General features: G+C 51.2%; 3 protein-coding genes across 5 annotated transcripts; 1 reads left to right on the top strand and 2 right to left on the bottom strand.

The window, feature by feature from the left end:
• Positions 1-79,740: 79,740 nt before the first annotated feature.
• DNAJA2 (DnaJ heat shock protein family (Hsp40) member A2) lies at positions 79,741-97,623 on the bottom strand. The gene is made up of 9 exons (XM_032957749.2): positions 97,476-97,623; positions 92,493-92,552; positions 90,455-90,693; positions 89,543-89,623; positions 86,344-86,477; positions 85,553-85,749; positions 83,540-83,684; positions 82,767-82,894; positions 79,741-82,457 (listed from the first exon to the last, which is right to left on the bottom strand). Exons 1-9 carry the CDS (start codon positions 97,551-97,553, stop codon positions 82,245-82,247), a joined length of 1,275 nt encoding a protein of 424 aa, XP_032813640.1. The 5' UTR covers positions 97,554-97,623; the 3' UTR covers positions 79,741-82,244.
• A 1,776-nt stretch (positions 97,624-99,399) lies between these two features.
• WRNIP1 (WRN helicase interacting protein 1) lies at positions 99,400-111,827 on the bottom strand. 2 transcript variants are annotated; one of them, XM_032957750.2, is made up of 7 exons: positions 109,899-111,827; positions 108,684-108,878; positions 107,896-108,155; positions 107,110-107,342; positions 106,612-106,767; positions 106,147-106,226; positions 99,400-102,509 (listed from the first exon to the last, which is right to left on the bottom strand). In XM_032957750.2, exons 1-7 carry the CDS (start codon positions 110,904-110,906, stop codon positions 102,240-102,242), a joined length of 2,202 nt encoding a protein of 733 aa, XP_032813641.2. In that variant the 5' UTR covers positions 110,907-111,827; the 3' UTR covers positions 99,400-102,239. The 2 variants fall into 2 exon arrangements, with proteins under 2 accessions (XP_032813641.2, XP_075924356.1); XM_076068241.1 differs by having other exon boundaries at positions 102,381-102,509; positions 106,656-106,767.
• A 75-nt stretch (positions 111,828-111,902) lies between these two features.
• On the top strand, positions 111,903-127,783 carry LOC116944237 (p53 and DNA damage-regulated protein 1). 2 transcript variants are annotated; one of them, XM_032957751.2, is made up of 5 exons: positions 111,903-112,259; positions 118,156-118,228; positions 119,096-119,170; positions 120,074-120,154; positions 122,473-123,561. In XM_032957751.2, the coding sequence occupies exons 1-5, from the start codon at positions 112,176-112,178 to the stop codon at positions 122,553-122,555; spliced, it is 396 nt and encodes a 131-aa protein (XP_032813642.2). In that variant the 5' UTR covers positions 111,903-112,175; the 3' UTR covers positions 122,556-123,561. The 2 variants fall into 2 exon arrangements, with proteins under 2 accessions (XP_032813642.2, XP_075924357.1); XM_076068242.1 differs by having other exon boundaries at positions 112,118-112,259; positions 122,473-127,783.
• Positions 127,784-144,179: the final 16,396 nt, after the last annotated feature.

Raw genomic sequence — 144,179 nt, 5'->3', positions numbered from 1 at the left:
CATCCACTCACTCACTCAACCACCAACCCAACCATCCACTCACCCATCCACCCACAAACCCCTCCATTCACTCATCCAGCACATCACTTTCTTATCCGCGAAACCCATCCCACTCGCTCAAACTCACTAACCGACACACTCCTCCACTTGCATACCCACTCCAACGACAAAGACCCCCCGTATATCATTAACAGACTGTTGAGGCAAGTGCTATTAGCGAGAACCCACCTATGAAGGCCGATATGGCACAAGATGAGGTTGGTGGCCAACAGCATGCCCGGCCGCCTTCGTATTCCGAGTTTGCGATATTTACACACTGCACAAGATGCTCATTTACGGCCGAATCGGTCCAGGGCTGGTTCGGATAATCGTCAATGGTGTTGGTGTTGGTGGCCGTGAGCGGGAAATCGAACTCGGGCCACCGGGTTCGTAACCTGTGCGTCACCTCTCACCCACTCGCCCACTACCCCCCCCCCCCCCGCGCTCCCCTTGCCCTGGACGATGAGTGAAAATGAACCGCAGTGTATCGTTTCTGAAGGCAGACGCACACACACACACCTCTAGAATCCGGCCGAGCGCGAGCCAGTAAAACGTGGCGGCAGATGGCAGACATTCCGTCGATCAGATTTAGCGTGCACACGGGGACGGCACGCTGAGTTCTTGTTTTCACGTCGTTCGCCCAAGTAAGCTGGTCCGGGCGTTGGGAAAGTGTGCCAGGGTGTGCCCATGGACATGCAATACGGGAGGTGGATTGTTTTTTTTGTGATATGGATGTGGGGAGCGGTAGTGGAGTGGTCTGTATGTATCTTGAACTTCTTTCGCACCGTACGTAACCAACCGTGCTAATCGTAGGTCAACGATAAATGCTACACTACCGCTCTACACACACACGCCCAGCTACACGGACGCACACATACCCATCTACACAGATGCACGCACACACACACTCAGCCACGCACACAGCCACGCACACAGCCACGCACACAGCCACGCACACAGCCACGCACACAGCCACGCACACAGCCACGCACACAGCCACGCACACAGCCACGCACACAGCCACGCACACAGCCACGCACACAGCCACGCACACAGCCACGCACACAGCCACGCACACAGCCACGCACACAGCCACGCACACAGCCACGCACACAGCCACGCACACAGCCACGCACACAGCCACGCACACAGCCACGCACACAGCCACGCACACAGCCACGCACACAGCCACGCACACAGCCACGCACACAGCCACGCACACAGCCACGCACACAGCCACGCACACAGCCACGCACACAGCCACGCACACAGCCACGCACACAGCCACGCACACAGCCACGCACACAGCCACGCACACAGCCACGCACACAGCCACGCACACAGCCACGCACACAGCCACGCACACAGCCACGCACACAGCCACGCACACAGCCACGCACACAGCCACGCACACAGCCACGCACACAGCCACGCACACAGCCACGCACACAGCCACGCACACAGCCACGCACACAGCCACGCACACAGCCACGCACACAGCCACGCACACAGCCACGCACACAGCCACGCACACAGCCACGCACACAGCCACGCACACAGCCACGCACACAGCCACGCACACAGCCACGCACACAGCCACGCACACAGCCACGCACACAGCCACGCACACAGCCACGCACACAGCCACGCACACAGCCACGCACACAGCCACGCACACAGCCACGCACACAGCCACGCACACAGCCACGCACACAGCCACGCACACAGCCACGCACACAGCCACGCACACAGCCACGCACACAGCCACGCACACAGCCACGCACACAGCCACGCACACAGCCACGCACACAGCCACGCACACAGCCACGCACACAGCCACGCACACAGCCACGCACACAGCCACGCACACAGCCACGCACACAGCCACGCACACAGCCACGCACACAGCCACGCACACAGCCACGCACACAGCCACGCACACAGCCACGCACACAGCCACGCACACAGCCACGCACACAGCCACGCACACAGCCACGCACACAGCCACGCACACAGCCACGCACACAGCCACGCACACAGCCACGCACACAGCCACGCACACAGCCACGCACACAGCCACGCACACAGCCACGCACACAGCCACGCACACAGCCACGCACACAGCCACGCACACAGCCACGCACACAGCCACGCACACAGCCACGCACACAGCCACGCACACAGCCACGCACACAGCCACGCACACAGCCACGCACACAGCCACGCACACAGCCACGCACACAGCCACGCACACAGCCACGCACACAGCCACGCACACAGCCACGCACACAGCCACGCACACAGCCACGCACACAGCCACGCACACAGCCACGCACACAGCCACGCACACAGCCACGCACACAGCCACGCACACAGCCACGCACACAGCCACGCACACAGCCACGCACACAGCCACGCACACAGCCACGCACACAGCCACGCACACAGCCACGCACACAGCCACGCACACAGCCACGCACACAGCCACGCACACAGCCACGCACACAGCCACGCACACAGCCACGCACACAGCCACGCACACAGCCACGCACACAGCCACGCACACAGCCACGCACACAGCCACGCACACAGCCACGCACACAGCCACGCACACAGCCACGCACACAGCCACGCACACAGCCACGCACACAGCCACGCACACAGCCACGCACACAGCCACGCACACAGCCACGCACACAGCCACGCACACAGCCACGCACACAGCCACGCACACAGCCACGCACACAGCCACGCACACAGCCACGCACACAGCCACGCACACAGCCACGCACACAGCCACGCACACAGCCACGCACACAGCCACGCACACAGCCACGCACACAGCCACGCACACAGCCACGCACACAGCCACGCACACAGCCACGCACACAGCCACGCACACAGCCACGCACACAGCCACGCACACAGCCACGCACACAGCCACGCACACAGCCACGCACACAGCCACGCACACAGCCACGCACACAGCCACGCACACAGCCACGCACACAGCCACGCACACAGCCACGCACACAGCCACGCACACAGCCACGCACACAGCCACGCACACAGCCACGCACACAGCCACGCACACAGCCACGCACACAGCCACGCACACAGCCACGCACACAGCCACGCACACAGCCACGCACACAGCCACGCACACAGCCACGCACACAGCCACGCACACAGCCACGCACACAGCCACGCACACAGCCACGCACACAGCCACGCACACAGCCACGCACACAGCCACGCACACAGCCACGCACACAGCCACGCACACAGCCACGCACACAGCCACGCACACAGCCACGCACACAGCCACGCACACAGCCACGCACACAGCCACGCACACAGCCACGCACACAGCCACGCACACAGCCACGCACACAGCCACGCACACAGCCACGCACACAGCCACGCACACAGCCACGCACACAGCCACGCACACAGCCACGCACACAGCCACGCACACAGCCACGCACACAGCCACGCACACAGCCACGCACACAGCCACGCACACAGCCACGCACACAGCCACGCACACAGCCACGCACACAGCCACGCACACAGCCACGCACACAGCCACGCACACAGCCACGCACACAGCCACGCACACAGCCACGCACACAGCCACGCACACAGCCACGCACACAGCCACGCACACAGCCACGCACACAGCCACGCACACAGCCACGCACACAGCCACGCACACAGCCACGCACACAGCCACGCACACAGCCACGCACACAGCCACGCACACAGCCACGCACACAGCCACGCACACAGCCACGCACACAGCCACGCACACAGCCACGCACACAGCCACGCACACAGCCACGCACACAGCCACGCACACAGCCACGCACACAGCCACGCACACAGCCACGCACACAGCCACGCACACAGCCACGCACACAGCCACGCACACAGCCACGCACACAGCCACGCACACAGCCACGCACACAGCCACGCACACAGCCACGCACACAGCCACGCACACAGCCACGCACACAGCCACGCACACAGCCACGCACACAGCCACGCACACAGCCACGCACACAGCCACGCACACAGCCACGCACACAGCCACGCACACAGCCACGCACACAGCCACGCACACAGCCACGCACACAGCCACGCACACAGCCACGCACACAGCCACGCACACAGCCACGCACACAGCCACGCACACAGCCACGCACACAGCCACGCACACAGCCACGCACACAGCCACGCACACAGCCACGCACACAGCCACGCACACAGCCACGCACACAGCCACGCACACAGCCACGCACACAGCCACGCACACAGCCACGCACACAGCCACGCACACAGCCACGCACACAGCCACGCACACAGCCACGCACACAGCCACGCACACAGCCACGCACACAGCCACGCACACAGCCACGCACACAGCCACGCACACAGCCACGCACACAGCCACGCACACAGCCACGCACACAGCCACGCACACAGCCACGCACACAGCCACGCACACAGCCACGCACACAGCCACGCACACAGCCACGCACACAGCCACGCACACAGCCACGCACACAGCCACGCACACAGCCACGCACACAGCCACGCACACAGCCACGCACACAGCCACGCACACAGCCACGCACACAGCCACGCACACAGCCACGCACACAGCCACGCACACAGCCACGCACACAGCCACGCACACAGCCACGCACACAGCCACGCACACAGCCACGCACACAGCCACGCACACAGCCACGCACACAGCCACGCACACAGCCACGCACACAGCCACGCACACAGCCACGCACACAGCCACGCACACAGCCACGCACACAGCCACGCACACAGCCACGCACACAGCCACGCACACAGCCACGCACACAGCCACGCACACAGCCACGCACACAGCCACGCACACAGCCACGCACACAGCCACGCACACAGCCACGCACACAGCCACGCACACAGCCACGCACACAGCCACGCACACAGCCACGCACACAGCCACGCACACAGCCACGCACACAGCCACGCACACAGCCACGCACACAGCCACGCACACAGCCACGCACACAGCCACGCACACAGCCACGCACACAGCCACGCACACAGCCACGCACACAGCCACGCACACAGCCACGCACACAGCCACGCACACAGCCACGCACACAGCCACGCACACAGCCACGCACACAGCCACGCACACAGCCACGCACACAGCCACGCACACAGCCACGCACACAGCCACGCACACAGCCACGCACACAGCCACGCACACAGCCACGCACACAGCCACGCACACAGCCACGCACACAGCCACGCACACAGCCACGCACACAGCCACGCACACAGCCACGCACACAGCCACGCACACAGCCACGCACACAGCCACGCACACAGCCACGCACACAGCCACGCACACAGCCACGCACACAGCCACGCACACAGCCACGCACACAGCCACGCACACAGCCACGCACACAGCCACGCACACAGCCACGCACACAGCCACGCACACAGCCACGCACACAGCCACGCACACAGCCACGCACACAGCCACGCACACAGCCACGCACACAGCCACGCACACAGCCACGCACACAGCCACGCACACAGCCACGCACACAGCCACGCACACAGCCACGCACACAGCCACGCACACAGCCACGCACACAGCCACGCACACAGCCACGCACACAGCCACGCACACAGCCACGCACACAGCCACGCACACAGCCACGCACACAGCCACGCACACAGCCACGCACACAGCCACGCACACAGCCACGCACACAGCCACGCACACAGCCACGCACACAGCCACGCACACAGCCACGCACACAGCCACGCACACAGCCACGCACACAGCCACGCACACAGCCACGCACACAGCCACGCACACAGCCACGCACACAGCCACGCACACAGCCACGCACACAGCCACGCACACAGCCACGCACACAGCCACGCACACAGCCACGCACACAGCCACGCACACAGCCACGCACACAGCCACGCACACAGCCACGCACACAGCCACGCACACAGCCACGCACACAGCCACGCACACAGCCACGCACACAGCCACGCACACAGCCACGCACACAGCCACGCACACAGCCACGCACACAGCCACGCACACAGCCACGCACACAGCCACGCACACAGCCACGCACACAGCCACGCACACAGCCACGCACACAGCCACGCACACAGCCACGCACACAGCCACGCACACAGCCACGCACACAGCCACGCACACAGCCACGCACACAGCCACGCACACAGCCACGCACACAGCCACGCACACAGCCACGCACACAGCCACGCACACAGCCACGCACACAGCCACGCACACAGCCACGCACACAGCCACGCACACAGCCACGCACACAGCCACGCACACAGCCACGCACACAGCCACGCACACAGCCACGCACACAGCCACGCACACAGCCACGCACACAGCCACGCACACAGCCACGCACACAGCCACGCACACAGCCACGCACACAGCCACGCACACAGCCACGCACACAGCCACGCACACAGCCACGCACACAGCCACGCACACAGCCACGCACACAGCCACGCACACAGCCACGCACACAGCCACGCACACAGCCATACAAAGATAAAGATCCATATAGCCTTAACAGACTGTAGGGGCAAGTGCTGTTAGCGAGCACCTATGAAGGCCGGAACGGTACACGAGGGGTGGGTAGCGCCACGCCCGACCGCCTTTGTCTCCCTAGTTGGAGGCTGAGTCGACCTAGGGGAGGCCCAGGACCGGTTCAGATAATCGTTACCGGTGCGGGAATCGAACCCGTGTCGCCAGGTTCATAGCGCAGCGCGCTAACCGCTACACCACACACAGCCACACACGCACGCAGCCACACACGCACACACGCACATATAAAGAATAACTTGAACAGATGTTCCGAGCTGTCGCTTCCCCGGAAACTCCTGTTCACGTCCAAAACTCCAGCAAGGGAGTCCAAGCAAAATACAGGGGAGGAATTATGTTCGTTGTTAACACTGCAATACATTTTTTAATGGCCATAATCTGTGTTTACATTTGCAAGGGCAGGAATGTGTGCCTTTCTTAAGGGCAGTGAGTCTGTCTCTTTCGCTTCGTGCAGACATTCAGCGCTGTTGCATATCCAGGAAATGAATGAAGCAGAAATGTATTATAAGTGGAAGGGAGTTGCAGGGTAGGGTTGGTTGTTGAGGGTGGTGGTGGTGGTTTGCTTTGGTTATGCTAATAGTGTTGATAGACATAGTGGTGGCGTTGTTTATAGTTGTGTTGGAGGTGGTTATGATCACGATGATAGTGGTAGTGGTTTTGGCAGTGGTGTTTGTAGGTGGTTATGATTATGATTAAAAGGTGGGTGGTTATTGTTTCATGCTGTGGTTGTCCCACCTGATGACGGACGCTTGTGTTGCGCCCGAAACGTCGTGATTTAATTTATTTCATTTTATACCTACGTGACTTTACCAAAAGAACCAAAGAGTATGGATCTCTGCAGTCACGAAAACTTCAAATCTAGATTGATGTTTACGGTGTTTATAGTGGTGGTTGTGGTGTAAATAGTAATGATAGTGGTGGTGTTGGTGGCGAAGGTTATAGCAGTGGTCATTAATATTATGATCGTGGTCACGATAATGGTGGTAGTGGAGGTCGCTTATAGTGGTGGCATTTATCGTCGTGGTTATGATTATGGCGGTGATGCATCTGCCAGTCATCTCAACCAGTCAACCCATGCCACCTGGGTCTGTTCTGTGACCTCCTGCCAGCAGGGGGGGGGGGGGGGTCTTCGATACTTCACGTGTCCTGAAGGTGCACCTAGCATGGCACAAGAGCTGTGGTGACGTCACAACTACTTCGTGATGAACGCCGATTGTTGTTGTTGATTCGCAAATGTCAACAATTAGCGGGGTTTTTGGCTCAAGGGTTAAGTGGCTGCAGCTTGGCTCGACACAGAGTTTTGTGTGTTGTTCCATTGGCTGGACTAACTCTCTGTCTTGTTGCTATGATCGGTTCCCCTCCATATGCAGGCAGCCAAAGTGGCTTAGTGATCAGAGAGAGAATTCACAACGCAATGCCATGGTCCTGCAGCCGTGTCAACCAGGGGCTTAATAACCCACCCACTCACTTCACAAACTAACTCACCCACTCACTCACCCACTGACTCATTCACTCACTCCCCCACCCACCACCTGCTCACCCGCCCACGACCTAGGCCGGTGGGGGGGGGGGAGAGAGATCGACCCAGCGACCGGTTTCAAATATTTGCCGCTGTTAATCGGTCGCGGTGTCGAGAATCCAACACGGGATCGCCTGCTTCGCCAATCGGCCGCGCCACCGCTCCACCACGAACACGACACAAACAGGACACGAACACGACACTAACACGACACGAACACGACACGAACACGACACAAATACGACACTAACACGACACAAACAGGACACGAACACGACACTAACACGACACTAACACGACACGAACACGACACGAACACGACACAAACAGGACACGAACACGACACAAACACGACACGAACACGACACAAACAGGACACGAACACGACACAAACACGACACAAACACGACACAAACACGACACTAACACGACACGAACACGACATTAACACGACACGAACACGACACAAACACGACACGAACACGACACGAACACGACACGAACACGACACTAACACGACACAAACACGACACGAACACGACACGAACACGACACAAACACGACACAAACACGACACGAACACGACACAAACACGACACAAACACGACACGAACACGACACAAACACGACACAAACACGAAACGAACACGACACTAACACGACACAAACACGACACGAACACGACACAAACACGACACTAACACGACACTAACACGACACAAACACGACACAAACACGACACAAACACGACACGAACACGACACGAACACGACACAAACACGACACAAACACGACACGAACACGACACTAACACGACACAAACACGACACGAACACGACACAAACACGACACTAACACGACACAAACACGACACAAACACGACACAAACACGACACAAACACGACACTAACACGACACTAACACGACACAAACTCGCACGCACACAGAGGCCGGACAAAGCTGAGGAGGCTAAAGGGCCACAGAGCGGAGAGACGTTGTGAGCCACGGCGCCGCGCGACCCCCCCATGTCCCCGAACTTGAGCGAGGAGTCGGGGAAAGGTTCCTCCGAGATTTGTAATGCGAGCGCGCGTAGCAACGTCGTCGTCGGCCATAAACCTTATTGCTGTTTTGTAATAACATCCCGCAATTGCTCCCAGCGTAGCTCTCACTCGCCCCCCCCCTAGCCCCCCGGTCCCCCCTACCCACCCACCCCCCCACCCCGCCTAGCGCCCCCCTCCCTTTCCCCACTGAAATTAAATACCTTCTCATCTCACCACCCGCTCTCTCAAACGCCACATCCACGACAGTCCGGCCACCCGCCACCTCCTCGCCCATCATCAGCCGATCATCCCTCCTGGGGTCGATAAAATGAGCACCACTTTGTAGGGAAATCAACAGTCGTGCGATCTTCAGCAAATGCAAGTGCGTTCGGAACACACTTTGGGAATTGCGTTGCGTGTCAATGATTTGTGCGAGTCTTTTTTTGACGCGACGAACCCAGCGAGCCGAGATCGATTCCTCGTCACCCAACATCGCTGGCGATTATCCGCACCGATCCTGGGCCTCTCCCTAGGGCGGACTCAGCCTTAAATGAGTGCCCGGTGCGATTAGACTGGGCGTGGTGCTTGCAACCACACCAGCCCCTCCTGTGCCGCGCCGACCTTTGTTAATCGATACTACTCGCTAAGAACACTTACCCCAAGAGTCTGTATGGCTATACGGGTGATCTTTGTATTTTTTGTTTGTTTTGATGAGCGGTCTACAAAGCAATGCTGTTGTTGTTGGTGTTGGTGGTGCTGCGGCTGATGATGTTGTTGTTGTTGTAGCGTGCAATGAATGCATCAACTGTGTACGCTTGTCCCGAGGCTCGAGGAGCAGGCTTTCCTCCAGTCTCCTTCCCCTTCTCATCGCCAGTCTCCATTCTTCCGTACTCGCGTTGCCCCCCCCGCCCCCCTCCATCCTGCCTTGCCAGCGAAACAGTGATTGTTCATGGGCGCTTATTTAGGTGGCACTATCTTCTACGATTGATGTAGATGTAAATGTTTGGCTCGCCATCCAACAAAGACGGTGGTCACTGCACCGCGCGCTTTCAGATGCGCTTCTGCGGCCGTCTGGAACTCTCTTGGTTCCGATATTCGGAAGCCACTGAAGCTGTGCACTTCCGTTCATTCGAACGGCTTTTTGGCGATTTGGTTCGTCATCCTTCCTCCGCACCTCAAATTCGCACGGTTGGCTACGCGGTAGGGTGCAAAAGAAGGTCAACGTACGACTACAATTTCACATTCAGGTGGTCAAGCCAGAATGACCGAATCAGGACCAGTGGAGTTGATATCATTGCTATGAAGTCTCCTTCGTATTTGGGGATCGGGGCGTTGCGTCGTGATACGTTGGATGACCACAGTGGCACACTGCTACTGGAGAATGTTTATTGTTCCAGTTGTGCATCAGGGTGTCCGCATCTACTGTCGTGGGTTTTGCAGTGGATGCGCTTCAGGGTGGACGATGAGCTTCGTGGAAGATCAAACCCCCGGGGATCTTCTGCGTTAGCGGTATCATCAAAAACTCCGAAACACAATCAAGGGTTATCAAATAGCAATGGAATAATAATAACAATCATGCGGAGTTGGGCACGGCGGTTGAAACGCATGGTGTGAAAGTTATGCAAAAAATCCACCCGCCTCTGTCCACCCAGCAGGCTACACACCATGGGTTCACCACAGTTAGCCAGCCGATAGGCAAAAGTCGCGTGGGATGTGATAACGTGGGTGGGGGGGGGGGGTCACTCGTACGTCTCCGTATTGATTTGCATCGAGCATGGAAGAGGCGGCCACGGAACTATCTTCTGGGCGTTCTCTTTCTCTCTGAAGCTACCCAGTCGTCGAGGGCACTGCCAACAGCAACGCCTTAAGCAGCAACGAATTGCAGGGCTGCCCCTTTATCCCTTTACCGAGTCAGCTGTGCACCCTCCAATTAGACTGACAAGCGGAGTAAATACATAAGGCCCACTGAGCCATGTAGCTGTTTTTCAGAAGCGACCTGGCCACAAATGATAGCTCAACGAAGTGGCTTATCATCATGTGGAAATGTATAGTAGCCGAAGACTCTAAACGCACCTTTATTCTAAATGTGGAGGTAAAAACCGGACGACCCCGGAGAAAAACCCACGCGACCACGGGGAGCGAGACATGCAAACTCCAAATATCCAGGCGTCAAGGTCAGGATCGAACCCACGACCTCCTGTATACCAGGCGAAGGAGTTAACATCTCGCCACCGTGACGACTATATCTGGTGGGCGAGAGCCCGTGGACTATCGCTGATCCCCAGGAGGAGGAGAGAAAGAATGGAGAGAGAAAAAACGCAAAAAAAACCGTGTCGTGTTCTTGGCTGCTGAGGACATGAAAGCAACAGCAGCCTGAATAGATGCGGGCCGCATGGCGCTATAAGCGGTTATGATGTATAGGGCTATCACTTTTCAGAGCGTGTATATTTACAGGCCCTAGTTAAATATATCACGGCGCAGGCACGCATCTCCTGGCACAAGGCATTCGCTGTGTGACGTGCGGTTGACCCGCGTAACAAAAACAGAAACAAGCTGGCGGGAAAGCGACAGTGGTGGTGATGGTGGTAGCGGCGCGTGCCTATGTGTGTGTGTGCACGTGTGTGTGCACGTGTGTGTGTGTGTGCACGTGTGTGTGTGCACGTTTGTGCACGTGTGTGTGTGTGCACGTGTGTGTGCACGTGTGTGTGTGTGTGTGCACGTGTGTGTGTGAGCGGTAGGGTAACGGTTAGCGCACTGCGCTACGAACCTGGCGAACCGAGTTCGATGCCCGCTCACGCCCAACGCCAGTGACGATTATCTGGATCGGTAATAGGACTCCCCTAGGTCGACTCAACCTAAAATGAGTACCTGGTGCGGTGTGTAGACATCGGCACTCGGGAGACAAAGGAGGCTGGTCGTGGTGCTGGCCACCCACTCACTAGTGTGCCGTGTCGGCCTTCATAGGTGCTCGCAAACAGCACTTGCCCCTACAGTCTGTTAAGGCTATACAGGGGATCTTGTTTTTGCGTGTGCTAACACTTGCTCCTACAGGACGTGAAGGCTGCACAGGAGATCCGTATCTTTGCCATTGTGTGTGCTGTGCAAACTTCATCACCTTGCACCATTCCCGCGCCGTGTACACAGACACACGTGTACACACGTATATACACACACACAGACATGTGTACCCAGACACATACGTGTACACACGGCCGTGGGCCGTGGGCCAGGGGGGGGGGGCGGGGGCATGGGCGGGGGGGGAGGCCGGAGGTCGGATGTCGGCTCAGCCGTCGAGGGCGCGCGGCATCAGCGATGTGAGCTACGCGGCTCGGAGAACCCGACCCCTCGGCGCGCAATCCTCACAATCAGGGACGCGTCCCCGAGTCTCTCGTCGCATTAGCACTTGGGGCCGGCGGCCCGGACGCCGGGTCACGTGCTGCTGTGTAGCCCAAGCATTTGCACTCGATAGATCAGCGTCGTCGTCGTCTTTGACATCAGCAGCAGCCATGGTCCGTCAATCAACCGGTCAAAGTCAAAGAGTTGGTGGCTAGATGTTAACTACCTCGCGTGGTATGCAGGAGGTTATGGGTTCGATCCTGACCCTGACGCTTGCTGTTAATTTGGAGTTTGCATGTCTCGCTCCCCGTAGTCGCGTGGACTTTTCTCCGGGGTCCTCCGGTTTTCCCCTCCAAATTTAGAATCAACAATCGGTTTAGAGTATTTGGCTGCTATACATTTCCACGTGATAAGCCATTTCGTTGAGCTATCATTCGTGATAGCCAGGTCGCTTCTGAAAAAGTGGGTCTCACCTGGTAAAATGTTTCGTTTCCAAGTGACTCGCTGCTCAAATGAACATTGAGGTACTGGTGCTTATCTTTTGATTATACAGCCCTGAGCCAGTGGTGGAAACTCCACATTTATATGACAGGGGTGAGTCTTTCCATAGGACGACTGTTGGTTTCCCTTCAAAGTGGTGCTAATTTTATCGACCCCCCCTCCACAGGAATGATGGGCTAGGTCAACCGCCGCCCCCCCCCCCCCCCCCCGTGTCACCCCAACCAGGATTCGAATTTGCGAGCTGCTCGCTCAGCTGCTGAGCCACGTGGCCGCATAATCCACTGCTGCATGATAATATTATATTTGGAACCAGACGATTGCACGTGCTGCTGCTGCTTCATTGAAGGGTGTCCAGTATTTAGATCACCATCAGCCAGGGTCAATCCACTGCTGGAAGAATGCCGTCACCCCCACGCTTTGTCGGTGGTGATGGTGGGAGGGGGGGGTTAACCATACTTCACCTCGCTGGTCAGTGTGGGCTGTGAAGTAGTGGGTTCTGAGGGAGTTGTGGCGACGGCGTGTGGGCAGGACCGGTTCAGATATCACTCGCCACTGATGTTAGCCGTGGCCGGGAATCGAACTGGGGTGGCTGTAACCACTCCTCAAATAGATATTCAGACACGGCATCTATACTGGGTATGCGATGATAATGGTGACGATGATGATGATGGTGGTGATGCTGATCATGCTGCACGGCTTCAAATACATTGCCACGATCGCGATACCACACATCGCACGAATGACAGCATCATGCAACTCGCGCGTGTCATCGTTTGTAATTGGGCCCACGTACATCCCAGCGGCCACTAGCGGCTCCACAATCAACAAAAAATACTTCTGAGTAACCCTACAAGACTTCACCCCCCCCCCCCCCCAAATAAAAATATTTGCAGGGGTCAATAGGTCGAGACCAAGTTGCCGACAGAATTAAACCTTAAACGCTGAGAACACCGCCAAGCCTTAAAGTTAAATGTTGATGCCGCTTACAGCGATTCTGATTGACGGGGCCGGTGTTGTATTTCCGCCCGGACAGAAGTTTTCTCGACGGAGGCAATTCAGGAATTCACCCCAAGCCCGCTGCGCAGAATCGGTACCGAGAATACGGCCAGTCGGCCAGTACCGGCGGCGAAGTGGCGGTGACTAAAAACGTGGGGGGGGGGGGGGGGCAGGGGGGTGGGGGATGGGGTCAGCGAGGGGGAGAGGCACTTAAAATAACACCTATGGTACGTTAGAAATGTAATGTACTCGAGATGTAATTTTACGCGGAGAAAATGTTTCAGTTGTAATTAGCCGTGTAATCATTTGGCCGCAGCGGTAGAGCCAGCGGGCTCGGAACCGGAAGGTTGCTGGGGGTAGTGGGGGTTTTACTTCGCCCCATCATCGCTCCGGGGTCGATAAAGTTAGTACCACTTTGTGGGGAGGTCAACAGTCGTTGTCCTATGCAGACTCACAATCACCCACTCCCCCCCCCCCCCCACTCCCTGCCATAGAAATGTGGAATTACGGTACCACCACGGTCTCGCTTTCACACCCTTCACACCCTCGTTGGTATTGTTTCTTTGTTTTGTCTGTCTCATTTGGGCGGAGCGGGGGGCGTGGTAGAGTATTGTGGCTCGTGATATCAACGTCTCCTCCAAAAGAGACATCAGCTTACAGCGTATTCACATCATTTAAACTACCACCGAGTTCAGTTTTACGATGGCAAAAACAACTTCATAAATGCCTATCAAGACCAACGGTGAATTATCTAAAAACGGGCATTGTGTAGCAAAATGAATAAATCTTCAGAATCGTTTAGATTCACATTCTGTATGAGTGTGTGTCAGCAGCAGCAAGAGCAGCAGCTATGATCTATCTGCAGCTGGATGAAGGCCTTCCAAAGCCACCATCATCTCTCACAGCGGCGCGATGCCACCAAATCATCTCCGTGGTGGACTTCTTCCTGGGAGGTGACTCCTGCTAAACGGATTTCATACGTGAGTGGGGGATTGTTTTTTTTTGGGGGGGCGGGGTGGAACGGTGGCGCAGTGGTTAGCTCGCTGCGGGATGAACCTGGCGGACGCGAGTTCAATTCCTACCCAACGACGAACATCAGTGGCGGAGTGATATCTGAACCGGGCGTGGTACAGCCCCAAAACCAACCACCCCTCTTTGCGAACCCGCAAAGACAATTGCGGTGAAGTATGGTCAAAACACCCCCGCGTAAACTCTCACGTTATTTGGAGGCCTCCATCACAGCCGTGGACTGGTAGGTTAAGGGATTGCCAATGATTGAGGATTTGGAACAGAAGCGGTTGAAACAAAAATAAAATCGATACGACGCACAATGAAATAACATCACCTTCGTATTTTACTCAAGAGGCAGAGCGGTGTTAAACCACGGCAGCAGATCAGGATAAATACTTGTATTCCCTTATTCTTTATCGAACCGATTAATTTCGGGCGCAGCGAAAGAGAAAAAAACAGATAAACGTTTGCGCGCTCGCGTGCATGTACGTGTCTGTGCCTTCGTGTCTGTTTTTCTTTTTGTCGTCACAAGTGGACCGATTTGTCTCACTCAGTCGTTAAAACCCGGCGAACGAAAGACATCCGTTTTTTTTTTTGTGGGACAGGATACCCACGCACGGTTCGTGGTACCCGGGCACTTATTTAAATCGCCGATATCTCTTTTTGCTCCGCGGCATCTTTTTTTAGACGCCTGCGCGAAGGAGCCGGTTTGCCGAGTTAAGGTCAGTGTTAGGGCGGAGAGCCTGAGGTCAAATACGCCAGACGGCGAGGATTGACTTTCAACTTTGACGCCAACCTAAATTTGCTCGCACCTAAAAGCGGGAGAGTTGCGCCGGTCCGGACGGTGGAGCGACCCACACAGACCGACACACAGAGGAATTATCCTTCTCCATGTTCACATATTAATGCTGCTACTCAAAGTCCTTCTCCTCAAAGTCCTCCTCCTCTTTCCCCCCCCCCCCCTCCTTCTCCAAGTCATCCTCCTTCTCAAAGTCATTCTCCTCCAAGTCCTCCTCCTCCAAGTCCTTCTACTCCTCCTCCTTCATTGCACTAGTGAGCCCCATTGTGTGCGTCTTATGACTTCCATCACTGCTGCTGCTGTCAGCCGGCCACGTTCACACTGTGCTAGCGATTCTAAGACAAGGGGACCGAGTCAAGTCAATTGGACGTCTGCTAATAAACACGCGGCGCCTCGCTGGCACGGACTTGCCAATCAATGCGACTGAATGGACCGCCGCGGGAAACGCTGAATGATCTTTGTTTCCCCATCTCATCTTCAAAATCATTCAACAGGGGCTGCATTTGTTTTGTACCCATGTTTTGTTCGTGAAGTTTTGAAACTGAGAGGATGCCCGGACTGTCTCACGCTACGCTTGCAGTGATGGATTTAGTAAAAATGCTTTATCATCATTTACAGATTTCATTAAAGTATTACCACATTTCGGCGGCTTACAAAACAAATGTGGAGGAAGAGGTGGGGTTGGTGGTTGCCAGTGACTCTGTCCGTCTATCTCCCTCTCAGTGCCTCTTGCAGGATGGAGGCTGGGGTGGGGTGTAGAGGAATGAAGCAGCATCTGTCCCTCCTTTACGGGTACTCAAGAGACAGCGACCCCTTCCCCGCCCCCGCCACACCTCATGCCAGAGTCGTCTTCGGTACGTGACACGCAGCAGCCCCCCTCCATCAACTCTCTCTCTCATTCTCTCTCTGTCCCTGCGACATTCACTCAATCACGCCGCGCGTCTCCTATCGCGTTGCACTGCTAATAGCCGCCTGCTCCGAGCATTTTTATCACGTTACAATTCGGCCCGCGCTATTAAATGTCGTGGCGAACATCAATTAATGCGGGCAGTGGGTGGCGGTGGGGGAGGGGGGGGGCAGTAGAGGGGGGGGGGGGGGTTGCCCTAATTAGCGAGTGTATCCCGTCGGTCATTACTGGGTAGATATGTCACAAGTTCGCTCCGCCGCTCCGTCGACAAAGTGTGACTTGTTTCATCAGCCCAGGTCGGGGGTTGAGGGAGGGAGGGGAGGGGAGGGAGGGGAGGGAGGGGAGGGATGATGGGCCCAGTGAATCCCCCGACCGCGATTTGAGCTTTGAACTTGATCCCCCGTCGAGCCACCCAGGTCACGACATCCACAGCGGCTGTGCGCATACGGAGGGTGCAGAGTGGGGTGAGGTGGGGGGGGGGGGTAGGTGCGATGGTGGCGGAGTGCACTGCCCATCCGAGGAAAGGGCATGTTATTGATTGGAGCCGAACGTGGTTTTCATGTGAGGCTGAGTCCACCTAGGGGAGGTCCAAGAAAGGTTCAGATATTTCATGGTCGACGTTGATCACGAGCTGGAGTCGAACGCGGTTCGCCCGGGGCTTGTATCGCAGTGCGCCGACCACGACACTTCCACAATGTTGTCGCACACGCAAAGGCAAACATCCCCCGTATAGCCTGAACAGACTGTTGGAGCAAGTGCTGTTGGCGAGCATCTATGAAGGCCGGCACGGCACACGAGGGGGTGTGGGTGGCCAGAACCACGGCCGGCCGCCTTTGTCTCGCCGGTGGCGATGTTTACACAGCGCACCAGCTTTTGAGGCTGAGTCGACCTAGTGGGGGCCCAGGACCGGTTCAGACATTCGTCACTTGTTTTGTTGGCCGCGAGCGGAAATCGAACTCCTGTCGCTGGGTTTGGCAGCGCAGGGCGCTAACCGCTACACTTCACGCACACGCACGAGCGCGCACGTGTGTGCACGCGCGTGTGTGTGCGGTGTGTGTGTGTGCGTGTGTGTGTGTGCACGCGTGTGTGTGTGTGTGCGTGTGTGTGTGTGTGCGGTGTGCGCGTGTGTGTGCGGTGTGTGTGTGTGCGTGTGTGTGTGCACGCGCGTGTGAATGTGTGTGTGCACGCGTGTGTGTGTGTGTGCGGTGTGTGTGTGTGCGTGTGTGCGTGTGTGTGTGTGCACGCGCGTGTGTGTGTGTGCGTGTGTGTGTGCACCTACAGCGCCCGCTCGACGCGCGATCTCTCCCGAATTATTTTAGTAACGAAGCTCGGCGCTGACCCTCGGCTCGCGGCCCCGCCGCTCCTTGTACTGCTCGCTATCGCGATATTTATTTATTTTTTTGATTTATTTTTCTTGCAGGCCGAGGAACCCGACACTGGCAGCCGGGAGGTGGGGGCTGCGGCGGTGGGGGGGGGGGGGCTAGCGAGGGGGCTCCCCCATTCCTGTCCGCTCGCACCTGTCCGCCGTGTAACGCACGCAACCCGGCTGGGTATCCTCACTTGGGTCTCTCTTCCTCTCCTCCTCCTCCACCTCCTCCTCCACCTTCCGATTCTACTTCCTCTGGTTCTCCATCTCAGTCTCCTCCTTCTCCAAGTTCACATATTCACGTTTCTACTCCGAGTCCTTCTCCTCTAAACACTCCCCCCACTCCTCGTCCTCCTCCTTCTCCTTCAAGTCCTCCTCCTTCTCCCCAAAATCCTCCTTCTAATCCTCCAAATCCTCCTTCTCACAGTCCTTCTCCTCCTGCTACTCCCGTATCACACAAATGCTCCCACTGGGTCTAGACAACGCGTACGAGATGCGCTCGCATTGAGACGCCCTATAAATCCCACGTCTCATGGCACTGCCTTGTGTACACCGCAGCGTAGCCGTGAGTACACGGGGTGCACAGAAGCTTACCCGAGCACGTAGCCCGCTCCCTTGTCCACCACGAGTGGTGGAGGAGTCTTTAACCCTGTCGCCAATTTTAATGTGCAATTATAATCCAAATTATTTTTCGTCACACATGTGAAAGAGGTCACTGATATCCGCAATACATCCTTAGCCCACCAATTCACGCATGCACGCCTCTAATTGCACTCTACCGGTGGGTGGAGTGGTGGCCCAGCCGCAATCGCGCTGCACTAATGAACCCGGCGGTCTTGGGTTCAAATCCCGGCCACGGCCACCATCGGCGCGCGAGTGGCACCTGAACCATGATACTGGCCGCACGTGAGCTCCCGCGTTGACCGGCGAGGTGAAGTATGGTCAAACAACCCCCGTGGCCGACAACGGCTTTGGTGAGGCATTCATCCAGCGGTGGATGAAGCGCTATTATATACACACACACACAAGCTGCTTAAAAAATGTATTACCACTTACATGGGACTATCATTTTTAAAGGAAAAAGAAAGAATAATACACTGTAAAATGATAACAAATGTATATGTTAATATCTTCAAAAAGTCAAAGAGTCTCCACTTGTTCGCCGCTACTGTCAACGGGTGCCTGGGATCTTCTCCAGGTGATCTCCTGAGCCCGGAGGCAGCACGTTTCTCGTGGTGCTGTTGCAATATTCTCCGAAGTGTTAACATTTTTCTGAAGCACCCTGTAAACACCGACTCCTTCTCGTCAATGAAGATCGACAACGGACCGAACCGGCGGCTGCGCCACTCGGCTGTTCGCTTGCCGGTGGTGCAGACTAAATGACGCGCCGGGAGCCAATGTAACCAGAGAGCCACGCGCAGGCCAGGAGACGTCGTGTAGACTGTGAAGCCAGGTAAGCGAGAGGGCCTAGGGGTCTAGGGGTCACCCGGAAGCAACGCGCCTCACCACGTGCTGGAGGACACTCGGGAGCCCCCCCACGTGAATAGTTCGTGGCCTGCGATGACGATCACCTCAGCAGTGAACAGACCGTGGTCTGGGATGACAATCACTCCAGCAGTGGATAGATCGTGGCCTGGGATGACAATCACTCCAGCAGTGGATAGATCGTGGCCTGGGATGACAATCACTCCAGCAGTGGACAGATCGTGGCCTGCGATGACAATCACTCCAGCAGTGGATAGATCGTGGCCTGGGATGACGATCACCGCAGCAGTGAACAGATCGTGGCCTCGGATGATGATCACTCCAACAGTGGACAGATCGTGACCTGCGATGACGATCATCTCAGCAGTGAACAGATCGTGGCCTGCGATGACAATCACTCCAGCAGTGGATAGATCGTGGCCTGCGATGACAATCACTCCAGCAGTGGACAGATCGTGGCCTGGGATGACAATCACTCCAGCAGTGGACAGATCGTGGCCTGCGATGACAATCACTCCAGCAGTGGACAGATCGTGGCCTGCGATGACAATCACTCCAGCAGTGGGTAGATCGTGGCCTGGGATGACAATCACTCCAGCAGTGGGTAGATCGTGGCCTGCGATGACGATCATCTCAGCAGTGAACAGATCGTGGCCTGGGATGACAATCACTCCAGCAGTGGACAGATCGTGGCCTGCGATGACGATCACCGCAGCAGTAAACAGATCGTGGCCTGGGATGACAATCACTTCAGCAGTGGATAGACCGTGGCCTGCGATGACAATCACTCCAGCAGTGGGTAGATCGTGGCCTGCGATGTCGATCACGATGAGCACGAGCAATGTGAATCCCACACGACAAAGGCAGTCAAACGCCAAAACGCCAGGACGGACACAATTCTCGACTAACTTGATTATGAACAGAAAAAAAATTCCATTCGTTTTTTTTTTTTGGGGGGGGGGTCGGTGTCAAGGCCCTGGCATCTGCAGTCGAGTCGCGCTGCTACGCGGCGTGCCGGGGTCTCGTTAGTGGGAGGGAGGCGGTGCGGGCGGGGTCGTTGAGCGTTGGGGGGGGCGGACACGGTGCAGCTCATTAACACTAATTATCATATGCTTGACAATCGTCGGATTTGTTGTGGAAACTTTCCGGCGAGATTATTGCTGTGGAGAGAAAGTGAATTGTTAAACTCCTGTCGGGGGTGGGGTGGGGGAGGGGTTGCCGTAATAGAGGGGGGAGGGAGTTTATCTTTCAATTGAGCCAGTAACACAATAATTTGATATTCCACATATGGTACGTGCATCATAGATACCACAACCTCGTACACAACAGCCCGTGTATCCACAGCTCGTGCACACTCTGCAAGCTAGCTCCAGGATAAGTCCAAGACTCCTTCAGATGTAATGAGTCTCACTCTTTCGAGTCCCTCTCCCGGCAATTTCAGTTGAAACAGTGGGGCGAGTTTCTCAAAATCTGCCCACCCACGCACTCACTTCCACCACGGGTGGTGACGACACGGGTGGTGACGACACGGGTGGTGACGACACGGGTGGTGACGACACGGGTGGTGACGACACGGGTGGTGACGACACGGGCAGCGGTGACACGGGTGGTGACGACACGGGTGGTGACGACACGGGTGGTGACGACACGGGTGGTGACGACACGGGTGGTGACGACACGGGCAGCGGTGACACGGGTGGTGACGACACGGGTGGTGACGCCACGGGTGGTAACGACACGGGTGGTGACGACACGGGTGGTGATGGCACGGGTGGTGACGACACGGGTGGTGACGACACGGGTGGTGACGACACGGGCAGCGGTGATACGGGTGGTGACGACACAGGTGGTGACGACACAGGTGGTGACGACACAGGTGGTGACGACACGGGTGGTGACGACACGGGCGGCAGTGGCACGTTCGCCGCTTGTGGCAGAGGTAGGCGGATAGCGGCTCGAACCCGGCAGGACGCCCCGGTCAACAATCTTCCGGGATACAAAACAAACGGGCAGCGAAATCAAGCTTCCATCGCATGCCACGCACACTCAGAGTAAACCCGAATGCGTTTAATGAATTATAATGCACAGCCCCGCTTCTATCCACTGCTGGATGAAGACGGCCAGGCCTACTCAAGCCATGTCAGTTTTGTGTCGCAAAATTGGTGGTTCACGCGCCGTGTTGCTAAACATCGGTGAGGAGTGACATCTGGGGTGGCCCTGGGTTCCTCCTTCCCACATCCCATTGGCCTGCGTGATAAAGCATGGGTAAAAAAAACACCCCACAAATACATACAGTACTCTACATAACTCTACATAGCAATTGAATCATCGTCGGCCAGTGTCTATTCACTGCTGGATCAAAGCCCCCACCTGATACCTTAATTCCCCAAATTCTTGCGATACCAAAATCCAACTCCCCTCCGTACGTGAACTTATCATCGCTCCAGTCATATATATATAAAGCCTACACCCATGCCAGCTAACCCCTGCCCATTGACCTTACCCTTGCCCCTGCCAATGCCCTTACTCGCACCTCCTCCTACCCCTGCTTCTACCCCCCCCCCCCCCAACACTACCCACTGCCTGTGGTTCATTCCCTACCCCTTACGCCAACTCCAACTCCCACCCCAACCCTTGCCCTCACCCGTACCTCCTCCTCCTACCCACTGCCTGTGGTTCATCCCCTACCCCTTACGCCAACTCCCACCCCTACCCTTGCCCCTACCCTCTCCCCACGATGCCCGCCGCCGGCTTCCATGCGGCGGTGGCGGCCTCCTCTCACACAAAGCCCCGGCTCAGTGGTTTCGCGCGACGCCGGGTCCCAAATGAAACGCAGGAGGAGGACAAAACGCCCCCAGCGAGACGGCCTTAATTGAATTTGTAAATCTGACCAGCCGAGGGGGGCTTATCCCCGACTTCTGACCGCTATATTATTACCACCACATTCGAGACGCGCGGAGCTTAATCACCCCCCATTTCCAGCGGCGACGTTCACGGCGGACTTGGCCCGGTCTGAAAAGGCATCTCCCCACCAGCCTCCCTTCTCCCCCTTCTCACTGTGTTGGTTATTTACCTCCCAGCTCCCATTGCAAAGCCAAGACAGCCCCCCCCCCCCGTCTCTTTAGCCCCCCCCTCCCCCCCCGAATTCTCGTGGCCTCCATCCATGCCAAGCCAAGCCAACTTCCCAGCCACAATCGCCTTCACGGTGGCACGACACAATTAACGATGACGGTCGTGAAGCACTTGCCCCGTTAAAAGAAGTCTGCTCAGGCAACACGGTGATCTTTGTCTTTTGCGTGCAGCGGGAGGAGCGGTGGCGCAGTGGTTAGCGCAACGCCCTACGGACGTTTTTTTTTTCTTCTTCTCCCAGAGTTCGATTCTCGGCTCTATGGCACGCATCAGTGGTGATCTGAACCGGTCCGGGGCCTCTCCCCCGCACCCCACCCCCTGCCTCCCCGATAGGGCCTCAGCATAAAGAGAGAGTTAGTATAATTGTACTCTTCATAACCTTCCGTTGAAGGAGCGCAGACCAAAGTGGGTTTACTTTGCAGTGTTCATAATGACGCTTTTGTTTTGGGTTAGATCACTTAAATGTGTCGTTAACCCGCCGCCACCAGACACGGTCAATCAGTAAGGTTTGTAACGTTAACGAAACCTGTCAATTAGTTACTAATTCAGCACCCCGGTATGTAGGAGAGTAAACCCGCATCGTTTAAAATTTGAGTTTGACGTGTCGCTGGTAAATTAACAACAACCAGCTTCATCAGGTGATTTTGCCGTGACTTTGTCCTTAATCCAAACCCCACGAGTCTCTATGTACGCGTCTATGCGTCTCTATACGTCGCTATGCATCTCGATCTTCCATTGTCTCGCGTCCGATGGCAACAACACGTTGCTCGGAAGCTCAGGGCCACTGTCGAGGGCCGCTCGCCACGACGAGACCACTTCAGCTGAGAGCGGGCGAGTTCCTGTCGCGTTACTAACCCACCCCCCCCTTAAGACGCGGGCAACGTACGGATTGCAACCACACTCCTCGTCTTGACCGAGACGAAGACGGAGGCCACGATCCGCTTGCTCCGACGGTTCAACAAGATGTGTGAGACGCTGCTGCTTCGTTTTTTTGTCTCACCCACCCCCCCCCCCCCCATTAATCGGGAGCAGCACCCCCCGGAAATCTTCTGTAAATAACCAAAACAACGTCCAGATCCTCTCTGCGAGAACGAGCGCGCCTCTATTTGTTGATGGAAAACAACGCAGAGCACAAAGAGCAGCCGCGACGGTCTCGGCTACAGCCAAAGATCGCCCGTATAGCCTCTAACAGGCTGTTGGGGCAAGTGCTGTTAGCAAGCACCGCCCCCCCCCCCGCCACACCTCCGATTGGCACGGTTCGCTACGTACGGTGCGAAAGAAGTTCAATATACATACAAGCACCTACCCAGGCCGGAACGGTGCACGAGGAGGATGAGTGTCAAGCATCACGCCCGGCCGCATTTATATCCCCAGTAGCAATGCTTACACACATCAACAGGTACTTATTTGAGGCCGAGTCGAGCTAGGGGAGGCGCAGGACAAGTTCAGATAATTGTCACCGGTGTTGGTGGCCGTGAGCGGGAATCAAACTCGTGGCGCGGTGTTGGTAGCGCAGCGCAGCGCTAACCACTGTGCCACCGCTCCCCACGCGGCTGCGGCCGGATACATCGCAACCAACACGGGCAGCATCGCGCGTTACCCGCCACAACTTAGCGACATTTTTGTTTCTTCTCAAAAAAACAATAGCTATCTGAATACACGTATGAACATGTACATGAACACGTGCATGAACACGTGACCTGGTGAAATTGCAACGTTGATAGTGCACTCGCGTGTAGCCCTGCAATGCCTGGCTCACGTCCGTGCTGGCGGACGGGGCCTCATCGGAGGAAGGTCGTGAGATCGGACTCCTCTTCCCCACTGACTGGACCGTCACGGAAGAAGATGTGAGAGTACCCACACTTTACCCCACCATACGTGACTTGCCGATCGCCTCACTGTGGTGTACACATTTAAACAGAGGGGTAGACTGGGTGGGTGGTGGGGGGAGGAGTAACGGGGGAGGGTCGCTATTAAATATGATCGCGTCTTATTTAACATTCTCACATCCAACTTTAATAACAAAAGCTAATTTATCTTAATTTAATTTTTCTTAATTTCCCCACAGAAAATCCCCGCGAATATAATTTATAGGGAGGGCCAATTCAAAATGCAGATATTAAAATTGAACTGGGGGAAGGAAAAAAATGTATATATCCACCCGGATTGAGTCATTATTTAAACATCAGTGTTATGACCGAGCGGAATAGCATTGCGTTTATTCGACGCAGGGCCATTGTGTCAAAGGCAAGGCATCCCGTGTTGATGGAGTGCAGTAATTATCCCTATTTTTGCCTGTCAATCAACGCAGCCCCCACCCCCCGCCCGCAACGCCCATTAAACCCGCACAAGCGCCAGTGTTTTGCATGTGTGTGCGCACGCGCGCGTGTGTATGTGTGTGCACGTGTGTGTGTGCACGTGTGTGTGTGTGTGCACGTGTGTGTGTGCACGTGTGTGTGTGTGTGTGTGCACGTGTGTGTGCACGTGTGTGTGTGCACGTGTGTGTGTGTGTGTGTGCACGTGTGTGTGTGTGTGTGCACGTGTCTATGTGTGTGCACGTGTGTGTGCACGTGTGTGTGCGCGCACGTGTGTGTGTGTGTGCACGTGTCTATGTGTGCACGTGTCTATGTGTGTGTGCGCACGTGTGTATGTGCGCACGTGTCTATGTGTGTGCGCACGTGTCTATGTGTGTGTGTGTGAACGTGTGTATGTGTGCACGTGTGTGTGTGCGTGCACGTGTCTGTGTGTGTGTGTGCACGTGTCTATGTGTGTGCGCACGCGCGTCTGTGTGTGTGTGAACGTGTGTATGTGTGCACGTGTCTGTGTGTGTGTGCACGTGTCTATGTGTGTGCGCACGCGCGTCTGTGTGGGTGTGCACGTGTGTGTGAGGAGCGGTAGTGTAGCGGTTAGCGCGCTGCGCTATGAACTCAGCGAACCGAGTTAGATTCTCGCTCACGGCCAACGCCGGTGACGATTATTTGAACCGGTCCTGGGCCTCCCCTGGGTCGACTCAGCCTCAAATGAGTGCCTGGTGCGGTGTCTAAACATCGCCACTGGGGAGACAAAGGCGGTCGGGCGTGGTGCTGGCCACCCACCCCCTCGTGTACCGTTCCGGCCTTCATAGGTGCTCGCTGACAGCACTTGTCCCAACAGTCTGTTCGAGGCGATACGGGGGATCTTTGTGTTTGCACGCGTGTGTGTGTACCTGCGTGTGCGTGTGCCTGAGTGTGCATGTGCCTGAGTGTGTGTGTCTGGGGAGCGGTAGTTCAGCGGTTAGCACGCTGCAATTTGAATCCGTGGCCCGTGTTCAATTCCCGCTCACGATCAACACCAGTGACGATTATTTGAACTGGTCCTATGGCTCCCCTAGGTTGACTCTGCGTCAAATGAGTACCTTGTGCGGTGTGTAAACATCGCCATTGGGGAGACAAAGGCGGCCGGGCCTAGGGCTGGCCACCCACCCCTTCCAGCGCCGTGCCGGCCTTCATGGGTGCTCGCTAACAGCACTTGCCTCAACAGTCGTTTAAGGCTATACGGGGGTAGCTTTATCTTTGTTGTGCAGGGGCGATAGTATCGTGGTTAGCGTCCCTGCGCTGCGAATCCAGCGATCCGAGTTCAATTCCCGTTCACGACCAAAAGCATTGGCGAATATTTAAACAGATTTACCGGACCTCCCCTAGATCGACCCAGCCTTAATTGAGTATCCGGCGCGGTGTGTAAGCATCAGCAGCACTGGTGTTGGCCACTCCCCCCCCCAACACAACCCCTACCACTTGTGTCTTCATTAGATGCTCGCTAACAGCACTTGCCCCAACAGTCGAGTATAGGCTATAAGCTATACCTTTGCCCCTGTACGCATGAACGCAGGCGTGCATGTCCGCTCGCGTGTCTGCATCTCTCCGCACGTGAACGCGCCCGCGCTGCTCACGATTTGCCAGCGGTCCTACCCCCGAATCTCCCTGTTCACTGCTCGCTGCATTCGCGGCTAACCTCCACGCCGACCTTCCCCCCCCTGCCCCCAAACACGAGCCGCGCCACGGCGCAGTCACACACGACGACAACGACGATGATGATGAGGATCTCTACCACTTCTCTGCAGCAACAGCAGCAGCAGGATGCGGTTCTTCCCTTCTCCCGTGTTATGCATTTTTCAAAGTGCTCAGCGCACCACTCATTTGCTCAGTTGTTTACCCCTCTCTCTCTCTCTGTTTCTTCTCTCTCATGCTCTTTCTCCTCTGTCTCTCTCAGCATCTCTCCGCGCCTCTATCCTCCTCCCCCTCCGCTGCCCTCCGCGAGGGTCTTTTTCTCAGTCGAAGGCCGCCCCCTGCCGAGCCCAGGGACGCTTCATTGCAGATGGAGCCAAATAATTGATGGCGGAGTCCACTTTAATTGTACGCACGTCACGTCATTGATTTTTTTTGTTTGTGTGTGTGACCGATGCTGCCACGGTGGTGTAATGGGTTCGTACACACTCGATTATCCAAATTTCAAGATTCCATCGCCAGGCGCGGCAGTTGGAATTGGTGAAAGTTCCAATGGGTTAATCCATGTCTGCTGTTGCTCATGATTATGATGATAGACGCTGATTGTGGGCTTCTACACAACACCGACCAATGTGCTTGTCAGGAGAAGCAATCCATGGGCCATCTTCTGAGATGCCCTGCAGCACCGCAAAGCCACTCCCCAAGATTTGGCAATGCCAACACCAGGAGCGGTGGCTCGTGCAGAATATTTATAAAAGACTACGACGTAGGGTGGACATGCGATATGGCGATGGGGAGTGTTGTCCCCCTCGAATGAGAGGTAGGCCTTTCTCCGGGCCTATCCGATTTCCAACTTTCCTCCCGCACGAACACAAATGTTACACAAACAAGTGTCAATTTTGGTTTGTTTGCCAAACATCTCAATACAAGACCCTCCCACCCCCAGCCTCCTCTCCCCCCCCCCCCCACCACCGCCACCACCACCCGCAGCCTTTAAAACCCAAAGTCTCGAGGCTCTGTGATGAATAAAATCACATTTCTGCACCACCGCATTTGAGTTCGAGATATGTGAGTGTTCAAATCAAATCAGAGGGCACCGCGCCGGTAGAAACGTGCGAATGCACAGCGAGGGGCATGCTTGGTTACAATTATGAAACGGCGGCGGGGAAAAATGATCACAAATGAGAACGGGGGGCGGGGGGGGGGGGGTGGGCTGTGGTTACAGATTGAGTAAGAACGAGCCGAGACGTCGCACAAGAACCCGAGTTATAAAAATACAATTAAAAATTTAAAAAAAAAACGCGTTGAGAGTTTATTCCGATGCGCAAAACAGGACATCGACACCGATTTTTCAAGAGCCCATTTACGTCCATCCTACGTCACGAGTTCAACCAACTCATCCACTTGCATTCGTCCCGGTTCAAAGTTTTATTCGGACGTCGAGTTCACGTCGTTACTCGTTCACGTTACATCGAATCGCGCTCAGCCGTCGTCATCATCAGCATCATCATCACGCGCCCTACCCCCCCACCCCAGAACCCCCTCTTTTTTTACAGCCAACACCAACCGCCAGCAGCCCCCTCCCCCCCCTCCCCTCTGCGCCGAAAAAAAAACTGGAATAAAAAATAATAACTTCAAAGTAATATATCATTCTGTCAAAACAAGCTCGCGCAAAGCGCTTAAGCCTCGAACCAACATGGGGCTAGCATAGAAGTGGTCGCCAGCAGGAACCCGCGCCTACCGCGAATTCGCATACCCCCCTCTCCCCCACCCACGCCCACCCATAACCCAACACCGCGTCCCACCACCACCACCACCACGACCATCGCCTCCTCCTCTTCGCCGGGTCCCACCTGCAGCTACTCGCGCCCACACATTCGCCCGGCAAGAACAACACGAGGTTGTTCATTAAACCGTGGCTGGGTCGCGTCGTCTAAAAACACCGCCGATGGGTGCCCGCCCGCCCGCCCGCCCGCCCACGCCACCTGGACGGCTGATGCGAGGTTTCGTTCGCGTAGGGGTCTTCTCGGTTGTGCCGCACGGTTAGAGAAGCCAGTTTTTTTTTCATATCACAGGTGGTTGTAACCCGGATTTGAACATAGATGGAAGCGATTCTGGCTGAGAGTTTAACCCACGAATCGGAGCCGCATGCGGCTCGTTAAGAACTACTTTGTGCTGTTCTTCACATTCATTGCGGCTCTTGATATATTGAGCTTTTTTTACCAAATTCGAAAAAAATATGGCCCTTCTTGTTGTTTTGCTTGGCGAGCCCCTTGGTGTAACCCTACCGAGGAGTCACGCAGCCAACCGCCCCCCCCCCCCCCCACCCCTGCAGTAACCGCTCACCGATGTTGGAAACGGAATTGTTCCTGCAAAAGCTCTCAGCACGCGGAGGAAAACGTCGAACGTCGTGGCCAGCAAACGCGTGGGACGACCGGAAAACACACGGAGAAAGAGAGAGAGAGAGATAGCCGTAACAGCACATTCACGAAAATCTACACGGTGACAATTCTACGCGAGCGGACGATGGCAATGTTTTGGAGGCGAATGCCAATTCCGCGGTATGCTAGCCGAGGGTGCTTCAGGAGAGAGGCCGTGTGTAGCAGCTTTTGCGATCATTCCACCTCCGCATCGGTTCATCTTAAATTCAACCTGTCGATGGTGCCGATGTTTGAAAACAGTGCCGATGGATGGGTGATTGCCAAAGTTTATAGCCGCCTTGTACTCCGAGCACAAGAGGAGACATCTGTGCCGTCTGTGATGTTAAAGCGTCGGTGGAAATCAGCCGTGGATTTTGCCCAGCAAACCTAAAGCATGTTTAACTGCAATCCAGCATTGCAGGCAGCGGTGTGCCAGCACAAATATTAAACATAACCTCAATACGTCCGCAAAGGACACTGCTGTGTATGGGCCCTAAAGAGGAGAACAATAATAATAAGTAACGTTTCAAGCAATGGTCTTTCTCCATGGCAGAGGGGGAGAGAGTCCCGAGTGATTGCATAAATTATAGAATGGCAAAACATATTCTGTAAACGTTTTGGATTTTAACATCAGATTTTTTAAGCACAATTTGTGGATTCGTTTATTGAATGTTCGGTCACTCACGTTTTATATAAACATTTTAATTCCTTTTGTGCTCACAAAAGTGACGTCAACTGATGCCACCTAATACCACTTTGGACGGGGGGGGGGGTATCATGGAAGTAAATTCACTCAACTTCACTTCCTGCAATGTAAATTTATCTATTTGGACCATCTGGATTCAGTTTAACACGAAGTAGGCTTTCGCGACCAATATCGTCCATAATACAGGTTTTTTGGGGGTTAGATCGCGTAAATATATAAATGTGTCGTTAAATCCGCCACCACCCGACACAGCCAATTAGTAAGGTTTGTCACGTAAACAGAACGTGCCAATTCGTCACTAGTACAGCACACCGGTGTGTTGGAGAGCAAACGCACAATATTTACAATCTGAGTACGACGTTTCACCAGGAATTGCAACTAGCATCATCAGCGGACAGCGGGACAGCCAACAGCCAAATGTTGTGGATTTGCTCTCCAACACACCGGTGTGCTGTACTAGTAACGAATTGGCTACGTTCTGTTTATGTGACAAACCTTACTAATTGGCTGTGTCGGGTGGTGGTGGGTTTATCAACACATTTATATATTTACTGGATCTAACAAAAAAACTATATTATGGACCATCCGAATTTTTTAATATTGGCCCAATATTAGAAATGTTTAAAGATTAATAAAAAAACGGAATGCATTCGTTATTCCACGACAGTCGTAACGCTGATGCTTACCGCCGGGAAATAAAATGTCCCACGTGTGTTTATATCGCTCACTCCACATTTATGCCTAATGGCAGATCCTCCCTCTCCTCCCTCCACTCACCTCAGAGACATCATTGATCATCATGAGGGTCATCGAGCTCACACGGGGGACAGGTGGGGTGGGGGGAGGGAGAATTGAAGATTACAGGTCGCCAATTAATCCGCTGCAGGTAATTCACGGGTTACATTCTCTCGTCGGCACATTTCAGAACCGACTTAGGCCGCAATTGTCCGAGGCCTATTACCGCGGACTGCCACTCTCAAAATGAATAAGCCAACGCAGCAGCGTCATCTACACCACCAGATCGTCCGCACGCGAGCCCCACGTAGTCGCGTCGGAGCAGCAGCTCCGACGCCACACTCGCAGCTGTCGTGGGCAGGGAAGGATTCACTCGCTTCCAGCGGGATTCGGTGAACTGGCACGATTCGGTGACGCAATTCAAATTCATTGGATTTATTTTTAGAGGTAAAGTTTGCGTCGCGACTTACGTAGTGCCAGTTAGGGGCGCTGCCGTGGTGTAATGTCTAGCACAGTGGACTTGCAATCCAGCGGACTTGCAGAATGTGTAGATGAGAGGGGAGGAATTCAGAGTGGGGATGGCTTCGCACAGATGCCACGTGATTAACGGGAGGATTGAGCCGATGTAGAAGCAAGTCAGTAGAGGTCTCATGATCCCTGCAGCCACGAGAGGCGCTACAATTGCCGGAAACCGCGAAAACAGCTCACCACCCAACCACCCAACCACCCAACCACCCCACCACCCAACCACCCAACCACCCAACCACCCCACCACCCAACCACCCAACCACCCAACCACCCAACCACCCAACCACCCCACCACCCAACCACCCCACCACCCAACCACCCAACCACCCAACCACCCAACCACCTCATCACCTCACCACCCAACCACAACCCCTGCCGTGGTCCATAGAGTAACGGCACACATTTAACGAAGTTACACTAACGTTGTTACTTAGGCACTGATCATCACATCACATTCAATAAGTGCAGCGTTAAATTACATCGCGCGGTTAAATTATGATAAAAGCAAAACAAAATGACAACACGATAACAATGCGGGTCTATTAGGGGCATTCATAATGCATGTCTGTGTCTGATTATGAATTCATGCGATATTGCGTTCGGCAGTTAGGAGTAAACGTATTTTAATTGCTCATTAAATAAAAATGCGTGATTGAAGCTGGGGGGGGGGGGGGACGGTGAGTGGGGAACGGTGGCGCAGTGGTTAGCGCACCGTACTGCAACCCCGACTACGAACCGACGGTTTGTTCTGGACCACGGCTCACATCGGTGGCGAGCGATACATCGGAACCGGTGCTGGGTCACTCAATGGTACTCACCAACCTGCATTCACTAGAATGGTGAAGTATGGACATACAACATCTGCGTCAGAGGTCATCAAAGACCAGAACATTGGCAAAGGGATTCACAAGAAAGGGCCTCCCCGAAGTCAGATCAGCCCTAAATGAGTTCCCGGCATGTGCAAGTGTTAAACAGTGGCACTGAAAAGACGGAAGTGGCCGGAAGTGGCGTTTGCCACACCGCCCGTTCGTGTGCTGTTCCAGCCTTAATAGGCGCTCCCTAACAATCACTTCACCTATGGTCTATACTGTTATTCTGGCGCCCTCGCTGCCTGGCTCCCTGGCTTCCTAGCTCACTGGCTCTCTACTGCCTGGCCGCCTTTCTCCCTGCCTCCCTGGCTCACTGGCTCCCTGGATGTCTACTGCCTGGCTCCTTCGCTTACTGGTTGCATGGCTGCCTAGCTGCCTGGCTCGCTGGCTGCCTGTGACATTGGGGGGGGGGCAAGGCGAGCCCTCTAAGAAGGGCATTCACAACTCTCACGAAAAGAAACACCAGCTGAAAACACGAGCTCCGTGCTCCCTTAACCCCATCGATGTCACAACAGCCTCATCGACCACAGCCACACGGATCTCGCAAACGGAATCACGAAACCCACCTCTCTCAGTTGAATTCAACTCTGGAACGTGTTCGACGTTACGACTTTTAACTCTTAGTTTAGAATGTCTATTGGCACTGGAACTCGTTTCGCTGTTATGACATTTGCAGTTTGTTATCAATTTTAATTTGTGCAACGTGAACCAGTGAGGTAGCATGTCCGACGTTTCGCTCCACGTGCTGGTATAGCCTTTTCAAGAACAACCCCCTTGTTCAGTCGCCTAAAATAATCTCCCGCATAGCGGAATGCAGAGATGCCGTACAGCTCGACCTTAAAAATAAAAAACCTAAAGCTTTATATTCTCACCGCCAATGGCCTCAAAGTCCGATTAATGATCGTGCTCGAGGAACTGTCAACGCGAGGGTTAACCCTAAGATGCATCTGTATCGCTTACAAGATGCACTCAGAGGCAAGCCATTCGCTGGCGAGATAACGCGAGATAGCGGAGCATTTATACCATTTGCAGAATTAAAGATTTAAAAACCGCCTTTCAGCAGGCAACAGAAATATCCCGGGTCCCATGTGGAAACGTATATTTTTGGCAATTTGAAATAATGTCAGCAATTTCTTTCTTTAGAACCGATTCAAAACGAAAGTTAGAATCCAATAGAGACTCACACACGGCGTGCGCGCCACTGCCTGTGTGTGCGCTCACGCTGCGTCTGTCCATTGGTGCCGGCACGTAGTGTGGGACATCAATGGGGAGCGGTGGCGCAGTGGAACCTGGCGACACGAATTCGATTTCCGCTCAAGGCCACCAACACAAGTGAGGATTATCTGAACCGGTCCTGAGCTTCCCCTTGGTCGACCACCTTGCCTCAAATGAGTACCTGTTGAGGTGTGTAAGCGTTTGCTCCTGCGGATATAAAATTATATTAAAAATATATATATTAAATGTGGCCGGCCTGGTGTGATGATGGCCACCCACCCCCTCGTGTGCCGGCTCGGTGGGAGAACGAGCGGCTCACAAAGCGGATGGTTCAGGATCAGAATCTTTCTTCAGACCGGAGGAATCTGATGAGCTGTGAAGCTCTTCTTTCACAGATGTCCAATACGGGTCGCTAGTTCACATCGTGCTTGGGTGGGTCGACTCGGCCCGTCACTCCTCTTGAGTCAATAAAACAAGCAACACAACACACCTTTCTCTTGGTTCTTTCGGTAAAGTCACGTAGATAACATTTTAAAATATATGTTTTATTAATTTGTGTTCCGATCGAAACGTCGTGGGTTTTTTGCTTTTATTTTTAATTTAATTTACTTTTAATTTTACAGTATTTTCTATCTACGTGACTTTACCGAAAGAACCAAGAATATTAATTCCTGCAGTCACGAAAGTTTCAAGTCAAAACACAGCACACCTTCTCGAGGGGTTCGAGAGTCGGTGTGCTATGATTATATCCCGCCCCCCCCTCCCCCTCCATAGGAATGTGGAATTTCCGCCAATGGCTCAGGAGATGGGCACCGTTGCAATGCTCATTTGGACAGCAAATCACTTTGACTCTTTTTAAGACCCCTCTCCCGCGAACGCAGAGCTCCGCCAACTCTTTCCCACGTCAGGTGGCGTTATCCGACGCTCCGCTTGCCCGAGGTTACTGCTTATAATGATACATCTTCGCTCCGGGCTTCATTTGCCTCCTTGGCCAGATAATCTCCTTTTCTCACAGCTCCTTTGAAATCTCAGCACCAGGGTGTTTTTTTTTTAAGTTTCAACCTTGCCAAAAGAGTAGATCGTTTTTTTTTCTCTCTCCAAGCCGTAGATTGACATAGAGCTGTAAATCACTATAGTATGAATATTATTGTTATATCATATTATAATAACTTCTCTATTCGCTGTACCACTCGGGAGGACGGCCTGCGTTCGAGATTAAAGTCTGCGGAGCGACAGCTGAAGGAGGGAACACCTCCATGACCACGTCACGCCACGGAGATGAAGCTATGGGAGTTGGAACAGTCGGAGATGGAGCGATGGGAAAGTAAGGATTGGAAATGGAGTGATTAGAGATGGAGTGATTAGAGATGGAGTGATGGGAGATGGAGTAATGGGAGATGGAGCGACCGTAAATAGAGCGAAAGGAGATTGAGCGATTGGAGATTGAGCGATGGGAGGTGGGGCGATGGGAGATGGAGCAATGGGAGATGGAGCGACCGGAAATGGAGCGAAGGGAGATGGAGCGATTGGAGATTGAGCGATGGGAGATGGAGCGATGGGAGATGGAGCGATGGGAGATGGAGCAATCGGAGATGTAGCGATGGGAGATGGAGCGATGGGAAAGTAAGGATTGGAAATGGAGCGATTAGAGATGGAGTGATTAGAGATGGAGTGATGGGAGATGAAGTAATGGGAGATGGAGCGACCGGAAATAGAGCGAAGGGAGATTGAGCGATTGGAGATTGAGCGATGGGAGGTGGGGCGATGGGAGATGGAGCGATGGGAGATGGAGCGAAGGGAGATGGAGCGAAGGGAGATGGAGCGATTAGAGGTGGAGCGATTAGAGATTGAGTGATGGGAGATGGAGCGATTAGAGATGGAGTGATGGGAGATGGAGCGATTAGAGATGGAGCGATTAGACATGGAGAGATGGGATACGTAGCGATCAGAGATGGAGAGATTAGAGATGGAGCGATGGGAGATGGAGCAATCGGAGATGGAGCGGTGGGAGATGGAGCGATGGCAGATGGAGCGATTAGAGATGGAGTGATAGGAGATGGAGCGATGGGAGATGGAGCGATGAGAGATGGAGCGATTAGAGATGGAGTGATAGGAGATGGAGCGATGGGAGATGGAGCGATTAGAGATGGAGTGATAGGAGATGGAGCGATGGGAGATGGAGCCGATGGACTGACTGTGGTGGATACCCACAGCCGACCCTAGGGTCCAGCGACATCGGAGGGGCCCGCGCTTTGGGGGGGGGGGGCGGGGTGATGGAGGGGGGTGACCACTTTATTTATTAAATCGGCGATGTTTTTTTCAAGTGTGGCCGTCCACGCAACTATTTTTAAATGCACACCCGCGTGAGCAACACCACGAGAAATTCTGGAAAAAATAATAACCCCCTCCTCGCCCCCCCCTCCCCCAGCCACCACAAAACCACCGTCTGAAACTTAAATACCCAACGCAGCCTGGATTAGCCGCTCTCTCTCGCCAGCCCTTCCCGCTCACTCTCCCTCCCTGTCATCCTCCTCCTTCAGCCCACCTGCACTGACCCCCCTCCCCACCTCCACCACCTCTATTGCCCCCCCCCCGTCCACCCCCACCGATGTTGAATGAATCAGGAATTCATGTTAGACGGGTCTGTCCGGTGTGTCGGCGAGATCGGTGTGGGAAAAAAATTACATCCGTGCCCGGCACACCACATCCTATGTATCGTCTCGCTCCGACCATGGCTACGACTTGCCACTTTTCACTACAGGCTTCAGTCTACCAGCGACCTACGGTGGCATTTCTGTAACCGGCACACAGCATCCGGTCCACCTCTCGCCACGTGGCTCTAATATTATAACCACGTGCTGCCGAATCCAGTGTCCCAGCGAAAGTGAAAAATGACACCCTGGGAAGTAAGTTGCTAAACACACACACAAACAAGAGGAATAACAATGCAATAACTGTAATGCGCTCACGCCAGAGCGAGCAATGTTAACCTTTAACCTGCATAAATTATGATTTCAGTTTCTTCACCGGCTCCAGTATCATTTATAATGCTTTCTTACAATGATTTATAAACATGTTCATTTCCATTGTTCGTAGGCCAGACATAAAATACGTTTTGTTGTTGTTGTTGTTGTAGTTTTGGCAATTGCAGAAAAGCCACTTGGCCAAATGTCACTCCTCTAGCTTTGCGTGCAATGCAGGCGGGCGTTCTGTCAGTTACCATCCAAACAGGTTGATATCGAATCATCATATTATTATTGTGTTATTTTATTTTATCAATTTATTATTTTATTATCATTCTACGTGACTTTACCGAAAGAACCAAAGAAGATGAATCATTGCAGTCACGAAAGCTTTAAATCGAAATTCATCTCGTGAGATTATAAAACAATATACATGCATACGTGAACATGTTAGGGCGGTTGCCCTCATGCGTAGCATTATGCACGATCAAGGAGGAGCAATTGTATAATAGGTGACGTTTCAGGCAATAACCCTTCCTCTAGCCTGTTTCTGAACTCAACATTTTCGCCGTTATATTTTCAACAGCTTTAATATTTTGTCTATTTTTGGCTTTTCTAATCCTCCCTTCATTTGTTCTTATTTTACTCCTCGTGTGTGTGTATGCAAACATGTGTGTGTGTATGTATGTATGTATACGTGTGTGTGGGCGCGCGCGTGTGTGTGTGGAGCGGTCGTGTAACGGTTAGCGCGCTGCGCTACGAACTCGGCGACCCCAGTTCGATTCCCGCTCAGGGCCACCAACACCAGTGACGATTATCTGAACGGGTCATGGGTCACCCCTAGTTCGACTTAGCCTCAAATGAGTACCTGGTGCGGTGTGTAAAAACATCGCCACTGGGGAGACGAAGGCGGCCGGGCGTGGATGCTGGCCACCTGCGGCCTTCATCGATGCTCACTAATACCACCTGCCCCAACCATCTGGTAAAGGCTATACGGGGGATATTTGTCTTTGTATGTACACGTGTGTGTGTGTCTTTGTACGTCTTTTCTTTTAATGCTTTTTTTCATTATACTTTTTTTTTGCGGGCAGAAAGAGCGGCCATGCAAACCACGGAGCGGCCGTGATGTACGGTCTGAGCACTCGGCAAGAAAACCACATCCCGGCGTGACAGGCACAGAGAGAGGAAGGGGGGAGGGAGCCTCTCGTCACTCAGAAGAGAGAGGGGGGGAGGGGGGGAGCAGAAAAATAGAGACATAAATCTTAAATATATAAATCTCAAACATTGTAATTATGAACAATAATAAATGTCTACGCGAATGACAACTGCATTGAAGTTTTACGGAATAAAAAAACCCCTCCACGTGTTTCATATAACACTGGCGCAGTAGTCCCGATTCATCATTACGCGCTGGGTTATAAGAGACGGCAGCAAGTGTACCGGTTGAACTGTTTATGCTGTTGATCAGTACTTTCAATTACAAACACTGACACACACGCGCGCAGACCTACCGACACAACAACAACCGTGGCCGTTCAGTGACGTCACGGCGGCGCTCGTGCCAGGCTAGGTGCACCTCGAGGTCACTTGAAGTGTCCAAGGTTTGGAAGGAGGTGAAGTCCCACGTCTTTGTTTTTTGTGCTGCACCACATTGCTCTCGTCGCCTCCTCTCCACCCATGACACGCGGTGGCGAGATTTGAACTGCCTCGCCTGGTATGGAGGGAGGCCGTGGGTTCGATCCCGGCTCGTGACGCCTGCTGTGTATTCGGAGTTTGCGTGTGAGTGGCCAAGTAATTTCTAAAAAAAGAGCGCTAAATAGCTCAGTGGGCCTTATCTGGTAAAAAAATAAACAATAGTTAGTTTCACACCATCTGTGTATGATCCACCAACCCACGTCTCCGTCAGTGCACGATTACGAGTCACGTGCGTAGCCACCACCCTGGATTATAAGCGGCGCCGTTTTTTGGCGAGAATTCGCGGCTGGATATGCTCGGGTTAGCGAGCCAGAAAAGACGTCCTCGCCCGGCACACTACATCGAGTTGACACATATCGCTATGGCCGTTGCTACTGCCAGTGGCGTGCCTACCAATTGCGGCCATGCAGCAACCCTCGCGAAACTATTCATTGAGCAATGTAAAGCCCCGGTCACAGGACGGCACATAGATGGCTCCAACCTCGCCCACATTCCAGTAGTGTCTCCCGCTCCTCTCCTCCCCTCTGCCCGCAGCCTCGGCCGCTCGTTTGTCACAACCGTCGGCCTCCCACACAGCGGCCACAGCGATGTCCCCTCCAGCCCATTACACTCCTCCCCCCTAACTCCCCCTTCTAACGAATCGGATCGCGTTCTGTGTAGAGTTGTGTATGCACCCCCCCCCCCCCCCCCCTGTTCAGCACGGGTTTCCTCCGAGTTCTGCGGTTCTCTCCCAGCGCAGGACAAATAAACCGTACAATGCGACTCTCATCGGCCGAAACATCCCCCGCAGTGCTGAAGATTTGGGTTTCAGAAACGTGCATCGTCTTTCCGACTGCCGCGCCTGGAGATCGAATCGAAGCGGAGACCCCTTTGCGTTGCCGATGGCCGACGCGACGGCAGTGTTATCCCTCGAGTAGCAACTCGGAAGAAGAAGAACATCACACGGCTAAAGACAATCGCTGCCCGAGTTGCAGCGAAGCAGAGACGAGGAGAGATCGTCGCTGTGGGTAATTAATTCGTGGTAGAACGCCGACTGTAACGAGCCCCGGTGAAGCAAAGCGCCAGGACGGCCGCTTTAACTCGCCACTTCTAAACTCGGCCGATTACGCAGCTCCTGATGGGGATGGGGGGGGGACATTGCCTGTGATAATTAAGCTGGGCCATGCGGTGGCCGGGTATGTAGGAAGGGTGGTGGTGGTGGTGGGGATGAAGGTGGGGGAGATGGGATATGGGGGAAGTGGGGGGGGGAAGTTGGGGTGGGGGGGAAGTTGGGGTGGGGGAAGTGGGGGGTGGGGGAGGTGGGGGGTATGGGGTAAGTGGGGGGTGGGGGAAGTGGGGGATGGGGAGGTGGGGGATGGGGAGGTGGGGGGTGGGGGAGGAGGAGGTGGGGGAGGGGAGGTGAGGGGTGGGCGAGGTGGGGGGTGGGCGAGGTGGGGGGTGGGCGAGGTGGGGGGTGGGGGAGATGGCCTCCAATGTCCGGAGATCAAGACAACAACAACAACAACCTCAAGACCACTACCACCAGCAAAAAAACAAAGACCTCCCCCCGTAACAGACTATTGGGACAAGTGCTGTTAGCGAGCACCTTTCAAAGCCGATACAGTACGCGAGGGTGTTGGTGACCAGCACCACGCCCGACCGACTTTTTCTCCCCCGGTGGCGATGTTTACACATCACACCAGGCACTCACGTGAGGCCGAGTCGACAATGGGAATGCCCACGACCGGTTCAGATCATCTCTATCGGTCTCGGTGGACGTGAGCGGGAAATGGAACTCGAGTCGCCGGGTTTGTAGCGGAGCGCGCTGACCGCTACACCACCACCACAAACAACAGCACAACAGCGAGACAAACAAACAAGAACACCACAGCTGAGGCCACCCGGCACACAGCATCCAGTATGCTTCTAACTTCTGGCTGTGGCTACTCGTCACGTTATCAGCAAGTCATACCAGCAACTTAGACAATTTTCAGTGAGACGTCAAGCCGTGGGCAGACGGAGTTTCATATCCCATTCCCCTATCCAAGTGTGCCGCTTGTCGAATAAAAAAAAATCACGGTCTTGAATCTTCTCGGTTGAGACTGCTAGCCTGGGTGATCTGCAGATCTGAAGAAGAAGAAGAAGTGTAACAACAAGACAAAATATCATACATATTTCAAGGGTTTTGTGTACGCTAAGCGGTGGGTATGATGATGATGATGATACCAACGAGGACACTGATGAACCCTGACAAGACAGGTGGCTCAAGGATGTGGTCTTGTACCAACACGGCCAACTTTCCAATACTTACGTTATTATTAAATGCAGATATGTTTATTCAAAAACTGTGATCAACCGCCACACGTGCTGGTCACAACCGCACACTCACCGATTAATCCACTGACCAACTCACCCACCCACACCACCAATTCAGCCACTCATCAACTCACCCACCCACCAATTCATTCACTGACCAACTCACCAGCCCGTCGCACGAATTCACTCACCGATCAACTCACCCACCCACCAATGCATCAATTCAGTCACTCATCAACTCACCCACCCACCAATTCAGCCACTGACCAACTCAACCACCCACCCACCCACTAATCAAGTCACTCACGCACCCAACCCACCAATTCACTTGCTCAGGGGAAGAGAGATGGGGGAGGCCATCACACGACAGCTTCGAAACAAATGTCGAACGCCAAGGAGAATGAGTCAACGAAGCGACCTGGGAGTGCCTGGCTCTCACCCCCCTCCCCCCACTCCCCCGTGTGTGCGAGGAACGGCTACGACGTCCATTAGCCCATTGGGCCAGATCAGAAATCGGTACCACCTAAGGTAGAGCAAGAAAAAAATGCGTTATTAATAGCGATGTTTTTACATGGCTAATGAAGTCCATGGGACCCCTTTTTTTACAAGTGCCAAGATGGTATAAAGGTGTCCCGTATAGATCGCACCGCTTTACGCGTGCTATTGATGCTCTGGCGTTTGCAATGTCCTTTTAGTGTCCACCTCTTTGGCGGCTCTGTCGGTCTCTCGCGCCGGCAAGATGAGACAAAGCCATAACAGAGGCACTCATTGGCACATGTCAATCAGTTTCAAGGACAACGCTTATCATTATCGAAGCGCATTTAGTCGCATTCATATGTGGTATGTCTGCGTGGTTAACACAGACTTTGATGCCTTGTAAATCGGTGTCTATTTGGTGGTGTTTAAACATCTTAACGCCTCCTGTATGTTATGCCATGAAATGTATTTTGTTGTTGTTATCATTCAATGCGAACCCTGTACCCATGCCAAACTACCGCACTGCCTCCATCACATACAACATTATCAGCCCCCTCCACACACACACACGCGCGCATAACGCATTCTGTATGAGGTCCTTTAAGATTCTTTCATTTCCCAGAATTCTTGACCATAGCCCTGACGGACTAGCTCTAAAGCGGGCGCCGTTAATGAGTGTGACATCCTCCTCTTCCAAGGACACGATTTTCAGCTGTTTAATCACTTTTCATAACCTACATATGTTTGAAGCACGATACGCTTCATTAATTACTAAATATGATCGTGCGCCTCTCTGTTTTTTTGTGCGTACAAAGTCCCTTGGAAAAAATAACACTGCCGCCCCTCCCCCCCCACTCCACTCCCCCAACACTTTCAACCTCTCATGCGCCATCAAAGGCAGAGTGAAAATGGCTTTGCTAGGGGGCTCGGTCCTGACGGATTTTCGTATAATTACTATTGTAGCCACCCCCTGCCACAGCCCAATCCACAAAGAGTGATAATTGCATTACAAAAATATATATGATATCATGATCATGATGATGAATAAATGGATAATGTTACGATGTCCGATGCCGCCACCGGTAGCGGGTTGAAACGGTCTGCGGCACAACATTGACTATTTGAGTAGTACGACGTTTCGCTGGTAATTACATCCAGCATCATCGGGCCATGTGCCAGACTATTCTGGCAAATTGACCGATGATTCTGTTGTGGATTTACTCTCCAACTCACGGGGTGGGCTGAAGTAGTCACTAACTTGCGTTTGTTTAAGTGGCAAATCCCTAACCAATTGTCTGCGTCGGGTGGTGGAGGGTAACGACACATTTCTACTCACGCTATCTAACCCAAAAACCTTTACGATATGAATAATATTGGTCGCGAAAGCCTGCTAAGTGTTCAACTCACCCACGGAGTTGACCCAAATAAAACAAAATATAGGTTCACAGAGCTCGGGCAATTGTCAGCACGCCGGTTTCACGCCGAGCTTCCCGCTTGATTGCCGTTCCCCGCGCCCCTTATTAATTATCTCCGAATCATTCCCTCTCTCGTGCAGAGCGCGACAACTGCCCGCGTTACAAATTCCGAAATTCATTCTCATTTAAGATCGGTACCAACGTCAGCCCGTTTCGGGAGTAGTTGGGCGCAATGTTGGCGGTGGGTCTTGGTAAACGAGGCATTACGGCGGTGCCATCGACTCTCGCTCTTTGCGCGGTGAGACCGGGCAGGGAGAGGGTTAATGAAATAGGTAACAATCTTCTCAAAGCCTCGAGACGTCCCGCCGAGCTCACCATTATTTATTTCACGCAGGTTTAATCATCGCGAGCTCCGTGGCGATATCCCTCGTGGGACGGCCGCTCAGAAATTAACCAATTAACCCCGGCATGTACCCGGCACACACACGCACGCGTAGAGACGCACGCACATACACACACGCACGCGTGGAGACACACACATGCACGCGTGGAGACACACACACACGCGTGGAGATACACGCACACACACGCGTGGAGACACACGCACACACACGCACGTATGGACACCCACACACGCACGCGCCCACGTGCATAGCTGAGACGCACAAAGACAAAGATCCCCCGGCGTCGTCTTGAACACAGTTGGGGGCAAGTTCTGTTCACGAGCAGCACCTAACAGTATAGCTACGAAGACCGAAAACGCCACACCTGGGTGGCGGGTGGCCAGTACCACGCACGGCCGTCTTTGTCTCTCCAGTGGCGACGTTTACACACACCGCACCAGTTACTCATTTGAGGTCGAGTCGACCATGGAGAGGGCCCGGGACCCGTGCTCGTGTCGCCCGGTTTCGTAGCGCTGCACCGCCGCTCCACCGTCACGCGCCCAAGTGCACGGCAGCGCGCGCGCGCGTTGATGGAATCGCAGCGAGACGCGCCACGTCGACCGCGTGAAGTGCCGGGCTCGGGGGGACTTGGCCACGGTGGGCAGGAGGAGGGACGCCGGCAGGTGGTCGAGACCAACGATGGAGCGGCAGCCAAAAGGTGGGAAACGCAGCACAGGAGGCGTTCCGTCGATCCTGCAAGATGGAGCGATGCAATAATCTCGTGTCGCAGGCGCTGGATCTGTCGATTCGGGGTACTGTGCAATAACAACAACAACAACTACAACAACAAAAAGAGCCGTTAAGCTCCGACGGGCCTCACCGGCTGGAATCAATTCGGAGTCTGAGATGGATCGACTGCTGCGTCGCGTGACCGCGTGAGATGGCATCGGCTCGCGAAGGCCTTCATCCAGCAGTGGTCAGATCACGTTTGCTGCTGATGCTGCTGCTGATATTAATGCTCGGTTGAGAGTGTTGAAAATAGATAAGGAGACAATACACCTCCCTCTGCATGTCCGGATCGCCACGAACAATAAACAAAGTCTTTCTCGCACAATCACGTCGGCCGCACGTCCCCTCTCTGCCGGGAGTAAAATAGCATCAGCAGCATCGATTAAATACCGGCGAAACTCAACATGGACCAGTTTCGACATTGCAGCGTCTCATCGGCAGAGTCGAGCTCTGCGTGAATCAATCGCTTGCATCTGCTGGTCGCGTCCCCCCCCCGCCACCCTCCAGAAGAAACCGCAGGCTCACTCTGGACGAGAGAAGGGACGATTCGGATGGGCGAGAAGAAATCGCAAGCCAAGTGGGGAATGCAACAACAACAACACAAAGGCTCTGAGTCGGCGATAGCAACAATTTCCCAAGCTCTGCGATCCAAGCGTAAACCACCACGCGAATTCCTCGCAGCAGCAGCGGCTTCTGGCTGGCAGTCGAACACAGACGGAGGTCACCGCATCGCACGGCGCTTTCAGATGCGCGTCTGCGGCCGTCTGGAACGCTCCTCCTTGCGATATGAAGAACACCCTGGAGCTGTGCTCATTTAAGTCATTGAGATGGACAAACTCATTTCTTTGAGAACTGCTTTTCGTGCTTAGTTTGATCTCCTTCCGCCGCACCTCCGATTAGCAGCGGTTGGCTACGTACGGTGTGGAAGAAGTTCAACGTACGTACAATCTCAGCGGTCCAACAGCCCCCCCCCCCACACACACACTGCCCCCCCTTCCCCCACCTCGTCTCGCGGCTCAAACTCAGACAGACGTCAGACAGCGCAGATGAAACGTTGACGAAGGCAGCGCGCGCAGCCGGCGAACGGTGATGTCATCGGCCCTGGCTAATTGTGGTCATCTCCGCTCTCTCCAACCCCGAGTTTCCACCCAGCGATGGGAAACGGTTGTGGTGGTGGGGGGGTATTGTGAAAATATAGCCCACACTTGTCATCGTTTTCGCCTGCGATTAACTCGCGTGAAACTACTACCACTACTAAGAATATCACGATTGTATTTACCATGCAGGGACAGCTCACTGAGCTTTGGAGATGTGTGTTTTTGTTGTTCAGAGGCGACCTGGCCACGCGTGACGATAGCTCGCTCGTAATAAACGGAGTGGCTTGTATCAATCACGACACGTGGGGACTTATATTAGCAGCACATTTTGTGCTTTTTGAAAAAAAATGCAGGGGAGGTAAAACGGGAGGAAGAGGTAGGTATGTTGTCATTTTATTTACAAACGACACCGACGATTATTTTAACAGGTAAGATTTGAAAGTTTTGGATTGATGCCACGATCACCCTAGGTGTGTAGCTACTAGAAACTGAGCTGTTCACTCCAGGGTTTGGTGGCTCACATGCAGATGTTGTGAAACTCCCCGTGGGATAGTCGCCGTGCTATGCCCGGGCTCGACAGGAGACGGCGGTACAGCGAACGTGGACGTCAGCCCGTGCCACCAGCGTGGGGGTTGCCACGAGGCCTCGGCAAGGTAAGGTAATTTACCCTTTTTACCGGGTAAAAGGGTAAAGGTAAAGGGGTCGACATGCAAAGGGGTAAGGTAAAGGGTAGGGTAAAGGTAGCTCGGAAGAATTACCCGGTAGGGTAAAGGTAGCGTGAAGTATTACCCGGTAAATTCGGTACACCTTGTTTACCGCTAAAAGCTCCGTGGCGCAGTCCGTGGCCTCCATTTAATAAGTAATTTTTTTTTTACTTTTTTAAAAACACGCTGTTATGAAATCTACGAGTAATGTCAGAACTCCACGACTCCAGGAAGTGGCCCCGAAGCTCGCCACAACGTAAGGGGCCGTGGGCAATTACAGCCAACGTCAGTTGACAGTGGACAATTAGACCCAAGCCGAAACATAACATATACAAAATAATGTTTAAAACTATTTTTATTTTATTTTTAATGATAGAATATAGTATTGTCATCAGTTTGACATAAGTATACCAAGTTTGCAGTCGAAACCACATTGGGAAGTGGGTTAAAGTTGAGTTACAAGATTTGAGGATACAACCACAACAGAGTGAGTTTAAAGAAAGCGTGTAAACTTGGAATAATCTAGAGTATTCTATATGAATAAAGCACTCTACCTAGCATTTACCTGTTATAAACCTTTTTCATGTGTAATACCCCAGTAATTACCCTGTAATCGGGTAATTTGTATGGGGTAAGGGTAAAAGGTAGGGTAAAGATAGGCTCGTTGCTTTTAACCTTTTACCTTACCTGCTGAAGGGTAAAAGGTAGGGTAGAGTGGTTGTAGTGTGATAAGGTAAAAGGTAAGGTAAAGGTAGCCTCGTTGTTTTTACCTTTCACCTTACCTTGCCGAGGCCTAGTTGCCACTGTCGCACACGCGTGCGTTTTCTCCGGCTTCACGTCCCCACGAGCGGTTGTCAACGCTCCTTCGCTGTCTGAAAACATCTTAATATATAGAGGACCGCAGAGCTTGGGCAATTGTTTGGTAGCGCCGGCTCTGCTGCCTTCCCCCGCTGGTCCCGTGGTTCCTCCTCGCTCCTCCGAGTCGTCCCACGTCTCGTCTCGCGTTAGCGTTACAAGTAGAATCTCTCATCATTAACGTGGTTGGGGAATGAGCCCTGGTACAATTAATAAACTGCACACCCCCCCCCCCCCCCCACCTCTTCCCCACCATCCCCTCTGTCCGATTCCCTTTCCCCCTCACAGTAGCCCGGCGCCTGCGCCCCTCCCGGGTCTCCGCTAGCCCTGCTGGTGCAGTTGCACCGCCTGCACACTCGGTGGCAGTGCTCCTTGCGATGTGCAGCTCTCCCACCGCTCGCATCTCTCGCTTCCGCACACGACCCTACACGCCCGGGCGATGATTGGCAAGCGAGGAAACTCGCGCGGCTTCCATTTGATTTCATTTGTAGCAATGGACAGCGCACCCCCCTCCCCGGCAGCAATGGCATCACGAGGACGTCTTCGTTCACTTCCTCTGCGCGTGTGAACGCGTGGGTCGATTTCGGGAAGCGGAACGTCCTTCTCGAGACTCGACACGAATCCGCAAATGCCCCATCGCATGGGAGTCAAGAGCCGAGTTCCTTCACCCGCTATACAACTGAACTATTAAACGGAGCTATTTTCTGATTTAAAGCTTTCGTGACTGCAGGGATACATATTCTTGGTTCTTTCGGTAAAGTCACGTAGAAGGGAAACAATAAACTAATAAAAATATGAAACAATATTTTATTGTTTCCCTTCTACGTGACTTTACCGAAAGAACCAAGAATATGAAGCTAAATTTTGATTTAAAGCTTTCGTGACTGCAGTGATTCATATTCTTGGTTCTTTCGGTAAAGTCACGTTGAAGGGAAACAATAAAATAATAAAAATATATAAAACAATAAAATTCCCACGACATTTCGACTGCAACACAAGCAGTCATGACTGCAGTTTTACCTGGTAGGGCCCGCTGAACTGGATAGCAATTTCTTATTTTTTTCATAAGAGACCTGGCTATAACAAATGATAGGCTCAGCGAAGTAGCTTATCGCGTGGAAATTGATAGAAGCAGAATATTCTCAAGGCATTGTTCTAAATTCGGAGGGTAAACCGAAAGACCCGGTGAAAATTCCACGCGGCTACGCAGGGAGAGAGAGAGAAACTCAAACTCCAAATATACAGCAGCAGGCGTCAGGGTCGGATCGAACCCTCGACCTCTTGTATAGCAGGCATGGTCGTTAACATCTCGCCACCGTGGTAGGGGTGCTATGTTCATGAATGGTTCCCCACCACAAGCGGCGTTCCGCGAGGCGCCCAGGCACCTGGCAAGACTCGTCGACTCGGGCGGGTACCTGGCATGGCCGGATCATGGCTCGCCACCGAAAGCCGTGATTATCTACCCACCTCGTGCGGACTTCCCCAGCACCATGCCCCCCCCCCCTTCCCCTGCCCCCTCCTCCCCTCCCCTGCCCCCCCCCCCCCCCCACCCTCACCTAGCGCCGTGATGAAATTACAGTCAAGGACAATTTCTTTCTAATCGCATTTGGCTCTGAAGAAAATGATGTTGACCTGTACCGCCACCACCCGACCCCCCCCCCCCCCCCAAGCAATGGGGGACGGGGGGAGGGCGTTTGGGGATGAAGTGGGGTCTAGGGGGGAGAGCTGGGTTTGGGGGGAAGGAAAGTTTGAAGAGGGGGGTGGATGGGGTGGGCATGGGATGGGTGGTGCCGTAGTAATATTTGAATGGGGGAGCGCGTTTCGGAGGGAGGGTTGGAGAGGAGGGAATGGAAGGAGGGAGCTGGTGAGGTGTGGGTGCATGTGGAAGAGGTTAAGGGCTCAGGATGTGCAGGATGATGGCTGCTCGGAGGTGAGCCACACGGTTGCAAAGTCCATCAGAATGGACTCGCGAGGTGTAGTACGGCTGGCTCTCTGTTGCGCACTCGGCTCGCTTTTCCACTTTGGAGCCTCTTCCCGGAAAAAAAAAGGAGCACGAGGCTATACACCCCGCCCCCACCACCCACCCAACCGACCCCCCCCCCTCCCTCCTTCTGCCATGGCCCATCAAAATCCATCACACAGTATTGTCACTAAAACTATTACGATCTCTTATTTTGCCTCTTCAACCTCTCCTCCACTCCCCCGGTGTTTTTCTCTCTCTCTCCACTCCTCCATATAATCTGACCCCTTTCCCTTATCCAATCATGGAGTACACCCCCAGTGGGTCTGCTATGAATAGGCTGGATCCTGCCATAAGGATGTGGAATAACTTTTTATCGATTTGTTGGTTGCATCGTGGATGGCGATGGATCAAGAAGGTCTTCAACCAGCAGCGGAGAGATCACGCCTCGCCACACAGCTCACCCGTACGATGGCTGCAGTTTTCGGCCAAGATAGAAAAATACCCAAACACTTTAAGCCTGAAATCTTAAATGCATTCGCTCCATCATCTGCCCGTCCGAGCCCATGCATAGGCATGCTTTTTCTTCCCTTCTCTTGAACGTAAATCAAAACCCCAGGGCGGCCGCAGCTCACGCTTCAAATGCGTGCACCCGCAGCTTTGCAATCCTCTTACCGAACACAGAGAGGGCTCACACCTTAACAGACTGGCCTGCGAGCTTCTATTGACTCCGCCACAACGAACTGAACTCCGTCGCGAGGTCTCCAGTCGTCCCCCTCCACCTCCCCCCGCCCCTTGCCCCCCTCCCCCCCCACTTCCCTTGCCCCCGCCCACACCTCCCTCCCCGGATGAATACCTTCAATCATCTCCCGCTGTGGACGTGGTAATTAACGTTCGGACCTCGCGCGTGTTAGCAGCGTGGTTACAATAACGGCTCCTCGAGGTGGCTGCCACGCCAGTGCAATGGTGGAGCCTCGCTGCAGCTTGCAATCAGGAGCTGGCCGCCGTTCCGATTCCAAGTGGCGCGACGCGACCATTTAACACTTTGAGAAAGCTTCCCGGTGCTCGCGTTGGCTTCCGAAAAAACATTCGTAAGGTCGCGCTCATTACGCACGAAGTGTGCTTTGCCACGAATGAACCACAACACCTTGCCGATGTCGTCAAGGAACATAACCACAACCGCGCGATCTCCGGTCCATGCACGCAGCGGCTTTTGGATGGACCATCGAACAAAGCCGGCGGTCACCGCATCGCGTGCGTTCGGATAAGCATCTGCGGCCGTCTGGAACGTTCTTCCTTACGATATTGGGAAGCCGCTGGAGCTATGCACTTTTACATCTATATTGAAAAGCTAATTTGTTTAGAACTACTTGTTGTGTTTCGTTTGTTGTCCTTCCCCAGCACCTCCGATTAGCACGGTTGGCTACATACGGTGCGCGAAAGAAGTTGAACATACACACGTACAAATTTCACAAACCCTCTACGTTTCCAAAGTTCCGGATCGCCGTACGCAGAAAGGAAAAGAAACGCGTTGTTTATTTACCCCGTAAAATATCCCGGACTATTTATTTTTTTCAGTTGGATGCCGGCATCGGGAGCCTTGGTAAATGTATTTTTTCAGCCTTGCTAATCGGAGGTGCGGGATAGCCGTCTGATTAAGCCCGGTTCTCAAGTTCGCAAGAGTTGATGGTCCTAACCCGGACTGACCTCACGACAGACAATCCACATACAATTTGGTTACTCGCTTAATGTGACAAAATCCCAGCTCTGAGAATACAACAACAACAACAACAAAAGTTCTATCGGTTTGAGTCCCACCGCCACGATCATTGCTCTCCAAGTGATTTGGATACCTATGTGAAAGCCACTTCCACGGGGCCGTTTTCCAACGCGCTTCTCGGCGAGAGTTCCCGACGGAGGCTTCACCACGCGACCACGTGACGCACACGGCACGGTCAGCGTAACGCCACGGATACAGACGCTTAACAAAACATGAAGGAGATGCGTTCTCGTTTATTGGAAGAGACCGTCAACTAAACTGTTTTACGTCACCAGGTAAAGACGACGGAGCTGTACAGCTATTTTTTAGTTTTTTTTTCAGAAGCGACGTGGCTATCACAAATCAAAGCTCAACGAAGTGGCTTGTCGTCCTGTGGAAATGTATAGCAGCCAAACACTCAAACACGCGTGTTTCTAAATGTGGAGGGGGAAAACCCGGAGGACCTGGAGAGAAATCCACGCGAGCACGGAGAGAGACACGAAAACTCCAAGCTACAAATAGATGGCAGGCTTCAGAGTCGGGATCGAACTCACGACCTCCTTCATAGTCGGTCTGATTGTTGACATTTCGAATTCAGAACAGAAAGCCAAGCAGAAACTACATTTGGAACATTTATTCTTTGATTTATATTGAGTAGCTAGCTTTCCTCTCTCTCTCCCTCCCTCCCTCTCTTATTAACTTACAAATGCACGGGAATTTAAATCACGCCTATATATTTTTTTCTCATATATATTTACGTAATAATAATAGTAGTAATTCCGTACCGCCGTTTCCGAGAACAGGTCTTCATCAGCCCTCTGATGAAGGAATATCAGCCCAAATGTCAAAGAGACAAATATAAATCACGCACACACCTACTCCGGGCATCAGGAAAATGCTTACTTTGGACGATTCCCTGTGGTTCTTGGCTCTAAAATTCTACTTATTTTCTTACCCCCCCCCATCCCTCCCACCCCTCCTTGCCTCCTTTGTAGCCGTAGCCGACACATGCCCAATCCTGCCTCCTTGCACCCCCCCCCCCCCACACACAAAAACAAAGCTCCACTTTTTCAGCCTTAACAGACCGTTGGGGCAAGTGCTCTGAGCACGCCACATGAGGGAGGGGTGGGGGAGGGCGGTGTTGGATTGTCAGCACCACAGCCAGCGGGCTTTGCCCTCCCTCGTGGCGATATTTACTGCACGCCGCACGACGTTACTCATTTCAGGCCGAGTCGACCTAGGGGAGAACCCCAGGACCGGTTCAGATAATCGTCACTGGTGTTGGCCGTGACCGGGAATCGAACTCGGGTGGCGCAGGTTCGTGGCCCGGGTTCGTGGCGTGGCATGCTAACCCCAACACTACACAAAACAAAGGTCCCCCGTGTATCCTGTAGCAGACTGTTGGGGCAAGTGCAACACCACGCCCGACCGTCTTCGTCTCCCTAGTGGCGATGTTTTAAAGTACCTCACCAGGTACTCATTTGAGGCTTAGTAGACCTAGGGGAGGCCCAGAACCGGTTCAAATATTCGTCACTGGTTTCGGCTGTGAGCGGAAATCGAACCCGGGTGGCCAGGTTGGTAGCGCAGCGCGCTAACCACTACACTACTCACACATGCACCCACTTATCCACCTATCCCAATATACACCCATTTAGTCACCCAGCCGCCCACTTAAGGAACCAGTCACTCGCCTATCCACTTTTCAATCCACGCAACTGATTCAACCAACCATTCACCCACCCACCGATTCACTCAGTCACTTCCTCAATGCAGGCCCTCACCCGGCCACTCAGCCAGCCAACCAGCCACTCGCCCACTCGCCCACCCAATAACTCACTCACCTAGCCATCAAACCATCGACTAACCCTAGCCAGCCAGCCAGCCGGTGACAGCTCCTACACCTTGCTCCACGCATTGTCTCTCTGTCGGCAGCCGCACACCCTCCCAACCCCACAACCCCCTCCCTCCGACATTAAACAAAACAAATTCCCCAACCCCCAAGTCCCCGACTCGCGCTGCCAGCCCCGGCCTCAACCGGCCCCATTGACAACATGTGGCTCGCAGCTGCCATCCAGAACGCACGGCACTAAAATTAAACCGAAATTAAAGCCAAAAACACAATCCGCGCGGTACCTGCAGCCAGCTCAATCCCCCCCCCCCCACCACGTCGCCCCTCCCCGCCCCCCTTCTAGCCAGTGGTGGTGCTGTAGGGTACAGGAGCGTGCAAGTGCGTGCGCGTTGTCTGTGTGTGCTTGTGTGTGTTGAGCTTGTGCCGTAGGCCCCGGGGGGACAGGCGTCTATGACATCTCCTGGCCAAATCCCATTTTTGGCAGAGCTAGGAGACTGAATCCTTCCCCTCGGGGCTCCTCCAGAAACAAGAAAAAACCACTGCGGGTGGCCACATGGAATGTTCGAAAGCTCACTGCGGAGGAAAGGCTGCAACTCCTCTGTCGGAAGCTGGACCAGTACTGCCAGGATCTCTGTGGTATTCAGGAGGTCCGGTGGACCGGCTATGGCTCCTGCCACAATGAGGGGTGGACAGTCCTCTACTCGGGGCAGGAGACTGCCAAACAACAGGGAGTGGCTCTTTTTCTGAACAAAAGAATGAAGGGGACGTGGGAGCGTGGCGAAGAGGTGTGGGAAGCTGAGCACCAGGTTACTTACCATCAACCAGAGGCCAGGAGTGGTGGTCGTGGTTACTTATGCCCGTACCGAAGACGAACATCCGTTGAGGGATGCAGGCAAGGCCGATGAGTCAGATGCCTTCTATGACCTCCTGTCACAGGTACTAGCTAAAGTGGCCCCTCGGAATGGAGTCATCTTGTTAGGCGACTTCAATGCCCGAGTTGGTCATGATGCTGGCACCTGGTCTGGATTGATTGGAAGGCATGGGTCAGATCAGCTCAATAACGGTAGGCGGCCGCTAGATTGTTGTGCAGCCCATGGGCTTGTAATTACCAACACGTTGTTCCGGCATCGGCACATCCACAAAACATCATGGATGCATGCCGCGTCCAAGCAAGAATATCAGCTGTACTACATAGTGACGGAACAGTGGATGCGGGCCCATGTCGTTGACACCAAGACCTACCGTGGAGCTGATCTGCCCACTGACCATCGACTTGTCATCTGTAAGATGCGCCTGCCATTCTTCCACTCCGGTGGTAGGTGTACACCCAGGACCCCATTCAAACCCATAGTGGCATGGTCTGAGCTAGCTGATAAAAGTTGCAAGCGAAAATTTCATCATCGCTTGCGGCTGGGGTTGACATTGTCCCCCACTTCTCCAGATATTGAGGAGAAATGGGGGAGGTTTAGGACTGTGACTCATGCAGCTGCAATGACTGCTTTGGTTACACGGTCCAGACCTCCCCAGAGACCTTGGCTGACAAAGGAGGTGTTAAGGCTGGCTGAGAAAAAACGACAGGCCCACTCATCGTCTACAGCATCCCACGTCAGAGAATGAGGAGGCTTACCGCAGCCTTCGCTCGGAGGTTCGGAGAACCGTGAGGCGCTGCAAGGATGGGTGGTGGTCGCAGGTTGCTGAGGAGATGGAGTCTGCCTCAATGGCCCGCGATAGCAAATCGCTATGTAACTCCATCAATAAGAGTAACCTGCAGCGCCACACCTATTACCATCATTCGGGGAAAGAACGGTGAAACAATCTCCGACCCCCAGGAACAGGTTTGCAGATTTGCTGAGCATTTCGGACACTCCACCCCCACAACTCCCAATTGGTGATAGGGCAGTTGTGGAGAGAGTAGAGAGTTTCCCCTACCTGGGCAGTGTGCTCATGACCGGCTCCGGTTTGGCAGCAGAAGTCTCACTCCAAATCAGTCGAGCGGCATTATATTTTCATCGGTTGCATAATGCTGTGTGGAATCTACCTCGTCTGTCTCTCCACATGAAGCTTCAGTTCTTCTCGGCCACAGTCATTCCATCCTTTCTCTACGCTTGCCAAACCTGGATTGCCATAATGAAACATCTTCGCCGGTTAGAAACATTTAGGCTGGCCTGCCTACGATCCTTCCTGGGTTTAACCAGGCTGGATTGTGTGAGGAGCTCACAAATACGTGAAAGATCTGGACAAAGTCCCATCGGTGAGCTCCTCCAGCAGGTAAAGCAGCGATGGCTGGGTCATGTAGCCCGCATGCCCAGCCACCGCATGCCTAAACAGCTTTTGCTCGGCCGGATAGAGGGAGTTATACGGGCGCGGCACGGGCTAGAGAAGAGATGGAGTGATGTGGTACAGGAGGATGTGGAGCTGAGTGGGCTTGCCGATGACCGGCACCAGCGGTGTCAAGATCGGCCTCTGTGGAGGAGGCTCGTGAAGGATGCTACTGGGCAGTTGGAGGCAGTCGCCCTCCAACAACAACGGAGGGGGGAGGAGCGACGCTCACAACAACGATTGGAGCGCCAGGTCGCTAAAGCACAGCAGGTTGGCACAGTAGGGGGCACATGTGGTGCATCAGCCAGTCATCTCAGTCAGTCGACCCGTGGCACCTGCGTCTGCCCCGGACGTTCGACACTTCACGTGGCCTCAACGTACACATAGCTTGGCACAAGCGTCGTGGTGATGTCACCGCCACTTAGTGGCGAATGTCGGTTGTTTTTGTTGCGTGTTATGCGGCGATACAGGGGATATTTGTGTTAGTGGGCAGCAGTAGTTTAGCGGTTAGTGCGCTGCGTTACCAACCTGTCGACCCGGGTTCGATTATCTGAACTGGTCCTGGGCGTCCCCTAGGTCGACTCAGCCTCAACTTAGTACCTTGTGCGATGTGTAAACATCGCCACTCGGGATACAAAGGCGGTCGGGCGTGTGTTGGCCACCCCACCCCTCCATTTGCCGTTCGGGCCTTCATAGGTGCTACTTGCTAACAGCACTTTCACTGTGAATGCTATAAGGGGAGTCTTTGTATTTGTCTGTGTTAAACGGGCGCGTCATGGACTTGAGAAGTGATGGACTGATAGGGGTACAAGAGAGAGTGGAGCTGATTGGACTGTCCGATGACCGGTGCCAGCAGTGTTCGTGAAGGAGGCTGCTAGCAGAGTTTGAGTGAGTCGCTCTCGAGCCATTACGGAGGACAGAGGAGCGACGCTCACAACAACGAGCGCTGTGGCTAAAACGCAGAGAGTTGGCACAGAGGGGGGCAGAGCTGGTGCATCTGCCAGTCATCTCAGTGTCAGTCAACCCATGGCACCTGGGTCTGTTCCATGACTTCCTTCTACTTCATGGGAAACTCAGAGTGCACCTAGCCTGGCACGAGCGCCGTGGAAGTAGAGACGACGTTAAAACAGCGCAAATCTATTACAGACAGTGTGCATCTTCTTTGGTTCTTTCGGTAAAGTCACGTAGAATGAGAATAAAATAATAAATTGATAAAATAAAATAACACAATAATATTCTAGGACAGACAGTCTCGTCCCTTCACCTGATGAAGGCCGCTTGTGTTGTGGCCGAAACGTCGTGAGAATATTATTGTGTTATTTTATTTTATCAATTTATTATTTTATTCTCATTCTACGTGACTTTACCGAAAGAACCAAAGAAGATGAATCATTGCAGTCACGAAAGCTTTAAATCGAGACAGTGTGCAGTTAGTTTCACAGTATGGGGTACGACTATATTATTTTATTGGTCTTCAGCACAGATGAGCACAGTGTGCAGTAACGATGTTGCGATGCAGTTTTTTTTGTTATACCCATCCAGGTATTTTTTGCCAGAAGCTTCCAATGCAGATTTGGACAACATGTGGATCACGACGCCCTTTTCTTTTTAGGGAGGAAAAAAAAACTCACGGCACATTTCATCGTCCACTGCGGAGTGGACGATGAAATGTGGTCTACGGGTCACTGCCACCTGCCCCCCCCCCTCCTCCTCCTCCTCCACGGTGCGGCATTTACCAGGGCGGACGCTGGGCTAGAACCTGCCAATCGCGAAGCAGTTCCTCAACAAGCGGGTGAGAGGGCCCGACTAATATTTTCCAGTGCTGGAGGGAGCCGTGCGCGTCTCACCTATGGCCCGCCCCCTTCCCACCCCACCTTGGGAGGTTCATGGCATCGGTAGAGATCCGGTCCCCTGGGCCCTGGTGTCGGAACATCGGGCAAACGTGGACGGGGTGGGGGGGTCGGGAGGGGGCACAGAGAATCTGCGTCAAGAGGCCGCAGCGCGCTTGTTCACCTGGACCGTTCTAAAACAAAACCAGAAGTCCCGATCGCTCCGTCGTGGCGGACTCGCTGTGGACAATGCTGTAACGAAAATAACATACGCGCCCCTCGGCAGCGCTGTCTGACGTAAATGTCTTCAACATTTGTTAGGATACGTATAAAGACACAGATCCCCCGTATAGCATTAACAGGCTGTTGGGGCAAGCGCTGTTCGCGTGCAGCACTTACGAAGGTTCCGGCACGGCACACGAGGGATTGGGGTGGTGTTGTCAGAATCGCGCCCGACCGCCTTTGTCTCCCTAGACGTGAAGTTACACCACACCAGGTACTCGTTCGAGGCTGAGTCTCCCGGGGGCGAAGAGGCTCAGGACCGGTTCAGATAATCGTCACTGGTGTTGACCGTGTGCGGGAATCGAACTCGGTTCGCCGGGGTCATAACGCACAACGCTAACCGTTGCACTACCGCTCCCCATATATATAACAAAGATCCCCCGTGTAGCCTTAACAGACTGTTGGGACAAGTGCTGTGAGCGAGGAGCACCTATGAAGGTTCCGGCATGGCACACGAGGTGTTGGGGTGGCCAGCACCACGCCCGACCGCCTTTGTCTCCCCAGTAGCGATGTTTAAATATGTATACACACATACACATAGACACACTCGCTTATTGTGGAACTGCTTCGTGTGTATGTGTGTATATATATATTTACACGCGCACACGTGTGGCTCCAAATGGATTAGGAGTTTAACGGTCGTGGCCTGCGATGACTCTGGTTGCTGTAAGTTATAAACCCCTTGTGCCTCGTAAAGGAGGGAGCAGCTCAGATGGGGTCTGGTTGTTGTTGTTGCTCCAAGTATTTTGCGCCCCCCCCCCGCCTCACTCCCTTCCCCCCCCCCTATTTTGGAGAGAAAAAAAAAGTTCGCCTGGTCGATTTCGACAGAAATTCCCGTGGGTCCAGGATTCGTCAAGCGAAGCTTCGTAGCCATGCGGTAGCAGTGGGTTACGGAAGGCAGAGCAAGTCAACCGAACGGCACACGGCCTGCGACTTCATCTTCCCGAGAGCATTCTCCCTCACACACGAGGTAGCAGCACTGCTCGCCGAAAACGAGGGTCCGGTGTTCTCCACATCATCAACGCGAGGGCCGCCACACATTTTGAAAGCAGTGGGGCTTGACAGCAGCACGACGATGGGGTGGTGTTTCCGCTCTTCGTGTCTCGTCAGTGGCCGCACTGAAGGCCGCCAGGGGCCTTGCAATGAAGTACGCTGCTCGAGTCTCACCACGTGTGTTATCATTACCACCCCCCCAACGCTCTTACGGCGTCTCCGATTAGCACGATTGGCAACGTACGGTGCGAAAGAAGTTCAGCATACATACGCACATCGATGGGCCACCTGTGTATTCGCAACGTTTATCGAAGTGTGCTCACGACCGCTGGCACGGCGCTTTGAGCGCTCACTTCCAGCTCCATCCATGCCCTCGCACCGCTCCATCTTGGACTTCTCCCTCCCAAATCTTCTCCGTTCCCCCTACCTCGTAACGTCCACGAAGCGTGTCTGTCCTCTCAGATGTAAAATGCCAAACGTCAAACGGCGCTTCTCTTTCCCATCCGCCCAGCCACTTTCGCTCACGCTGTCGCCTTTTGAAAAGGCGGACCGGGACATCCGCCGCTTGCCCGGAGCCTTCGAATGAACACCCGCCGCGGTTCAAGCGTGATTTGAAGCTTTCGTGACTGCAGCAATCCATACTCTTTGGTTCTTTCGGTAAAGTCACGTGGGTAGAAATCAAATCAAACAAATCACGACGTTTCGATCGCAACGCAAGCAATCTTCATCAGATGGAACAACCACTGCTGAAGTAGCACGAGTGGTTATATCAGACACAGTATTTGAGTTCAACGCGTAGGGCTTTCGCGACCACCATCATCCATCACACAATGGTTGAACCCGCACAACCGGCGGGCTATCGGCTCATGCAGCAGAAAAAACAAAAAATAAGATATCACATGCCAGCTTCATTTGAGAAGATTTGCGTCAATTTCCCCATCAGACGCGAAGCGACAAGGGCCCCGGAGTTAGATTGCTCTGCTCTGATTGGGAATGTTTAAGCTGATAAACATAAAATTGCCTCCGACTCATTCAGTTCGAAGCTGGCGATTGTATTCAATTGCTTATTTGGGAGATTATTATTATAATACCATTTTTTGAGCACAAAAGTTTGTTGCAGATTGCGCGAAGCAGCGCGTTAGGGGGTGGCTGGCGGCAACCAGCCACACGCTCGTTCGTGGCGGAGGTTCGCGGTTCGAACCCAGCGGACACCTCCTGGTTAACACTGCGGACTGTATCAACCACAATACGTACGGGTCCAGCTTGCCTCACGGCGGAAGTCAGAGTGCACATGATGTACTTCGATCATTTGGAGGCCGTGTGGCGCAATAATTGTCAACATTATTAAAGTCCTCGCTAACCACTTAGAGAAAACGACAACCCATGCCAGTCTGCGAAACTTAACGATAATAACACAAAGCACGTGCGTTTGTCCAGCACCATAGTTCAGAGGCAATGTCACTCGGCTGTTGTGATGTTCGAGTGTAGAGGCGTTGAAGTCGATGTTCACGACTGATGGGGCCGAGGGGGGTCGGTAGGGGAGGGGGAGATTGCCCCGCCCCACCCCCCGAAGCCCCCCCCCCCTGCTCCTCCCAAGTTGAGCAGTTTCTAGATCGGCCACTCTCGGATCGGATAGAAGAGATGGGGAATGGGTGATGGTAGACAGGAGGGAGTCAGAGGGAGTCGAGATGAACATGCAGCCCTCCCTCCCCCTCCCTCCCACCCACTTCCTCCCTCCCTCCCATCCACCCACTCCATCCCTCCCTCGCACCCCCCCCCCCCCAAAAAAAATAACATGCAGCGGGGGGAGGCGGGGCAATGGGGGCGGGAGGCTTGAGAGAACGACGGAGCGCGTGTGCGTAAGAAGACCTCTTCATTTTCTTTCAAATGTGGCCCAGATGGGTATCGGCAGGACCTCTCGTCGCGAGGCGGCAGACACGCGTCTCACGTTCACGCGTCTCGCGTTCACGCGTCTCGCGTTCATGCCCCCCCCCCCCATCAGAGTCCGGCCACGCCGCCCCCAGCACGCGCGCTGCCATCGCGAACATTCCTCGCAATTATTCGGCCAAGAGGCTTTCATTTCACATTTATTTATTGTTCGTGTTCATTACATGGACTGTTTTTTGTACATGTACACACACGCGTGCGTGTACGTGTATATACACAGTGAGGAGCGGTGGCCCAGTGGTTAGCGCACTCACGGCCAACACCAGTGACGATTATCTGAACCGATCGTGGGCCTTCCCGAGGTCGACCCATCCTCAAATCAGTACCTGATCCGGTGCGTAAACATCGCCACTTGGGAGACAAAGGCGGACGGGCGTGGTGCTGGCCACCCACCTCCTCCGTGTGCCGTTCCGGCCTTCATAGGTAATCGCCAAAAGCACTTGTCCCAACAGTCTGTTAAGGCTATACGCAAGATCTTTGTCTTCGTGTATATTTCGCAAATGCGGTGGCACAGTGATCGGCACGCATTGCTTCACGAGCGTGGCATCCAGAGTTTGATATCATCCGCCACTGATGGCCAACCAACCATCAGTGCTGGGTCGCTCTCCCCTCCTCCTCCGACCAACCTGTACCGACCAAAGTGGCGAAGTATGGTCAACCAATTCTGAGAAACGACACTGCACGGCGAGGCCTTCATCCAGCAGTGGATTGACAACAAAGAGATATATATTCTTCTTCTTCAATATGTATATAGACTTCAAAGTTGTAAATGTTGGGTGATGATGGAATGTGCGTTAGGGATCTCGGTGACAGTTTGCAACGTGGGCAGCAACAGCAGCCACCTACTACTTGTACACTCGGCGAATTGACGAGTGGTTACTTAGTTTGTTAAGTGTCAGAACTCTTGGCACGGTTTCGGGGCTGGGAGTGAGGGGCAGTGAAGTCGGGAGAGTGTCAGCCCCCGCGTGCGCACAAAATGTATAACGACCGGGCCTCCCGACTGTCATGAGTCGCGGCTCTGTGCGCACACGTGCGTGCGTGTTCAAGCGCGCACGGACACACACGCACGCACACGTATATGTGTGCGTGTGTGTGTGACGATTATCTGAACCGGTCCTCGCCTAAGTCGTCTCAGCCTGGTGCGATGTGTAAACATCGCCGCTAGGGAGACGAAGGCGGCCGGGCGTGTTGTGTTGACCACCCACCCCCTCGTGTGCCGCGCCGGCCTTTATAGGTGCTCGCGAACAGCACTTGCCTTCGGAGTTTGTTACAGGCTATACAGGGGATCTTTATCTTTGTGCGCTTTAACACGCACGCACACAGCTCGCTCCGCGTCGTTCTACGCGATCCCCCACGCCCTCCACCACCACCACCACCCGCGCGCGAGTGAGAACCCAGTGGCACCTCTTTAGCGGACGAGCGCGTTCCTCATCCGAACGTACCGACGACGTTGGGGCGGTGGTGGGTGGGGGGGGGGAACCGATGGAATCGTTTTTTTTTAATTTATGTTTTTGCTTCCTACGTTGCTTCTTAAGTCTTGGCGTGCGCCCACGTGTCACGTGATTACCGACCTCGCTACCTCTTGGCGAGTCGAGCTGCTGCTCGACTCCTCCTCTTCGCCCTCTTCGCACGGCTGGTAATGACGCCGTCGAGCGGCGTCCTTCATCGCAGAGCCCGCGGGCCACCGGAGACCCTTGGTGGCCTTCAGTGCGGCCACCGACAATTACATAAACGTTAAAACACCCCATCATCGTGTTTGGGAGACAAAGGCGGCCGGGCGTGGTGTTGGCCACCTCCCCCCCCCCCTCCTCGTGTGCCGTGCCGGCCTTCATAGCTGCTACTCGCTACTAGCGCTTGCCCCGACAGTCTATCAAGGCTACACGGGGGATCTTTGTCTTGGTGTATGTCTGTGCGTGCGGGGAGCGGTGGTGCAGCGGTGAGCACGCCGCGCTCTGAAATCGGCGACCCGAATTCGATTCCCGGCCACGGCCACCGTCGGCAATGAAAACCGGGTCCTGGGTCGATCTTGGCCTTCCGCTAGGTCGACTCGGCATTAAACGAGTACCTGGTCGCGGTGCTCGCTCACAGCACTTGCCCCTCCAGTCTATGAAGGCTATACCGGGGCTCTTTGTATTTGTGTTATGAGTCTCTATCCCCCATCCCCCGGCCCCCGTGCACACCCACGCTGGGTTCAGCGGGAACGGGGAGCATCTAGCCTCAATTATTTACATTATTAAAACACGCGGCCGTATTATTGCATCACGAACAACCGTGTACCGCGTGACATCGGGCAGCTGAAGAAAGAAAATCCTCCCAAGCGAGTTTTAGAGGATAAAATATAATTTACAAAAAAATACAAATCAAATGACAATGGTGCAGGGGGGGGAGGAAGGAGAAGCGAAATGAAATATCGGAGAGTTCTCATTAGTCAGGCCAGACGAGTCGAGATACATTCCTAGAGGAAGAGCTTTCAAAAACAACAACAACCACTATTCATTGCTAAGTGGCGGTGACGTTACCACTGCATGTGCCACGCTAGGTGCACCTTGAGGTCACGTGAAGTGTCGAAGGCCCGCTGGCAGGAGGTCACGGAACAGACCCAGGTGCCACGGGTTGACTGACCGATGCACTCACTACCTGTGCTCCCCAAGGTGCCAACATTCTGCGTTTATACGCCCGGCGCTCCGCTCGTTGTTGTGAGCGTCGGCTCCTCTGCCCTCCGTTGTTGCTGGAAGGCGACTTGCCTCCCAACTCCCAAGCAGCGCCCTTCACGAACCTCCTCCTCTACAGGAGGCACGACCTTGAAACCGCTGGTACCGCCACCGGCAATTGCAAACGGCTCCACGCATCCCTCATTCTGTACCACATCAGTCCGTCTCTTCCTCACACTCGACACACACACACACAGAAGCGCGTGGTGCGCGCACGCTTGCACGCTCACAGCCGGCAAGCTCATCAAAACACACCACACGCTCATAAAACTCGCATGCTTCCCCCGTGTCATCCTCCTTGCCATCGCCTAACCGCTGCTGCTGCTGCTGCATCGTCAACCTCCGACAGCCGCGGAAATCCGCGGAAGGCGCAAGGAGACGCTTGTCGCGCTCGGCGAGTCGGTCGCAGCGCTTGCAAGACGACGCCACACGAGGGTCAGAGGTGCAGCCCCTGCAGTTGCTCGCCACGCGTCACTGCTGGCGGAAAGGTCTCCACTAAGGAGCTCTTCTTGAGTGGTGTTTTTGGCCGACACTGCCACGCTGTTTGTTTTGTGTTCCGATTTGTTTTTGTCCTTTCCCCCCCCCTCCCCCCCAACCGCCGCACCTCCGATTAGCACGGTTTGGCTACGTACGGTGCGAAAGAAGTTCAACAAAAACATACATGCTGGGCCACGTCCTGTCCACACCACAGACGGAACCTGCCGATGGACTAACCTTCATACTGCTGGGTGATACAGAGGGGAGGTTGAGGTGGGGGTGGGGTCAAGAAACGCGCAACGTTGTCTCAGAGTTTCATTTTCCGCGCCGGGAAAATGAAGTGACGACCTCTGATTCCGGCCATTACACAGCGGCATCACCCCAAAGGTCACTCACACGCAGCGCCGTCACGGAGGGTCGTTTGTTCAGGACAGTTTAACACGTAGCTGGCTTTCGCGACCAATATTACTCATAATAAAAAAAAGGTGTTGGGGTCAGATCCCGCAAGTATAAATGTTGTGTCGTGACCCTCCACCAACCGACGCAGCCAACTAGTAACGGATTTATCACGTAAACAAAACGCCACGTAGTTGCTACTTCACTCCACCGGTGTGTTTGGAGAGTAAATGTTCAGGACCATACTTCACCATACTTCACCGCGGTTCGTCAGCCTACACAGGGCTTGGTGACTGAGGGATTGTCACAGCCTCAATCTCTCGTCGTTGACGTAAGCAGCAGGGGGGGGGGGGAGGCAACGTAACACATGGCAACATTTATTTCGAATTCGGCAAAACAAAAAAACAACCTCAAAATCTGAAGAGCCGCAATGCATTGTGTGCGGTGACTAGCGCCGTCGTCACGCACGCGAGACGACGTGGACCACAGGTTGTGTCTACTGAGAGGACACGGGAGGTGAGGCTTGTGGGGGGGGAGGGGGGGGGGTGCTGGAACAACAAAAACACCCAAAGAGTCCCCCGAGTCGGCCCCGACTGCTTCCCGGACCCTCTGAAACTGGAGCCATCATCAGGCCCCAAAACGAGCCGCATGCCCCCGCTCCGGAGCCGCGGGTTGGCGACCCCCCCCAACCACCCCGAGTTGAGAGCCGTGGCTCGGAATCGAACGGCCGCGTGGGTTTGTAGCGCGGAGCGCTAACCGCTACTGACCGCCGCTCCACGCGAACCGGTTAATTGCACAAAAGGGGGGAGGGGGGGCGGTGGGGGGGGTGCGCCCGACGGCTCGCCTCCGATTGTGTTTTCGGGCCGCGTCGCGTTGTTTGTTCGCGAACGGTGTTCCGACGTTTCGCTCCACTGGGCGAGAGAGCTTCTCCCGGGAGGCGAATTTGGTGTAGTTCACGTGCTGTGAGATGTTGTTTGTTGTTGTCAGGATGCGAAACGTCGGACATCACGCCGAACAGCGTGCTGTAACAATCCGGAAACACGTCGGAGTGATGTACAACAAACAGATACAAAGATCCCCCGTGTAGCCTTTACAGACGCGGGGGAGGGGGGGGGGGTTGTGCTGTTAGCGAGCACCTCGTGAGGCCGCGAAGTTTATTCACGCAGCCACGCACAACGCGAGTGCGATAGAAATATCGCAAGCCCCTGATCCCCGAACAGCAGGAGCACACGACGAGGCGCCCTGGTGGAAGAAAATCCTCGCTCCCTACGTCTCCCCCTCTCCCGCCTAGCTTCAATGGACAGCTGCCATTCGTCACCGGGAGCCAGGGATGTCACCAAGGAAATGGTGCCAGGCTAGGTGCACCCAGGCCTTCACGTTAAGTGTCTAAGTCTCGCTGCAGGTAGGTCACGGGACAGACCCTCCCCCCCCCCCCGGGTGTCACGGTCTGACTGACCGAGACGACTGGCAGACGCACCACCCTTTGTGCCCCCCCCCCCCCCCGCTCTGAATCTGTACTTGCGTTTTAGCCGCCCGGGGATCCACTCGTTGTTGTGAGCGTGGCTACACCGCCCTCCGTTGTTGTTGGAAGGCGAATACTGTATATGCAAAGATCCCCCGTATACCCTTAACATACGGTAGGGGCAAGTGCTGTTAGCGAGCACCTTGAATGCCAGCAGAACACACGAGGGGATGGGTGGCCAGCACCACGCCCGGCCGCCTTTGTCTCTCGAGTAACGATGTTGACACACCGCACCATATACTAATTTGAGGCCGAGTTGACCTTGGGGAAGCACAGGACCGGTTCTGATATTCGTCACTTGTGTTGGCTGTGGGCGGAAATCAAACCCGTGCCAACGGGTTGGTTGGTAGCACAGCGCGCAAACCACTACACTATGCAACAATAAAATAAAGACCCCCCCCCCTGTATAGCTTTGACAGACTTGGGAGCAAAGTGCTGTTCGCGAGCACAGATGAAGGCCGGCACGGCACACGAAAACAAAAGACGAAGACTCGCTCAGAGGTTTCGTGTTGGTGATCACAGGTCGCCCTCTGCTGCATAGAGCTACGCCTGCACGCTGTATAAGTTGATTTCAGCATACACGTGATTCCTAGGCACCTATTGAAACTGATGTTTTTTTTAAATGTTACAAGGTAAGGCCCACTGAGCTGTCTAGCTCTTTATCGGAAGCGAACTGACTATCAGAAATGATAGCTCAACGATGTGGGTTATCACGTGTCGCAGCCACATTATCTAAACGCACGTTGATTCTAAAATGTGGAGGGAAAAACAGCGGAGGAACCCGGAGGAAAATCCAAGCAAGCACGGGGTAGGAGAGAGACACATGCAAACTCCACATGAACAACAGGCGTCAGGATCTGGATCAAAACCACGATCTCCTGCATACCAGGCGTATAGAATGGTTAATCAAATAACTTTCTTCAAACCGTATTCACTCGACCTCTCTGGACCCTTGTGCGTGATGTGAAAGAGGACCACTGCCCGAAACGTCTCCTGTAGTAGTTTTTGTTTACATTTTTGAAGGCAGCCGTTATTGACGAACGCGTCCTGTGGATTTGTTTATTTGTGGTATGGTGTAGTTTTGACATTTTGAACCTTTGAACCTCGGGCCCTTTGCGTGGTGAAAGAACACGTGGACGAAAAAACGCATCCGTCTCCGCCGCTATCGCAGACTCAACTCGGAACTCCTCGGGCACTTCCTCGTCACGAGAGTTTCAAAATCATCCCAAAATACCAGTCAGCTCTCTACTCTGTCAAGAACATTCGTAAAAAAAATAACAAAATGTTTTTTTGTAGCTGCATCACGATTGTTAAGCAAATGACCCAAAGTCCCCCCCCCCCGAAAACGCCCAGCGATCAGCAGCCAGCAGCACCTTTTTAACATTCGCAATCGATGTTTTTCAACAATCGTTTAATGCGCCACTATTATTATTAATTAGTAATCAGAAATAATTCAAGTTTATTTACCACGCGCATTGTCTTCGTACAGTTCGCCTTTTGGCATTCTTTGGTCTGACGCTGTTGAGACACGGATCTAAAGAAGGCTTTCTCTGGTGTAGGTTAATCAGTTTCAAAGACAATTCATGCGTATTATCAGAGCAGGTGTGTTTGAACATCTTAACACGTGTTGTATTGCCAGAAAGGGTAAAACCTATTCTTACTTATCATACTTTAATACTGGAAAAAAGGCCCCATGATATTACAATTATGTTGTAAAATTACGTTAAAATGTAAGCTTTAATGATTTAAGAGTCCATTTAAATGGGGACAGATGGCAGAATGAAGATGCCAAGAGGCGAAACGAGATGGTTCCAAAAGCTTGGGACGTCTACATTAAATGCTATTTGATGCAAATTGTGCACAAAATCTGGAAACTACTTCGACTATTGTTGTTTTTGTTGTTGACATAACGCGTGCACACGTTACAAGTACTTTTGATTTGGCGATGTCTGATGTTGGCGGGGCTCACGACACAAATCTAGCCCGGTTTAATCCAATTTCGTGGCCCAACACAAATATAAATGATCAACTATAAATCCTGATAGTGCCTTCCAAAAAAAACAACCTTAGTGTTAAGTTATCACTGTTAAGGTTGTCATTGCGCAACGCAGCCCTAACCGTTGCGCCACCGCTCCCTCGCCCCCCCCCCACCACACAGATCTACACCCCCACCTGTGGGAACGCCAATGGGCCAGAGTTCCCCCGCGTGCATCCAAGCCAGAGACAAAACAGGGGAGGGAGGGAGGGAGCGAGAGCGCGGTTGGAGCGGAGCAGCTTCCCCAAAAGCAGCGAAGTTCCTTCCTCCATCCGATAGCGAAAGCGCCCCCCCCCACCGCCTCCCCACCGCCTCCCCCCCCCCCTTGATTTCGCTATTAAAGCGCTGACTCGATGGCCGCGGGCACCGCTCACGTGAACGCTCTTCTGCAAAAAAAACAACACACACAGCCTCGTGCTCTCTCGCTGACGAAACGTCACAGCAGGGGGGGGGGGGTGACACGGGTGGCATCGGTGGATTGCCGTTTCCAACCCCCCACCCCCCCCCCCCTTAACCACTAATATCTCCCCAAAGATGAAGATCCCCCGTATAGCCTGTACAGATTGTTGGGGCAAGTGCTGTTAGCGAGTAGCAGCACCTATGAAGGCCGGCACGGCACACGAGGCGGTGGGGGTGGGGTAGAGCCACGCCCTGCCGCCTTCGGCTCCCTAAGTGGTGATGTTTGCTGCACATCGCACCGGGAACTCATTTTAGGCTAAGTCAGCCCAGAGGAGGCCCAGGACCGGTTTACGGATAACCGTCACTGGTGTTGATAGCCGTGAGCGGGAATCGAACTCTGTGTCGGCGGGTTCCTAGAGCAACGTGCTCACCGCTGCGCCACCGCTCACCACCTGCAATCGATCCCTCGTGCAGCGAGAGGCACGCGAGCCGATGTCATTGCTCCCGTCTGCACGGGGTGGTCATCATCTCTGCACGGGGTAGTCATCATCTCTGCACAGGGTGGTCATCATCTCTGCACGGGGTACTCATCATCTCTGCACGGGGTGGTCATCATCTCTGCACGGGGTGGTCATCATCTCTGCACGGGGTGGTCATCATCTCTGCACGGGGTATTCATCATCTCGGCACGGGGTGGTCATCATCTCTGCACGGGGTAGTCATCATCTCTGCACGGGGTGGTCATCATCTCTGCACGGGGTAGTCATCATCTCTGCACGGGGTACTCATCATCTCTGCACGGGGTGGTCTTCATCTCGGCACGGGGTGGTCATCATCTCTGCACGGGGTGGTCATCATCTCTGCACGGGGTGGTCTTCATCTCGGCACGGGGTGGTCATCATCTCTGCACGGGGTGGTCATCATCTCTGCACGGGGTGGTCATCATCTCGGCACGGGGTGGTCATCATCTCTGCACGGGGTAGTCATCATCTCTGCACGGGGTGGTCATCATCTGGGCACGGGGTGGTCATCATCTCTGCACGGGGTGGTCTTCATCTCTGCACGGGGTAGTCATCATCTCTGCATGGGGTAGTCATCATCTCTGCACGGGGTGGTCATCATCTCTGCACTGGGTGGTCATCATCTCGACACGGGGTGGTCATGATCTCTGCACGGGGTAGTCATCATCTCTGCACGGGGTGGTCATCATCTCTGCACGGGGTGGTCATAATCTCTGCACGGGGTGGTCATCATCTCTGCACAGGGTGGTCATCATCTCGGCACGGGGTAGTCATCATCTCTGCACGGGGTGGTCATCATCTCGGCATGGGGTAGTCATCATCTCTGCACGGGGTAGTCATCATCTCTGCACGGGGTGGTCATCATCTCTGCACGGGGTTGTCATCATCTCGGACCTCTTTCCCTCCTTTGACTGTAAACTCAGCAGTGGATAGACCAAGGGTCCGTGATTATGATATTGCCAGCGAGACATGACCCCATCACGGACGATCGGTGCCACCCCTTCAAGTCGCACACCACGTGGATTACGGCACCGCAGCGACTGCGAGGGATTGCAACAGGGATGAGGTGGGGGGGGGGGGGTGTTCGTCATCCAGCAGTGAATAGATCATGGTTGATGATTACGAACCACTTTTGGATCATACTAGATTAGTATAACGGTTTCTGTGGTCGTGGTCGTGGTGGTGGTGGTGGTGATGCTTCTGCTGCTGATGGTGGTGGTGCTGCTCGCTGCTGCTGATGATGATTATTGATGGGACAATGAAGTGCAGCATAATGGAAGTTGCATCACTCACCACATTAATCTCAACCACGGAAGTGAAACCAAAAACAAGCGACGTTTAACTTGGCCCAAACATCCACAAATAAAAGTGCAGTCTCACTCTTACTTCCACATGACCCCGCTCACATACAGCGCACGGACACACACAGCACACACACACACGCGCCACCACACACATCACACACACATCACCCACACACAACACACACATACACACAGCACGCACACAGCACACACACAGCACAGCACACGCCAACACAAAGCAAACACACAGCGTGCACACACACCAACACACATCAATAAAAACACAATGGCAACCAGCAACACAGAGACAAATATCCTTCGTATAGCCTGAACATAATATTGGGGCAAGTGCTGTTCGCGAGCACGTTATGAAGGCCGGTAAATCACACCACGGCGTGGTCTGGACGTAACCACATCCGGTCGCCTTTGTCTCCCTTGTGGCATTGTTTACACATTGCACCAGGTACTCATGCAAAGGATGAATCGACCGAGGGGAAGCCCAGGACCGATTCAGATAATCAGCACTGGCGTTGTGGACGTGAGCGGGAATCCAACTCGGCTCGCCGGGTTTGCAGCGCAGCGCGGCAGGAATGCCGACGCGACATCACCCGCACACGTCTGTGGTGGTGAAGATCCCACGATCGCCGGTTCAATCCATGCCGATAATCGCTCCCCGATACAGCCACTTATTTTTCTTCTGCCATCTCCTGCTGCACCCCCACGTGTCTGCCCCGTCTTTTCCGACTCGCGTAGGGCTCCACGGTTGGTGAGATGTTAACCGCGTCGCCTGGTGTACAGGAGTTCGTGGGTTCGATCCCGACCCTGCCCGATGCCTGTAACCTTTGGAGTTTTGCGTGTCTCTCTCTCCCCGTGGCGTGCGCAATGAACACCACCACCACCACGTGACTTTTCTATCGTGTTGTGCGCGGTGCATTTAGCGCCACAGCGCGTGGATTTATAATGTTTATTCGTTCGTTCGCTGGTGACTTTGTGCATTTCATCGCCTCCAGTGCAGTTGCTGCAATAAAAGTTGTTTAAAAGTCAAAAGTCTCCCCGTGCTCGCGTGGATTTTTCTCCGGGTCCTCCGGTTTTTCTTTCCACGTTTAGAATCAACATCGCGCGTTCAGAATATTTGGCTGCTAAACATTTCCACGCGATAATTCACTACCTTGAACGGACAAATTTGCGATTGCCAGGTCGCTTCTGATAAATAGCTACGTACAGTGAGGGAAAAAAAGTATTTGATCCCCTGCTGATTTTGTACGTTTGCCCACTGACAAAGAAATGATCAGTCTATAATTTTAATGGTAAGTTTATTTGAACAGTGAGAGACAGAATAATAACAAAAAAATCCAGAAAAACGCATGTCAAAAATGTTATGAATTGATTTGCATTTTAATGAGGGAAATAAGTATTTGACCCCCTCTCAATCAGAAAGATTTCTGGCTCCCAGGTGTCTTTCCTACAGGTAACAAGCTGAGATTAGGAGCACTCCCTGTAAGAGTGTGCTCCTAATCTCAGCTCGTTACCTGTATAAAAGACACCTGTCCACAGAAGCTATCAATCAGATTCCAAACTCTCCACCATGGCCAAGACCAAAGAGCTCTCCAGGGATGTCAGGGACAAGATTGTAGACCTACACAAGGCTGGAATGGGCTACAAGACCATTGCCAAGCAGCTTGGTGAGAAGGTGACAACAGTTGGTGCGATTATTCGCAAATGGAAGAAACACAAAAGAACTGTCAAACTCCCTCGGCCTGGGGCTCCATGCAAGATCTCACCTCGTGGAGTTGCAATGATCATGAGAACGGTGAGGAATCAGCCCAGAACCACACGGGAGGATCTTGTCAATGATCTCAAGGCAGCTGGGACCATAGTCACCAAGAAAACAATTGGTAACACACTACGCCGTGAAGGACTGAAATCCTGCAGCGCCCGCAAGGTCCCCGTGCTCAAGAAAGCACATGTACATGCTCGTCTGAAGTTTGCCAATGAACATCTGAATGATTCAGAGGACAACTGGGTGAAAGTGTTGTGGTCAGATGAGACCAAAATGGAGATCTTTGGCATCAACTCAACTCGCCGTATTTGGAGGAGGAGGAATGCTGCCTATGACCCCAAGGACACCATCCCCACCATCAAACATGGAGGTGGAAACATTATGCTTTGGGGGTGTTTTATCTGCTAAGGGGACAGGACAACTTCACCGCATCAAAGGGACGATGGACGGGGCCATGTACCGTCAAATATTGGGTGAGAACCTCCTTCCCTCAGCCAGGGCATTGAAAATGGGTTGTGGATGGGTATTCCAGCATGACAATGACCCAAAACACACGGCCAAGGCAACAAAGGAGTGGCTCAAGAAGAAGCACATTAAGGTCTTGGAGTGGCCTAGCCAGTCTGCAGACCTTAATCCCATAGAAAATCTGTGGAGGGAGCTGAAGGTTCGAGTTGCCAAACGTCAGCCTCGAAACCTTAATGACTTGGAGAAGATCTGCAAAGAGGAGTGGGACAAAATCCCTCCTGAGATGTATGCAAACCTGGTGGCCAACTACAAGAAACGTCTGACCTCTGTGATTGCCAACAAGGGTTGTGCCACCAAGTACTAAGTCATGTTTTGCAGAGGGGTCAAATACTTATTACCATCATTAAAATGCAAATCAATTTATTACATTTTTGACATGCGTTTTTCTGGATTTTGTTGTTATTCTGTCTCTCACTGTTAAAATAAACCTACCATGAAAATTATAGACTGATCATTTCTTTGTCAGTGGGCAAACGTACAAAAATCATCAGGGGATCAAATACTTTTTTCCCTCACTGTATGAGCTCAGTGGGCCTTAAATGGTAAAATAAAAATAACAGTTTCTAGTTTAAACAGTGTGTTCATGTCACTGTCCGGCTAAATAGAGGCTTACTTGCGCCTGTATCTCACCATTTGCTCTCGCCTTTTGATCTCACGTTACATCTGCTCTGTTGTTCAACTCACGTGCATTTTGTTTACGAGCGCGACAACACCCTCTTTGCAATATTCCTTAAGTACCCCCCCACCACCACCCCAACACTGTTGTACCTCGTTCTCTGCAATATTGATGATGGGGTTGTTGTGATGTTGCTGCTTTTAGTATTCTCATTTTATTTCTGTCGCTGTGTGGCCTTCACGCAGCACCACGGATCTCCCGTGGAAAAGAGCCGGGGGTGGGGAGAAGGTGGGGGGGGGGGTAAGTGGCTAAACGAGGAACCATCATCCCGTGTGTAACAAATCAAGACATGTAAAACTTACAAAAAAAGTTAACCACTACGCTCGCACAAACACGCGGAGCCCCCCCCCCCCACCCCGTCCCCAACCCCCCGCCCCCCCCCCCCCCCCCCCCAAGAGTGCTCATCGGCGCGTCCTCTTTAATTAAAGCTCCTGAATTATTTAAGAGCAGCGCTATCGACTCTCACTCGAAGCAGCGCCGGGCGCTATAACGGGGGTGGGGTGGGGGGGTAATGACGAGGGGGGGGGGGGGTTAACGAACGTAGCGGCGTTCGCAGTAGCGCAAGGACAAAGATCACCCGGACAGCCTTCACGTCGCTTTGGGGGCAAGTGGTTGTTAACCGTTCACCTATGGAGGCCAGCAAGGCTGAGTCGACCTAGCGCATGACCGGTTCAGATAATCGCCACCTGCTGTTAGCCGTGAGCGGGAATCCAACTCGGGTCGCCGGGCTCGTAGCGCAGTGCCCAACCGCTTCCCATGCACACACAAAGACAGACCCCCCCCCCCCCTCAGCCCCGTATAGCCCTGGACAAGCGCTTTGCGAGCACCTATTAAGGCCGGGACGGCACACGAGCGGGTAGGTGGCCAGCACCACGCCTGGCCGCCTGCGTCTCCCAAGTAGCGATGTTTACACACCGCACCAGATACTGATTTAAGGCTGAGTCGACCTAGGAGGGGGGGGGGAGACCGATTCAGAGATAATCGTCACTGGTGTTGGTCGCCGTGGGCGGGAATCGAACGCGGCTAGCCGGGTTCATATCGCAGCGCGCTCTCCACTGTGCCACCGCTCCGCAAATTAACAACCACCACAACAACCAATATCAGTGGTTGCTAAAATCCACGAACCCTAAAACCACAAACACCACTAGCCACCACAACCACCACTAGCCACCACAACCACCACTAGCCACCACAACCACCACGAACAATAGTCACCACTAACCGCCAACGCAGCCACGATCCACCACCACAACCACCACCACCACATGGCTTCCTCAGCACTAACAGAGGATCTGTTCCGCTCAACACACATTTTAATATTACAATAGCTCACAAGCAAAAAACTTGCCGCGAGTATTAAACATTTGTCATTTCACTTAGACATTTCCAATTTTTTTTTTGTTAAAACGCGGAGGGAAAATATACATTAAAAAAACATCACAGATTTGAGTTAATGTTTAAAGCAAATGTTTAAAATAATAATATTAAGTTGGAACAACTTGGCTGCCCTCTCTCGCACGCCAACTCATCTTTTGAATTAGCTTCCCTTGGATGCGTTTCTAAGTCGAGTGGGACTATAGAAATCCGCGGAAGTTCCAGTGTATGCGACTGAAGAAATCTGCAGAAGTGGATTTAAATTATTAAATGACTCTGAATCATTGCAATCTTTTTGTTTTGGCCATTTCCTATATTCTTATCAGCATTTTTTTTATCCCATCTGGGTTCTGTCTCCGCACGTAAATGAAATCCATTGGCGTTGCAGACCAATATTATCAAGCGGCATTTGTTGAACCAAGCAAACTTTGGGCCCGTTTCGACCTGCTAGCTCTCATCGGCAGTTAGGCTTTGTTAAACGAATGCTTCTGGATCGCCGGATGTTATTGGCAAGAGCAGTCCCCAGAAAACATGGGGCCCAATTCACCCGCCAAAAAGAAAAGTCATTACCTTGCACACGCACGCATCACGTGTTTGTGTTTACAGGCTCTTTAGGGTAAGAGCTGTTTGCGAGCACCTATTAAGGCTGGGGCTGTGGACAGAGCCACACCAGGCCATCTTTCTATCCCCAGCGCATATTATTTTTGGTACACACCTCGCTGAGTAGTTATTTAAAGCCGAGCCGACCTGAAAATGTATAGGCTTGTGAAACCAAAAATGAAACGCTACTTTCCAAAAGAGCCAAACAAATGCGTAAACACTTTACTTATATGCACACTGTCATTGAAACGCAGTACTGTTGGTATGTCGATAATATGCCCCCTCTAGTACCCGATTAGTCCGGCGAGGCTGCTACGAACAGCGACTGCTAAATATCGTCTCCAGAGCCGTTTGGAAGCTGTGGACCTAAATGGATGATGACGCGAATAATAATAATGACAACTTGTAAAACGCGAACAAATTCGCAAAATTACTCCAGATTGAGCGCGACTCGCGAGGCGTGTAGTCAAGCTCGGAGTGATTCAAATAATTCGTTGCAGTCGCGTGGGTTAACCCCGCAATGTCTACAGCAACTCATCCACGTCGACTTTCCAACGAGGGGCCCTGAGATCTTCAGATCGCTTTCTGCTAAAGACTCCGAGGTCACGGCTCTGTCTCCTGCTGGGCTGATCGCGATGTTGCCACTGTGCGCCTCACAAGCTTTAGAACACCGCTTTGCATTTTGCTAATAAGACAATCAGAGTCGTTAGATATAATTAAGTCTTGTCTTGACGTCTCACCTCGTTAAACTGGGCTTGAATTTCCGTCCAGTACTGGCTGTTTACCCTGCAGGTTCTGAGCGTGTGGGTGAGTGAGTGGGTGAGTCGGTGAGTGAGTGGGTGGGTGAGTCGGTGAGTGGGAGAGCGAGTCGGTGGGTGAGCGAGTGGGTGAGTCGGTGAGCGAGTGGGTAGGTGAATCGGTGAGTGGGAGAGCGAGTGGGTTGGTGAGCGAGTGGGTTGGTGAGCGAGTGGGTTGGTGAGCGAGTGGGTTGGTGAGCGAGTGGGTTGGTGAGCGAGTGGGTTGGTGAGCGAGTGGGTTGGTGAGCGAGTGGGTTGTTGAGCGAGTGGGTTGGTGAGCGAGTGGGTTGGTGAGCGAGTGGGTGGGTGAGCGTGCGAGTAAACTGGTCTTTACCCCCCCCCACCCCGTCTAGTTTTCGCCGTTCACCCTGCAGGTTCTGTTAATTTCCTGCTTTCCGTTCGCGGCATGGTTGGGTATCTACGAATGAAATGCGCCTAACAAAATGCAAATTTAACACGTAGACTTTTGCGACCAATATCATCCATAACACAGCTTTTTTTTTGGGGGGGGGGGGGGTTAGATCGTGTAAATAATAAATGTGTTGTTAAACCCGCCACCACCCAACACACAAACCCTTACTAATTGGCTGTGTGGTGGCTGGTTTAACGTCACATTTATATTTACACGATCTAACCCAAACAAAAAAAACCTGTATTATGGATACTGGTCGCGAAAGCCTACGTGTTAAATTTACATTTGGCTGTGTCGTGTGTGGCTGGTTTAACGACACATTTATATTTACGCGATCTAACCCAAAAAAAAACCCCAATGTATGATGGAAAATGTCAATTATTATTAATCTTAAACGAAGTCACGGGTCGTGCTTGGCCCGCGGGGTGGCTTTAAGGCCCCCTCCACCCAACCCGTTTGCTTGAGATATACACGTTGTGCTTATTACAGGGAGACACGTCTGTAAGTCGACTTTTACTACTGGCCTAAAATTCACGAGCGTCCTTAATTGTGGCTAGGCGTGGTACGTGATTAAAAGACCATTCCGCTGCCAACAACACAACAACAAAAATGCAATGCGGGAGCGCAAATGTGCTTACGCGACTACGTGTGCGCGGCTAAAAAGGGGGATTATCTTGACGATGAGACTTTAATTAGAAGGGTTGTGTTAATTGGTGATCTCTGTCGGTCGCGTGTTTAATTGGACATAATTTAAATGCGATGGCAGGCAGGGATGGGGGTGGGGGATGTTGCCGAAGTCGGCCGTTGCGATGGCCTGGTTGATGGGCCGGTGATTGTGCGATTTAATGGTGATGGAATTAGCAAGTGCACATTACGCACTTGCTAATTTGCTATAGCCAGTGGTTCCGAGTGATTCAACTCCCGCACGTGGATATATACTATAGTATATACCTACACACAAAGCGGGCAACAGCTCCCTGTAAATGCTGGAAAGTATGTGCGGTTTGCGAGCACCTATTAATAAAATAAGACACGCGTGATAGCGTGGTCAGCACCCACGCCCGGTCGTCTTCGTCTCCCTGGCTGCTCGTGTTGTTGCATATTCGAGCAAGTTCTTATTTAAGGCCGAGTAGACTTAAGGGAAGGCTTCAAGTACCGCTTCGGAAAATCGCCTTTGGCTTTCGCCATCGCCAGGAATCGAACTCGGACTGTTGGGCTCGAAGTGCAGTGCGCTAACCACTGCGCCGCCGCTCCTGCCGCCAGCACCACTCGCCGCAACCGCTCGCAACGAAGAAGCTCATTTAAGGCCGACTCGACTTCGGAGAGAGGCCAACGTGGTTGCGAAGCGCAATTTGTGACTAAACGATGCCCTCTGCTGGCTCCTTGTGGCGTCGCATCAAGGCGCCAAGTTTGGAGACACCAAAACCAAAAAGCTCCTCCCGGGTGTAGCCTTTAGGCAATTCCTCATCGCGGGCAATTGCTGCTTTTGAGCGCCTCCTGAAAAGGCACACGTGGCGACGTTCATATGGGCAACACGACGCACGGACGCCTTCATCTTTCCAGTGCTAGTTCAGGTGGCGGTTACGCCACGTCCGGGCCGCCTTTGTCTCCCCCCCACCACCTCCAAGTGAAGTCGACACACCGCACGAGATGCTAATGTATGGCCGAGAGGACCTAGAGGCGGCCCATGACCGCCTCCGATAAAATAATAAAATATTCGTCACCAATGCTAGCCGTGGCTGGGAATCGAACTCAGGAAAGTCGGTTTCGCAACACAGTGCAAACAAGGATCACCGCATCGCCCTTTAACAGACTATCGGGGCACACGAGGAGGGGGTGGGTGGCTGCATTTGTCTCCCCAGTGCAGATTGTTGCACACCGCACCAGCCACATATTTAAGGCTGAGTCGACCTAAGAGAGGCCGAGGATAATTATTCATCTCCGATATTTAGCTATGGACGGTGAATCGAACTCGGGAAGCTGGTTTAGGGGTCCGGTGCACACAAGACCCACCTGAGTTTACCCTCCATTGCGTCTGCGCTCGGCTGCTGGCGCTGTTGATTTTCAATTGGCAATTACAATCAACTCTTAGCCCAGCACGTGTATATGATTATCGGCGAGTTCACGAGGTTGTGTATCGCTGCCTGTTCGTGATCCAGGTGTCTTGTGACCCGCAAATAATTGACCCCTCAAATTTTGTTTTGCATATATATTTTTTTTTATTAAATAAACCTTTAAACAAATATAACGTTTTATAGAATTAAATTGGTGGGGGGGGGGGGGGTCATAAGACATTTGGACCAGCCTGTAGGTGAAGAACAGAGAATAGGCTTTACACCTTGCATAATAACACAAGCGGCTTTCAGACGTTTAAACACCAAATAGACACACCAATTGATAGGCATCACGTCCGCATTCACCACACATGCCGACGGCAAAACATTCAAACAACTACGCTTTGCTAATTATTATATATGCATTGTCTTTGTAACTGATTTGGCCTACATCAGAGACAGTCTCCTTTATTGCCTTGTCTCACCAGTTAAAACTGGTTCCATTGAAATAGCTGCTCACCTGGAGCTCGAGATGCTCTGATACGTGCATTGCTTTTGTGCTGTTCGCCTTTTGGCGTCCTCTGGTCCAACACTGGTGGTGAGAGACAAGGCGGCTGTCCCCTCGGGTGTAGGCCGCTCACTTGAAGGACAATGAACACTTTTTTATTACCAAAGCACGTTTATGTGCATATTTTAGTACAAGCACGTGTGGTTAGCGCAGATACGATGCATTGCAATACATGCGTCTATTTGGTGTTTGTCATTCTAACACCTCCCGTGTTATTGCCGGAAAGGGTACAGCCGACTATTTTTTCATACTTTTGATACCAGCAAAAAAAAAGACGTGGTCCCATAGACACTGGAGGTGATTTTGGAAACACGTGTTGTTGAAGAGGGTGTACACGGACTTACATCCAGCAGTGGATGGATCATGGCTGATGATGGGGGGGGGAGTCAAATTTGGTCAATAATTATCACAGCAACGGATGTATTGTATTCAATCTACGCAATCACAGCCGGATACACACATTGATAATTGTAATCATAATAAGTGGATAACAGACACGAACTCTAACTAGCAGCACGAAATAGGACACGGCTTGTTTGGAGGGGACATGATAACAATGCAGGCGTGCGTGTACCCAGGGTGTCGATGCACGCGGTGCAAATCAATCTCATTAGGTGGTGGATGCGTCACTATAATTGGTAAATTGCATAGGCCCCCTCTTCAAGGTCACATTTCTCTATAAATTAGTTGGGGGGGGAGGAGGGGCTTTGACAGGTGTGTGTGTGTGTGGTGGGTGTGTGGTGGATGTGGGGAGCGGTAGTGTAGCGGTTAGCGCGCTGCGCTACGAACCTGGCGAACCGGGGTTCGATTATTTGACCCGGTTCTGGGCTTCCCCGAGGTCGCCTAAGCCTCAAATGAGTACCTGGTGCGGTGTAAACATCGCCACTGGGGAGACAAAGGCGGCCGGGCGTGGTGTTGTCCACCCACCCCCTCGTGCCGTGCCGGCCTTTATAGGTGCTCGCTAACAACACTTGCCCCTACAGTCTAAGGCTATACGGGGGTTCTTTGTCTTTGGTGGATGTTTGTGACACATGCTGAATCGGCAAGTCATCTGTCAGTCGACCCATGGCACCTGCTGGGTCTGTCCCGTGACCTCCTGCCAGAGGGCGTTCGACACTTCATGTGACTGTGGTGGACCGGTGGACACGGGCACTGCTTTGCTTCTTCTAGACATGTGAAAAAATAGCTTTGGAGCTCAGATTCCTCCAATATAAATTTACGGATTCCGATGCTTTCGGACCTGGTGGGGAAAAACAAATCTTACGGGAAAACCCCCTCGAAGCCGGATTGATGCGGATGGCATTTTCGGTTATACTGGTAGGAACAAAGTTGTAAACTGAGTGTACCAGCCTGCAATAGAGATTAATGTGTCCGTCCGTCCCCTTTCAATACTTTAACTAAGTGAAATATCGTGCTGTTGGGTGTAAAATCAGCAATAGACAGCGCAGAGACTTGTCCTACCAGCCCACCCTGCAGGGACCTGTTCAATGTGCGGCGTACTATAATTGTCTACGTTTATACGTACTATAACAATGCCATCAGTTATACGAAATATCACTTATTGGCGACATGGCCTTATTGCAGAGGTTCGCGGTTGTAATCCAGCGACAAACCCTGATTAAAATTATATAGAAATAGGCTGTCTATGAAAATACTAAATTGGAAACCTGTGCAGAGAAAGCATTGCTCCCCACTCCCGCCCTATTGTGAAACATTGGCAGGACACCCTCCTGAACATAAGTCACGAGATTCGACAAGACTTGTGGGAAAACAAGAGTGATAATTAAATATCGGACATGATCAATCCACTGCTGGATGCAGGCTTCTCCAATCCACTGCCACCTCTCGTGATCCTGTGATGAATATTGATATTCTCTTGCACAGCAAATAGCCAACCGCGCTAATCGGATGTGCGGACAAGGACACAAACACGTATACATTAAGACATTTATGGTATGCCAGACGTCGACAGATCCGGAAACGCTATCCGCATCAATCGGTCCCCGCCTTCAATAAGTTTTCCTGTATTAAAAAGAAAAATCAGCCGGATCAGAAAGAAGCAAAGCTGCGGTCGGGTCGATTTAAACTTCACCAGAAAACCGAATCGTTAAACTCAAGAAACAAGAAGCCGATTATAAAGTCAAGTTTATTTTTTTATGAACCAGGTAATAACCCCAGAGGACCAGGATATTATAGTCTTATTTGGGAGTGTGACCTGGGTCTCCACAAATGACAAATACAAACTAATTAAGAGTAGAGCAATGAAGCAAATAGGAAACATGGCAAACACAATTGCGTCATCGCCACAGGAGAAATAAAAATTATTTGGAAACGTTAATTTCCCCAGACCGAAAGTCGGCTCGGGCAAATTCCTTTTTAAAATAACGTTTTGCTTTGAGAGGTAACCGGAGAACTGAAACCAAACCATACATTAGTTGTCCTCCATTGCTTTGTCTTTAGCCCACACTTCCGATTAGCACGATTGGCTACGTACGGTGCGAATGAAGTTCAACATACATACATACCCACTTGCTGTACCGCTATCTCCGAGCCACCCTGCAAGTCCCATCGAGTTTGTGAGTTTTCGCAAATCTGTGCTCTTCACCAACCAACACCTTGCGTTTCAAAACACTGCATCAAAGGCGGTGCGCGCATGTGTTACAGCCAGCATATCAAGGAACGCACACTACTTGGGGTTGTCACGGGTAATGTTCAGTTACGTGTTTATTGAGAAAGAAAGAAAAACCATCTTGTTTTCCATCAGTGTGAACAAAAGAAAACCATGGACACGATGTAGCATATACAATTGGGCTCAATCGGATACAGACCACGCACGATGCTACAAGGCTTCACTGTCAAAATAGGAGTTCCCGTGACCACTCATTACTTTGGAGAACCGTCCTGGGCAGGGAAAGAATGGCAAACAATATATACTATAGCATAAACTTAATAGAGAACTACATGAAAATATTGCAACTGCCAATCAGACTTGAATGACTGTAGATGAGATACAACGGTAATAAACCTTTGGGTTAGTGGCAGGAAACTAGAATTTTATTGTGACACTGTTGTGACATTCACGAGGGGGTGGGGCTTTCATTTTGACAGGGTTCCACCCTAAATGAAATTAAATGGGTCCGTCTTAGACGTGCAGCCAAACGCATACCGTGCGTGTTAAATAGGCACGACAAAATGTATTTATGATTAGACGTTAAACGCAAAGCATTGCCGACAGAAACGGCGAAGTTGGAGAGGACAGAGGAGGCCCCTTGCCACCAATACCATTGTCATCACATCAGTGTCAAACTCTCACACATCACTAACCCAAACGACACCACAAGGCCCGGATACATTGGTCAGGTTTTCCTCATGATCCGTCGTTCGCTGGGACAGAACATCCCGGGCGCTGGCGCGCGATAGCAAGCACAGCTGTTCGCCAAGCCAACTTGCTGACCGGTTATACTCCAAAAAAATATGGCGCAGAAAATGCTGGGGGGGAGGGGGGGGGAAGGACCCGAAGCAGCGTTGCCTCTTCATGTTAGATGAGATACGACAGTAATAAATTAGGACTGATTAAGGGTTACACGCACTTTGGGGGGTATGGGTAATGTTCATGGCCTACTATTTAAACCCACCGGTGCTTGCCGCGCGACTGTACGTGTGGGTCTTGTTACCGCCAAAGCACACTTGCCTATACTCAACGTTTTATTTTTACACCACTTATGCAACTTTGAGTGAAATAATTAAATTAACATGCGATTACACGATGACAAAAGCAATAAACTAGTAAGCAGCCGAGAGGAAGGCAAACTATTTGCTATCCCCATGGGACCAAGCAAGCATGATAAATTACAAGTTGCTGACCGATGACTAACAAAACAACCGCGAATGCAACGCGGCATCTCCTCCACTTGAAATTTTGTACAATTTAGTTTCCGCTTCCATCACGCGTGCTCCCCAATTGATCGGCGTTGGTCAAACGTCTGTACAAGCTGCTCCCGCGCGCCACCCCTACACCCAGAGAGTGATCACGTTTCCACGCCGCCTGACAAACGTACGCCGCGTCACACGCGCAAACCGCGGGGGGGGCAGGTGACCTTTCAACGTACCGACGGCGCAGTGAGCTGCAAAGTGACGCCAACGACCTTTTCTCAACGCTTCTTCTGCACACGGGAGGTTTGTTTTTTTTTCCCCACGTCCGCTCGTCCGTTAATCTTTAACCCACAGCACGTATACAAACGACGAGGCTGCGCGAACAACTAAATCACAGTTGAGCCAAATGAACGCGTACAAGTCCAACACACAAACACGCAAAAAACGGGCGTGGCTAAACAGAAACAATTTGCACCCAAGACAGGCAAGGATACACACTGCCGCCACAAGATGACGGGTGTTGAATGTACTCGCGTTGAGCCCATCTCTGAAGATGATAGACCTGAACCGGTCGCTTGCGGATAATTTGGGGGGAGGGGGGGGGGGAGAGTCGTGAAGGGCGTCTTGGTGGCGTCCCATGGAGAGTGACGCACCCAACTTGGTTTACCAATCGTGCAAGCCGCGGGGGCTGGTAAAGCAAGGCTCCTTAACACTGTACACATCACTGCAACAAACACGCGTGCGCACGCACGCACACACACACACAGAATCGAACGAAAGGGGAATTGGCCTAGTCGAACAAAACAATGCGGAGAAAACTGTGCTGCGACGATGCTTTTAGGGATTTAACAAAATTAATAACAAGCAGGTGGACTTATTGAGGAAGGGGGTGTGTGGTGAAGAGGGGGGGTGGGGGAGGAATAGCTACACGCGCGGTTCGATATTTCACCTCCACCGCACTTGCGTGCGCGTGCGTGCACGCTTCACGGTCAGGAGGGCTCCCCCGAGCGCCATTGTCCGGACAAAACGGGAAAAAAAAGCTTCACACGAGACAAAAACAAACAAACCCGGCTCAAACGCGCGCGTGCCTGCGCGTGCCTCCACGTCCATGCGCGACAGAATGCGGTGGGCCCCAGCGACAAAATGCACATGGGCCTAGCAGTAGGAACGCACCAACAAAGCTACGCGCACGTGTGCAACCGCGCACACACACACACACACGCGCGGGGCAACGAGCGCCAAAGCATTCACGCGCGCACATGGGTGACAATTATCAAAGCGCGCGCACGCACGCACGCACGCGGGCAACCGCCCACGGCTCGCGCACGCGTGGCCCGTCACTGGTGCGCGCACTGCACGCCGGGGCCCTGCTGGTAGCCGCCCTCGTCGTCCGAGCCGTCTTCGTAAGCCTCCCGCCGACCGCCGGGACCCCCGGCGCCGCCTCCGGCCCCTCCGCGCGTCGCCTCCAGCTCGTGGAGGTCCACCTCCTCGAACTCGCCACTCGTGGGGCGCGGCAGCGTCGGCCGCTCGGGCAGCAGCTTCTCCAGGAGCTGGTGGTGGGAGGGTGAGAAGGCAAGGGGGGCGGAGGAGGAAGGTGGGCAAGGGAGGGTGATGGAGAGTGATGGAGGGTGAGGGAGTGAATGGCGGTGCATGGTTATGCTTTGCCACCGCTTAACTGCGTTCCGTTTAAGTTTTACATTCCAATAAAAAATCCAAAAGATTTTAACTGCCCTAGATACACAATGCCAGGTGATGGTTACAAAATATTTTATTAATCCGAATGTTTTTTTTAGGTACACATTGTCTATCCTAGTTGGCACAGCACCAGTGCATTCGCCAAGCCTGAACGACAGCCTCACCTCCAGTTTTTCGCCATCGATCCAATTCTTGTCGGGGAACTCCACGTCAAACTTTATGTAGAGGTTTCCCTTCTCGAAAGGGTTGCGGTAGTGGGGCATTCCCTCCCCAACGATTCCACGAATGCAGCCTGCACGCACACAAGTCACCACCAAAACCAGCGTCATCGGCCACCATCCCATGCACTGCTGGAAGAACGCATCCGAGAGTTGTCACAACATCTCTCGTTATGCTGCGATGTGTTAATGATCCATTAAGCACTTGAACGCTAGCCAATTTCTTCCCTCCATCTCATCTGCAGAACGTCCTCTCGAGATGCAATCCACTCCTTGGTGGCATTTTTTCTTGATTGTCGTCCATTAACCCTTGCGGTGACGTGTCCTCGCCAAGCCCATTTAATAATCTTAACCCAAGTCGATTACAATTAGCCAACCCAAACACGCTAGGTCTCACATTAACGCATTCATTTATGCACAAACATTATGTTTTACCTTAATTTAGATTATCTTTAATAAGGGATTGTTTTATTTTCCGGCACTCACTCATTCAGCCGACAGTTGCCTCCATAGCACTGTCCCATCACCGCTACCGCCGTTACTGTTCCAATGAGCACAGTTGGCCACGTACGGCGCGAAAGAAGTTCAACGTGCATACACACACACACACCCCCCTAAAAAGAAACCTACATGTCTTGTGAGGAACTTGCTGGGTGAACAAGCGAACAGTGGGTGACAGCGTGTGCTATCACCCGGACGATCGCGCGCAGGTGCCTCACCTGGCTGGATGACGTTCCCCGGGGGGTAGGTGACGAGAATCTGCCGCCCGTCGAGGTGCGCCAGCGTGAAGCGCACCCCGCACAGCGCCTCCGCCAGACCGATCTTCTTCATCATGTGCAGGTCGTTGCCGTCTCTCTGGAACACCTTTGCGTGGCGACAATGCATCGTCGTCGTCGTCGTCGTCAGAACAAGCAAAAAAAATAATATAAATATAAGTTGGGAAAGATATTTGACACGCGTACTCGCGGACCGCGTTCACGCTGTCCGACACTCGTCAGTCTTCCGATTATTTCAATTAACGACACGCAAGCCGATGCGGGTAGCGGTTTGGGCTAAAACACCGTTGCATATTTTCAAAGTCATTTTTGCTCCATGGTGAGTGAGGAGGGGGGGGGGGCTTCTCCAAAGTTTTGGGCAACGCCTTCATCAATTTGCCTCGTTTTCAAATCGGGCAAGTACCTAATTATCTACACAATTGTAAACTACAGATTGGTTCTTGTTGAATCATCTTTACAAGATGGGCAGAAGTAATGGATTGACAACCTTGGTTAGAAAGCGTTAAAAACAGGCAGGTAGTGATTCATCCTGGCATCTACGAATGACACACCGCCGGCCATATGTAAGATCTTGAGTTTCAGGAGTGAACGGCAACGACTTAATTCCCAAATCTAACGCGATGAAAGATTCCTCAATGAGGGAATAGCCACCGAGAAATACTTTTTCTTTACCATAGACCGAATCAAACCTTGGGAATTTTAGAGTTTAATCATCGATATTATACAGGGTGACCATTTGATAAATACTCCACCTGATTTCTAATGACCCTATTTATATCTTCTCAACAGGCGACTGAATATCGTGAAGGTGATAGCTCCACGTTTCAGAGGAGTGTTAACTTATTTCATGAAGTTAACACGTAGTAGCCTTTCACATCCAATACCATGATTCGTAATACATTTTTGGGTTAGGCCAAGCAATGATCTGGCCAGATTTTTGTCGCAAGATCATCCACCAACTGACACGGCCGAACAGATCAAACTGTCACCCATTCAATCATATAACGTGCCCTAGCGTCATTGCTTCAAGCTCACCGGAAAGTTGAAGATCAATACTGACAACCATATTTATAAATAAATAACAGTATACTGAGGTTGATGTGGAGATAGAGGGCCTTGAAATAAAACGGTGCTTTCTCTGAATGTCTCGCAGAAATGCCGATTGCCTTCCTTGTTAACACCCACGTACAATACCTTCCTGTTCTGCTCTCTGATAGGGGTGAGTAACCCAAGGCCCACCGGGGCCAGGTACGACCCGTGACTTGATTTTACACAGCCCGAGACCCACAAACAATTTTTATCCATCGCGAAGCATCTTAGCGGCACTAATCAAGCACTCGTTTCTAATTTTAACGCGCTAAAATCACTTCGCTCATTGTAAGGGCCCTCTCGCGAGTAACCTCCGATTAGCACGGTTGGCTACGTACGGTGCGAAAGAAGTTAAATGTGCATGCATAAATGACTGGGTATGTGCGAGTTACAATATGTGGTTGTAGGCCAATAGTATCTTCAAGTCCTCTTCTCCCCCCTTAGGTTCCCGACCACTGACGTACAACCCCCCCCCCCCCACCTACTAAAGATGGCCCACTCTTTTTACACACTCCCGCAAGGTTTTACACTGGGCATGAACGGTAAATTTTGTTCACAAACATCTTCCATCAGCACACTTCCACCACCGGTAACTGCTAGCCTAGGAGTCGGCAACCTACGGCTCCGGAGCCACATGTGGGTCTTCGAGAACTGCTTCATGACGTTACGCACACGCATTGCGGCACTTGAAATACGTTTTTTTTTTACACTAAATTTTTGTTATTCTGGTTGCCAACCACTGTTCAAAGGCTGACGGTAAACACGGTTGAGGATGGTGTTGTGGTCGCTGTGGTGACGTGGTTGCCACGGCAGCAGAGTCGCCCCACGGCAACACCGTTGCCCCTGGCAGCCTGTGCGCCCTTTCACCTCGTGGTCCTTCTCCTGCAGCACCAGCACGATGTCGCCAGGCTCCAGGTCCGGCGCCTGGTCACCCTCGCCCCGGAAGGCGATCTTCTGGCCGTGCCGCATGCCCTTGTCCACGTGCACCTCCAGGATCTTCACCTCCTTCACCACCTTCTTGCCCTCGCACGCCTTGCACCGGTCGCGTTCATTTATTACCTGGCCTGTAAGGGGATGGCGACAAACGGTCAGGAAGAACGCACGCAACGAGTGCCCCCGTGCACAACTGCACGCGACAAAGATCCCTCATTTTTTACTAAGCACACAACCCCCAGCTGGTGTGAATGGTTTTACACTGGCTATTTACCGGGCCAGGCAGAGCCAAAACCAAAACCAATATTACGAAACCACTGGTGCTATGCACTTTAAATTTGGATTGAAAACTCGTTTCTTTAGAACTGTTTTTTGTGTCTAATTTGTTGTCCTTCCCCCCACACGTCCGATAAGCACAGTTGCCTCCGTACAGTGCAAAAGTAGTTCAATTTAAATACATACTGACCCACCCATAATGGACATCTGTGGAAAAAGAGCTTCATAGCTCAGATTCCTCCAGTCTAAATACAAATTCGGATACATTTTGAATCGTATCGTGTGTGTGTGTGCCATGCCAGCATGCACGGCTCGGCTTCTGCAGGTGGATAAACCCGACACGTCCCTCAGCCGTGCGGGGGCTGGCCGGGCACGGGCACGGCGCGGATCTGTTGCGGCAGTGGAAAAAAACAGCGCCAAGAGTGTGCCGGGGGTAGTGGAGGCCTCACCCTCCCCGTGGCAGTCGTGGCACATGGTCTGCATTTGCTGCACCATCCCGGGCGCCAGCTGCCGCACCATCACGCGGATCCCTCGGCCCTTGCAGCTGGAGCAGACCTCCACAGCACCAGCCTTGCCGCCTTTGCTGTATGTGCGTGCGTAAGATGGTGGAGGTGGTAGGGAGACGGTGATGAGAAATGGAGGTTAAGACAAAAAAAAATAAGTTGGGGGGGAAAAAAAAAATCGTGCATGCACATGGTTTATGTAACACTTTCAAATATGCATTTTTTTTCTGCAGTTGCTGCCAGGGCAAATTGTGTATTAGACAACTGCAAACAGATAATATAACTTTGGTTCGTCTCTCCAATATTTTTCGGCAACGTGACGGATAAATTTGGCAGGTTTTCTATAGGTAACGTCCCAAATAGCAACACAAAATTACACTGCAGGTTCACTCACATTGCATCATCATTACCAGCAGTGACCACCCATTACGGAATAGACGGCCAGACAATGAAGAAATGAATTTCAAACTTCGTTGCAAAGCGTTAAAAACAAGTTAACGAGCCTATGGCCAAATCTCCAGCACAGTTGTGCCTGGTCAGTACTTGGGATGAGAAACTGCCTGGAAATAATAGGTGTAGTATGTCTGTGCTGCAGGGTGGCCACACGAAGGCAAGATAGCAGTGGATTATTCAGTCTATTGCAAAGTAGACTCAAGATGACAAAATACACAGTAGTTTTATTAACAGGTTCTCTGGTATCACATGGAATTGGCCAAATGTCATATGTAGCAGGATCCTCCTCAAAAAGTCTTGAGACTGAATGAGACTTTCCTGGATAAGTAATGAAAATTATTTTGTTTAATCATATTTAACCTGCTCGTTATGGAAGTCTCCATGTACAATGGAAACAAATTACCAACACAAGTACAAAAGAGGTGCACAAGCTTTACACCCACACACTTGCATTTTAACGGCAGTCACGCTGGTACGCAGCGTATAATTTTGTTCTAGAACACTTTCAATTCACAACCTTGCCCAAGAACTACACAGATTTGAACAACGGTATTGGAGAAAGGTAACATACATTTTGTAGCCGTTTTGTTTAGGTGTTTGGTATGTTTGAGAAAACATGTAAAGGGTTCTCGGATAGACAAAGATGGAGAGGAATGAATGATACAATTCCTAAGCACAGCAATAATAGTAATGAATAAAGAGATTAAAGCATCACCAGATATGTATAGGCGGATACGGTTTCCTATGTGCAGTGACCTTCACAGCTTGTATCATCACCAGTCATGATCAATAACAACGCCGTAACAAAGGCCTCCCAAAACCGTGGCAATCTCCCGCGGTACCGCGATGCATCAGTCCATCGCTCACTCATCTCAAGACTGCCTACGTCAAACAGTACTCCAAACAATCGCGTAGATATTGACTGCGAGGCGAGGACTACTAAACGCTTGATAACACCGCGCTCGGGTCTTTTAACGGCCTCATGTTGATACCCCCTGCCAACCCCAAACGCTCACTCGCCACATCGTGATCAGTGTAAGGAGAGAGCACAGCAAGTCATGTCAACCTATGTATGTGCTGCGGCTTAACCTGCCAGCCATTCCTGTGACGAGGGTACCGCATGTGAAATACCAGCACGCGAGTTAGCTTCGGAACAGTTGTGACACACAAACAAATCCGTCCCGTTAGAAGCAAGCCAAAAATGGTTTAACGCGTGTAAGTGTACAGCTCCTGCTTTGTCAATCGGCTGCGGGATAAAGGACGGTGGATGCACTCACGGCGAGTGCGTGACACGTGGTGGGAACGCCAAAATATTTCCCTGGTTTATATATAATGTACTATACTTGGCATGGCCTGGATGTTTTCAAGTGCACAGATTTGTGCAGTCTGAGACAGCGATGTGGAGTGTAACTGCATAGTTCTTGGCAATACTGTACTAGTGGCAACTGGAAAGTTCGGGTCCAACAATAGCAGAGTATACAATAAAGATATATATCAACTTATAGTGCACACAGTATTTACTCGCTGTCCAAGACAGAAAGACTCGAAGGCACCAGGAACCACAGACAAGCAAAAGGCAGCAGCCAAGCGGTGAGCCGGCAAAACAATTATCCAAGCTCTACAGTCCTCTATACATTCAGATTTTTTCAGCCAATTAATGAGTATTTATACATGCAGGAGAAAATTTGGAGCACTCGGCAAAAAACCCAACCATAGTAAGGGGGTAACAACATCTCGTATAGAGTGAACAGATGGAGATTAGTCCACACTTGGCTGTACCGCCTGGACGGCTAGGGTATGGACCTTGAAGCCCACGCAAAGGGAATTTCACAACATTAGTGTGATGGCACTAACTCTCGCCTTCATAGTTGGCATTGTACGGTGCGAAAGAAGTTCAACATACAAACATTGTGCTGAATTACAGGCATGTGCCACCACCGTCCGGTATACGTTGAGGCCTTTGCTCAATACACGCATAAGGCATCCAATCTCCCCAGATCGCAGAAGCTAAGCAGCTTGAACCCTGGTAATACACAGATAAGCAACCACTGTGCCGAGTGGGGGTTAAACGCCACGGGCAAGCAGTGGGCACTGCCGCAAAAATCTATTGTCAAATCCTTATCTGCACAATTCTAAAAAAAACACTCATGCACCCACTCGCCACAGGCAGACCTCCACAGCAGTATTTTTCGCACACGAGACCAGTGCCCACTGAGCTGCATTGGCTTCAGGTTACTGAACAAATACATTGCAACGTTGCACTCATTACAAAGTGCTTGCAGCAAATGAACCGCGATACCTTGCTGATCTCAAGGAGCATAAACTATCACACAAACTTCGGTCATGCTCGCAGAGGCTTTTGGCTAACCATCGAACAAAGACAGTCACCGAATCGTGCTCTTTCAGATGCTTTCTGCGGCCGTCTGGAACGCTCTTCCTTCCCATATTAGGAAGCCACTGGGGCTATGCACTTTTAAATCTTCATTTTAAAAAAAATAACATTTGTTTAGAACTGCTATTTGTGTTTAGTTCGTTGTCCTTCCCCCACACGCCCGACGAAGCACGGCTGGCTACTTACGGCGGTGCGAAAGAAGTTCAACGTACGTACATGCGCAGGCATGTGGATCGCTGCCACAAAGCTCTACGCGGCACCGCGAAACTCAAAACCTCACAGCGTGGGGCACAAACTAACCCGCTGCAGCCGCTGCAGATGACGTTTTTGCTCAGCTGGAGTTTGGTTGTCTTCCCATTGTAGAGATCCTCCAGGGACACCCTGTGTGGATACCGGGGGAAGGGAAGAAAAGATAGAAGCTTAACACAAACAAATGGGTGGCGACTGAATCTTCCTGACCGCTGTTTTTTTCAATGAACGTAGCCAACTCGCCAGTGCCCTACAATTTCCATGGCGTGTAATTACGGTACAATGACATGTGTCCGACTACCTGGGGACTGGGGTATCGCGGCAGATCAGTGAAAAGGTTGGACGTGTGATTTTTTTTTCAAAATAACAACCATGTACAAATAGTGCACTTGTGTGCACTGGGTGTGGGCAGTGTAGCATTCATATTTCCTAACTTCATGCCTGGCACACCGAGATCCCTGGATGAATTGCACTTTATAAATGTCAGTTATTATTGTTCATGGTGAATAGGTGATGTACTGTACAAATTAAGCCTTCCACTGTGTGAAATGGGATGTAATAGAACCTGTGACGTACTTTGCAAGATAAGGCAGTGTTTTGCCAGGTGGCCGAGTGGCTCAGAGCGCTGACCTCACACCACTGAGTGGGTTGGCGAGTACTGCGCTCTATGCTGAACAGAGGTGGTCAATTGAAGGTATTAATAAGGTAGCTCTCGGATATCCGCTTCCATGGATCGTTCTCTAACACTAAGGGTTCAACTGCTCTGCGAGAGATCCGGATAACTTTTGCTTCTCAGAGAACAGAATTCAGTAAATTCTACCCGGCACGATTAAATAAATGATAAAGCACAGCGGGTTAAAATTACTTGCGCGCATTCAACTACGTGTTTAAATAACGGGATTAACCACGACGTCGTTAGTTGAACGGGAAACACATTCGTCGCGCATCGGCATCGAGGATTACTTGAGCGGGTGCATCATGTCTTCCCCACGCCTCCTGCGACCCGCGCCCGGGTGGCCCCCGCGGCCGCCGCCACCCCCCATGAATCCGCCGAAGAGGCCGCCGCCGAATATGTGCGAGAAAATGTCGTCCATGCCAGGGCCCCCGCCACCCTCGCGCAGTCCCTTCTCGCCATGCCGGTCGTACAGGTCCCGCTTCTCCGGGTTCGAGAGCACCTCGTATGCGAAGCTGATTTCCTTGAACTGGTTTACGTAGGGGAACGACGCCCGGTGGGGCAAGACAGACGGGGAGGGATGAAAAGATTAAGTAACAAATTAGTCAGGAAGAACGTGAACATTAAGAAACGCAAACTGGGGAGACGATTGCCCGAGTGCTAGCGCGTGTTTGTGGCGCGTTGCAGAGCTTTGTGGTTCGAGCCGTATGGCCGACCAGGTTAATGCTGGGCGTGTATTAAGCGTAAGTATTTTCTTTGTGGTCGATGTTAAATAACCCATGGGAAAAAAAAACTAGTTGGCTACAAGCCTTTTTGGTGTTATGGTTAAAATTTTCCACGTGTGGAGAATTAACCACCAAATACGTATTTGGGAAAAATGACATTGTAACATCACAGGTTACACCTGTCCGTGAAAGTGCCTTGTGCAAAAACATTTTTGTGAATATGGGACACACTGAAGTATTATTAAGCATGTATCATAATAATCAATAATCAGGGGTAATCTATCCACTGCTGTCAGGATGCAAAGCCTAGGGTGTCCAGCTACAAGAAAAGCCTTATTGTTTTTGTATGTTGCATTTTAATATAAGCAATGCAAACAATTCGGACAACCTAGAAGCTACAAACTGAACACAAGCTGAATAACTTTCTTCCTCAAATTACCATTGACTTAAGATACAATCTCAAAGGCAAACAACTCCCACTGTTTGTTCTCGACTGTCTCAAAGTCAACATCACATAACTCTGGATAGTGTCCTCTAGTTGAAACAATGAAGGTATGACCCGCTGTTTATTTTCATACAAAGCTTAGAAAGGAGGTGGGGGGGGGTTCCTGGAAAAACTGGATAGGTGATTTACCTAAATTAAGGGTTATTATTCATCTTTTGTAGGCCCAGCTGGGAGAAATTATTCAACGAAATTGTGGACTGTCAAGTGAAGCCAGCACCAATTACCAAGTATTTTTTTCAGGGCACCACTCAACTTGGCAACACTGCTATGTCATCATGACACGCGGACTGTGTTTTGGTTTGGCCATTTAATCAAAACTTTTATTCGAATTAATTTTACTGTTCTGTGTGCCAAGTTGCAATACTTGATGTGTCGTCGGTATTATTTGATGGAAAAAAAGTCGTTGTTGGACAAAGTCCAGAGAGAATTATAGTGTTAAGTTACACAAATCAAAATTATTATTTTCATGATTGTGGGAGCCGGTACAACAGCGATGCCGCGGCTCAGTGGATTGTGGGAGACAGCCATACGAAGCAAACCAAATCGGAGCGACACTAGGAATTTTCGACGTCACAATCGTCAGGTTTTTTGATTTGCAGTTTAATTTACAGGAGCAGATTTACGGGCGCAGTGACGAGGGTCAACGCTGCTTTGATATTAAAATAACCAAGCAAGTCAAGTCAGGTACAGTATGCACATGGCTTCTGCAACACTTTCCAACATGGGGTAATTCTCAGAAGTGTTCAATTAGCGATTACGTATGAACCAAGCTTAACATGAGATGTCACATGGCAAAATGACATGTCACGTCATCGCCCTAGTCAATAAGGCTTATATTTTTAGCCCTCTTTTTAATAGCCAAATTCCAGCCAACATTTTGATCAATTTGAGCAGTTCTTTTTCTAGTCAAACCCTTACAGCAACACAACTGTAACCTCAAGTTTACCGTATAATGGATCATCTTTACAAAAATATCACGACCACTGTTATGGACAGATAGAGTTTGTATTTTGTTTATGCTTTCAATCAGAGTTTTAAAGCATTAGGAAAGCACTTCTTTGCTTTTTAGGTTCTTTCCAAGAAGTTCAAAAATCTTACCTTGTCTCCAGCATCAGGATTCTTGTCTGGATGGTATTCTTTGGCGAGCTTTCTGTACGCCTGTCAACATTACAAGCAGAGACCAGTGAGGAATGTCGATCTGCAGATATGCATTGCGCAAGCATCTAAACACAAGGAAACTTGTTTTGTTGTTTGAAGCAGTGTTTTACACGTTAAACAAAGCAGACATTTTAGGTGCCTTGGTTACGTACATCCACACTGTTAATTAAGCTGAGGCTTAGGTTTATTTGCCAACGAAACAAAGAAGCACACATCGGTTGGAACTCGTGATTTTATTTTTTTCTACGGAAAAATCCAGCTACCTCATCTGTGGTTTCACACAAACACACACCTGCACTACTATACATTGCTGTCAAGGCCAGGATTGGTGGACCATAATCCAATTCTTACAGTATGCAAAGGATGGGAAACACGTCCCATAGAAAAGGGTGCAGGACCGGTCCTCCCATCATGCCTTGCGTTGCCACGTGACAATTGCCTCACTGCATTTGTAACCACCCACACAAAAACGAGTACAAGTTGTGGCCTCTTAAAACAGAAGCGTCCATACAAAAATAGAACAGTACATCAATTTCATGCTTGTTTTAAATCATCAGTACAAAATAGTCATCATTACCTACTACTGTATTGTATCTCAGGCACTTTATTTGGACAAGTCCTTCCTAATCCCTGCAAGGACACCCTGGCTCTGGCCTAAGGGCAACAGTAAACCAACTCTGACACTTTCTCCTACAAGTGAAGAGCACTTAAAAGTGCGTGCAGCAAATGGGTCGTAAAGGCGTCACATGCGTAGCACGTTTTATCAAGGTAGTCCAGTTTCCTTCCTCAAGCATCAACTCCTTTAAAATGGGGGTGAATTTGGCCAACATTCCAATGCAGGATCCTTCTAAAGGGTCTTGAGGCTCAATGAGAACTTCCTGGATTTATAAAGGACTGAGGAACATGGACTAACACGTCCACAATCAACCAAAGGCAAAGCTTCCCATTAACACCACACTGTTCTCAATCTATAGACTTACATTTCTGATTACCGATCCAAGAGCCAGAACTGGCTTCAAATTTGGGTTAGTGTTCACATCATAGTGATTCAAACAAAGACTATCTCATTGAAAATTAAAATCAATAGCGTGCAGTGAATGTGGTGAAAAGGATATACGTTGTCTATTCAACTAAGCTACCAATGTAAATAAGAATAAGTAAAATTAACCACTGCACTGAATAATTAGCCACCAGGACCTAACAATAAGCATAGTTTACCCTCTTAACTGTGTGGGTTTACTCTGGAAAACCTGGTTTCTTGGCCAAATAACCAAATGCAGGAACCTCAAAGAGTCTTCAGACTCCGTATGTCTCGCATTATGCTAAACATATGCACACAACATGAGCTTCACTGGACGTTCGAAACAAGTTCGCAATAACATGTGGTAAGGCAATGGAAAGGGAAATGGTCCGACTATGAATAGATTCCACCACTGGATCAGCAATGTAAACAGATGAGCACTGTTCCATTCTCATTTGCGCGGGAGACAAAATTGATACCTCTGTACATTGAGCCTGTTGGCTCCACATTTCCTCACCTCTTGCATTCTTAACAAACCTTCACCCTAACAAAGTGTTCTTCATTGCAAAAACCGCGGGCAACTGGCGGGCCCCGGTGGACTTTAGTGTGGCCCCTGACGTACGGTCCCCGAAAATACGCAATTGGGAAAACACCCCCATCATGCTGTCAAACCCAATGGTTTAAAATGTGACGGCCCTCACACTGATGTCTTATTGGCGAAAGTAGCCCCCATCTGAAAATTTATGAAGACCACTGCCCTAACATATCCCCTGTTCATACAACCCTTGACGACATTCTCCTGTTTGAGGACAAAACCTACCTTTTTATGGTGATGTATATGCTGTGGCCTCTGCGCAAGTTAAGGTAACCTGAGGTGGCTCAAATTCAGAGTAATGACCTTAGAACACTTGGTTAAAATCCAGGAAGAAACCGATGATTGATATGGGCCCCTTAGTGCAAGTGATTTCATTATCTCAGCCAAGTCTCGCAGAGACGCACAGACTCACGTAGACTGAATTAGGGTTAAACTAGGTTTTGAATTGAAAGCGAATTGATGTTCACAGCCCAGTCACCAACTTCAAAAGTTTGGTTTCAGTGATATGCAATTCACATTTTCCGTCAGGGCATATACAAAATGTGACCTGACGAGGCCAAGATAAAAGTGATCTTAAAACTACATTTGGAACATTATCTTCCGGGGCCATTATATGACACAGGGCGATGGAGAAATCTCCATCGCATGACATACCACAACTGAAATGTACTTGGGGGTGGGTGATTTAAAAAAAACACGTTACTTTAGATAAAATGTAAGCATTGTATCCAGGAAGACGTTAGTCACCCAGGCTGAACTAATACAACCACGGCAACAAAAAACCCATGCCACGGTCCTTCATCAAACAAACCACGGCAACAGTAAGGGCAGGTCTAGGCCAAACAAAGAGCGCATTTCACTTGCCGTGGAACGCTGAGCACACGGGGAATGCAAACGCATTGCAACCCCGACAGAGGTGCACATGTGCTGTTCACAGCCCATAAACTGATGGGAGACTGAGAAATATAACGATACCTTATTTCATCTTTAACCCGGTTTTACCTCCCACTACCCATTCTTGAGATGAGATACTGTGCTCTTTACATACATTATGAATACATTGCTTATGTATCGCAAAATCACATGGGATGCACCCCATCTCATAGCGCAGGTACGAGGCTGCATAACAACAGGTTGCTATAGGGTGCTGCAGAACAATGGGGTGGGCAGCAGAGAGTAGTGAATCAAATTCCATTCTCTTTGGTTCTTTCGGTAAAGTCACGTAGGTATAAAATAAAATAAATCACGTTTCGTGAAATTCCATTGTTTGACCCTTACTGTGATCCCACGTCGATGCTCTCTCCACCTTCACCAACAGAGTCCCCCCCCCACCCGACCCAGTGTGGGGGAGGCCCTCTCATCCAGCAGTGGATTACAAAATGGTTGTACACGTATATCACATGTACACCCGTCCTTTCAGTCTTCAGATACTTCCGTATAAACTCAAATAAATAAACATGGTAAGGTTATTAAGTATCCCTTTGGCAATGGACAGAAAACTGTTGCAAAACCCTCCGTATTCATCACCAGTTTTGAACGGGTATTATTTAATCAAGAGACTACCGCCCCTAAAAGATATCCAACCATAGACCATAAATTAGACCATTCGCAGACCTTCCTCGGGTTTCAGTTGATCGAAATACAAAGGAGAGCCTAGTATTTAAATTTCAAGTATGGTTAAGGGATTCGGGTTTAGTGATTCGGGCTTCGGAGTGAATGTTCGGTGATGGGGGTTTTACGGTCCGTCTTAAGGTTGTATGGGTTTAGGCTTCAGGGTTAGGAGTTTGGGTTAATCGTTCGATTCTAAGGGTTTACGGTTAGGTAATTGTGTTTAAGTGTTGGGTTATGGTTAAGCTTTATGGAGTTGGGTACATAAGACTGTTTCTAAACAACAAATATGCGGGGCACGACAGTCTTATCCATTATTTTTTTAGGGAGATATCAGCTGCATTTGGCATTTGTATTCTGTGCTCTCTTCTCAGCCTACGTATGAGTCATCGTTGGCTGTGGTTATGTCTTGCGGTTACGTATATGCCACACAGAGAACGCCGTGTTCCTGGAGATTGTTAGAAAATTACAATTACCGGAACAAGAGACACGCGGCTACAGGAATTAAGGCAGGGGGTATATCTGAATGTCTCCTAGTTAATCACTCAATGCAAGTGACACCATGTACGACGAGACAGATATACATTTTTGTTTTAACGCGAGTTTGTTAAGTCTGGAAAGACTAGATAAAACCCCTATTGACTCAAGAGATGGTGATAATTTAGCTTGCGTCACAATACACACTTTCATTTCCCGTTTCAGCACACTATACAATCACCATGGTATTGCAAAAGCAACCTACTGAAAAAATAAATATTGTACATGTATTGTAAATTATATCGTGATGGTGCCGTCCACGCAGTGGTTAGCCCGCTGCAATAAAAACCTGTCGAGCAGAGTTCGATTCCAGGTCTTCGGATAAAATGCAGTGGCGAGTGATATCTGAACCGGTTCTGCATCCCCACCCCCCCACATTGACCAGCGCGGTGAAGTATGGTCAAAGAATCACCATTACCAACCACGGCGCTTGGATGCCTTCATCCAGCAGTGGATTGACAAAGTGTGGTCGCGCGTTACTCTTAAAATTCTGCAAGAGCATGCGATTCTAAAGAAATTGTCGATACACTATGTAAATGTAACACTAAATTAAACATTACGTTTGACACTAGACATATTTGAAAACGGGATACATTGTAAAAAATATACTTATATACTGTATCACATGCTCGGTATTTTACACAAAGACCGCATTGGGTGGGCGAGGGAAACCCCCCCTCCCTTATAATTCTGGTACAAGACAACCCTAACAGCGACAAACTCCAAGTCTTATACTCGTATCTCAATTAATCTCCTCAACCATAACTCGATTAAATAAAAAATAATTTTAAAACCACCAGCGCGGCGAGGCCTAATCTCCTCGCAGGCGCCTGCCCTCGCCTAGTTTCCCTGTCGTCAAATGCCGGGCATTCGCCATGTTGAAAAGGGGGGAAGGGGGGAAATGCCTCCAAACCCCCACCTCGCCATCACGTGATGCGTCGCGGCCAATAGCGAAAAGGCATATCGCCCTCGTGACGCGCGCCGACCAGTGGCAACGCGCCGATTTCCCTCACCGACGGGGGGGGGGTGTAAAGGAAAAGACTTTACTAGAACAGTCGGCGACTCGCATCGCTCGGGAGACAAAAAAAAGGCGGCCGGCGGAGAGGAATCCAGCGACCCCGCCCGGTGGAACGGACGCGGGGGGAACTGTAGTCCTCCTCACCTTCTTGAGGTCGCCTTCGTTGGCGGTAGGCGACACGCCGAGCAGCTCGTACAACCGAGTGTCCGCTACAGACGCCATGATCGCTCTCTCTCGGCGGCGAGGAGGGAGGGGCCAGAGGGCGATTCCGTCCACCGGCTTAAGACACGCCCCGTTTTGGCGACGTCATCGCGCCTCGCGCTTATTGGCCGAGAGCTCAGGTTTAGACCCCACCCCCACTCGCCCGCTCTCGGCTACGTCATCGCGCCTCGCTCTTATTGGTCGAGAGCTCAGGTTTAGACCACCCCCTCGCCCTCCCGGTGACGTCTCGCCTCGCGCTTATTGGCCGAGAGATCAGGTTTAGACCCCACCCCCTCGCCCGCTCCCGGCGACGTCATCGCGCCTTGCGCTTATTGGCCGAGCTCAGGTTTAGACCACCCCGCGATGACGTCAACGCGCTCGGCAATTTGAGGTTTTTGTCGCGTGACGTAATTACGCCTTCGTGGCTTTCCGAGACGTTGGCGTGATCGAAGCCGCACATCCCCCCCCCGCCCCGGTGACGTCGTGTCACCATATCAACAACAACCGCCATTCGCCACTAAGTGGCGGTGACGTCACCACGACGCTTGTGCCAGGCCATATCACCCCTCCCCCCACACACCCACGCGGGTAATGAGTTACGCTCGAATGCGTAGCTACGTGGTGACGTCTTCACGCAAACATCGAGAACTCCCATCGCGAAAACAGCAAGGCCAGAGACAGCGTGGATAACTAGAGTTGGACATTAGTCCCGATGAGAACATAAAAAAAACATGTTTTGTGATGACCATTTTTTTACTTGGCATATGAACTTAGGGGCCGTCCATAAATGACGTCACACACCTGGGGGTGGTTCAGACATTTGGACGATGTGTGACGAGAAGGGGGGTGAGAAATGTGACGTCACATCAAAATGCGCAACTTTAAATATATATGGACAACACGTTCTACTTAATTAAATAGACGTTTTAATAAATGTTTTCCACATCAGAGTGCAGCGCCACATTAAATACGCACTACAATGACAATAGTTTAAAGCTATTTGAAGCATGTTTTACATATATTTTTTGGGGGGGGGGTAGAGCTTTGTGACGTCATATTAGAGGGGGGTCTTTTTGTGACGCCGTGACAAAGGGGGGGGGGTCAAAATCGTCAAAAATCGCGTGACGTCATTTATGGACGGCCCCTTAGCTGTTGACTAGCAACCAATCCCTTCAACACTTCTTCAATAAGCAAAACGTTACAACTCAATAATCCCATGCACATGAGCAGTACAATTGTGACAAATAAAATGTTGCTGGTACGCTGCATTACGGGAACACCTTTTCTCGAGAGCCACAAGCACAACCCACTTCGCAATGCATTCCTTGACCCAATTAGTATTTCAAGTGTTGCCTTCATCCAGCAGTGGATAAGGGCATGGCTGGTGGTAACGAGGATGCATTTCACTTCTATATTTAAGGCCATTTCCTGCGTTGGCGAGATGTTAACTACCTCGCCCGGTATACAGGAGGTCGCCGGTTCCATCCCGATTTTGCCGCGTGTATATTTGCACGTCCCTCTCCCCGTGGTCGTGTGGATTTTTCTCCGGGTCCTCCGGTTTTTTCCCATCCACATTTAGAATGAACATGCGTTTAGGGTATTTGACTGCTCAAAATTTCCACATAAGCCACTTCGTTGGGCTATCTTTTGTGGCCAGGTCGCTTCTGAAAAATAGCTACATTGCTCAGTGGGCCTTACCGAGGTAAAGTAAAAAAAAAATAGTATTCAGAATCAGAAGTTCATTTCCTGAGGAAAGCCCATTCAGCCAAGGCATTTTTTCAGGGGCGACTCGGTGGCAGACATCACAGCTTTCCACAGTTAAAGATTTTTTTTTAAAAAAACCTAACAATAATTACGTAAAATGACATTTCACTTAAACTTTTGTGAGTTTAATACAGTAGTTGGTATAAATGACAAGAGATGGCAGAATTAAGATGCCAAGAGACGAAAAGACTTGGTTCCAAAAGTTTGGGGCAGCGACATGAAACATGCTTTTGATCAAAATTGTGTTCGAAATCTGGGAACTAGTAATAGACAATCAGACGCACGTCGCAACATTTTTTTGGATTGTCTTATGATAGAAAATTGAAGATAAATCAGGTATCCCTTGCAACAAAAATGGAAATCATTACATATCTTGCTTTGATGCACACAACACTGCACGAGTCTAATAACATTTCATTGAAAATGGGAAAGTTGTTTTCATTGGTATATAATTTACAAGGAATGCACAGGAGAGATATATGTATAAATACATTTTTACTGCCAAGTGTACATAGTTTAAAAAGTTGGTAATGCTCGTGCGATCAATGACCCCAATCAACCAACAGTAATTATCGTGTTTTTTGCTCCGTTGAAATGTCACGCGTCAAATGAAACATAAACACGTTTTAAAAAAAAATGGACCAACACAGTAACATTTTAAAATTCATAAAATATACAATTGCTAAACATTCATAACATAACACTTTTTGGGGGTGAAATGTATCAGAAGTAATGTGAAAATGGAAAATACTCGGCATTCCCATGCTTACATATAATTGCTGCTAAACGTGAACAAAGTGCAAATCTGCAGTTGTATAATATGAAGCAAAACAATTGCCACTCCATCGCGTAACCTCTGGCTACAGCCTTCACATCACCAGCCCTTGGGTTCCGGAGTAATTGTTATCGAAACGCCCTTTACACCGGGTCATCTCGGGGTATTTTCAATGCAATGAGGCAACTTGCATCACATCTCAATTTTTTTTTAAGAAATGTGTCCCGTTGAGTGGCAGTTGTCACCTTTGTGGCACAATGTGTTTCGGCATCTGGCCTGTAAGCAGGTATTACGTCTGCAAGTCGAGGGCGATGATTGCGCTGTGTAATCTCATGAGTAATTTGTAGAGGGGACATTACTCTAATAGGAATCGTCCCAGCGACATCACAAGTGCCATAACACGCTTGACCAACGTTAACATCTTGCTCTCATTAAGGAAGCTTTAAACTCATGTCCATAGCCCAGCAGACATTGTATAACGTTTGTTTTCATTCTAATTTATTTTATATTTTTATTTTACCTACGTGACTTTACCGAAAAAAACAAAGAGTATTGTATAACGTGTGTACAATATATAATAATAAAAATTTTTTTTATCTAATTTTACAATTCGTAGTCTGGCCAGGTGGCTTAGTGGCATAGTGGCTCGCAAGAGGATTACTGCAAGATCACATCCTGGTTGTGGGAGTTGACTCCGTCAATCATCCCCCAAAGTTCAACAAAGTAGTTGTGGGTAAGTCAACAGTGGTTGTGTAATGCGACTCACCTCTTCCATAGAAATGTGAAATTTCTATCACTGGGTCAGGGAAGTATTATTCAGTTGATGAGCACCTGAGTGATGTACTGAGCAGAAAATAACTGACTACTAATTAGTGCCAAATTTAATCGATAGCAGACGTTATCATTGTCATGTTTCTCTTCTGGCCTCTCTATTTATGTGCCGTGAAGGGCCATTGCCCGAAACGTTCCCTTTTCAATATTTTTCCTTTAAAGGCCACACACAAAGTGTTATTGAATACTTTGTTGTAATTTACACACACGACAAATGAATGAGACAGCGAGTCCGTCCGTCCCTCCCTCCTGCCAGCCAGCAAAACTGTTTTATAGTATAACATGTATGTTGAACTTCTTTCGCACCATACGTAGCCTATCGTGCTAATCGGAGGTGTGGATCCGAAGCAGCATGGACATTGGCAAATAAAAGGGAACAGCAGAGAAGTGTGCAATGCAGCGTAGAGAGACGTGCGTGGAATTACACTGAGACAGAAAAAGGAACACATGAATCAGGAAACAAATGAGAAAAATTACATAGTGAAGAAAGATGAGCTTGGACAGGACATGCCGCTGTAAGAGATGATGGCCGATGGTCGAGACCGAGAATGGAATGGCAGCCAAAGAAGTGAGCAACACCCAAGAGGAAGTCCCCCACGGAGATGGGAGTGATAGAATTCGCACAAGCGTCGGTGCTGGACGGATTGATGCATTGCGTGAGAACACAAGAGATGGGGTCGACCTGAGAAAACCTTCATCCAGCAGAGGCTTTATATCATCGGTGATATTATGCACCCTGTGGTTGATATACATCCTACATCCACCATAGTCGGATAAAGAAATAGATGGTTATATTCCTTTAGCCGACAGATGAGTTGGAACCATCAATTGTGACACCTTATTTAATCGTGAGGGGTGAACCATTACGTTCCTAAAAGGCATATCAGGATTCATATTTCACATACATTCTTAGTTTGAAAGCCTCAGCGTAACACCCCTTGCCCCAACATACAATGGGGCCTAATTTCGTGCGTTTGCAAAAAGGAACTGTCCACCAAATTCTGAATGGAACCATTTCCAAAAAGATGCTACATATTCACGATCGTGACTCACTTTGCATGTTTCTCGTCAATTTAATCCCAATTGCGCTATCGGCATCACGTCACGAGACGAAGTAACCCATGTAGAGCTCTCGCAGAGCAATGCACGAAAGGCCCACAGAAGCGGACACCACCGAGCTACCTCCGAGATCTCTTCACTCCCCACCCCCACATAGTAGGAGGAGTGGGGGCAGCACTTTCACACCTCTGGCCAAGCAATCGAAGCAGAAACAACCCTATAATGCCACCGCCGCTGCAGCGATGGCTTTCAGATTTTTTTTTAGATCGTCGCCGCGCTCAGGACGGCTTGAAAAAGTCGGTGCCTCGCAGCTCTTCCGGTAAGTACTCCTGCTCAACGGGTGCGTCGAAGGCCGGGTTGTACTTGTACCCGCGCCCGTAACCCAGGTTGCGCATGAGCCCCGTGGGGGCGTTGCGCAGGTGCAGAGGAACCGACGGTAGCGGGCCACGGTGGCACCGCACGCTCGTCTTGGCCCGGTTGTAGGCCGCGTACACCTCCACCGATTTGGGAGCGCGGGCCAGGTACGTGGCACACTGCGCGAGGATCACCTGTGGCCGGGATGAGAAGGGGGGGTGGGGGGGGCATCACGGTTGGAGAGGAAATGTTATCTCTCGTCTCGCTTGGTGTACACGCGCAGGTCGTGGGTTTGATCCCGGACGCCGACCGATGCCTGTTGTACATCTCCCCGTGGTCGTGTGGATTTTTCCCCGGGTCCTCCGGTTTTTCCCCTCCACATTTAGAACCATGTGTTTAGAGTATTTGGCTGCTATAAATTTTCACAATAGCCACTACGTTGAGCTATCATTTGTGGCCAGGTCACTTCTGAAAAAGTGCTATATAGCTCAGTGGTCCTTACCTGCTAAGATAATATATACAGTGAGGGAAAAAAGTATTTGATCCCCTGCTGATTTTGTACGTTTGCCCACTGACAAATATATGATCAGTCGATCATTTTAATGGTAGGTTTCTTTGAACAGTGAGAAACAGAATAACAACAAAAAAATCCAGAAAAACGCATGTCACAAATGTTATAAATTGATTTGCATTTTAATGAGGGAAATAAGTATTTGACCCCCTCTCAATCAGAAAGATTTCTGGCTCCCAGGTGTCTTTTATACAGGTAACAAGATTAGGAGCACACTCTTAAAGAGAGTGCTTCTAATCTCAGGTTGTTACCTGTACAAAAGACACCTGTCCACAGAAGCAATCAATCAATCAATCAGATTTCAAACTCTCTACCATGGCCAAGACCACAGAGCTCTCCAAGGATGTCAGGGACAAGATTGTAGACCTACACAAGGCTGGAATGGGCTTCAAGACCATTGCCAAGCAGCTTGGTGAGGTGACAATAGTTGGTGTGATGATTCGAAGCTTTCATGACTGCAGGAATTACTCTTTGTTTTTTTCGGTAAAGTCACGTATAAATAAGAAATAATAAAATAACATAATAGCGTATGACGTTTCGGTTGCAACACAAGCAGCCATCATTGGGTACAGAAGAGCTAAATTTACGAGAGAGAGGAAACACATAACCCCAGATGTATATACAGACACCCAAAGAGTAATTCCTGCAGTCACGAAAGCTTCGAATCAAGTCTGAACCACCTCTACGGAGAGGTATGAGGTCTGTGTCTTTGTGTTGTCTCTGCTTGTGTATCTGTCTTTGTGTCTTGGCTTGGATTTGTGTCTCTGTGCTGTCTCTGCCTGTGTGTGGGCCTTGGTGTTTCCGAGTGTGTGCTGCTGCGCCCCCTTTGCTCCATGCATACCTCATGCTGATTTGTCCCATTGTCTCTCAGCCTTACCTTCTCTGCCTATTTAAGGCGACTTCACTGTGTGCGTCTGTGCTGGTTCGCTCTACTTGGATGTCTATGTGTGTATGCGCGGTCTTATTTTAAATTTCATACTTAACTTGCAATTTAGCAATCTTTGAAATAGCATAATCAACCAGACTATGCGTTAATTGTGTTTTGACCGACCGTCTGTGTTGCTTTATATGGTTTCCAAATTTTGCTAAACCCTGTTTGGTATGCTTCTCTTTTTGTGTCCCCTGTTGTATCTGTGTTAGTTCCCCCCTACTTGAGTGTCTGTATATACATCTGGGGTTATGTGTTTCCTCTCTCTCGTAAATTTAGCTCTTCTGTACCCAATGATGGCTGCTTGTGTTGCAACCGAAACGTCGTACGCTATTATGTTATTTTATTATTTCTTATTAATACGTGACTTTACCGAGAAAAAACAAAGAGTAGTTGGTGTGATTAGTCGCAAATGGAAGAAACACAAAAGAACTGTCAATCTCCCTCGGCCTGGGGCTCCATGCAAGATCTCACGTCGTGGAGTTGCAATGATCATGAAAACAGTGAGGAATCAGCCCAGAACTACACGGGAGGATCTTGTCAATGATCTCAAGGCAGCTGGGACCATAGTCACCAAGAAAACAATTGGTAACTCACTACGCCGTGAAGGACTGAAATCCTGCAGCTCCCGCGAGGTCCCCTGCTAAAGAAAGCACATATACATGCCCGTCTGAAGTTTGCCAATGAACATCTGAATGATTCAGAGGACAACTGGGTGAAAGTGTTGTGGTCAGATGAGACCAAAATGGAGCTCTTTGGCATCAACTCAACTCGCCGTGTTTGGAGGAGGAGGAATGCTGCCTATGACCCCAAGAACACCATCCCCACTGTCAAACATGGAGGTGGAAACATTATGCTTTGGGGGTGTTTTTCTGCTAAGGGGACAGGACAACTTCACCGCATCAAAGGGACGATGGACGGGGCCATGTACCGTCAAATCTTGGGTGAAAACCTCCTTTCCTCAGCCAGGGCATTGAAAATGGGTCGTGGATGGGTATTCCAGCATGACAATGACCCAAAACACACAGCCAAGGCAGCAAAGGAGTGGCTCAAGAAGAAGCACATTAAGGTCCTGGAGTGGCCTAGCCAGTCTCCAGACCGTAATCCCATAGAAAATCTGTGGAGGGAGCTTAAGGTTCGAGTTGCCAAACGTCAGCCTTGAAACCTTAATGACTTGGAGAAGATCTGCAAAGAGGAGTGGGACAAAATCCCTCCTGAGATGTGTGCAAACCTGGTGGCCAACTACAAGAAACGTCTGACCTCTGTGATTGCCAACAAGGGTTTTGCCACAAAGTACTAAGTCATGTTTTGCAGAGGGGTCAAATACTTATTTCCCTCATTAAAATGCAAATTAATTTATACAATTTTTGACATGCGTTATTCTGTCTCTCACTGTTCAAATAAACCTACCATTAAAATTAAAGACTATCATTTCTTTGTCAGTGGGCAAATGTACAAAATCAGCAGGGGATCAAATACTTTTTTCCCTCACTGTAGATTGCGTGTTCTCTCCCTCCCTCTCCCTGTGATGGTTGTGTGGATTATTCTCCGGTTTTGCCCCCCTCCTCAACAATTAGAAACAACGCGCGTTTAGGTTATTCGGCTGCTACTATACTTCCCCACGTGTGAAACGCCACTTCAATGTGTGGCCAGGTCACCTCTGAAAAAGAGCTAACCTGGTAAATAAAATAGTTAAGTTTCGGTTGGGAGGGTGGAGGTCAGGAGGGGAGGCAGTGAGAATGCTCATTATATATTAATTAGTTGAAAAATACGAAGTTGTTTTTATCTTTAACGTCATAATTTAAGCTTATGGACCATAGTGCTACTTATCCAATCTACAATTTACAATAGTCTGCCGCGTGATGTGGCCCCATTTATTAATCATACCATTGGTAACCGCGTGCCATTGGGGAGGAATGTTCGTGGTGGACGGGGTGGGGGAGCATTGGAATATCTAATTATGCACTGCCAGAAAGCCGTGCGGCTGACGGGTTGTATAAGCAATACGTTTAAGGTGGCACTGAGCCAGCAACACTGAGATGCTGGGTTCTATTCTGGATTATACCCCTAACCCCGCCGTGATGTAACTCAGTTACCATTTGTAGTGGCGTTCATGGTCTCAGGCTGGTCACTCATGATTGTATGTAAAAAAAAAACATCAAGCTTAGTTTTTAACTGAATTTGGCTAAATTGTCACTTTTGCGATGTCGAATTATTGGTTCGCCTGCCACGTGACAAACATTACTCTTTAGTCGGGCATTGCGTGGGCAACGGGGCAGCACAAGAGATTGAGTGACTTCCCACTGCGCAAAGGTTGAATTAAAATAACCACCTCACACTCGGGCATCCCGATGAAGTGGCAGGACTGGTAGGCAGCGACCGCCTGGGGGAGTGCAAGTGGGTCGGCCAGACCTAGGGGTTGGGAGGAGGGCAGAAGGGGTGGGGGGGTGCAGGGTGGGTGGAGGAGGGCGGAACGGGTGGGGGGGCGCAGGGAAAGTGGAGGACGCGATGCTGATCAGCAGGCAAGCAACGTAAAGCAAAACCACACTGTCCATAGAAATGTAATATTTAACCACGACAAGTCAACGATGTCACGGTTCTTTTGGCGGAAAAGAAAGTAACACCGTCGCGCCTAGGTGTTTGCTGATGGGAGTCCTGGAACGTGTGGCCCACAAGAATGTGATATCGCACGCAACATCACGACAACAAGTTGCTTCGAGCGCAGCACTCACCCCAAAGGTCTATTCAGGCTATAGGGAGGATCTTTGTCTCGCGTTTACCCATGCCCCATGCATACCCACGTCCTCGCTGGCGAAACGCACAAGCCTCCTGGCCACGTACAGCGGGTCCTCGCCACCCTCCAGCATGCGCGCCAGCCAGTAGAGGCCGGCGCTCGCGTCCGAGCCGCGCAGTGACTTGTGCAACGCCGAGACGCAGTTGTAGTGCTCCTCCCCTGGGGGGGGGGGGGGAGGGGGGCGATGGGACAGATAGGATAGCGTGCAGACAGATGGTGGTGAGATGTTAACTACGTTGCCTGGTGTACAGCAGGTTGTGGATTCGATCCCGACCCGGACATCTGTATATTTGGAGTTTGCATGTTCTCCGCGTGGTCATGTGGATTTTTCTCCTGGTCCTCCAGTTTTTCCCTCCATATTTATAAACATGCTTTTCGAGTATGTGGCTGCTATAACTTTGTGGCCGGGTTGCTTCTGAAAATGAGCTATATAGCTGAGTTTCCCCCCCTCCCCCACCCCCTTATCGCAATCATCATCGTCGCCGCCACCGCCATAATCACCAGCTCGGTCGTAGAGCAGGTGTGAGCGCTGTAAGCCTTCCTTGACGTGGGCCTCCGTGACGGTGGGCAAGGGGCCTCCGGCAGCGTCCCCCTGCGACGACGACACTGCCGCCGACGATGCCAGCACCGCCTGCACGGCCATCTGTAGGCCGTTGAGCGCCGCACGGGCGTCACCGTCCACCAGCAAGGAGATAGTGTCCAGCGCCTTCTCCTCCACCATCACGGCTACCGGCCTAACAACGCAAACGCGGGAATACACCCGGGGGAGCATGCGTTCCTAAAAGGTGCACCGTCAAATATCGAAACGTCAATCGCAGCAATTTTCTCAAATCACCAAAATACCGTACGTAAATGATGTATTGTACTCTCGAGAAGGGTACGTTTGTTTACGCGCGCGCAAAGTGGTTTGTGTAGAGGGTATGGTAGAGGTGAAGGCCAAGAGGCGACGGATACAAGTAAGGACATATGATGCTGTCAGCGACGTATGTGTGGGTTGAGGAGACGCAAATCAGCGACGTCTGCGTGTCGATGTGGGGCACGGTGGGGGGTGGGGGGGGGGCAAATGGGGCGCTGTGGTGGCGAGATGTTAACTGCCTCGCCTGATACACAAGAGATCGTGGGTTCAATCCCGACTCTGACGCCTGTTGCATATTTGGAGTTTGTCTTTCTCTCTCCCCTTGGTCACGTGAATTAAGATGACAGTATACATTTTAATCAAGGGGGCTAGATGAAAATTCAAATCTAAGCCGTCAATATTAGCCGCGAAGCGTGAACAACCCGCCTTACTGGGCGCCGTTGGGAAGACAGGGCTGCCCCACGTCTGCGAGCTGCTGCTGCTGTTGCTGCTGCTGCCCGTGCAGGACACTGGCCCCAAGTTGAGGAAGCGCACGCACCAGGATGTGCCGCAGGTGCTCGGGCGAGAGCTTGCGCAGCACGACCACGCGGCAGCGGCTGAGCAGCGCCGCGTTCACCTGGAAGGACGGGTTCTCCGTGGTGGCGCCCATCAGGGTGATGACGCCGCTCTCCACATGTGGCAGGAACGTGTCCTGGGCAGGGCGCGCGACGGACGACGATCAAGAGCCAACACCGCCGTTTGAAGTCGTATACGTTAAACTAAAACTGAACAAAATATGTTATTTTACCAGGTAAGGCCCACTGAGCTGTATAGTTGTTTTTCAGAAACGACCTGGCCATCACAAAGGATAGCAGAACTAAGTGGCTTATTGCGTGGAAATGTATAGCAGCCTAATACTCTAAAACATATGTTGATTCTAAATGTGGAGGGAAAAACCAGAGGACCCGGACAAAAATTCACACAACCACTGGGAGAGCATGCAAACTCCAAATATACAGCAGCCATCAGGGTAGGAAATGAACCCACGACCTCCTGTATACCAAGCGAGGGAGTTAACATCTCCCCACCGCAGCACCCCAATTCAACATTCCAGGCATTATAGATACACCAGTGGAGGAAGGCCTTCCCCATTGCCATGTTGGTCATGGTTTTTTGTTAATAATCATACTTCGCCACGTTGGTTAGTGCGGGTTGGTCGCGCCATACATCGCCTCCCCACCTGCTGGCTCTTGTTGAAGCGGTGGATCTCGTCGATGAAGAGGATCGTCCGTCTCTGCGCGAGCCGCAAGTCGTTCTGCGCCTGGCGGATGGCTTCCCGCACGTCCGCCGTGGAGGCGTTGGTGGCCGACAGCGTCACAAAGCGCACGCGGCCGCTCCTGCGCGACGAGGCCGCGATGACGTGCGCCAGCGACGTCTGCGTGTCGATGTGGGGCACGGTGGGGGGGGGGGTGGTGGCAATTGGGGCGCCGTGGTGGCGAGATGTTAACTGCCTCGCCTGATACACAAGAGGTCGTGGGTTCAATCCCCGACTCTGACGCCTGTTGTATATTTCGAGTTTGCCTTTCTCTCTCCCCTTGGTCACGTGGATTTTTCACCGGGTCCTCCGGTTTTTACCTAAAGATTTAGAATCACCGTGCGTTTAGAGTATTTGGTTGCTATACATTTCCACATGATAAGCCACTTCGTTCAGCTATCATGTGGGCAGGTCGCTTCTGAAAATGAGCTGTATAGCTCAGTGGGCCTCACCTGGTGGCAAAATAAAAACAGTTGAGTACATTTGATATCCGCTTACTACACCATCATAACGGAGACTGGATTTGCCAACGTAGAATGCATGATTGACGACAAATACAGATCGCAGTTACTCGTTACGTTTCACATCTCTTGAGAATGTATCATTGAATGTGGCGGCCTGACTGTGGGTTGACCCCATGACATTTTGATCAGTTTCATTGTTTACCCGGATGATGATAACTTAAGTGACAACAACCGAGTGTCATTTGCAAAAGCGACCCAGGTCACGAAAACGACACAAGCAAAAAAACAACGCATTAATAATAGCACAGCAATGAAGCGAATAGAAGCAATAGAAAAAAAATTGCACTAAACATAAACACTTTTAAACAATGCATTCCCTATAGCCCAAAGCCGACTCGGTAAACATGCTTACACTCATAATAGTGCAAGTACAATTTAAGTTACATTAAACAAACACGCGGTGACTATCGTGTAAAGAGGTGTCTCTCTCTCTCACACAGTCCCCACTGAACGCGCGTTGTCATTCCCCACGCACCTCCGACGAGCGCGGCTGGCTGGCTACGTACGGTGCGAAAGAAGTCCCACGCAAGTCCGTCGTCACAGACCCCTCTCGCACCGGGTCAACACGGAGATGGAAGGGGGTGCTGGGTGGGGGGGTGGGTCTCTGGGGCCTCACCTTGCCGCAGCCGGGCGGACCCCACAGGATGATGGAGGGGACGTCGTTGGCCTCCAGCAGGGTCCGCATGAGCGTCTTCTCTCCGATCGCCTCGGCCTGCCCGACCAGATCCTCCAGGGTGTCCGGCCGCATCCTCTCCGCCAGAGGTCGGCAGTCGAGTCGGGCGGACTTGGAGGCCGCGGAGCCCCCCGCGGTTGACGAGGCTGCAGGCTTGGCGAACGACGAGGGAGACGCCGGTGGTCGTGGGTTGAAGTTTGACGGTGGTGGTGGTGATGGTGGATTGATATTCGATGTCACTCGCGATGCATTGCTATTTAATGCTGACGGAGGCGATGAAGCAAACGCATGTCCTGACGGATTAATACCCGATAGCGGTGATGGCGATGATGACAGTGACGGGAACGAGGATGGCGATGATGCGAACGGCGATGCTGGTGTTTTAACATTTGATGACTTCGTTTTTGCCGCTGCTGCTGCCGATCCTGATGATGTTATCGCAGCGAATGCTGCTGCCGATGACGAACGCATTGCAGAAGCCCTGGCCGTCTTCGTCGACCCAACCGCAGCCGACCACCCCGCGTGCGCTCCCCGGGTCGCACCACCGCTGCTCCGACTGCTCCCACCACTGCGTCCCAGCATCTCTTGAGACCTTTGCTTCTGACTGAAGAGTGGAAATGAGGCCACGGGGACACCACCACCAACACCACCACCACCAACACCACTACCCCCGGTGGTTCTCAACTGAGAGGGTGAGGTCCAGGACCCGGGACGAGGGCTCACGGTTCGAAGTCTCTTGGACTGTGGGGTCAGTGACGACGACGGTGATGGTGAAGACTGTGGTGGTGGTGAAGACTGTGGTGGTGGTGGTGGTGAAGACTGTGGTGGTGGATCGTCGACATTGCCGTCATCGTCGTTGTCTTCGGGAGGGAGCTCGAGGCAGCTGTCGAGGTGGTTGTTGATGAGGTCGGGAGCGATGGGAACGCCACACACGGGGCACTGCAAGGCCATTCCGAGCTGCCAGGCCTCCCACAAACTTCTTGCATGACACCGAATCGATTCACGTTTAGAATCGATATTGTTTAATCGATTCCTCACGGTAATGTGTACAGCACGCGAAAGATTCTAACGATCCGTAGTGTCGATTCTTCAATTCAACGCCTAGAATCGATTATCCTACTTTTAAAACAAGCGTATGACGTAGAATGAGAATAAAACAATCTTAAGATTATTCTTAATCTTAAGATTATTCTTAATCTTAAGATTGGGGACACCACCATTCTACGTGACTTTACCGAAAGAACCAAGAAGATGAATCCTTGCAGTCACGAAAGCTTTAAATCGAAATTGTATATAATCTACCAATTATATTGCATGTATAACTTATTTCGTACCGTACGTAGCCAACCATGCTAATCGGAGGTTCGGAGAACTGATAACAGAGTTAAACAATTGATGTTTCAAATATGAGCAGTGCCAAGCAATCGATACAAGCATCGCAGGTTCGTCTCTAGTATTGGGAATCGTCACTTCACCACATTATGACGTCACTGCATTTCCAGACATGTTAAACGTCACTGTGTTAAAGACGTCATGTAACTAGCGAATGGCCAGAGTGCTATCAGCAATGACGTTCTCCATTTGAAAACGTCATTATACAAACCACCAGAATGTTCGTGCGTAAACTGACGTCCCGGAACAAGTTTCAAAATATAAAACTAAGCGGTCAATAACGCTGCCTTAAAAAAAAACATAGGTGACATTTAATGCAATGACCCTTCTTCAGAACACCGCTCAAACCACACCGTGTTCACTTTTTAATGACGTTGTCCTTCCGCCGCACCTCTCATGAGCACGGTAGACTACGTGCTGTGCAAAAGTTCAACAAAAACACGCAATGACGCCATCATTCCAAAGAAACCCCCCCCACGTCCAACGCTCTCACAAATGACGTCATGTAAACGCTGACGTCACGACTCAACGCACCGAGGGGGTGGGGTCCTAGCTCATAGCTGCCCCTGACAATCGCGGCCGCAGTTTGCCTGCTCGCTTTGACACTCGTTTTATTTTTATCTCTTTACGTTCGCTCTCAGCAGCAGCAGCAGCTTCACCCATCATTAACAACCACGCCGTTGTACTCTGGATTATAAGACGCACGTTTCCCCTCTTATTCCCCTCACCGACGTCTCGTGGGCTGCGTCTTAATGTCCCCGGGGCACGTGCGAGTTTGACACGAACCAGATATAGATTCCCTTCTTGTGGATAATAACTTTTGCGACGATGACCGCCGACGCGCAGTTCTTGATCACCTACCTCACGGAGGTGGAGGCCTTGGCCGAGGATCTGCTGGCGGATAAACACCAGGTCCGTACGTAATCATCTACTGTACTGCAGCATTTTAAACGCACGTGTGTGTGTGTGCGCGCGCGCTGTGAAGAAGGGTAATTGCCCGAAACGTCGCCCGCACGTAGTTCCATCTCAAGGCCGCAGCGAACATGCTGCGTTGGAATTCTACAAACGGGCGGCCTGGCGCGAAGCCTCTCATCCAGCAGTGGATGACCACGGCTGACGACGACGATGATGGTGGTGGTAGTTCCCAACATGTCGCCTAGACATGCCAAGGGGTGCGGTACGATGTTTAAATGCGACAAGCGTGTTACGTTCATGCAAAGAGGAGGGGGGGAGGGCGACACTGACTTTCTCACACATCATACACTGACTCACACAACAACAACCGCCATTCGCCACTAAGTGGCGGTGACGTCACCACGACGCTTGTGCCAGGCTATGTGCACCCTGAGGCCACGTGGAGTGTCGAACGCCCGCTGGCAGGAGGTCACGGGGCAGACCCAGGTGCCACGGGTCGACTGACTGAGATGACTGGCTGATGCACCACCTGTGCCCCCTACTGTGCCAACCTGCTGTGCTTTATCCACCCGGCGCTCCGCTCGTTGTTGTGAGCGTCGCTCCTCCGCCCTCCGTTGTTGTTGGAGGGCGACTGCCTCCAACTGCCCAGTAGCGTCCTTCACGAGCCTCCTCCACAGAGGCCGATCTTGACGCCGCTGGTACCAGTCATCGGCAAGTCCACTCAGCTCCACGTCCTGTACCACATCACTCCATCTATTCTCTAGCCCGTGCCGCGCCCGCTTAGCCCCCTCGATCCGGGCGAACAAAAACTGTTTCGGCATGCGGTGGCTGGGCATGCGGTCTACATGACCCAGCCAACGCAGCCTTGCCTGCCGGAGGAGCTCACCGATGGGACCTTGCCCAGATCTTTCAAAGATTTGTGAGCTCACACAATCCAGCCTGGTTAAACCCAGGATGAATCGTAGGCAGGCTAGCCTAAATGTTTCTAACCGGCGAAGATGTTCCATTAGGGGGGTCCACGTTTCGCAAGCGTAGAGAAGGGAGGGAATGACCGTGAAGCTTAGTGCGGAGCGACAGGCCAGGTAGCTTCCACACAGCGTTACGCAACCGATGAAAAGATGTTGCCGCTCGACTGATTCAGAGTGAGATCTCTGCTGTTAAACTGGAGCCGGTCATAAGCGCACTACCCAGGTATGGGAAACTCTCCACTCTCTCCACAACTGCCCCATCACCGATTGGGAGTTGTGGGGGTGGAGTGTCCGATGGTACAAAATACCCAGGTAGGTGCTTAGTTTTGGTGTGGTTGATGGTAAGGCGCCATCTCTTAGTGGCACGCTCCAGTCTCAGCAGCAGCGTCTCCAACTCCTCTGAATGAGCAGCTATTACCGAAACATCGGCATACATAACATGGTTGAGCAATAGAGAGCCATCCCTTGATCGCACCCGGGCATCGATCAGCCTCACATTATATCTGTACCAAATGGAGATTCCCCCGGTACAGCTATTGAAGGCTTCACGAACTATGTGGTCAAAATAGATGTTAAATAATGTGGCAGCCAGAGAATATCCCTGTCGCACCCCAAGGTGTACAGGGAATGGCTCTGACTCCCGGCCACGTAGTTTTACCCGGGCCCACTCACCATCATGAAGGTCCTTAATGATCGTGAGCAGAGGGTCAGGGACTGACCCTCTGGTCAGGGACTGACCCTCTGCTACTGATGGTATCATAGGCCTTGACCAGGTCAATAAAGCAGAGATGTAGGTCTTCTTGGAATTCCCTACACCTCTGCTGTAGCAGACGGACAGAAAATATGGCATCTGTGCAGGACCGCCCTTTCCTGAAACCGCATCGGGGCTCCGCAAGCCTCTCCTCAGCGTGCCTGACAAGGCGATGTTGAATAATCATTGCCAGGACCTTTCCCGGCACACTGAGGAGTGAGATGCCCCTGTAGTTGTTACAGTCTGTGCGGTCCCCCTTCTTAAAGAGGGGGACCAGGGCATCCTTCCAATCCTGCGGAACCTGTCCAGTTGTCCAGACTGTTGTTATCATGTCATATAGGGCAGTCTGTGCACAAACGCCACCCTCCCTCAGCATTTCGCCTGGGAGATCATCTCTACCCGGTGCCTTTCCTGGTCTCAGACTCCGGATCGCCCTCAGTACTTCCTCAACAGATGGCACCTCAGCCAGCCACTCACAGCGGGTGACTTCTTCCAATAGTTGAGGCACTGGAGCCCCAGTAGGGTCATCCCCACTTTGTGCCACGATGTTTTCCTGGCTGAGGGATTTCCTCTCCCCCAGGACCTCACAGAAATGCTCAGCAAATCTGCAAACCTGTTCCTAGGGGTCGGAGATTGGATCACCATTTTTTCCCCTCATGATGGTAATAGGTGTGGCGCTGCAGGTTACTTTTTTGATGGAGTTAAATAGAGATTTGTGATCACGGGCCACTAAGGCAGACTCCATCTCCTCAGCAACCCGCGACCACCACTCATCCTTGTAGCGCCTCACGGCTCTCCGAACCTCCGAGCGAAGGCTGTGGTAAGCCTCCTCATTCTCTGACGTGGGATTCTGTAGCCGATGACAGTGGGCATGTCGCTTTTTCTCATCCATCCTGAACACCTCCTCTGTCAGCCAGGGTCTCTGGGGAGGTCTGGACCGCGTACCCAAAGCAGCCATTGCAGCTGCATAAGTCACAGTCCTAAACCTTGCCCATTTACCCTCGACATCAGGAGGAGTGGGGGACGATACCAACCCCAGCTGCACGCGATGATGAAATTCTCGCTTGCAACTTTCATCAGATAACTGAGACCAGGCCACTTTAGGTTGGAATGGGGTCCTGGGTGTACACCCACCACCGGAGTGGAAGAATGGCAGGCGCATCTTACAGATGACTAGTCGATTGTCAGAGGGCAGATCAGTGCCACGGTAGGTCCTGGTGTCAAGGACATGGGCTCGCATCCGCTGGTCCGTCACTATGTAGTCCAGCAGATGTTCTTGCTTGCTCACTCACACCATGCACTGACTCACACATCATGCACTGACTCGCTCATCATGCGCTTACTCACTCATCATACACTCGCACAACCACTGACCCATTCACTCATCATACACAGGTTCACTCATCGTGTGCTGGCTCACTCGCACATCATACACTCACTCACACTGCCGCTGACTCGCTCACACATCATACACTCACACATACACTCGCTCATACATCATACACTGACTCACTCATCATGCGCTGACTCACACATACACTCACGCTGCTGCTGACTCACTCACACATCATACACTGGGAGTGTCGTGCTGCCAGCTATGGCTGCAGGTTTTGTCGTACATGTTATGTATATCGTTTATTGTTAAATTTAAAATCAGTTCCTATGATTACTGTTGTTACATTGTTTTTATAGCTTTATTTTGGTGATTCGAAAACATATGGTTAATCTAAATTGTCTTATGGTTGTTGTTGTTGGCTTGCACCACATTTGTGATTTTTGCACACAGCGTTTTAATAAGTTTTTTTGTGTGGAATATTTGCTGGTTTATTCCAGGATGTTCTGTGTTCAAATTTTGTTTGTTGCGGTTGCACCCGGCTTAAGAGCCGCATGGCTCACAGGGCTATACCTAATAAATGCAACTTTAAACTTGATTTTAGCGGCCAATGCGAACAGTCGGTTGCGAATTGATGATACAAGGCCTGGGGTGGGGGCGTACCCGGGTGGGGGAGGCCATAAATGACGTCACGCACCTAGGGGGGTGGGGGGTCACACATTTGTGACGATGTGTGACAAAGGGTGGGGGGGGGGGTTGAGAGATGTGACGTCACATCGAAATGTGCAACTTTAAATAAATATAGACAACACGTTCTACTTAATTAAATAGACTTTTTAATAAATGTTTTCTCCTACAACATCAGAGTGTAGCGCCACATTAAATACGCACTACGATGACAATAGTTTAAAGCGATTTTAAGCATGTTTTATTTTTTTTAGGGGGAGGGGGGGGCAGAGCTTTGTGACGTCATATTTGAGGGGGGGTTCTGACTTTTTGTGACGCCGTGTGACGAGGGGGGGGGGTCAAAAATCGTCCAAAATCGCGTGACGTCATTTATGGACGGCCCCTTACCTTATTATTAATGAGCAGGTCACACCTTATTGGTCACCCCGTGCCCGTATGAATCTCAACGTGCATCTTACAAAGTCTCATCACAAGGGAGAAACACAAACAAATAGACGCAAATATTAACTTGTATTGACCCAGCTGTATGCCGCATAGACCTAAAAACGAAATTTCCCTGTCTAAGAATACGGGGTTAAACCGTATGGGTTGGCACGATATGTTGTCCCAAGGGCCGGGTCACATGAAGTTGTTGGGTGGATCTGGCCCAAGAGGTCTGCAACATTTCAAAGAAGAGGAAGAGTCACCATCTGTTTCAGTTTTTTTTGTACCACAATATTTCGAGAGCCGCATCACGCGGAGAGAGAGAGGGCTGCTCGTGGTAACATCGCCTAGATTTTGCCATGTACATACCTAAAAAAAAACAGTAAGAGAAGACTGACAATCGTGTATATTATGTAGCCAGATATGGATAACGCAATTAAACAAATTGTATTACTTCGCAATTGTAACACGCCAAAACGTATTTATTTTATACCTTCCAATGGGGCTCTCACAACCCAGCCACCCCACTCTGCTCTCCATGCTTCACTGAACCCCAACTACTATGATCGCCCCTTTGTACATCTCAGACTCTCTTACTCCCTTAACTGCCCCAACAGACAGCCCCTGCGGTTGTCCACCGAAACCCACTCCACCTCACACCCCCGCATACACCCGTCAACCCATACGGTTAACCCCGTTTTCATGTACAGGCAGAGTTGAGTTTTTCAGACTCATACGGCGTACAGCCGTTTAAGTGCGAGCAAAAATATATATATTTGTGTTGTTTTCCCTTGTGATTGGGCTTTGTAGGATGAACGTAGAACATTTATAACGGCACTGGGTTCTCAATACGGTCTAAATTGGTGTGTAATAAAGTAGGCACTGATAAGGGGTTGACAGGGTATGCATCCGCGAGCAGGTGGATCTGTCCACTTCTCAGTGGCGCTGTTAACGTTCACAGGCAGCAGCAGCAGCACAAGTCGGGGAGTCTCATGCCTGCAATTCGCCGTTGTGGTGTCCACTTCCCTTTGGCATGTAGCCTGTCAATTTCTTTATGGATAAGGATTGTATCTTGATTTGAAGCTTGCGTGACTGCAGGAATCCATACTCTTTGGTTCTTTCGGTAAAGTCACGTAGGTATAAAATAAAATAAATCGCGACGTTTCGGGCGCACAACACAAGCGTCCGTCATGTTTTCTCACCTGATGACGGACGCTTGTGTTGTGCGCCCGAAACGTCGTGATTTATTTTATTTTATACCTACGTGACTTTAGCGATAAGGTTTGTGTTGCACTATACACAAACACATTCTCGAGCAGTGTTTTTAACCTTCACTGCAGCCTTGCAGCCCTTTGGTTCTCAATGGTAAAAAAATTGTATGTTAATAAATACATAGGTTTGATGAAACAAAGTAGTTGTACTTACGTGTCCGTGCTTAATTTGTCTTTTGATTATTTACCTTCTAATAAAAATCTGACCATGTCTCGCACCCCCCAAGGGGAGCGTGCACCCCAGGTTAAGAACAGCCACTGCTTTTGAGTGTAAATAACCGAGTAAAATAAAATAAAAATATATATTTTTAAAACCTCCGCCCGCAAGGGGGCAGCCAAAGATCCGTGTGTGGCTCCGGAGGCGCAGGGTTGATAGATGATGGAGGTGCTTGGTGGTGTCACCGAGTTGGATCTCAGTTTTAACGTCGATCTATCTCTCTCTCTCTCTCGTTCCCTGCAGATGGTCGCCTTGGACAGGAAGAGGAACAGCAACAGAGAGGCTCTTCGTGCCGTGCAAGGGGGCGCAGCTGCGGGTACAGAGACTCCAGAATGTTGTTTTTCAGAATCAGAACATTCATTTAAACTGGAGGAATCCGATGAGCTATGAAGCTCTTTTTCACAGATGTCCAGTCGGGGCATGGGTCAGAACGTTACAACAACAAACAGTACAAACACACAATTGAAGTGCAAAGTATAGGAACGGTAAATAAATCACTTAAGAAAATATAAAAATAAAAATAAACTATTCTTTGGGTTCATATTCTTGGTTCTTTCGGTAAAGTCACGTAGAAGGGAAACAAAATAAAAAAATATATAAAACAATATTTTTTTTGCTTCTCTTCTACGTGACTTTACCGAAAGAAGCAAGAATATTAATCCCTGCAGTCATGAAAGCTTTAAATCAAAATGTATTCTTTGGGTCTTTCGGTAAAATCACGTAGATAGGTTCAAATGAATACAAATAAAATAACGTAGGTAAAAAATACCTACGTGACTTTACCGAATAGAACCAAAGAGTATGGATCCTTGCAGTCACGAAAGCTTCAAATCTAGAACAAATAAAATAAATAAAAAACTACGACGTTTCGATCACAACACAAGCGATCATCATCAGGTGAAGCCCGCTTACTTATTATTTAGAAGTGAATAATAAAACTCCGACCATGAGTAGCGTTGGAATGACTGTCTGAACACACGTCTCATTTTTCCTATTAAATGAATGGGTAAATCCATTCCTCTTCATGAAATGTTGTTTTACCCGTGTTTATTTGAAGAATGCATCCCTTTTGTAAGCCGACACCTATACACGTCTCCTCCGTTAAAATATGTACTTCCGTATTTATTGTCTGAAAACTTTTTTGAGTTGTGAAATTTGAAAATGGTTGTTTGATTTTTTTTAGAAAAAACCTGGGTCTGTTTTGGAAATATGTTCATCAAAATACCCCGATCGAAGACAAGACAGATGATAAAAAATGGTAAATATTTTTGCCGCACAATCGCACTGGACACAATTACACGCATCGTCGCGTGTGAGTTTTAAATCACCGATCGGTAGGAGGACGGGTGTCTCGTAGGTCAGAGAGCTGAGCCGGTGCTGCTGAGAATCTGCGTTCGAATCCAGGCAGCTGCCTGTTATTAAACCGGGTTCTCAAGTGTGCAGTGATTAATGAGCCACAGCCCATTCGCCAATGACTCCATGAAAAAAAACCACCATGGTAAGTTCGGTTCCACACTTCTTGTTTCGTATGGCTGTCGATGTAGATGCAGAGCAACGACTACAAATTCACATTCAGGTGGTCAAGCCAGACAACGGCTTCAGGAGCAGCGGAGTTGGTGTCATCACCGTGATGTCTCCTTCGTATTTGTGGATCGGGAATTGCGTCGTTAAACATTGTACGGTCTGTTCTGGATGACCAAAATCGCAAACTGGAGATTTTAAAATTCGTCCTTTGTGCATCATGTATCCGCATCTGCCATGGTTTGTGCGGATGTACTTTAGGGTGGACCATGAGGGATCTTCTTCAGGAGTATTTTTATGAAAATACTTTCCCACTTCCATGTAAAACAAAGGTCATTTGAAAGCGATCTCAGAGGTAGCTCTGTAATATCAGCTTCTGTGGACCATTTCCCTGACACGAAAGTTCTCGCTGCTGTCCGAGAGATGTATGTATGTTGAACTTCTTTTGCACTGTACGTAGTCAACCGTGTTAATGGATGCTTTGTCTTGAGTCATGATACCGACATCACGATCAGGGGTGGGGGGGAATAACTTTGGGAATCGTTAAGTTTGACAAAAATAAAAGAACGAACGCCGCTTGTTGTACCCTCGTACACTGGATGCTTGAAGAGATCCTGTCGACCCCGTGTTTGAACTTCAGATCAAGAGCAGCTGGAGTCGGAGATGACGAGGATCCGCAGGGAGCTGAAGGTGAAGTTGAATCGTCTGAACGAGGCGCAAGGTGAGAAGGTCACGGGCCCACTTGTTCGAGTAGCCGCGATGTTATTTTCACGAAACGATGCGATGTTAATTTCCGCGATATCGGTTTCCCCTATAGCTGTTGTGAAAGAGTAGGCCAAATATATCCTCTGTACAGTCCTATGAGCCCAGACCAGATAATTTGCATGTCAGTTACCAACAACTGAGGGGGCATCACTTCAGTGGTTACAATTTCTCGTGGTCGCCAATAACGGTGAATTATAACCAATCGAAATGGGTGGGCTATGAAACAATAGTTAACTCGTATAAGCCATATAAATCATTCGGTACTATTAACGTTTTGCTACCTTGGGTGGTACCGGCTTCGTGGGGCTCTCTAGTGGAGGCCCGTCTGCCAGCAACAGCGCGAGAGAGACGTTACAGGGCTGCGCCTTTAACCTTTGCAGTACCGTATGCTAGATATATCTTGGTATAATCCTCCATTATGGCGACCACCGCCTCTCTCAATTGACCAAAGCGTGGAGCGTTTGTCGCATGAGCGGTGATTCTCATTAAAAGCGGCCGCAATAAAAGCGCCGCGTCTGACCTTTTTCCTTGCTCCTCCGCGCACCTCACGTCTTCACGGTTGGACTGAGCTGCCATCAGGCGACCGGGCGTCTGATCAGGATAATGGTCCCCGGGAGTTTGAGTCACCGCACAAAATGTACAACCCGTTGCCAATCCACTGCCGGACGAAAGCCCTGTCCCAGGCTTTTCTGTGTTGGTCGCGCACGGGCGTCGAGGATAATTTTGTCCGCGTAGGTCGGTACGAGTTGACCGACGGCGGGAGGCTCGGGGGACCAGTTCGGATATCGCTTACCACTGAAGAATAAGAATATTTATATTGGAGGAATCCGAGAAGCTATTAAGCTCCTTTTCACAAGATGTCCAGTAGGGGCATCTGACCACTGCCATCAGCCGTGGTGAGAAAATTACACTTGGGGTCACCAAGTTTTTAGCACAATTTTACTCAACACTGCACCGCCTCTCCAACATTTTTATTAAGCATGTCTTGATTGATTCCATTCTTAAAGTTGTTTTATTCAGACCATGGATTGTAAATGTTCTACATTCTGACTTAACGACTGTTTTACCCCCCCCTCACCCCACCAATACATTTTTGCACGTGGACACAATGTATGAAGGCCTCCACACACCGTGTGAGGCGTGTGGGTTATTTGACCATACTTCACGATAGTCAGTGCAGGTTGGACGGATACATTGTTTTTCTCTTTTACTTTGAAGGGTGTCTACAAGGCACGTGCTCCAGATTAACAGATTCATCCCAAAACCATCGGGCCTAGATACGAGGTTTCGGACGATCCAATTTTTTTATTTCGTTGAAGATCAACCGCAAAGTATGACGTCACGGGAAATGATGTCACTTGCATTACATCTGTTCCGTGCTTTTCCGGTGAAAAGTGGTGTCACGTGACACCGGGTCACTTTTGTCAGCATGTAGATACGTTAAGTTCAAATTTACATCGTATAACCAGATGAGAACTCAAAGAGTCAAAGAGGATTTAGTCTAATTTTCAAGAGTGGTTCACGGCTTTGGTCTGCCGGTAGTGGGCGTTAGTTGCTGCCTGTATTCCCAGTTGGTTTAACACGTAGGCTTTCACGACCAATAAGCCCAGTTGAGTAATTTACGAGTAATTTTTTGAGTTTGCCAAATTTGCACCAACTTAAATGAGTACATAATGTCAATTATTATTACGCAGTGTAATTATTTTTTTTAGATAAAAACCAAAAATTGTGTTTTTTTTTTTTATCTGAAACCATTCCTTAGTGTCTACAAATGTTCGATGTGCCTGGCTGTCATAGACAAACCGGCCCAGTGGCTCAACAGAAGAGCTACTTGTGAAAAAAGAGCTTAATGGCTCATCGGATTCCTCCAGGACAAATAAAGATTCTGATTCTATAGGCACAATTGCAGCCGATCCACCGATTGTGGGCAAGCCGGTAGAGGTGGCGGTATTGGTGGGTGGGGGGGGGGGGGGGCGGGGGGCGGTACCCTTCATGACGAGTCGTTGCAAGCGGGGTAATAGCGGCGGAACAAATGTAAGTTGCGGTCATGAACCACACAACTCCATCCCCACCTGCAATAACACGCAGGGGGATGAGTAACGGGAAATTGACAATTGCGGCACGTGGAGCGCGCCACGAAGCCTCGGCGTGCCGCGCTTTTTCGGTCAAACGCAAATCCATTCCGCTGTCACTGCGATGAGCGTCCTGCGATTGTGTGTGCGAGCGGCTTGTTTTTTTTTCCTATGTTTTTTTTCCCTCTCCCTTTTTCTGCAGGCAAACCGGAGCTAAAGGGCTTCGATCTCGCCCCGCTGTCGCGGGAGGAAATGCTCGCGATCAATAAAGTAATTAAGGAGTGACGAAGAAGCCGTTCCCGCGCGTTTGCCCCGCGATGATCGGCGCCTCGTGCGCGCGCGCGCTGCCTGCGATTCCTTCCGCCAAGCGGGCGTCGAGAGCCGCTCGTTATTTCGGATTAAACTTTGTTTCATCGTTATCATCACCACCACCGTCGCCCAGCGTGGGCCCAGACCCTCCGAAACGCCGAGCGGCCAGCAACAAACGACACGACCGAAGGCGTGATCTCGGGTCAGCGGTGTCGGATGTGCCTGTGTGTACATCGGTGTGGGGACAGCCATTTGGTCGGTCCACTGCCGGATGAAGGCCTCCCTCCACTGTGTCGGCCACGGTGGTTGTTTGACCATACTTCACCACGCTTGTCAGTGCATTTTGGTGAACGGAGCACATTTTTTTTTTGCAGAGAATCGCTATTCGGGTAAACGGAGCACATTTCTTCTGAGAATCCACACTCGGGTCATTTGTCTCTTTCCCCAATTTTATCCGGATTGTGCCATCAGCATCACGAGATGAAGCGCTCATTTGGAACTCCTCGCAAAGCAGTGCAACCCTTGGTGTTAAGAGATTGAGTGTCCCTTGGAAGCGGATATCACTGAGCTACCTCTGAATTCCATTTGAGTTTTATAATCCACACATCTAAGGAGTATTTTTTTTTTGTTTTCGCTGATTGATAACCTTCTTTGGGCACGTGGGCATGTTGCTTTTTATGCCCGAGTTCAAGAACGCATATATATGAAAAAAATAGTAAAACGGTGATTATAGTGAAGTCACAATGAGTGTCGGCTAATGTATTGTCGCAGTGATTAGCGCGCTCCGCTAAGAACCCCGTTCAACCCGAGTTCGATTCCCGCTCACGACCATTGTACACTGTGCAAGTTGCGTTTAACACTTGCAGAAAACCTCAATCATATTTTACATTAATGACAAAAAAGCTTCCCGTGTTTTTTTTTTAAATTAACTTTGCATTCTGGGTTCTCGAATGACAATAAAATTTGATGTTAACAAAACATATATACACTTCCTGTGTAATGTTTGAGTTGATGCAGGGTCACAAAACATATACACACTTCCTGTGTAATGTTTGAGTTGATGCAGGGTCACAAAACATACACTTCCTGTGTAATGTTTGAGTTGATGTCGTGTCACAAAACATATATACACTTCCTGTGTAATGTTTGAGTTGATGCAGGGTCACAAAACATATACACTTCCTGTGTAATGTTTGAGTTGATGCAGAGTCACAAAACATATACACACTTCCTGTGCAATGTTTGAGTTGATGCAGGGTCACAAAACATACACTTCCTGTGTAATGTTTGAGTTGATGCAGGGTCACAAAACATATACACTTCCTGTGTAATGTTTGAGTTGATGCAGGGTCACAAAACATATATACACTTCCTGTGTAATGTTTGAGTTGATGCAGGGTCACAAAACAAAAGGAGGAGGGGTTGGGTTTTTGTATTTCGAACCGTGAACATGACCTTGCCTTGTGACTTTGCGTGTCACGGACTTGCCGATTGCGGATATTTTATTTAAAGAATGTAACCCCCGCGATGGGCAAGGGTTTGCTGTGTATTTAAAAATGCCGGGTGCGGGGTGACGGGGATGACGCTCGTTGACAATGCCATCCCTGTGAAGTAACAGCACGGCGGTAATTGGAGTGGGAAATTTCCCTCTCGCTTGCCCAGCGAGCTGCAACAGCTGCTGGACAATGGACCCCTCTGTTAAAACGCCGTGCGGGAAGACGCGGAGGTGTTTACGAGAGTGAGCCGGGCATGGCTGTTCGCATCCATCAGATATTTATTTTAGAAGATGTATCCATAAACAAGCCCGGACATGTCAATCTCAATTCGAACAAGGAGTAGTAGTGGTGGGAGTTGCCACCTGTACAGTCCCCCCCCCCCCCCCCCAAGGAGTCTCGGGTATTCTGTAAACAGAATGAGTCACATGGCAAGACTTTCCAGTCTTCAAGGTGGCGCTGCGATGGTGATACTCGTGCCTCAGCAAGTTAGGGACCAGGCCGGGTTCCATTCCCGACTCGGGCACTTGCATGCGGACACGGAACGGAGTTTCTGGCTGCATCTTCCGTTAGCCGTAGAGTCACCTCGTACCGTATCGTATTATTGCCGGAAAGGGTAAAACGTATTCTCTGTTCTAAACTAAACTTTTTTTTATTTTACCAGGTAAGGCCCCACTGAGCTACAGAGCTCTTTTGGAAGGGACCTGGCCAAAAATGATAGCTCAACGGAAGTGGCTTGTCGCGTGGAATTGTATAGCAGCCAGATACTCTAAACGCATGATGTTGATTCTGAATGTGTGGGGGGGGGGGGGGGAACCAGACGACACGGAGAAAATCTACGTGACCACGGGGAGAAGAGACATGCACACTCTAAATACACAACAGGCGTCAGAGTCGGGATCGAACCCACCATCTCGCGCATACCAGGCGAGGTTGTTAACATCTCCTAGCCACCGTGGCGCCCCTAATCATCGTCATCTTGACACCGACACAAAATGGTCCCATAGATATAACTGCTCAACCCGCGCTATTAACTCTTCGATATTTGCATTGTCTTTGTGCTGTTCGACTTTTGGCGTGAGACAAGGCCTTAAAGGAGGCTGTCTCTGGTGTAGGCCAATCAGTTCCAAGGACAATGCACACATTATCATCAAAGCGCGTTTGATTGCATGTGATACCACGATCATGATGTGTGGTGAATGCAGACTTGAAAATGCCTTGCAATATGTGGTGTCTATTTGGTGTTTGAACATGTTAATACATCATTATTGCTGCCGGAATGGGTGAAGCCAATGATTTTTTCATCATCTTGATTCCGACAAAACAATGGTCCCGTAGACACACCGCGACTCCTCTTGCCACTCACGTTCAACTCCGAAATTCCACGCTCTCTCCCCTATCCCGCACCTCCCCAGTTGCGCGCCCCGTGCCATCACCTGGAATTCCTTGCTGCGAACGCGTGCGCCCCGCTCTCCGTCGACTCGTCCGTGTGGCGCGCGCATTCCTCCCGCGCCTCTCGTGTTCCCACATGCCTGACGGCGCCCGGGAGAGTTTAAGTCCTCGCGTACCCACGCTGTCTAGAGAGCTAGATAGGTGGGGGGGAGGGTGGCATGGGCAGGGCACAGAGAGAGGGATAGAACGAGAGAGACAGAGGACGCGTACGCTGATTGAAGAATTCAAAACTACTCTCCCGAGCCTTCGCGAGTGACATCACCTCTCAAACTCGCTCCGAAGTTACTCCGGTGCGCGTGGCCTTACGAGTCGGACGTTCGCACAAGCCGACTTCATGAAGATCTACCTGGATGTGTTTGTTTAGAATTTTCAGAGGACCCGAGACGTGTTACGTAGTCGGAAACCTCGTACAGTGCTCTGTTTGGTACGTTGCTTTTACTTAAACCAACGTCTTTTTTTTCGTATACGTTCCAAAGAATCACTGAACTCGTGAATTAATTCATTGATTGCTTAATTAAAGAGTCGGTTGCTAGGACAGCTTTGCCAGTTGTTGGCCTCATTGATTGACAACAGGCTAGGTAATATCTTTCTCTCTAAGCGGCCGCGTCAGTATTTGTCCGCCAAGACTTGGCCGGCCAATTTTGATCTCAAAATTTTCCACAAGGGACCTCTCCTCTCAAACCGACCGCTCAAAATTTGATAGCACCCCCCCCCCCCCTTTGGCCAATTGTTGGTGGCACCTTTTTTTATATCACGGAAGGACATTTCATCAAGCCACTCCAGCCTCAGCCATCAGCCATGTCCGCACAGTCTCAGCAGCTGGAGGACTGGGGGACTCAGCACATGAGCGTCCTTCGTCGGGAAGCCGAGGACTCCTACAGGGAAGACCAGCGACTGGCTCTGGAGGCCCTCCTCAGCGGAGGCATCCTCGCTTACCGCTCGCTGGTGGAGCGGGAAGGTGCGGAAGACTTCCTCGACGACGACGAGATGGAGGCCATCCTGGCCAGCGTGGAGGTGTCACCAATGCAGCATTGTCAGGATGAGGACGAGGAACAGCAGCAGGAGAGAGGAGTGGAATGTCCCGGTTACGTTGGTCACGAAGATGAGGCAGGCAGGACATTGGAAGAGGCGCGGTCGCTTACCTACTTTCCACAGCTGTCCGATCTGGAGCCGCCAATGCTCGACCTCGGATGGCCGGATGAAAGAGACCTCATCAATCATCATCATCAGCTGCTGCTGCAGCCGCATACGCAGCAGCAGAAGCAGCTGCAACATCTACAGCTACAGCAGCATCAGCAGCTGATGCAGGCGAGGTCGTGGAGGCAGCTGGGCATTCCAGTCGACGAAGCGATGGCGATGGCCGGAGTGATGGATGGCGCGGTGGGCCCGGGTCTCGGCGTGAGAGGCACTGCGGGACCGCGAGGGGAGGTGCGCTTCACGCCCAGAGCTCGCGACGAGGAGCCCAACTGCAGAGAAGCTGTGCTCAGGCTCATCAGAGCAGCTCGTACGGTGAGGTGTAGCGTGAAATGAATTCGCGTTGTTCCACCAGGGGGGGTGGCGGTGGGGGGGCTCTTTCAAACCGGCCACTCGATATCGATTAGGGGCAGCTCGACCAAATTGTTGGAGTCACTGTGGAACGGTGGGACCACACACGGTAGCCTGTGCACACCAACACCACCACTACCAACACGACCACCACCGGCACTTTCCCATTGTCACGCACCACCACCACCACAACTACCACATCCAGTACCACCATCACCCCTTCCAATCGTCAGGCACAACCACCACCAGCACCAACACTATTATGTGTCGTGGTGTCAATGATGGTGGTGTTTATTAATAATGATGATCATTTTGATGATGATGGTGATGATTTATGATGTGGGTGGCAGTTGGTGATGATGATGAAGGTAATGATGGTGCTGATGATAAATGTGTATGACGGATGATGATGATGAGGGTTAGAATGATGGTGGTAATGACGGTGGGGTTGATGATGGTAGTAGTGACGACGATGATTAATATATGATGATTGACTAGGATTTATTGTGATTATGGTCGATGTCGTTTCATGATGATGACGATGTTGGCGATCATGATGATAATAATGACGTTGAGGATAACGGTCACCTGCATGAGACGTTTAAGGAAATGTGACGGGCATCGCTTTGACATGCCGTACACAACGTGACTAATCACGCCGCTTACCCGTGACTATACGGCACGGCAAGGGGGAGTCGGGGATGCGATGCGTGGGGGGCGGTGGGGGGGGGAGACGAGGAGTAGGAGATGAGAGGTAGAGGATGGAGAAGGAGCGCAGAAACGTGGGCACGGGGATCAGGGGAGACGAGGAGAGACAGAGGAGGGAGATGCTGCGTCGGGGCCTTCACGCTGCCGCTGCTGCTTTCACAGCAGGCGGAGAGATGGGAGAGGGGTTCAGAGTGGGGCTGGCCACGCACACAAGTCACGTGATTTACTAGAGGCTTGGGCTGATTTCAGATATACAGAGGATGACCCAAACGTCACGGCACAGAGGCTTATTTTATTCTTGTTAAAACTGACGTGAAAACATTTTACCTGTTTATTCTTTAAGTTAATATTTGATCGATTATAATCGTTAATTATATATTCTTCTTCTTGCGGAGTCACCTAAAATCCGTCGTTTCGACAAAACTCGACTAATAAACCTGAATGCATTGAGACAAAACATAATTGATGAATGTTCAAATATTACACCTGTAACCTCTTTTTAATGAGTCCTAAATTAATTTCTAAAGAGAGTTCATGCATCATATGTTAAAGTCAATGCAAGCCCGTTTGAGAATTTGTTAAAATAAATTAAGTAACCCTAAGTGAATTATTAAAAATAAATAAAATTACCCCCATGTGTCCTGACTTTTGGGCCACTCTGTAAAATAACCCTATGGGTCCTGACTTCTGAACCACTTTGTATAATAACCATGTTTGCCCTGACTTTTGTGCCACGCTGTATAATAATAACCCAATGTGTCCTGGCTTTTGGACCATGTGCACATTTCTCGATGCGCGTGTCGAGAACGCATCGCGTTTACACGTCTCCGCCCCCCCCCCCCCCCCGCAACTCTCGACTCCCACCACCCCCCACGTGGGACGACACAGGTACTGGCTCTTGTGTGCCGGGCGCCGTCTGACCCCACGATCCTGCGCGAGCTCCTGGACGCTGCGCGTCGGCGCGTGCCCGTGTACGCTCTCGTGGAGGGCGCGTCGCTCCCCGCCTTCCTGCGCGCGTGCACGCGGGCGCGAGCGCCGCTCCTCGCGCAAAAGGTGATCATCAGCGAGGCGTAGCCGTGTCTCTGTGTGTGTGTGTGCACCTGCGTGGAAGAGTAGCGGTTAGTGCGCCGCGCTATGAACCTTGCGACCCAGGTTCGATTCCCGCTCACTGCCAGCACCAGTGACGATTATTTGAACCGGAACTGGGCCTCCCCTAGGTCGACTCAGCCTCAAATGAGTACCGGGTGCGATGTTTAAACATCGCCACTATGGAGACAAAAGCGGTCAGGCATGGTGCTAGCTACCCACCCCCTCGTGCGCCGTTCCGGCCTTTATAGGTGCTCGCTAACAGCAATTGCGAAAACGGTCTGTTAAGGATATACGGGCGAACTTTGTCTTTAATGTGTCTGAGCGGCGGTAGAGGTCAACTCAGCCTCAAATGAGTAGCCCGTGCGCTGTGTAAACATCGCCAGATGATTGATTGATTAAGACGAGGATGATTGGATGCTGATAATGAAAATAACGATGTTGATTGATCGTTGCTGCCGATTGATGAATCACTCTCCACGCCTCGTATCTCTCCCTTCCCCTCTCCCTAATTTTCTGTACGTATGTTGAACTTCTTTCGCACCGTACGTAGCCAACCGTGCTAATCGGAGGTGTCTCATTTCCCACACCAACCCTCCCCCCCCTCCCCCCCACCAGTTCGTCCGAGTCCGCACCCTGAGCGGCCTCCGCTTCGTCACGCGCTCGGGGGCGCGCGCCACGGGTCGCGTGCGCGAGAGCTTCCTCGTGGCGGACTGCGCGCTCGTAGCCACGGGCACATACGGGTGTGCGCTACGTCATCGTGATCATTGTGACGATCATGATGACGATGATAATGATGACGAGTATGATGATGACGATGAGGATCAGGACGACGATGATGAAAATGATTATAACGATGGTTCTGATGATGATGATGATCATATAACGATGATCGTATTATTTCGCACCGTATGCAGTCAACTGCGTTCGTGGCCACGGGCACATCGGGGTGTGCGCTCCGTCATCGTGATCATTATGACGATCATGATGACGATGGTAACGATGATGATATCGATGATAATGATAACGATTACAATGATGGTGCTGACAATGGTGATTACGATATCGGTGACGATGGTGATGATGACTTCAACAATGACGATAACGGGGATAGTGATGACGACGCCGACGAAGATGACGATGGTGGTAAGAATGATGACGCAATGAAGATGATTTATGATGACAATTCTCTAGCGATGCTAAGTATATTAATACATGTGCTTTCCGTCTGTCAGGCACCACAACGCCTCGGCCATTCCAATTCCCTCGCTGTAGTCTCGCCGAGGGGACCCCCCCCCGGTGGTTGATGTCTCTGTGCGGCACAGAGTATAGGCAATACGGGGCTCGCGAGTCAATGCCCAGCTGTAATGTGTACGTGGCGACTACGTGATGTGCGGAGCGGTGGGCATTGTGGTTAGTGCACTGCCCTACGAACCCGGCGAAATCCCGAGTTCGATTCCCGCAATCAAGTCGGCAGCTAATATCTGAACCGGTCCTGGCCCTGCCCTAGCTCGACTCAGCCTCAAAATGTGTACGGTGCAGGGTGCGGCGTGCACACATCGCCGCTAGGGAGACAAAGGCGGTCAGGCGCGGTGTTGGCCACCCACCACCTCGTGTGCCGTGCCGGCCGTCATAGGTGCTACTGGAAATCAGCACTTGGCCTAACAGTGCGTGTCCATTTGCACATCATAAGCCATTTTGTTGAGCTATCATTTGTGAGCAGGTCGCTTCTGAAAACTAAGTTAATAGCTCGGTGGGCTTTACCTGGTAAGATGAAAAAAAGAGTTAGTTAAGTTTTTTTTGTCGTACATATTTGTAAGTGCTTCGTTTCCCCTTTGCTATACTTGCACCCCTGTCGTGTGTTTATCTATTGATTCTCGTTGTAACCTTCTGACCCCGTGCCCCGACTGGACAACCTGTGACCGAAAGAGAGCTTTACAGCTCATCGGATTCCCCCAGTATCAATACATCTGATTCTAATGAAGGCTACATGGCGGGTGGATGTTGGGGGCGCGGATCGTTGTCTTTGCAGCTACACGTGGAGCGACGGCTCGCTGAACCGCTGCTCACTCGCCGTGCTGGCGGGCGAGGCGTGCGCCCTCTACTCGGACGAGTTCCGCCACCTCTACGCGCAGTCAGAGGCGGTGGCGTCTCTCGCCGAGGAGGGGCGCGAGGCACCGCCGCCCGCCTACTCGCTGCTGCCGCAGGTGACGACGTCGTCGTCGTCACCGTTGCCATCATCAACGTCGGCAATTGTCGTTATCGTCATGATCATCGTCGCGAGCATTAGCATTTACTTGACCACCACCATCATCGTCGTCATCGTGGTCACCATCATGACCATCATTATTATGACCATCAGCATCATCTTGACCATCATCATCATCATCATCATCATCGTGGTCACCATCATGACCATCATTATTATGACCATCAGCATCATCTTGACCATCATCATCATCATCGTGGTCACCATCATGACCATCATTATTATGACCATCAGCATCATCTTGACCATCATCATCATCATCGTGGTCACCATCATGACCATCATGATCATCATCATCGTCAAAATCATCATCGTGGTCACCATCATGACCATCATTATTATGACCATTAGCATCATCTTGACGATCATCATCATCATCGTGGTCACCATCATGACCATCATCATCATCATGACCATCATCATCATCGTCAAAATCATTATCGTGGTCACCATCATGACCATCATTATTATGACCATTAGCATCATCTTGACCATCACCATCATCATCATCATCGTGGTCACCATCATGACCATAATCATCTTCATGACCATCATCATCATCGTCAAAATCATCATCGTGGTCACCATCATGACCATCATTATTATGACCATTAGCATCATCTTGACCATCATCATCATCATCATCGTGGTCACCATCATGACCATCATCATCATCATGACCATCATCATCATCGTCAAAATCATCATTGTAGTCACCATCATGACCATCATTATTATGACCATTAGCATCATCTTGACCATCATCATCATCATGGTAACCATCATGACCGTCATCATTATGACCATTATCATCATCATTACCATCATCATCGTAGTCATAATTGTCAGCATTGTCATCACCATCATTGCTGTTGCCAGCATCATCATCATCACGATATATCACCACCAACACCGCCACCAACAAGGCTATTACATTCCAGGTGCCAGGCCATGACCTCGCAGTCGAGCCAGTGGGAGTTCGACTCCCGACTCCCGAGCGGCCCGACCGCCTCGGCCACGTGGGCTTTGTGGACGCGGTCATCGCGGGCGAGCGCTGGCCGCGCCTCATGGCGCAGCGCGGCCTCCGTCTAGACAGGAACTCCCTGCAGCCGCAGCTTCACCTCCTCGACGGCGGCCTCCTCAACCACCGGCGCAGCCTCACGGACCTCCACCTGAGACTGGCCGAAGGGGCGGGAGGAGCCCTCGACGGGCGCGGCGTCTCTGCGCCTCCGCGCCGAGTCACCGACGAGTGGCTCGCCGACGCGCACGCGCACGCCCATCCCGAGGAGCCAGGCGGCTCCATCTGTCGCTTCTGCGGCAACCGCGACCCGCTGCAGGAGGGGTCGAGTCGGGGCGCGGGCGACGTCGTGACAGCAGAGAAAGTCACCGGATCGCAAAGTTCAACAGCGATGTCATCGCCGCCGGCGGCAGCAGCAGCAACAGGGGCACAATTCATAACAATAGAAAGGTCAGCAGCGATCGCAAGAGCGGTTATAGCAGCAGCAGCAGCGGCAGCTACGGCAACAGCAGCAGCATCATCGCCAGCAACAGCAGCTGTATCATCATCACCATCAGCGGCAGAAGTGTTGGGCAGCAGAGCCGTTGCCAAGCGCGACGCGGGCACGCAGACCGATTCGCAACGACGCCAAAGCCCCGACGACCATCGCTCGCCGCTGCCGCTGCCCCTGCACCTGCTGCCCTCCGCCGCGGCTGGGACGAAATTCAGCCGCTACCAGAGCCTCGTGGACTTGAGATCGGATTGCGAGGGCAGCAGCGGTGGTGGCGGCAGGGGCAGCCGGGGCAGCACGAGTTCCCAGCTGCAGCCGCAGTGGCAGCAGCAGCGGCAGGGCCTGACTCGAGCTCTCAACGCCGCGGCCGGCAGCGATGATCCGACGAGACCGGCGAACGGCCGCAAGACGAATTACACCTCGATCCGAGCCACGCTGGAGAGTCTGCTCAACAGTCTGTCCGGCACGCCGGGCAAGAGGTCGTGATCGCCTCCGCCGTCTCTCTGCACGGCTTGCGCCGCCACGGAACGGGGGACCCCCGCGGAGCTGTCTAAACATCAGTACTGGGGGGTGGGGGAGGGGTGGGGGGTGGGAGACAAAGGCGGCCGGGCGTGGTGCGGGAAACACCACCGCCTTCTCCGTGTGGGGTGAGCAGTGATGTTCCCGAACAGACTGGTAGGCTGCGCGACGAACCTGGCGACACGACTTCGATTTTCGCTCACGGCCAACGTCAGTGACGATAATATCTGAACCGGTCCTGAGGCCGACTCAATCTCAAATGAGCACCTGGTGCGCTGTGCAAACATCGCCACTCGGGAGACAAAGGTGGCCGGGCGTGGTGTGACCACCCACCCCCTCGTGTATCTGTGTATTTGGCGCAGCGGTTAGCGCACTACGCTACGGACCCGGCAACTTAAGTTCGATTTCCGCTCACGGCCACCAACACCGGTGACGATTATTTGAACCGGTCCTGAGTCTCCCCTAGGTCGACTCAGCCTCAAATGAGTACCTGTTACGGTGTGTGAACATCGTTTCTCGCGAACAAAGGCGGCCGTGCGTGGTGTTGGCTAACCCCTCGTGTGCCGTGCCAGCACTTGCTCCAACATTCGTTAAGGCTATCGAGGGGGATCTTTGTCTTGGGGAGCGATAGCTTAGCGGTTAGAGCTCTGCGCTACGCACCCCACTCAATTCCCGATCCACCTCCTGGGCTCGCGCTGCCGCTGCAGTACAAACAGAGCAGACGACCGAGTGGAGACAGCGCGGACATGCAGAGTGAACTCCTCATTCGAGACCCCAAAACATTGTCGCACATCCTCCTCGCTTCGACATTCCTCCTCCTCATCCTGGAAGACACGGCTGGTGCAACTGCAAACTGCATCACAACATCAGCAGGGCGATGCGCACCACTTCTCCCCTTCCTGACTGGACAATTAAAAGCGCGTGCCACGGTAGTGCGACTTTGGCCATGCAACCAAAACTATGGACTATTTATATATAGTTCACCCATAAAGACGCGTCGAGACCCATAGAGACCCATAGACATACGTAGAGACCCACAGAGATACAAGGACACGTATAGATACGTAGAGATTCAAAGAGATACTTTCAAGACAAGTAGCAGTAGTGTCATATTGGCCATGAAATCCAAACTTTGGACCATATAGTAAACCCATAGAGACCCATAGAGAGACCGAGGTACATAGAAGAAGAAATACGTTAAAGACAGGCCACAGTGCTCGACTGTGTCCATGCAACCCACACTATTTAGCATATACTGTAGTAAACCACTCTAGTTAGTTGTAATTGTGCTCGTTGTATTTACTGGCGAAACGTCGTACTCAGATAGTGAATGTTGTGGCTTGGCTCTCCAACACACCGGTGTGCTGTACTGGTAGCCACATTGGCATTTTCTGTTAACGTGACAAACCTTACTAGTTGGCTGTGTGGGGTGGTGGCGGCGGCTTTAGCGACGCATTTCTATTTACGCGTTGTAACCCCCCCAAAAAAAAAAAACCTATATTATAAACCACTGGAGTGAGTCTACGCTCATTCAACATAGGAGGAGGAACAGCGAAACGGCACGAACTCTCTGCTGCAGAGGCCCTCCCATCGTAGCAAGCGGCAAGGACCTCGACATTGGCATGGATGGCCCCTGAAGCACGCATCGAGGGGCCATCCATTGAGCAGGGACGCAAACATCTGTCAAAACTTGACCCCTTCCACCCTCCCCGTACACACGCGGACTTTTTTACACCCCCACCTGCGTACGTTCGCCTGACGCATCCCCTCCCAACCGAATCCTATAGAACGGCCAATATTTAATCCACGCAGCAACGATCAAGGATTGATGATATTAACGTGTTTAAACAAACAGATAGTCCCACGCCGGACTATCTAACTCATTTGAAGGCCAATGTAGACAAATTATTATCGAGGCTTCACCACCCTCCCCCCCCCCACCGTGTCCTATGCGTCGGTACATTGTCAGTAGACCCCCCCCATACGCAAGCGTACACATTTTGGTGAACCCCCCTCCATGCGTACGTACTAAATTGATGGCCCCTCACTTACTGCTACTGCTGCTGCTGCCACAATTGTCCACCATGATATCATATAAATAACCCTCACGGCTCAAGAAGCACGCATCAAATCGTATCGCGCTGAGAATTTTCTACCGCACGTAGTTGTCCTACTCAGATTGGCACGACGGGCGACGTACGGTGCGAAAGAAGTTCAACTTACTGTGTAGGGTACGCACAAACTCGCCCCACGTATGAATTTGATCGACGCGACCAACCGTTGCAGCCTCTAGAGGCGCTACAATGCACAGTGATACAAAAAAAATAACTCGACTTTGTTTCATAACGGCGTGTAATTTTAATGTTACGTCTGTTACAATCAGTCCCGGATTATCCTAGTAGTAAAAGTAGCTACAACATGTGTAGTAGCTACTACATGTGTAGTAGCTACGGGCCCCGCACTTTCAAGGGCCCCGCGCTAAATGCTTTCAAGCTATCAATTCCGGTTCAGTGATTCTGCACTTGCTCTATTACTACAGTACTATACCGCCTTCAACTTTTACGAACGACTGGGTATTTAAGGTTAGCGATTTATCGTATTATCTGGCTGTATAGCAAATGAAAAAATAAAATTACTTTACTATACAAGTAAAAAAATGTGCGTTTTATTATTTACGTGTTTTTTATTTTATTTAGGTCACCTTCATAACATATGTTACAGGCCCCGCACTCGCTTCATCCATCCCTGATCATAGTTATATATAATGACTCAACACATTCGTTAATAACACCGTGTGTGGCCTTAACAGAAGTATGTATATTTATATAAACAGGCGACGTTTCGGGCACTGTTCCTTTATTATGTATATATTTCTTGAAAGCCACTGTGTTATTGACGAATGCGTTGAGTTGTTAATTGTTTATGTATGCTTGTGCACCAAATGTTAACGCAGCTGCAGGATGACCAAATTAAGAGTGTAGTAGTTCTCTAGATTATAATAAATATAGTATCGTGAATGAGTGGGTTATGTAAATCCTAATGATGTTCTATAGGATGGCTTAGGAAGCTGCAATTTGGCCCGCGTGTAGTCGACTCTAAAAAAAATATTCGGTGGTGGAGGTTGCCAAACGTTTTTAAAACGTTTTTTCGTTGAATAGAGACGTACATATGGAACTTGACATCGAGATGTTTGGACGGGTTGTGAATCAAAATGCGAAATCAGATTTAAAATGTGTCCACCACATTTTACGATATTGTTCCCCCCACCCCTCTATCTCCAAATTAAAGAAAAATATCCCCAGGAAAAAATAAAAAAATAGTAGGTTGTGAATAAAGGCCCACGGAAGTTAGGCTTTGCATGTTTTTTTTTATTTTGACCGATCTAAATGTGAAATTTAGGTTTAAAATCAGAATATACATGTTTTTTTATGTTTGTGAGCCTCCACACGCGAAGAAAATCATTTAGGAGCACATTTGAGTATTACTCTTGAGATTTTGCACATTGGATTACGATTGTTTTATCTGGGGGCTCGGAAGTGTGTGAAATCTAAACATAAAATCAGATCATAACATCCAACAACAACAAAAAACACTTTTACCAATTTGAGCCGCTCAAAATTTCCGACCAAACTCTCGACACTTTATTTGTAGTTTAACGTTGTATATTTTTTGAGCCTAGCTTCCGAGAAAATACGTACCCCGGATGTTTGTGAAGGCTGCTGAGTCCAAATATGAAATCGTATGTTTCCCAGAGACTTTGTTATTTCTATTTCTGTTCGGATACTTTCCTACAGAGTGTGGCGCTAAAGACGATAAGTTGTAAATCACAGAGCGATCCATTTATAGATACCCAACGCCACGAAATTGGTAAAGGCGCAGCCCTGCAATTGCTTTGCTCGCGCCACTGCTGGCGGAGGGGCCCTCCATTGGGCGAGACCTTCAGGGAGCCAAACAATTAATAATATGGAGAAATATCGAAAGGAGTGAAATATAACATCGTCTTTCGAATTCAGTACGTGTCTGCCAACAATCTCAACACATTGCATCCATTAAAGTCGTTCAGAAACTTTGGAGGGAAAGTATTTGACTCAATCAGTGGGGTGTCAATAAATGGGTCATCATGCTTATCCGTGTCCAGATAATCGCTAAAAGATTACATTGATGATGTCGCGGTCCGTGCAATTGAACGATACCGGCTGTACCGTAACCGTAAGCATGTTGATTATATAATGTCTTTTACAAAGACACGGAAAATAAAAATGCAATTCATGTGCTTAAAAACAAATGGAAATATATTTTGATTTAAAGCTTTCGTGATTGCAGGGATTAATATTCTTGGTTCTTTCGGTAAAGTCACGTGGAAGGGAAACAATAAAATAATAAAAATAATAAACAATACAATTCTCACGACGTTTCGACTGCAACACAAGCAATCATCATGATGATCATCATTATTTTATTGTTTCCCATTTACGTGACATTACCGAAAGAACCAAGAATATTGAAATATATTGTTTTAATTATTCGCGAGAGTAGAATTGTCAAGTTGCTTGGTGTTTCAGGAGGGTCCTGCCATTGAATGTCTGGCCAATTGAATATGATTGAGTGACTTAATGGCATTCATCATCTCCGCCGTCGCTTGTTCCCTCCCATAGCTACGAACAAAATCAACTATGATCTTATTTCACATTTATAGAGCGCCTTAGCTCAAGGTGCTCCACAACAGAGTTTTAAAAGCGGTAACAACAAGAGAGTGATTTAGATGGCAGGGGCGATGCAAGGGGCCCAGGAATGAGTCAGCGTAGCAGAGGGCACCATGGGGGTCACAAGCGAGAGAGCTACAGGGAAGGGACGGGACGGAGTGGAGGGGGGCGATGGGAGGGGGAAGGAAAATTAATTAATTAATCGATTAACTTATTTATTAATTCGTTCATCCATCACGCATAGCCAGCGAAGGACTGCTGCGCCAAACTTGTGACCTCTTGCGACAGCATTCGCATCGACTGCTCTCGGCTGGCATCCAGTACCGGCGTCTCGAGTGATTCGTTTGATCCATGGATCACGTGGGGGGTGTGTGTGGGAGGATGGGGAGAGGGATTAGGGGGTGACCAGGGGGACGCTGACATTCCTTTGAGTGGCCGCAGTCCTCGTTTCGAACGTCGACCGCCAACCGAGGCCGCTGCTGCTCAGATTTGCTGCTCGAGTTCGGGGATGGATAAGAGGCCGCAGCAGCCGTCTCTCCTCTCCAACTGAGAGCTCTCGATTGCTGCAGGGGACCGCCGTCGCAGAAGCCAACGGTGGCATTTCTGACAGAGTGAACGCGTCCATTGGCGAGATGGCGTCTTTGGCATCGCATGCGGAAGGACTGCAGCCGATTAAAATCAGCTGGAAGCAATGTAAATGGTATTGGGCAAACGCATCGCAATGATACCAATACAAGTCAGATATATTTTTTTGCAAAATAACTCAATTTGGATTACACAAATTAGCAACATCTTCGGGAGGAAAACTTGGCTGGACCCTCCTGAACGAGAGTGTTGAGACTCAGCGAGGCCTCTCTGGCTAAACAAGTGAAATAATCGAATTCTAACAACCACCATCATCATCATCAGTCATGATCTATCCACTGTTGTATTTTAGGTCTCCTCCAAAAGGCCGTTCGATGGCGACGACCTTGGGAGAGAGGAGCCTTTCATTCAACAGCAGATAGATCACGACTGCTGATGATGACGCTGGTGGTTGATAATGATGATGCTGCTGATGATGATATTGATGATGCTGAATCTTGCCGAGTGAATTCACCGCTGCTGCTGCTGCTGTGCAGCGTGTGCCCGCGAGGGGGCGACGGTACCCCAGGAATCATCCCGACACGCACAGATCGAGGCGATCGGCGCCAAGCGGAGGAGAAGAGGCGCGCGAACGCTTCGACGACTCCCGTCGACCGCGTGCAATGGAGCCGTGCGCGTGACGTCACAATCGACTATCGATGACGAGCATCAGGCGACTTAATCTACAGGCGGTGCCTGTGACCACATTTGTTTTCTTGGGTTCATAGTCCACATCGCATCCGTAGACTAACATTGTCCATAGACTAACATTGCCTATAGAATAGCACTGCGCCTCGAGTAGCATTGCCCATAGATGTACATTGCTCCTGCAGCAGGAAGCGCGCTCCCATCAAGGCGCGTGTTAACTTCTTACCAAATTCAACTGTAACTGTGCTGCTAGTTGCTGGCCGCTTAACGTTTGCACATTTGTGTCTGTACTCAGCCGCCGTGTGGTTACAAAATAAATAGTTTTGGACACACCACGGTGAGTTATGATTTGTGCTGTTGGAGACCCTCCTCCTCAACCCCCCTCCTCCACGCCCTCCTCCCCCTCCTCCCCTCCCCCCTCCTCCCCATCCTCCTCCCCCTCTGCCTTCCTCCTCCTGCTCCTCCTCAACCCCCTCCTCCTCCCCCTCCTCCCCCTCTCCCCCTCCTCCACTCCCCCCTCCTCCCCTCTCCCCTCCCCCTCCTCCCCCTCTCCCCTCCTCCCCTCCCCCCTACTCCCCCTCCTTCACATCCTCTTCCCCCTCTACCCCTCCTCCGCCTTACCCCCCTCCTACTCCTCCCTCTCTTCCCCCCCTCCCCCCCAATCCTCCCCCTCCCACCTCCTCCCCAACCCCCCTCCTCCACGCCCTCCTCCCCCTCCTCCCCTCCTCCCCTCCCCCCTCCTCCCCATCCTCCTCCCCCTTCCTCCTCCTCCTGCTCCTCCTCAACCCGCTCCTCCTCCCCCTCCTCCCCTCTCCCCTCCCCCCTCCTCCCCCTCCCCCCTCCTCCCCCTCCTTCACATCCTCTTCCCCTCCTCCTCCTCACCCCCCTCCTCCTACTCCTCCCTCTCTTCCCCCTTCCCCCCCCAATCCTCCCCCTCCCACCTCCTCCCCATCCCCCCTCCCCTCCTCCCCCTCCCCCACGCCCTCCCTCCCCTCCTCCTTCTCTCATCTCCCTCCGTCTTCATAATCACCGATCAGAGATCTGCACAGGCCACATTGGCCTAATTAAGCTCGACGACAGCGAGAGAATTCGATATCGGAGCCGGTGACCCGGCGCTGCGAGTCAAACAATTGGCGCTCCCTTTCAGAGGAAGACGCTTGGAATACAATTTATTACGTTTGCGCAACCGGGTCGCGCGGATCAAATAACCCTCGTTCAATGACTCACGCAAACAAATTGGCTAAACTTTGCTAAATAGTGTTTGAGTTGAATGGGAGGGGAGCAATGACAGATTTACATTGCTTCATGGGTTGAGCGGTGGCGCGATGGTTAGCGCACCAGCGCCGTCGAATCTGAACTTCCCAAGCGTCTCACGCAGAGTTCGATTCCAAGCCCCGGCTAACGTCAGTGGCGAGCGCTCAGTGAACCGATCCTGATTCATATCCTGGTTCAGATATCACAGCGGCCACATCGATCCAACGGTTTCATCGACGAAGGGCTGCCAATGCATTGCTTGAAATGGCCTGCTAATGACATACGACGAGCGATCCTGGCACTTTATGAACACTATCCCGACCCCCAGAAAATCCTGCTTAGCTTACAACATTTGATTTGGTTATCGGCTGAGAGAGAGAGAGAGGGGGATATACAGATGCAGACGCCTGCAGAGAGCTATAGAGACACACCGGGATGAGACAGACGGACAGAAACAGATACCAAGTGAGAGACAGTGAGACAAATGAGAACCAGACAAGCACAGAGAGATATTGACACACAGATGAGAGACAAAGACAACGTTTTCTGGTATAGCCGCAATGGACTGTTGGGGCAAGTGCTGATAGCGAGGAGCACCTATGAAGTCCGGCACGGCACATGAGGGGGTCGCCAACACCACGCACGCGATAAACAATATTCACACACCGAACCAGGTACTCATTTGAGGCTGAGTCGACCTAGGGGAGACCCAGGACCGGTTCAGAAAATCTTCTCCGCTGTTGGTGGCCGTGAATGGCAATCGAACTTAGGTTGGCAGGTCCGAAGCGCAGGGTGCTACCACTCCGCTACCGCTCCCCATACATTAGAGACAGACACGGAGAGGCACACGGACACAGACAAACATACAGACACAGAGACAAACAGACAGATACAGAGAGACACACAGAGAGACATGGACATACAGACATGCAGACACAGAAAGACACAGAAACAGAGAGACACACGGACTGCGACAGATATACAGACACAGACAGACACGGTGAGATACACAGACACAGAGACAGACACACAGACAGACACAAAGAGACAAAAACAAAGACAGACACACAGACATAGACACGAAGAAACAGGCAGACACAGATAGACACACGGTGACAGACACACAGACAGACACACAGGCAGACACAGAGAGAGACAGAGAGAGAGACAGAGCGAGACACACAGGCAGAAACAGATACAGAGAGACACACAAACACAGAGGCAGACACAAAGACAGATAACGACACACAGAGACAGACACAGATACAGGCAGACATCACACAGAGACAGACACACAGGCAGACGCACAGACACAGAGAGACACACAGGCAGAAACAGATACAGTGAGGGAAAAAAAGTATTTGATCCCCTGCTGATTTTGTACGTTTGCCCACTGACAAAGAAATGATCAGTCTATAATTTAATGGTAGGTTTATTTGAACAGTGAGAGACAGAATAACAGCAAAAAAATCCAGAAAAACGCATGTAAAAAATGTTATACATTTATTTGATTGGCATTTTAATGAGGGAAATAAGTATTTGACCCCTCTGCAAAACATGACTTAGTACTTGGTGGCAAAACACTTGTTGGCAATCACAGAGGTCAGACGTTTCTTGTAGTTGGCCACCAGGTTTGCACACATCTCAGGAGGGATTTTGTACCACTCCTCTTTGCAGATCTTCTCCAAGTCATTAATATTTCGAGGCTGACGTTTGGCAACTCGAACCTTCAGCTCCCTCCACAGATTTTCTATGGGATTAAGGTCTGGAGACTGGCTAGGCCACTCCAAGACCTTAATGTACTTCTTCTTGAGCCACTCCTTTGTTGCCTTGGCCGTGTGTTTTGGGTCATTGTCATGCTGGAAAACCCATCCACGACCCATTTTCAATGCGCTGGCTGAGGGAAGGAGGTTCTTACTCAAGATTTGACGGTGCATGGCCCCGTCCATCGTCCCTTTGATGCGGTGAAGTTGTCCTGTCCCCTTAGCAGAAAAACACCCCCAAAGCATAATGTTTCCACCTCCATGTTTGACGTGGGAATGGTGTTCTTGGGGTCATAGGCAGCATTCCTCCTCCTCCAAACACGGCGAGTTGAGCTGATGCCAAAGAGCTCCATTTTGGTCTCATCTGACCACAACACTTTCACCCAGTTGTCCTCTGAATCATTCAGATGTTCATTGGCAAACTTCAGACGGGCATTTATAGGTGCTTTCTTGAGCAGGGGGACCTTGCGGGCGCTGCAGGATTTCAGTCCTTCACGTCGTAGTGTGTTACCAATTGTTTTCTTGGTGACTATGGTCCCAGCTGCCTTGAGATCATTGACAAGATCCTCCCGTGTAGTTCTGGGCTGATTCCTCACCGTTCTCATTATCATTGCAACTCCACGAGGTGAGATCTTGCATGGAGCCCCAGGCCGAGGGAGATTGACAGTTCTTTTGTGTTTCTTCCATTTGCGAATAATCGCACCAACTGTTGTCACATTCTCACCAAGCTGCTTGGCAATGGTCTTGTAGCCCATTCCAGCCTTGTGTAGGTCTACAATCTTGTCCCTGATATCCTTGGAGAGCTCTTTGGTCTTGGCCATGGTGGAGAGTTTGGAATCCGATTGATTGATTGCTTCTGTGGACAGATGTCTTTTATACAGGTAACAAGCTGAGATTAGGAACACTCCCTTTAAGAGTGTGCTCCTAATCTCAGCTCGTTACCTGTATAAAAGACACCTGGGAGCCATAAATCTTTCTGATTGAGAGGGGGTCAAATACTTATTTCCCTCATTAAAATGCAAATCAATTTATAACATTTTTGACATGCGTTTTTCTGGATTTTTGTTGTTGTTATTCTGTCTCTCACTGTTCAAATAAACCTACCATTAAAATTATAGACTGATCATTTCCTTATCAGTGGGAAAATGTACAAAGTCAGCAGGGGATCAAATACTTTTTTCCCCTCACTGTACACGGACACAGAGACAGACACGCCAGACAGACACAGAGAGACACACAAAAAACATATACAGACACACAGACACAGAGACAGATACACAGACACAGAGACAGACACAGAGACAGACACACAGATACAGACACACAGAGAGGCACACAAAAACAGACAAAGATCCCCGTATAGCCTTAACAGACTGTATGGGCAAGTGCTGTTAGCGAGCACCTATGAATGCCGGTAGGGTACACGAGGCAGTGGGTGGCCAACACCACGCCCGACCGCCTTTTTCTCCCCCGTGGCGATGTTTACACACCGCACCAGGTACTCGTTTGAGGCTGAGTCGACCTAGGGGAGGCCCAGGACCGGTTCAGACAATCGTCACCGTTGTTGGCTGTGAGCAGGAATCGAACTCGGGTGGCCGGGTTTGTATCACAGCGCGCTAACCGCTACACTACCGCTCCCTAAACACAGACACAGGCACACAGACAGACACAGAGAGACACACACAGAGAGAGACAAACAGACGCACAGAGAGAGACGCAGAGAGAGAGAGGAGACGAGACACAGACAAGTGTGTCTGACTTGGCACGTGCACGGCGGTGATCGATTCGACGAGCGCGAGGACGCACGCGGGACGACGCGGCGCGGTTCGCTCCGCCACGGAGCGCCCGAAGCGCCCCGCTAATTAACTGACGCAGGAAGCCGCCTCGCCCAGGCCCCGTGCGCCCTCCTCTCGGCGCCGGGGTTGTCGGATTCTCGCAATGACACCGCGGCCACTCTGCGCCTCACGCTTGGAAAAACACGTCGGGGTGTCCGGTTGTAAGAAGAAGAAGAAGAATAAGAAACCGACG

This window comes from Petromyzon marinus, chromosome 20, assembly GCF_048934315.1.
Source record: "Petromyzon marinus isolate PM22_M1 ecotype Great Lakes invasive population chromosome 20, UKy_Petmar_22M1.pri1.0, whole genome shotgun sequence".
Lineage (NCBI taxonomy): Eukaryota > Metazoa > Chordata > Hyperoartia > Petromyzontiformes > Petromyzontidae > Petromyzon > Petromyzon marinus.
The sequence above is the reverse complement of the archived record's forward strand: the minus strand, read 5'-3'. Positions and strand labels throughout refer to the sequence as shown.

What these genes read in the sequence shown, in the direction of transcription:
- DNAJA2 (XM_032957749.2), bottom strand. Translation starts at nt 97,553, where the DNA reads ATGGCGTCTGTAGCGGACACTCGGTTGTACGAGCTGCTCGGCGTGTCG. An exon ending in ATCCTGATGCTGGAGACAAG is followed by an intron (nt 90,694 to 92,492) that starts GTAAGATTTTTG and finishes TACGTAAACCAG; the next exon opens with TTCAAGGAAATCAGCTTCGC. An exon ending in CCACGACTGCCACGGGGAGG is followed by an intron (nt 85,750 to 86,343) that starts GTGAGGCCTCCA and finishes ATCCCCTTACAG; the next exon opens with GCCAGGTAATAAATGAACGC.
- WRNIP1 (XM_032957750.2), bottom strand. Translation starts at nt 110,906, where the DNA reads ATGGCCTTGCAGTGCCCCGTGTGTGGCGTTCCCATCGCTCCCGACCTC. An exon ending in GTCCGCCCGGCTGCGGCAAG is followed by an intron (nt 108,879 to 109,898) that starts GTGAGGCCCCAG and finishes ATCGACACGCAG; the next exon opens with ACGTCGCTGGCGCACGTCAT. An exon ending in TGTCTTCCCAACGGCGCCCA is followed by an intron (nt 107,343 to 107,895) that starts GTAAGGCGGGTT and finishes TTGCGTTGTTAG; the next exon opens with GCCGGTAGCCGTGATGGTGG.
- LOC116944237 (XM_076068242.1), top strand. Translation starts at nt 126,323, where the DNA reads ATGTCCGCACAGTCTCAGCAGCTGGAGGACTGGGGGACTCAGCACATG.